Here is a 144,179-nt window from a genome sequence, read left to right on the forward strand (position 1 = left end):
TGGAAGGGTTTTTTATTTTGTGGATATTCATAAGTTTTAATGTGCAGATATTTACAATATAATTTTTTTTTTTATAATATACTAGTATTATTGAAGAATTATCTGTTGATTATAATATATATATATATATATATATAATCATTTCAATATCATTACATTTAAAAATGTGAAACTGATGTGTTTTTTAAGAATACTTAGTGGCTTGTATGTATGATACAGTACTGTTTATAGACATGGTATATAAAGAAACTTCCATTCATCCCATTGGGGAAAAAAAAAGACAGAATATATACCTTTTATTGCTAGTTTTGGAATCTCTGATTTTTTTTTTTTTTCGGGGTTTTTTGGGGGGTCAACTTTCGAATATATGTTGTCGCTACGTCTTATTGGACGCCTAAAATGAGACAAAACTTGTAAAAAGAATAAAGATACTTTTAAGAGGCAGTTTAGTGGGAAGCAAAAAAGTTTCCAGTCATGTGATTCGTCAGGGAACTTTTTCAGTAAGATTTTCGATTGGTGAAGGGTGAATAAGTTAAAGTTGAATTAACTTCCTATATGTTTTGAAGGATAAAATGTCACGAAAGGCAAAGGGGAAAAGGCCTTTTTCAATGTCAATGAAAATCCTAAAGCATCCAATTCCAAGGTGCTAGAAATAAGCATATCTGATCTCCTTCACTCGATATGGATATATATATATATATATATATACACACGACCATAATATGATGGAAACATCATCTAGCTTATTAGACATTAAACATCTATTTACATATAATTCATAAATTATATTATCAAAATTATTTAAATTGGATATCAAAATTATTTAAATTGGATATACTTAATATAAATTAGACAGCATCATCCAAAATTAAAATATTATATTTATATAATATAAATATTAGTTTCATTATTATGGGCAATAGAGTTCAAAATATCCTATTTGACTATATCTCATAACATGTCATAGGATATGTAAATTCAATTTCAATATCCCACAAAATATTATGTTGTGCAAGATACTTTAATCTCTATTATAATTGAGAATATTTCCCGCATATATTTTATAGCTAGGGTTAAATAAGTTGATAAGTTCGTGATTAGTTATATTTAATGCTACTTTTAAAGGAATTATAAATGGTTTAAAACCGCAAGGAAACATGATTGGGAATTAATTATAAAGCGAGGAAGAGTGATTACCATATGTCCCAAGATAGAGATATTTGTTGCCAAAGACTCGTCCAATTCGAGCTTCCCACCTTCCATTGTGATGATGTCTGCTCATTAAATTACAAGAAATTGACAACTTTAATTTTTGATAAAGATATATAGCAACAATATTGGTTTTCTCATTATTTCCTACTGTTAGTATTTTAGTTTTCTTTTACGACACGTATGTATTTAGCTTTAATCAGTGCAAACACCGTTAATTATATATTATTTTTAAAATTTGATTGCCTAACCTATTTAAACTGAAAAGTTGTACTTTTCTTATAATTCGTTTATAAAGACATTAAATTTTGCCAGCTATAATTTGTATTTGTTCTTTTAAAATAACCGACAAAAAAGGCTCATCATATAACAGGACAAAAAAGGCTCATAAATAATGATGATGATAACAAATGTAAAAGAAGGAAAAGGGGGAAAAAAAGATAAAATAGAATCTGGAAATTGGATAAATATTCATAGCATATTTATACCTGGCAACGCCTCTATATTTTGAGACTCCCCTCGAAAAACCACTGCTTTTCCTGGAAAATTTAGCAAATCCCACATTAATTCGGAAAATGTATATTTGTACTTTCTATTTTTCGCTATATTAATTCGAAAAATATATAATTGCACTTTTTTTCTTTTTTGCTATCTTTTCTTCATCATTATAACAAATTAAAGTAAGAATTATAAATGACGTAAACAGAAGCCACATATACCTTCTCAACGATCCAATATATTCTTCTCTTGCCACACCCTCCATTTCTTTCAATTCTTTCTCATAAGTTGCTAACTACATGTTTTAATTTAAATAATTGTTAGTTTCTGTCTTCCTCAATTTGCCACTTTGTTGCAAAACAAATATATATATATATATATATATCAATTAAACAAAATAGATGATTACCGGAAAGTTAAGAATGGTGTCTTGACCCCAGTATTTGAGTGCTGCTAAGTCATAAGCATGTGCTGCTGCTTGTTCATCATCGTATGCACCTGCAAACATAGACAGAAATAAATATATAATCTTTCTGTGATATGGATATCAGTTAACAATCAACATGATCTTTAAAAAGAAAAATCTAGGCTATAATTAATAAACTTTTGATGGTCTTCCAATTTTTTTTCTTTTTCCTTTTTTTTTTTTTTTTTTCCCCAACTAGTAAATGGAAAACGCACCAAGATAGACTGCATAATTTGGAGTAGCAATATCCAAGCCATCGACCACCAGCAGAAGAAGGAAATTACCAAGGGAAAGAAGGAAACAATCAATGATACTGCTAAAGAAACATAAAATTGCAATGCCATGTAAATAATAATATTTATATGAAAGATTAAATATATGTATAACATATATATATATATATATATTAACCTTGGCGTCCTTTCTTGTTCTGTGATTCATTCCAGCAATTCTTGTCCCATAAATGTGCCTCATACCGGCCGGTCCATCTATGCCTGAAAACATGCATATACCATCCATTAACAATTACCCAAGATAAACCAGAAGATATTCAACACTAATTAAAATCAGCTATACAATGTCATTTTCAACCAACCTAGTGACACCTCGATAAACGGAGCTTCTTTGAGGAGGAGAGTCTCTAGGGACACTTCTCCTTGTTCTCTTAACCTTTATAGCCGTGTTAGCTGTAGTATTAGTGTTGTTGTTTGCATTATTGCTTTTCCGGTTCTGCTGTGATAACTTAGCCATTGATCGATGGTGAAGAAAAAGAGGAAGAAGAAGAAGAAGAAACAAGAAGAAACAAGATGAATAATAATAATAATAATTAAGAGATAAGAAAAAAATCATATGACTGAGTCCTCCAATGAAGGGGAGGCTTTTAAATGGAAAAGAAAGAGTGTGGGCTGGCAATGTTTAGAGAATATAAGCCGGCTGATGATAGCCGAATTGGATTTTTCGTGGTGCTATGGCCGTCTTTAACCGGCTTTGCTGTTGGCTTTCTTATTAAAATCTATTTGATGTGCCTCTTTCTGTCCTAATCTTAGTCCTTTCCCTTTTCTCATCCTTTTTCTCTTCTTCTCTCACCACAAACGAATGAATACGTACATATACATCATATTCATAAATATACCTGCGTGGACGTATTATTAAACGAATTTAATTATATATTCGAGATTTTTGAATCTTATTGAATGATTATTTTAACTTAATTATTGATGGTGAGTAAACCAAAATGAAAATATTAGCTAAACCGGTAGTCATAGGCATATTCAACATATGATATCAATATGTTTGTGAATAGTATGACTTAATAATAGGATGAACTAATAAAATATATTTGGTTCACTTGTTATCAATGTATATAAACCATATAAATTTAATTATATAAAGTTTACTGATTAATTAAACCTATTCTAATTAGCATTAAGTGGGACTTAAATTTTCGAGTTCATGTAAGATTTTACTATAATTATATGTTAAATTTTGAATTAATACGACAATATTCTCTTTATCGTCATACCCAAGAATGTTTATTCTCCTATGTTATCGATTCGTCTGCGAAACTGAACCAAACCAGGAGTTACAATCCAGTATAGGATGTCACATCACCAAATATTTATACATAAATTTAATGTTATTTTATTACCCAAAAATAAAAAACTTTAATGTCATTTTAAGTTGCCCCAGGCTGAGTTGTATCCTCTCTGGTTGACTTCATGTACTCATCCTTGGTGCCTTAACTGGATTTTTTAGACAATTTCTTTTTCATTTTTTTTCTCTTTTTCTTTCTTCTTTTTCCAATATGGATGTTACAAGCATGTGAATGGTATTAATGATAAAAGTGTTATGCAATTTTTTGTAGGTTTAAGGGTTGCCCCACTTTCATTTTTCAATGAACTGGCTATCTAAAAATTTAGTGTCTCATTCCCACCGAGTAGATATGGTATGGGGCCCTTGGGTGTTGAACAATATGTGCAGTGCCCATTCTCCACGGGAACCCTGCATGGGTAGATGGGACTAATTCATATTGTCCCACACTACTTGACCATATTCCTGTTTGTGAAAACTTTGGTAAGGAGACCATTCGGGCTTTTCCTAACATCCATGTTGTGGGCCAACTTAATCAGAGTTCAAAATTTAGTAAGTTTCAATTTAGCTTGGCATATCAAAATTATTGGTCACCTAATTTTTGCATTTTTTTTTTTTTTATTATACTTAGAAAGATATTTAGCATTCAAGTCCAACAAGAAAAAAACCAAACAAAAAGTTATTTCTCTACTAGATGGAAGGATGATAATTTTGTTTGCTTTGGGGTTTTCAAACAGACAATACGTACATAGTTTTACTCCAGTTTATCGTTAAATATTACTAATTACAAAAATAGCGTAAAATTTTAATCTTTTCCTTTGTATGTTCATTTATGAAGATCATGATAATATCACTTGAATTATGCCAACAACAGGAGTTAGATAGCTGGACCCTACTGGTGGAATATAGAGGTTAAGCCTTATTTATTATAATGTAATATTTTTAATTATAAATTTTATATTGTAATATTGATAGATATTAGGTTCATACTTTTAGTTCCTTTTGTTCTTTGGGAATTAAGGTCATTTTCTCAGCCAAGTTTTCATGTTTATCTTTAGAGTTTTATTCCCCAGCTAGATGTCCAATTTTGCTTAGATAATCAACAAAACTCTTAAGCATATATTTGCAACTTTCACTCATTTCTAACAAAAAGAATATTTGTTGAGATAATATTCATGACAATGACTTCAATGAAAGGTGATGGATTTTAATATTCAATACAAAATACTTGATGAACCCAAGTTTGGTTGTGATTGTTCCAACTGTTTTCCGAATTGACTTCAATTTTTTAGTTACTAATTAAATTATTTTTAAAGGACATCAAACTCAGGTGACATGAAAACGAAACAATATATACATATAGATTTAGATAATACAGACCAAAACTATATTTCAGTTAAATGATCTTCGAAGAAGCGCATTGTAACCAACTTTTTTCAATATAATTTAAAAAAAAAAAAACAATTATTTACTTTTCAAATAAAATTAGATGGAAAACATAATTATGGAATGAATAATATATTGCTATACGAGCTGACTGTTTTTTGGTGAATACATATATACGGGCTGTTGAAAACTGTTTTTGAACTTCGATTTGAGCTTCAATCCTTGTTTTGGACCAGACTTATAATCCATTATTGTTGGGCCTCCTATATAAATACTCATTCTGGGTTAGTGGTGGAGTTCCATCTTTAGAATGAGAAGTTCTATTTCCACGCCCAAAAGACAGAATGCAGTCCTACGTTCCTAAATTCCTATGATACGGTATAAGTCTTTTTTCTTTACTAAAATATTCCACAGTGATACCTGGAAGCCGCTGATCTTCTTCCTGTGGTGGCAGCTTTTCTTTACTTTAGAAAAAAAGTGGAAGAAGAACTTTGTTGCCTCTATTATGGTCCATTAGGAAGTCGAACAAGTTCAATGCCTAATTCTTAACCACCCTATTTTTCAAAATTCCTAGAATATTGTCTAGCCGTCTTTTCATGGTGATCCCTGGAAGCTACTAATCCTCCGCCTACGGTGGCTGCTACACAAGAAAAAAAAAACATCGGTTTTTCTCTCAGAAAAAAAAAAAAAAAAACAGATGCTAAACAAAAAAAAAAATCGGCTTTTCTAAAAAATACCGATTTTGCATCGGCTTTGCTCCTAGTCTACATGAAACTCCATCCGATCGGTCATGACTATAGAATCTCTATATATATATAGATATACATATATAGGGAAAGTCTAGAGTAAGGACCGACCGCATGCATTCTTTACGGACCAAAAACGTGAGAGAATAAAGACCATTGGATTTTCATATCTGGCGTCAACAGTCCAGATGGAATTGCAACTCTCACGTGAGAATTTTGGCAAAATCTCCCCTTCCCGCTCACAGCAGCTCGCATTCCCGCTCGCATCAGCTGGAACCACCTTTGCCAAAATTCCTCTTCTCCTCTATTTCCACCCCCTTCCCGCTCGCATCTCCCCGTTCGGAACCAGCCCAACCAGCCACCGACCTGATTATTTCAAAAATCTCAAACCCAGCCCAACCAGCCACCCTTCGGAACCAGAAAGAGTCGCCATCGTTAGTGCCTTGCCGTTGCAGTGTGGGTTCTTTGCCATTCCTTCCTTCCTCTCCTTCATTTTGATTTTTCTATACCTCTGTTTGTGTTTTTATGTTTTATATATATATATATATATATTTTTTTTTTTTTCATTCTGGTCCAGTTCTGTTCTTTTAAAAAATAATAATAATAATGTTTCTCTTTTTGTTTCATTGCTTTTAAAGTGTTTTTATTTTTTATTTTTTTTGGGTAATCACTTAATGTATATAGTTATTCTTATTTACTTAGGCTTCTAGAAATCATAATGTAATAAACTCTTTTGAATTATTTTGTTTATTCTATGGATCTCATTGTTTACTAGGAGCAAATATTCAAGAAATTGCTTTCTTTTTTAAGATTGTGGCTCCAATATCTAGAGTTGAGAAGCTTGTTAGATTTCTGTGGATGATGGAATCGACCAAATCCTAAAATGACAGATCTGGCAAAGCTAAAGCCTTCATTCCGGCAAGATGGGTCAATAACAGCAGGTATTAAAGATAGAAATGGAATGGTAGAATTTTTTTTTCTTTTTTTTTTTAATTTTTATTGGCCATATCTATCTATAGAGTTGATTATCGGTAGTTGTATTGACAATGAAATTCATATTTTTTTGGGAATTCCATTCAGTTGAGTGATGGTGCTGTAGCAGTGCTCCTCATAAAAAGATTAGTGCTAAAATGCAGAAGGTACTTCCTACTCTTGGTGTTTTCAGGTATATTGGTGAAGCTACATTTATAACAAGGAGGTAAATACCAAAATGATAACTAGTTGGAACAAAGTCGTACGCAGCGTGGTGAATGGGAAGGGGAGAAATGTGCAAAAAAACCCACACATGAGGGAAGCTTCAATTTCCACCATCCGTGACAGATATAACAATCGAAAGGCAGGGAATTTCAGTATGTTTTTGGACCGCACAGGAGCCATACGGACGGTCCTCATATTAGACACTCCTGTATGTATATATTTATGTGCAATGTTATTTATTTAGCATTACTGCTATGTAGCATTAATCATAAGTTTTTTTTTTAATTTTTTTTTTATGTAATGTTTGAATTTTGCTCAGTTTTTATTGTTCTTTTCCTGAACTGTTTTGTTTATTGGAATTTGGGATTCAGAATTATGAAATTTTACTTGGTTTTATGTATTGGATTCCACTGAATTTCTTAAAATGGTCAGATTCCTCTTTAGTTTTCTAGTAACATATTGTTGATTGATTTACTGTAATCAAAACTGGGGATGTTGAAATGCTGCTTTAATAATATATATTGTCTATTTGTGGGAAGATAGTTTATAGTTCATAAGCTTTCTAATCAAAAGTTGCTCATCTATTTTGGAAATAAATAATCTTAATTCTAGAGAAGGTAAAAAATTTTAGAGGTACTTAGATTTATAATTTTGTTATGAATATAGCCATTGCAATGGTGTCAAAAGATTGACTTTCTGGTGTGCAATTTGGAGGATTTTGCCATGGGACATCATTTTTATATGTTTAAGCTTGTTGTTTGGTACATGATTCCAGGTGTCTCATATCATTTAAAAAATTAAAAGCTTACTTGATACTCGCATTGCTTATATATTGTTGCGTTCCGTTTATTTTGTGAAGAATTCCCAATTAGATATTGTATTGTTTGTTTTAGATTCTCCTTCCGGGTTTTCATATTTGGCTGTTTAGTGTACGTCAATAATGAGGTGGATTGGTCAAAGTTTTATGATTTCTGACTTCATTGCAGGCAAACCATGGGATCTACAATTGTAAGCCTCCTAACAAAGCTAAGATAAAACTAAGGTGATATGAGTGCCAACAAAATTGCTTCTTTATTTATCAAACACATGTTCTATTTTTAGAAACTTTCATTATGCAAATTTTCGCAAAATTCATTGAATTATAGGAAATCTATGAAATCAACTAACTCAATAATTGTAAATATTGATTCTTCACACTTGACATCCCTACTATGTATGATCCATATACGGGCTAGGGCTGCCAAATACCAATGTGCGTCTTTAAGTTTGAGAATGAAGGGTCAAATTTTCATTGAAGTTGTATGTTGTGGAAGACGTACAGCGTTAGTAGTATGTAATTTTCTTTTCTCATTAAGAGACTTGGGGTGTAATTAGCCCGTAACTGTAATGTGACATTTCTGCCAGCAGGCTGCTTTATGTTTTCTTTCTACTTTGTTCTTCTTTCTTCTTTCTTGGATTCTACCTCCAACTTCGTTATTGCCTAGTGGCTAAACTGGAAAATATATTAAGGTACTCTTGAATTCATTTTGAGATTCCGGTACTGCATTTATTTTCTTTAGGATTTCTTAGCTCACATTATAAGATAAGATGCGCTATCCTTTCACTTTTAGAGAGGGAAAAAAAATGAAGAAGAAGAAGAAGAAGAAAGTGCTATACATTGACATTATTTGCATCTATATATCCATGTTGCTTAGTTGGAAAATAGTATTTTTCCATCTTATACAACAATAAAATGTTGTAAGCAATTTGAAAGATATTCGATATTGTGTTCATGGAAGTGTTGTGTATTGCCACACCAAGTCTGTCCCCTAAGATACGTAACAATGATATATATATTGTTAAGTCCATGAATGATCATAGAATGCTATCGAGCTTCTATCCCTGAAATTGATATATCATTAACAATGTAGGCTCCTGGATTCTCTGACATGTTTTTTTTATCTACTCCTTTGAGGATAGAGAAAGCTGGTTGTTTTGGATGTGGGGGAGTTACTGCATATCCTCCAAGCATTGACACAACATCTGCCATGTTTGGTCTATCTGCTGCGACTTCTTGCACACACAAGAGAGCAACTTGGGCACGCCGTATAAATTCATCTGTCGAATTACATGTTTCTGCTTTTGCCTTATATTTAGTGGTTGTTGCTGCTGCCGAGCTTGCTGTGTTGCTGCTGGTGCTGTTGCTGGTGCTCCTGTATTGCTGCTGGTGCTGTTGCTGGTGCTGCTGAGCTTGCTGTGTTGCTGCTGGTGCTGTTGCTGGTGCTCCTGTATCGCTGCTGGTGCTGTTGCTGGTGCTACCGAGCTTGTTGTTGCTGCTGCCGAGCTTGCTGTGTTGCTGCTGGTGCTCCTGTATTGCTGCCGGTGCTGTTGCTGGTTCTGCTGAGCTTGTTGTTGCTGCTGCCGAGCTTGCTGTGTTACTGCTGGTGCTGCCGAGCTTGTTGTTGCTGCTGCCGAGCTTGCTGTGTTGCTGCTGGTGCTGTTGCTGGTGCTGCCGAGCTTGTTGTTGCTGCTGCCGAGCTTGCTGTGTTGCTAATGGTGCTGTTGCTGGTGCTCCTGTATTGCTGTTGGTGCTGCCGAGCTTGTTGTTGCTGCTGCCGAGCTTGTTGTTGCTGCTGCCGAGCTTGCTGTGTTGCTACTAGTGCTGTTGCTGAGCTACTATGTTGCTGCCGAGCTTGTTTTTGCTGTTGCCGAGTTTGCTATGTTGCTGCTAGTGCTGTTGTCGAGCTACTGTATTGCTGCCGAGCTACTGTTTACGTGTACTGGTTACGTGCACTGTTCATGTACACTGTTCACCTATGTTTAAATATTTTTTTTTTTTTGTTTGCTAAAATATCTGCTTATAAACATCAATCTCCAGCTTGTGCTGCTGCCGAGCTATGTTGCTGTCAAGCTACTGTTTATGTATACTATTTATGTGCACTGTTCATCTGTGTTTAAACATCTTTTTTTTTTAGATTTTTTTTAAAGTTTTTTTGGGGCTAAAATACTTGTGTATAAACATCAATCTCCAACTTGTGTTGCTGCCGAGCTATTGTTTACGTGTACTGTTCATGTGACTGTTCATCTATGTTTAAACATCCTTTTTTTTTTTAGATTTTTTTTTTTTTGGGCTAAAATACCTGTGTATAAACATCAATCTCCAGCTTGTGTTGCTACCGAGCTATGTTGTTGCCGAAATACTGTTTATGGAACTGTTCATGTGCACTGTTCACCTACACTGTTCATCTGTGTTTAAACATCTTTTTTTTTTTTTTGGCTAAAATACCTGTGTATAAACATCAATCTCCAGCTTCTCTTTCTTGCTAACTGAAGTAAACCAGATTGGTAAATAAACGGCAAACTAGCATACATTTAGTCAAATAATCAAACAAGACTTCATGTTTCCAATACATGGCAATTTAAGAAGTCTATAATCATAACTCAACTCTCTTTTAGTAACTAAGCTGATAGTTATTGTAATATGACAAAAAAAGAAAAAAATAATGTAAGAAAAAGAGGAATATTTAAACGCAGGTAAACAGTTTACGTGAACAGTACGGATGAACAGTAATCACAAAACTTGCTTTCTTAAGTTTTCTGTACTAGTTTGTACTATGGCTTTTTTATCCTAGTTAACAAATATACCAACCAATGATAGAATCCTATGAAAATAATCTAGTTTTCTACAAAACCAACGAACATAATATCAGCTTTTTGTTCTCTGCAGAATTTACCACAGCATTGAGCATCCTATTCCTTAGAGCACTTTCCTTTTTCGTTTCGATTATTAATGTCCCATAGGATATTTCTGTGTGCTTCATCTAGCATAGGAATTTTAAGATCTTTTTTTGATATGCCAATCTATCCATTGACAAACACACCTAAGTAGAGGCTAGAAGCATAAGTCCAATAAACAGGCATAGAAAAAACATGAGAAAGATGAAATAAACAGGCCAATAAGTCTTCTAACAAATAAACTACGGTGGTGAAGTACAATATGGCATTTTAGAAGTAAATCAATAACATGACAGATTAGAATATTGAAGTAGAGCAAAATGGCAGTGGTATGTGGAAGAAGATAATCTATTGCAAAAATGGCTGCTCTTCTCTTCATTTATCATGATGTACAGAAATTAAACGTTCCAAACATAAAGAGTAGCACGTGAATATATGGCAAAACCAGTATACATTCAATCCAATAATCAAAACACATCTCTATTTTACATAGTCAGCTGATAGTGCTTGCTATAAGATAGAAAATCCCAGACAAGCACACCAAAATAAAAAAACAACTTCTTCTCCCAAATCTGTTGCAAGATAGGTCATCCTTTCATTTTCTCATGCAGACCTGCCAAAGGCCAGCAAGTCCTTAGATTAGCAGCATGTTAGTTCAATAAAATATCGAAGACCATACGATACCACTTAGTTTCATACCTGTGGAAGACAAACTATTAGCTTTAGAATCATATTCCGAGGCGTTCTGAGGACTTTCCTCATTTTGTGAGGACCTATATAGATGAGCAGCCTGGTTTGTACAAAGTATGATCATACAAATTGCATAAGAATAATAAATAGTAAATGTATTATTTTCTTACAGATTGTTAAAAAGTGGACAGTTTCTTTTGTCGTGCGATTGCCCAATTTTTCCACATCCATTGCAACGTCGACCTCTATACTTTGCGGCATTTGTTGCCTTCTCCTTTCCCCTTTTTAATCTTTGTCCGCATCCCTTTGCCCTCACAGCAGATGGGTCTTTCAAAGCCTCATAGTCATGAGCAGTGCTACCTTTTTCAGAAATGCCTCCACTTTTCGTGTTGCTAACTATTGATTCAATCTTGCCTAGCAAACTTTGAAGACCATCATTCACAATTACACTTGCCTCTTCATATATTATGGCTTTATCAATGACTTCCGAAGCAAGTTGGAATAGTTTAGCTCGCCAAGTTAATATTGAACTACGCTGTCCACCTATCTCAACACCTTGCTTATCGGTTATTATTTGACATTTTGCACCTCTAGTCCACCTTTTCATTATATATTGATTTGGCAAAGGAATGTTACCAAATAGTCTCAAGAATGCCAAGATATGTCTACAAGGAAGTTCTTCACTCTCAAACTTCTTACATGTACAATATGCAAAGTCCAATTCTTACGAACACGTTCTTTTGGACTACTCTCGACCACATACATTTTATGTGTAGCATTTTCACGAACAAATTGTGGCATTATTACTAAGCTATTCCACAACTCATCTTGAAACTTAAGAAAAATCTTGCGTGTGTAAATCTCAGCCATTTGCTTTTCCATTTCCAATGGCAATTTCAAAACAAGCTTCTCATTAATATCAACGTGATCAACCCCTAACTCTTCGTGGCGTTGATGTGCAAGCGCCCTATTAAATCGAAGTATGAAATCCATCAATAAGTTTCTCTTCAAAACATATTTCTTGAAAAATGCATGGGAGCTTTCCACACGTTGGCTACTTGACATTCCAGCTGAGAATATATGGTTAACATATGCAGGCACCCATCTTGAACGTAGCTCAAATGTTGATTTTAACCAATCATTGTTATCTAGGCTTGCCTTCTCGATGGTAGTCACCCATTTTCTTTCAAACTCTTCAGGGCATTCTGATTCCCAAATGCATTGTTGGAAGTCCTTATAAAAATCTCTATAGGTGATCGCATTTAAATACGTAGAGAACTTCTCAAGTATGTGCCAACTACAATACCTATGAAATGTATTCGGTAAGCTCTGAACTATAGCCTTTTTCATTGCAGGATCTTGATCGGTAATGATCATTTTTGGGTTGTTCGTCGGCATGCTATCCTTTAATAGCTCAAACAACCAAACAAATGATACCGTTTTTTCATCACTTAAAAAGGCACATGCAAAAAGCACCATTTGACCATGATTGTTCACCCCCACCAAGGGTGCAAATATCATACCATATTGATTAGTGTTGTAAGTTGTATCAAATACAACTACATCACCAAAACATCCATAAGCTCTTCTAGACACCGAATCAGCCCAAAAACAACGCTTCAATTTACCATCATCATCTACATCTATTTTAAAAAAGAAGCATGGATCCTTTTCTTACTCGGTTAGGAAATATTCCTTTAAAAGTTCTGCATCTTGTCCTCTTAATTCATTCCGCACTTTAGCTTCATGGTTATATATATCCTTCTTTGTACACCCAATATTCTCTATACCTCCAGCTTCAAATTCAAGAATGCTTATTTGTTGATGAGTTGGCACATTTGCTGCTGAAAACTGCAAAGTTAGTGACTTCTTGGCTTCAGACACACTACGATGTGATCTCAACAAATGCACTCTTCGAGGGGTTGATAATGGATGACTATGTTCTTCAACAAATACAGTGATGACAAATTTCCCCGTTTTTGACCTAACCACGGCAAGTTTAGCTTTACAATTTTCTCTTGTCATCCCCCGACACCTTTTTCTCTCATCGTCCTTTTTAGAAGATACTCCTTCCTTAAAACACACAAATTCTTTCCTGACAACTTCTTTTGCACCTTTACATCTCTTAGTCAAACTGCTATGAACACTAAACCCCGCCTCTTTTGCATATTTAATGTAGAACTCATGTGCCCCATCTATCGATTCAAACTCTTGTCCAACCTTTGGTTTGCAGTTTTCGACCACTTGGGGAATGTAAACATCATCCACGGATTTTGAATGTGACAGCAAGGATATGTCTTCAACTCGTCTACAATCTGAATTTGCTTCCAACTGTTCTACACTCATGTTTCCAATCTGAATTTGCTTCCAACTATTCTACACTCAAACCATCTTCCTATTGATCAATTTGTAACCTGGTAGACGGCAAAGCAAAACCATCATGAGAGGTGGTAATATCTTTTATTTTAAGAAAGTTTAGTTTCTAAGTAGAAGAGAAAAATATTGCAAAAATAAAGGCACTTCAGCCAAAATCTGCCGAGTTTGCATTATGGTTGCTGATCCAGCACACTCTATAATGAAAGAAACAAATATGCATGCATCAACAGAAAAAATAAATAAATAAATAAATCTGAATCATGGGGTTCAAAAAGGTTAATAGTACATATAAAAATGAAAAATATAAGTTTCAAAACAATGAAATAATTACATCTTTGCTTGATAAAGGGAAAAAAAATATTGATACATAACTCTTTAATCAATAAGAGGTTAACAAATCTACGCAAAGGCTATTAAAAGAATAAAAATAAAAAGCAATGATATCAATTTAATCTATTAACTCTATGTTTCATGCATATTAAGGGGATTATAATTATTCAAAGTTCTTATTCAAGGATATATATACATATGTCTTTATGTGTGTGTGTGTGTGTGTGTGTGTGTGTAGATATAGGAATTACAAAATAGAATTACTTTGTGTTCCAATTATAACAAACTTATTTTCTCTTGTATAACATGCATGGATTGGCCATTCGTATACTCCAAAAACAAGTGGTGTAAATATCTCTTTCGTGTTAGTATTATGATAGACTAAGTGAATTGATTATTACACAATGAACAGTATGCGTGAACAGTATCATGAACAGTATGCGTGAACAGTGGTATTTATACACAGGAAAGAAAAACAACATGCATACATTCATGCTTTTTCTGTGAAAAGTATCATTTTCTAAATTTTCGAAAATCATCATGAAGATTGGCCTTCGTTCAAGTTATTTCTCAACCCAAATCACAATCCCACATTTAACAATTTCAACTATGCAAGACTACATAAAATCACCAACATAAAAAACAGAATGAAAAAAAAATTACAAAACATAAACTCACTCACTCACTCACAGATACGAAGAGCCAGAATATAGACATGCAGAGTAGAAGATTATGAGCTGGTGGATACAGAGAAGGGTGGCAATCGTGGTGCGAGCTGGTGCGTTTGCAAGATGGCAATGCTGTGGCAATGGTGGTGCAGTCTGGTGGGTTTGCAAGGATGGCAATGCTGGTTGCTGCTGGTGCGATTGGGAATTTTGACAAAATTCTTTCGAGCTGGTGAGAGCGGGAATGTGAGCGGGAAGGGCTCAGGGGAAATTTGGCCAGCCATTCTCACGTGCGAGTTGCTTTGAAGTTGGGCCGTAGATGCCAGCAATGCAAATCGAAGGGCAGGAAATTTCATCACATGTTTGGTCCGCATATAACCCATGCGGTCGGTCCTCAGGCTAGCCTCTCTGTACATATATATATATATAGCTTTCATATGTTAGGAGCATAGCTTCCTTTTTATATTGGACATTTAGTGACATGAAAAGTATTATCGATTACCACTTATTAATTAAGATTTTAGTATTAAATTATTAATTGAAGTGGCACCTTTAATATTTGACATATCAATACAATTTTACTTTATATTAAAAATATGTTTCCAATATAACATATAGATATATATAGTTTTGAACTTTTGGAAATATAATCCCACTTTATGTTAGATACCTAATTACATGGCAAATATTATATATTGCTACTTGCCTGATTAAAGTTTTAGTATTAAATTTTTAATTGACATAACACTATTAGTATTTGATATATCAACATATTATCACCTTATATTTGGTACATATTTCCAACCACATGTGCGAATTTAGCTTAAATATGTGTTATATATGTGTGTATATATATAGTTTTTTTTTTTAAGTAGATTTCTTTAGAATAATAAATAGTGTTCCCTCTCAAAATAATAGTTCCCTCCATAAAATAGTGCCCCTTATTAATTATAGATTACATGAAGTCTTGTGTTTTTTTTTTTTTTTTTTGGTAATAATCTTGTATTCTTTACTTATAAAATATTCTTTTGGAGAATGTTATTTTTTTTCCCCCTTTGTATGGAAACTATGTAAAATTGTTTATCACATTAATCAACTTAAAATTTTCTATTCTTATGTAATTATTAATGCCTATAAGTTCAAAATTCCTATTTTAATTTTGAATAGAAGCTACCTTTTTAATTTTACATAGAAGTTTATAAACCTTTTTTTTTTTTTTTGAAAAACAAAGTTCATTTGAATTTGATTCAAAATAGAAGCAAATAAATGAATCCTAATTTAGAATTCATTAAATTTCAAAAAACACATAGATATTAGTTTTTTTTTTTCATTTACAATAATTTTTTCCATTTCGATATTTTAAATCAATGATTTCCAGTTATGAATACAAGGGGTTTACCAATTAAACCATCTTCATGGACAAATAGCTATTAGTTTGATGTAACAATTTATATCATTATCACTTTAAAATATATATATATATATACATATATTTCATTATTCAACCATGACCCCCTAAACAAAATTTCTGAATTTGCCATTATTCCCAACAAAGCATTAGTATACATATAAATATACTATACAGTCATAGTCAAATCAAATTTTTAATATTAGAACTAACATTAAAACTTCATTTTTGGTCTTTGGATAGCATCAAAGACTGAGATTTAAAATAACATTTATTAATCATCAAATCCTAATACAATTTACTTTCTTTAAATAAAATTTTAATATGTTACTAAATTTATATTTGACTACTTCTTAACTTTTAAAGTCTAGTCCTTGATATGATCCAAAGACTAATATGGAAAATATAATGTTAAAACTATCAAATTGTACTTATATATATATATATATATAGAGAGAGAGAGAGAGAGAGAGTTTCTATGGTGCGGACCGCACCCAAAGCCTTTTTTTTTAAATAAAAACATTGGCTTTGCTGTGTACACTGTATAGCGGATCATCCGTATACGAACCGCATCCAAAGCCAATGGTTTTTTTAAAAAAACATGGTTGCAGACCGTCCGCATGCAAACTGCACCCAAAGCCGATGCTTTTTTGGAAAAAAAAAAAATCGACTTTGCTGTGTATGCATGCAAACCACACCTAACCACACCTAAAGCCAACGCTTTTTTTACAAAAATGTCAACTTTACTGTGTATACTGTGTAGCGGACTATCTGCATGAGGACCGTACCCAAAGTCGATACTTTTTTGAAAAAAAAAAACGTTGGCTTTGCTATATATGCTATGCATACATACACAGCAAAGTTGACACTTTTTTCCAAAAAGCATCGGCTTTGGGTGCGGTCCGCATGTAGATGGTCCGCACCGTAGAATTACTCTATATATTTATATAATATGGACTACTTTGAGGTTTGACTCTATTAGCATCAAAATTTGCAATAAGAAGTCTACCATGATCAATCAACATATAAGTGGTAATCAATCATCCCATGATGAATCACCAACTTAATGGTGATCAATCACTATTGGGTTATATGAAAGAACCCACCCTAGAAACCCTTTGAAGATCTCTCGAGTAGTGAATTTCCACTAAGCAATTCTTAGAGAAAACCTAATAAAACCTTTGTAACATTCCATCCCGAAAAATGCCAAAAATTTTGAAACTTTTATCAAGTCTGACTAATTGGAGCATTTATGGGTCTCAAATTTGAATTTTTTATGGCCAAGCTTTTGGTTTGACTGATTTATCATTATGTAAAGCACATCGATATGAGTTCATAAACTAGCGACACATCAAATTTTAAGTTACGGATAAAAAGCTATGATTTTGAAAATTTTTAAACATCAGTATTATATCAATGTCCAAACCAGTCCCAATTTTTTATCATTGGTGATCCAGGGCCCTATACATACATGGGAAGCTACACCTTCACTAATACAATTACAAAAATATCCAAAAAAAATCCCCAAAACCCTTACAGACCTGTACGACCCATGGACCGACCCGCAACCCACTTCCTTCACAAACAAGGTCAAAGCCGATTGACTTCTTTTCAGCTACCTAACTACCACACATGCCTAACCACTGGCAAGTCCACCTTTGGGCTACAAAGTTGGCAAAATTTTTCACCAAACTACTGGTCAATGAGCCAAGATCGACAATTTTGTCCTCCCATTTTTGGCCATCTAAATCCATTTCAATACTCTGGTTATCAAAATTCCTCATGGTTTAAGAGATCTATCTACTGAAAGTTTAATCAAATGACCATCAGCAATAGACCAAGAAGCTTAGATTCTTGTTATTCATTCCACAAGCTTTCCATTGATATAAAGTTTATAAATTTTGAACATCGTTTGATTATTTTTCCATTTTTGGGTTAATTAGTTAAATACCGAATAGAAATAGACTGCGTTTGGACAAAAATTGATCAAATTAGACAAAATTGATGTTGGATTATTATAATTAGATATTAATAGATTCCATTAGAAGGTTTAATTTCATAAAATTGACCTTTAGGTGAACAACCCCAATTTTAAGTACCTAATCCTAAGTGTTTGCATATAATTAGATCAAATTTATGTAATTGTATGGATGTCTAAAGTTGATACACTTCAATATCTTTGATTTAGTTGTTGAAGTCTGGAAAATATTTTATTATATTATAGGCATCCGTATTGAACCTGGAGTCGACCCTAAATAAATAGTTGGATTTGAAAATGAAATTATGTTTTATAGTACAGTATTATTTGAAAAAGTATGATATTACAAAGATAGTTTTATGGATAATATATTGTTATTTTTAATTAATGTCTCATATAGTACCAATGTTTCGGTTCAATAATATATTATAACGCACAGATTTGGCACGATGTTTGTAGTACGATAGGGGTTGTGTTGTTGGGCTCTTCCCATAGGTTTATTATTGCCATGACATTTTTTGTACACTAAGAGTCATGACGTGGGTTCATCTCATAGTTTGTACTGTCACAATGCATTTAAGATGCTAAGGGTTGTGAGGTGGGTTTATCCCACAGGCTTCTTTCTTTTATTGTCCGATGGTATTCTGGGATGCCATGCACCACTTGATAGTGCTAAGTATATTATATGGTATATTGTTTATGTTTCTGAGTATATTGTTGATTTTATGATATTTATAGTTTTACTACACTTTCATAATTACTTTGTAAGATTATATTTATATTATTTTATGCTCAATATTTATATTATAGCTGATCCAATTTTATAATATTTTTAATGGACATTAATTTGTACTAATTGAGCATTAATTTTATAATATTGATTTAGAATATGAGTTTGGGTTTTATAAAAATGGGAACCTTTCAAAATATTGAAACGAGAGGTCTTGAAAGAAATATTTAACAAAATATATATGATTTTTGTATTGTGTCATGTCACTTACTGAGATATCTTTATTTTTTGTTTTTAAATTTATTTCCTTAGGTTCAGGTAGTTAGCTAACAGTCTACCTCGCACATTACTCATTGTTTCATATTTTCAACAACAGCAGCAGCATTTATCTTTCTCTGTTATCTTTATTTTCCTAAACTTATTTACATCAATTGTATTTCTAAATTTTAAAAATACTTTTAAAATGCTCTGACTTAAATATTGGACGTAGTAGTGATCCTATTATGCACGTGTAGTAATGGCCTGTAATATGACGAGCTATAATTATGGACCATAGTTATAGATTTAAATGCTATTATGACTCTAGCTTTTAAGATATTATTTGATATTGCATGTGTTTGTTGTCTATGGTTTAAGTGAGGTTCCATTGGGTATTCTCTAGGAATTGCCCAATGGGACTTTACTAGATAGGGCCACCTAGAAAATCTTAGAAGGGCTCCAAGGTAGGTCCTGTCAGCTTGGTATCAGAGCTTTAGGTTCTAAATTCCTCAAGGTTGTGTGCAATGCTATACAAATCATCCTATGTTTTATATATTTTTACCTAATCTATTTCTTGAAATTAATTACATTTCATTTATTCTTTGAAATAGTACTCTTCCTAGATGGCACACAGAGGTAAACATAGGTCATCCTAATAGACTTCAATAGAAAGTATAGATGCACCCACCTTATAAGGAGCATCTTATTGAGCACCTGGCTTGATCACTCGAGAGGAGTGAGTTTATTAGACATTCTATTGATCAGGCTCGTAGAATTAAACCAGTGATTTTGATGGCTCCACAAATCTTATTGCATCTTTATCTTGGCTAGCTAACAAGGAAAAAATCCTAGATGAGGGTATGTAGTGTACAGACAAGGACAGGGTGAGGATAACTAGTTTTATGCTAAAGGGAAACACAAGAAAATGGTGGATGTATGAGATGATCAGAAGACGTCACACTTGGCATTGTTTAAGATTTCATTTCGCATCAAGTTCTACCATCCCGCCTTTATTAAATTAAAAAGCTCGAGTATTAGACGCTCACTCAAGATAGCATGACAGTTTCTAAATACAAGTGGAGATTCAAAAAAACGTTAAAGTTATACCCCAAATTGGTTGCCAATGAGGTTAGCAAGAAGAGGAGATTGTTTTATCATTTAAACAAGCTTGTAGCTAGGGGTGGGCAAAAACCGACCTGACCCGACAAAACCGACCAAACCGAAGAATTTGGGTCGGTTTGGGTTGGTTTTTATTGTTTAGTCGGTTTGGGTCGGGTTATACATATTTAAATGTTAGATTTTCGGTTCGGGTTACGGGTTGGAAGGAATTTTAACCCACCCAACCCGAACCGAACCGTTTCATAACCAAAGAGCCATTTTGCAAAAATTATTTTCATTAAATTATTTCTATGAAATTTTGTAAGCCATTGATCTCTCACCATCTAATTACCACCATTGGATTTCAAGATGAAAACACAATACACAACAGTGACAGCACTCAACAGAACACAATCTCAGATTCTCACAAAACGAAATTGAAGCCCTAGCATTCGCGTCGCCAATCGCCACTCGCAGGCAGCATCCTCCGGCCAGCCACCACCCGATTGAACTCCCAAGCAACGCCACCACTCGTCACCCTCCCAAGTCCCAAGCTCTGCAGGTAAAAATCATTATATTTCTTATTATTATTATAGTGATTATTGATTGATTGAAATTGAAAGGAAATCTTTCATAATTTTATTTTATTTCGAGTTAGCAACTTCTATTTTATTTTTTTTTCGTTCCTTTCTGCTTCCCTTCGGATTGGAAAATTAAATAGATCTTTGCATCTCACACAATTCAAATCTTGTAACACTCAACACTTTCACGAGGCTCACTCTACATCCTAATTACACAAACACTGAAACACCTATGCACAAATTAAACAATTTTCCGGGAAATTGCAATCATCCTTCACAACCCAATTAAGCTAAAAACCCAAAAATGAAAGCAATGAAACACAGAAAACAAAGAGACAGAGACAGAAAGAGACTGACTTAGCTGAAGCAGACAAATGGAGTCTGGGCTCCACGGGACTCGGAGAAGCTCCTCTCATCTCAATCGATACAGCAACAAGATGAGAATGGCACCATCTGATTCTGATTTAGAGAAAAAACAAACACAAGCAGAAAAACAGAAAAATAGTATTTTTATTACTTTCTGGAAACACCCAAAAAAAAAAAAAAACAGATTCAGAGAAAGCAAATACAGAGAACTGAAAATGAAAAGTAGAAAATACCCAGTTGCTGTGATCTATTTAAAAGAGTGAGTAGCGGAGCTTTTGCTGGCTTAAAAAGAGTTAAAGACTGCCATAGAAGGCAGTTAATTCATTACTTTTTCATGCTCTTGTCTAAAACCCGGTAATCCAATAAAATATTGAGTATTGACTCAGACTAGTCAAATTTCCTCTTAAAAGATAGTCAAATTTCACTTTTTTTCTTTTCGGTGATGTTTAAGTTTATTCTTTTCTTGTGTAATGGTGTAGGTGCAGAATGATTTGGTTGGGGATAAGTGATATAAAAAAGAACAATGATTAAGAAAACTAAGTGGAAACTTTTTGGGTTATGTATAATTTCTTTATCAAATAATAGTAATTTTGAATCTAGAACTTTAAAAATATTTAAAAATTAATTTCTTTGTTGAACAATCTGTCATTGCCAATTTGATTCTTGCTCTTAATGGTTAAAAATGCATACTTGTACTCAATTATGTCATTTGCATGAATGATGGAAAATAAATATTATTTTTTTATTTCAATTCATTTATATTTATGCCCTAAAATCTTGTGCAAATCAGAGTGTTTATATTGTTGTTTGTTTGATTCAAATGGCTTATTTTGTTGAATGGTGGACTTGGCAGTATCTGTCCAATTATTATATAAATTCATCATAATAATGTTCATAATTATGTACAAGCTAAACTTAAAGTACAAGCTGCATATATATATATATATATATTTTTTTTTATTTATATATTTATATATAATTATATATGAGGTTCTTTTCCTCAAGTCACTCAAAATTATTTATGCATAACTAAAACTTTTTGTCTTGATAAATATGAATAAAAACCTTAACCTGCATTTTTTGTTCACAATCGCAGAATATATTGGAAGAAAGCTACTTCTTCAGTCACCTTCAAGGACCAAACAGCTTGCCTGAATCACCTGTTGGACAGGCTTCTCAAACTCTCAGCAGTCAGCACTAATTTGGGCAGTGAATCTAATTCCTCTCCAAATGGTAGAACAGATGTGGCAGGTTTGATAAGCTTCTAATTCTCTGGAATTTATTCTCTTTTAATTTCCTTTGGTGGTTGTTTCCCATTACTTAAAGAATCTATGCTATTTTAAATACATAAAATATTATACATGGAAACTATGGAATGCTGTTTTTTCTAATCAGTCTTAACACCAGGAGTTTGGATGGAAGAAGTGTATTTTTTTTTTTCTGTTTTTTCTAATTAGTATTGCAATTTTATTTTTTTTATTTTGCTTTGTGGTCTAATATATTTTTTTCCCCTGTTTTGTAGATAAAATCAAACAGCCTATCGTGACTTGCATAAATCGAATAGCATTCCTTTTCATTGTTTAATTCCAAGATCACAAACAATTGTGTGATTGTCTATTATTTGGAGGTAAGTTACTTAGCCTTTTTCTCGTTATTTTTGCATGTGGGAAGGTCAAAAATTGCTTTTGGAAAGTGTAGTGAAGCATAGGCTGTGAAATTGTTTGTTGTGAAGTTTGGAGATTGTGAAGTGATGTGTGACTTGATTGCTGTGAAGTTGTTAATATAACCTGGCCTGCTGATTTTGACAGCTATATGTATATATATTTGTATATATATATATATACATATATGTATATGTTTATTTTGTTTTTAATAGGTTCTAGATGGATGAAGGCCACAATGATTTGTATGATATTAATGAATTGGAAGAGTATTTAAATGAATCAGATAAAGCTGAATCTCAACCTTCACAGTTGGATAAACCTTATAAAACGCAAAAGAGAAAACCTTCTAGGGCTCCATCTTGGGTTTGGGAACATTTTGAAAAAATTCCAGATTATGATCCAAATAATCCTAGGTGCAAATGTAAACATTGTGGGGTAGATTATGCATGTAATACCAAGAGATGTGGAACTAGTACATTGCGAAACCATTTGATGAACCAATGCACAAAATATCCTAATAGGATGGAGGATAAAAAGCAACAAGTTCTTTCATTTGAAAGTGGTAGTAGCAATTTGGTCTCTATGAGTACAACATTTAGTAAAGAGGCATGTAGGCTTGCATGTGCAGAAATGATCATCATGGACGAGTTACCATTTAGCCACGTTGAAGGAGAAGGGTTTAGAAAGTTTTGTAATGCTTTGAACCCTAAGTTTGAACCGCCATCTCGTAGAACAATTTCTAGAGATGTGTTTCAGTTGTACTTAGATGAGAAAAAAATTTTGAAGAGTGTGTTTTCATTGAGGAAGCAAAGGGTTTGTCTTACGACAGACACATGGACTTCCATTCAAAATAACAATTACATGACTCTTACCGCTCATTTCATTGATGATGATTGGAAGTTGCATAAGAGAATTTTAAATTTTTGTATTGTGCAAAATCATAAGGGTGAGACAATTGGTAAGGTTATAGAAAATTGTTTAATTGAATGGGGTATTGAAAGGGTTTTCACAATAACGGTTGATAATGCTTCTTCAAATGATGTGGCTGTTAATTTTTTGAAAGAAAAATTAAATTATTGGAAAGGAAATGTTTTGGATGGTGAGTTTTTACATGTTCGTTGTGCTGCACATATTGTAAATTTAATTGTGACATTTGGATTAAAGGAAATCCATGATAGTATTGCTGGAATTCGTAATGCTATTAGATATGTTCGATCATCTCCTTCAAGGTTAAACAAATTTAAAGAATGTGTAGAGAATGAGAAAATTGAATATAAAGAAACCGTGGTTTTGGATGTGTCTACTAGGTGGAATTCCACCTATTTGATGTTGAACTCGGCTTTGAAGTATCAAAAAGGTTTTGATAGGATGATAGATGCTGATGGACATTATCTTAGATATTTTGAGGAAGATGAAGTAGGAAGGAAGAGAGCCGGACCACCTCTAATTAAAGATTGGGATAGTGCAAGGGTTTTTGTGAAATTTCTTGCTACTTTTTATGAAGTTACCTTAAAGTTTAGTGCCTCTTTGACTGTTACTTCTAATATATGTTTTCATGAATTGAGTTTGATGTATAATGCACTTGTTGAATGGAGTAATAGTCAAAATCATTTGATGGCCAATATGGCAAAGAAAATGTTGATAAAGTTTGACAAATATTGGGGTTCACTTGGAAATGTCAACAAGTTGTTGCTTATTGCCATTGTGCTTGATCCACGATATAAGCTGGAATATGTATCATATCTTTTTGAGGATGCTTATGAAAGTGGTATGGTTGAATCTTTGACTAGGGATGTAAAAGATACTTTAGTTAACCTTTACAACTTCTATAAGGAAATTGATTCTATGAATGGGAGTTCTAAAGTATCAAATTCAAATGATGGTCAATCAATGCAAGCACAACAAAGTGGGATGATGATGGATTCATTGGATGATGGAAGCATAGATGATCGTCGGCGTTTGAAAGAATCACAATTTAAAAAAAGAAAAATGGAAAAAAATGAATTGGAAATAAAGAATGAGGTTGATAAATTTTTGTTTGATCCATGTGAGGATGTGGAGAGTGAGAAATTTGATATTTTGGCTTGGTGGAAAAATAATTGGACAAAATATCGAATTTTATCTCAAATTGCAAGAGATGTATACGCCATTCCAGTTTCTACAGTAGCATCCGAATCTGCTTTTAGTACCGGAGGGCGTATTCTTGATGCATTCAGAAGTTCATTGGGTCCAAAAATGGTGGAGGCTTTGATTTGTTCTCAAAATTGGTTGCAATCAAAGCCTATGACGTATGATTATAGAGTTGAAATACCAATAGAAGATGTCGCATATTATGATTCTATTGAATCGGGTAAGAATTTTTTTTATTATTATTATTTGTAATTTTATTTTTATTATCTATTTTAGAGTTTTTAGAATTTTTTAGTAATATTTACAACTTCGTTTAGCTTACTAATTAATCTAATATCATATTTTAATTTGTTTAGGAGCATCTTGGGTTACAAAACAAAGTTTACCTCCACCTAATTGATATATGATTACTTGGTAAGTTTGTTGTTAATTCCAAATCATCAATTATCTTTTACGTTAGATAATATTTTAGTAATACACTTAAACTTAATGTTTATTGATTGCTAATTCTTTACATTTAATGCTTAATGTTTAATGTTTATTTATAATTTTAATGTTTGTTGAAGGATGAATGGAATTTGGTTTATTGAGGTAGTGAGCTTGTGGTTGCTGCTGGTGGCTTTTCATGCAATGGAGAATGTGGAAGAAAACAATATTTAAACTAATTTTTATTTTTATGGATTATTAGTTTATTTAATTATAAGTTTATTTTAAAATTTTAGATTTCAAATATGGGTTGTATTTTATTTTGTAGCTAATAATGGTTGTAGACTTGTTATATACTTTATTTGTTGATGTATGGTTTATAATTGGGTGGTGGTAGTAGTAGATTTGTATTATAGTTGTATGATTATGTGTTGTATTATTTAATATGTTTGATGCTTAATAATTAACTTATTTGGTATTTTTGTTTAGGTGGATGGATGTATGTTAAAATTATTTAATTTAAAGAATAATTTGAAAAGAATATCTAATTTAAAATATAGATTGATGATTAAAAAGGTCTAAAAATTTTTTTATACAATTTTGGTCCAAAAAATACCAAATTCGAAATATATATATATATATATATATACAATTTGGGCCGAGGCCTAACACGAAGCCCAGACCGGCCCAACCCGCAAACCCAACCCAAACCGATCAAGTATGGTCGGTTCGGTTCGGTTCGGTTCGGTTTTTGTATTGGGTTCGGTTCGGTTCGGTTATGTAACCAACCCAAACCGAATTGGTCGGTTAGGTTTAAAAAAACCCCAAAAACCGAACCAATCCGCACCGAGCCCACCCCTACTTGTAGCATTGAGAATCTCAAATGCAATTCACCCTATATATTAGTCTATAAGACATGCTGGCCTAGACTTAGAAAGGCAGACCTTGATGTGTAGGTCTAAAAGCTGATCATTTAATGGCATCTTTTCAAAGACCCTCAGTCAGGGATTATTTAAAAGGGGTAGCTCTAGCTCAGGATCATTGTTGGATGAAGGATTCAAAGGAGGCAGACATATCCTCAAGGACAGTAGATCCCAGAAAGCTGGACACACTCAAGATTCAAAATAGCAGACAATGAGTAGTGGTATCTCCATTATTAAAGATCCACAGGCAGAGGCAATTTTCATTTTGCATGTAACTTCTGTATGATGGGTCATGCCAATGAGATAGACCATACTTTCATTGCGGGCAATCGGAGCACTTCAAGAAGGATTGCCCCTATTGAGGACAGAGTCAAGCTAGAGCATCAAGATTGGGTGCTCAGATTTAATAGACAGGTTTTCAATAGACTAATGAGTTCAAAGGACAGGATACACAGAGAGGCCAGACTTTAGGTGGCACTAATAGCACTGGACAATAGTCCACATCTGCAGCCTAAAGTGGAGGTTGAAAGGGATGATCACCTACCAGAGGCATGGTGTATGCTATGACAAGGTAGGAGGCATAGGCCACTCCCGATGTTGTGACAGGTACACTACCTATGCTTGGTATTGATGTATTTGTTTTATTGTCTCAAGGGCCACACACTCTTTTACTTCGCATGGATGTATTGCCTGAGTTAGGATGACTCTAGCTCCATTAGGATGTTACTTGGAAATTTCCACACCCACAGAAAGGTTCTTGGTTTTATGGCATTTGTGTTTGGTGATGGATTTTGATCTTGGTTTTGGTATTTTGTTTTTTTGAAAGTTGAAGGTTTTATGCTGATGATGTATTACAAATCTAAGGTGGTCGATGTTTTTCGTGATAACTTCATCTTTTAAGGAATATCGTGTTTGAAGCACAATTAGAATATAAGAAATAGATGAATATTCTCTTATGGTTTGAGGACCTAGCAATTAATTCTTAATATTTGGTTGTGATATTATACTAAGATTTAAATTTCTTTATTGCTTAAGGTATGGATTTTTTGAGTCTGTTGAAATTGGAAGAATTTGGCGTATTTTTAAAAATGATATTTAATGATGCGAACCTAGGTTAACTCAAGCCTAAACCTGTATTATACTAGCCTAGATCAAAAAATTAAGTTCAAGTTCTTATAGTCACCTCAACCCCTGATAAGTCAAGATGTTCTATTGATAAGTCAAACTAAAACACTTGATTTCTATTAAGTGTTTTAGGTGTTCAAAGAGAACAAAGATAATTCTTTCTCACAAATAATTTTCTATATAATATGTAAGCTGATTTCTCATTGAAAATAAGCCTTTAGATAGGCTTTGAATGAACAAAATAAAACCCTAAAAGACTAGTAAAACTGGCCATAGAGAATAGGAAACTATGCTTGGCCGAATTTCACCTTCCTTTCCTAAACTAAATTGTATTAATTAATTCTTTTATTTTGAATTAGGAATTAATTAATTTACAATCAAAATAATAAGATTCTAACTATCCTAAGTTGAATTATCCAGCAAATAAACAAATAAAAATCAAAATAAAAGATAGTTTCCTAAAACAAAAAGTCAAACTCAAATTAAGAAACTAGTTAACTAGTTTGACAACTAAGCTAACTTTAATCAATTTTCAGCTTGTAAAGGCTCCAAATCAGCTCCAATATGCCATGTAGGATGCCAAATAGGATTAATAATGAATCCCATACGTTGACCTTGATTGGAACAAAGAGAAAATGCTTAATCACTAAAATACAGTAAAGCCAATGGCAAATACAGCAAATTCAGCCAAAACTATTTTCCATGCGCAAATGGCCTCTTTAGTTGCTTTTGCTTCTGCCTTGACTTGTTTTCATGACCGCTTAGTGATATCAATTGAATTCAAGAAGTGTTGAACCCATTCCTTGCTACCTAAAGTCCACAAATGCACAAAAACAGCTACCCAGATCCATATCGGCCTCCACCACATGGATGCTTAAAATAGGCTTTGAATCTTTGGGTATTGACATGCCCTTTTGAGAATTGATAACCCTTGAATAAAACCAGCTAGGTTGTCCTTAAATCTTTTGGCTTGTGCCCTGGTGATTGGCCTGGTCATCAATTGTATCGAATCAGCACCCCAGCGAGTAGTCAGTTGTGTGGGTACGGACGGATTCTCATCATTTAAGATAATGAAAGGACTCAACTTGATATTTTGGATTCTTACTTTTTGGTGTTTGCAATCTCAAGGATTACAATAGGCTTTATAAGCAATCTAAGACCCTCCATTAGAATGAAAATTTTTGTTTGATGACTTTGATGAATTTGGTGAAAAGAACAATGTTTGTTGAGGCTAAAAAAATTGAATATTCAATGAAGAACATGAATCTTATAATTGTAAGTGCTAGGAGTGTGATCTGAGCCAAAAAGAACAATCTCAGTTTTAACTTTGTATCATTGGTATATGCTTTGAGGAAATTAAACTTGAGTTCTAAACTCTTTTTTTCATTTAATGCATGTATTTTTGGTGTTACTTACAAATTGGGAAAGTTACAAGTCATGCAAGTATGATATTGATAGTTAAGAGATGACTTTGGAAATGAAATTGAAAGATACATTCTTATGTGATTTTTATTTGGCAGATGGATATGTTCTTACGTGACTTTTATAGAGAGGGTAACAAAATATAATTAATTTCAGAAAAATGATAAGTAAGGAAAAATAAAATATAGGATGAGTTGTATGGCAATGCATAACCCCCGAGCAATTTAGAACCTAGAGCTTTGATACTAAGTTGACAAGATTCGCCCCAGACATCCTCCCAAGATCTCCCATATAGTCCTACCTAGTAAAGTCCCACTAGGCAATTTTTAGAGAAAACCCAATAAAACTTCACATAAACCGTGGACAACCAAAAGCGTACAATATAAAATAACACCTGAAGTTATAAAAAAAAAAAAAAAATGAACCCCAACAGCATGTTAATTCACAATCAAGTTCTGCAGCTCTTCATACTACAGACCATTACTACGCATATATAATAGTCACTACCATGTCCATAATTTAGTTCAGAGCATTTTAAGAATATTTGTAAAATTAAGCGAACAACTGATATGAATAAGTCTAGGAAAATAAAGATAAACAAAAAAAGATAAATATTGCTGCTGTTGTGGAAAACACAACACAATAAGTGATGCGCAAGGTGGATTGCTTGCTGAATGTCTGGACCTAGAGGAACAAATTTAAAAATAAATAAAACATGAAATAAAAATATTTCAGTGAGTGGTAGAGTACAATAAAAAAATAATATTTTATTTCTATAAATCTTTCTCTCAAGACCTCTCATGATCATCTCTTAGAATAATGCTACACGCATCGCTGCAAATCTGCATACTATAATATTATGCTAAATCAAAACACTAATACTATATAGTACATGAGTTAAAAACAATAGCACAGTATTCATAAACAATTTTTTTAAGTTCACACTTATTCATTTTTCTACATATAAGTATTGTACCATAAACTATAATTTAATATTCAAACCCAACCATTTATTTAAATATATCAAAAATTCCAAATCACCATTTCATGTTAAAACACAAATATAAATAGTGAAATATATATTACTATAAACCATTTTTAAGCACTTAAAATATAAAACAGTTAAACATGCTTAAAAATTATACAATATCAATCAACTGTCTCAAAAATCAAATATTTTGTAAAATGACTAAACCATCAATTTAACTGTCTAAATAGTTAAATATCAAGATCCACAAGTTCACTAGAACTCATTTGAATTTAAAATTGATAAGACAACATTTGGGACCCTTTCCAAGCATCTAAGATGGCTCCGCCTAAGGAAACTCTATTGAACCAGTACCGAGAGTTCAGTAGGACCTTCTCATAAATTGGATATAACCTAATACCATAAAAGAGAAAAATAACCACTTTTAATAGGAATTTTAAAATCGTAGTCATACCTATCAAGAGTTCTAACTCAGGAGAAAGAAAAACAAAAATAAGCATACATAATAGGACAATCCACCAGAGCATACTAAAAAAAAATAAATGAGTACAAAAATATATAAAACATAATGTATAATAGTACTATAAGAAAATATAAAAAATAAAAAAAAGGCAATGCATCAGCATTGGAAAGGTAATAAATATGAAGGTTTGATAATGATGTAATATACGAAGGTGATGATGATGGAACGGTGCCCAAATGTAGTATGCACAAACTATCAACTAAGGCCTAGGCAAAACAGTTTTTAAAAAAATACAAAACTATGAGACAAGTTTAGTGAGTAAACAATTATCATATTATGAAAATAAATATTATTCTTAAAAATCATTTCTCTCGATACCTTGCTTTCACTCTTTGAAATTTTCCTATTTTAACAAACAGTTTTCACAAAGTTCTTAATTATCCCAAAATAACACTTTCATAAATCATAAGATAAAGAAATTAAAACCAAAATAATATCCTCCACCTTGTAATAAAATAATATTTTTACAAGTTATCAATAATCGAAATATACATAACCATATATTATAACCTTAGAGTATAAAACAAAAGCCCTATGTACCATATTCATTACCATAACCTATCACTCAACCATACTACCTTTCTAGTGTTTTGTCGACTACCAAGGGAAAGAAAAAATGTCAATGTGATCTTCAACGTCCCAGAGCATCACAAAATGGGACCTCTGATCCAACCTTAAGAAACACATAATCAAACAGGGGATGGCCAAATAAGTGAGTGATATTCCGACAAATCCAAATTCATGGTATAGTATGGTACACAAAAATCTACAATCTGATATATTTATATAACTATTTAATAATACCCATAATCATTGTATTAAAATATTCCCACATATATCAACATAAACATATATATATATACTTGTATAATTATAAACCAAAATTTATTTAAGTCAAATCTTTCCTATTTGTATCCTATATTATGATAAATTAAATAATTATTTCATAGCATGTGATAAAGCATATAATTCGAATAATTCCATAAATAATAATACTAATAGAGAAATTTATATATCACATACAATCAAACACATAATTCCCAAAACCATTTCAGAAAATAAAGTTCTCTCGTAGATCGTAGCTCAAACTACTTCCTCCACTGGACCACCTCTAATAAATGGAGCATACCAATATTCCAAAATATCCTTAATAACTCTAAAATTTCTAAAACTGAATACCAAACAATTCAATTATATTGTAGGCCTTAAATACCAGACACCCAAGGCCAAAGCGCAATTTATTGAAATTAAACTTTCTATTGGTTCCATTAACACCGAATTACACTATTCCAACTTCAGTTTTGTCTAATTTGTCTAATTATGTCTAGACATAGTCCAAATTTATCTGGTATTAAACTAATTGATCCAAAATAGAAAAACTATCAAACAAAATCCAAAATTTACAAGCTTTATATAAATGGAAATCTTGTGAAATAGGTAGAAAGGTCTAAACTCACTTTGGTTCAAAAACGTCATCAATAGTCAAAAAACACAATAAAAAAAAAAGAATCTAAGCTCACCTTTGTCTAAAAACGTCCCTTGTAGCCGAAAAACATGTTGAAAAATTCTATCAAACTTGATTTTGATGGATCTCTTAAATCGTGAAGAATTTTGACAAATGGAGGATATAAAAGGATTTCGAGGGTCCAAAATAGGGGAAGGTATATAGGTCGACCTAAAATGGCCAAAAGTCTAGCCAACCAATCGAAAAAATAGTGGGCAGTCATTGTCGTCTTCACCAGCCCAATTTGGGTATGTTCGGTGGTGGGTTGGCTTGAAATTTTAGTGGTTGGCCAGCAACAAGGTCAGTTTTCCCACCTTCCAATATCTCAACATTGACCTGGTTGGCGATGGAAACAGGCGATTGACTCGGTTTGGGTTCCATGGGTTTATAAGAGCCTTTAGGACTTTTTGAATATTTTTAAATTTATTTACTAATGGCATGCTCCCTAAAGCATTTATATAGCCCAGGGTCCACTAAATGACAAACTCATGACTCGTTTGGACATAGATAAATATTGATATTTAAAAATTCTTTAGAACTATTACTTTATAGCCGTAACTCAAAATTAGGTTTGTCATCATTCTACAAGCTCTTCACTATGATGTACTAGTTAAACCAAGATTATTGTGCAATAAAAAGTCAAACTCAAGGCCCATTAACAATCTAATTAATCAATCCTAGTAAAACCAAATAAAATTCTAATTCTAATTTTTGATTTTTGACACAAGTCATCACAAAAACTATTCAAAATCTTATCAAAAGTCACATGAAATGCTAACACATACGTGTAATATTTATATATGCATATAATAGCCATATAAATAAATCATATATGTATCATATTCAAGCTATATATATGTTGTACTAGCATGCCTAAAATAATTTAAAAAATATAACCACTTGCAAATACCTCTACTGTTCACTCATGCTCCTCCATAGGGTCTACTCCAAGTGTCGTACGATGGCCTATAATATAATAAAATATTCCTTAGACTCTAACAATTAAATCAAAGATATTGGTCTATACCAAATGTCTTAAAATAATTCATGCATTCATAAAATTACATGAATTGGATATCGAGTGATACAATATACTGCGTATCTAGTACTTAAAATTAGGGTTTTTCACCCAAAAGCTAATTTACTTAAATTGAACCTTCCAATGGGTCTTATCAATATATATTTATATTAATCCAACTTGAATTTTGTTCAATTTATCCAATTTTATTCAAAACACAATCCAATTTTATCTGGTATCATACTAATTGACCTAAAAATGAAATAATTATCATATGATATCTAAAATTCACAAACTTTACACCAACGGAAAGCCCAAGAGATAAAGAATACATTGGTGTGCTCACGTCAATCCAAAAATTTCATCAATGGTCAGAAAACTCGTAAAAAAATTGAACCAAATTTTTCATTGATGGATCTATTAATCGGTAAAGAATTTTACCAAACGAAATCAGAAATGAATTTAAAGGGTCCAAATTAGGGGGAAGGTGTATGAGCTGAGCTAGAATGGCCAAAAAATGACCAAATCATCATAAATCAATGGCTTATCGTTACTAGCGTTGGCCTGATCTATGCCTATTCAGTAGCAGCTTTCCATGAAATTCCACTGCTATGGTTGTTGTTGAGTGGGTTTCCTTCCTGTATCGCACATATAGATCAAAAAAAGGTCAAATGGCAGTTATCCATTTTGGATGTCAAATGGGTCGCTAATGGGTCAGGTCAAGTTCCATGGGCTTGGGATGATTTTTCAAAGGTTTGGGGACCTTTTGGGCATTTTTTTATTTAGTCACTGTTTGGCACATTTTCCAATATTATATGATTTTAGGTTACTAACAGACAACATTCAAGACTGATTTAGACACTAATATAATATTATTGTTTAAAAATTACTCAAAACCATGCCTTTTTAACCATAACCATATAACTGCTTACCACTTACGCTCCGCCATCCATTCCAAGTTTAGGAACCTAGGTAATAGTATCCCGATCAAATAGCTGATGAAGGGGATGAGCGAAACAAGGAGTCTACTGGGCCGACAATATACAAACTTGTATCGATAAGATCTACATAATAGTATATGAGTCAAAACCAAAATTCATCCTCAAATATAAGTCAAACTCTATCACACTTAAAAAGTCCAATTTGGTCAAACTCTGTTACTTTAGTCAATCCATTCAAAATTTTAAATTCTATATGTTTTTTTCCAAGACATATTGTTACGTCCTACACCCTTTATGAAAATTTCATCCTCAAAATTTTATAGCTTATTATTGAAACATGTAATAATGTTGTCTCCATAAGGTCCAATCGTTCGCAATTTCACATAGCTCCAACTTCCTAAGAAGCCAAAAGATTTTCATTAGCAGAAACATTTGTCCACGAGATCTCACTCAACCCAATCAAGCCCACCCTTGGAAAACACTAATGCCACAATGCAAATCCTTGAGGACTCACTTCCCAACTCTAAAAGGATAACACTTTTAACTTCACAAAACAAAATTCAACCCTTTGAATACCGTAACTACAATGTAGAAAAAAACTCTAATATCTCTATAAATAATTCAAAAATAAGAACCAACTTCTAGTAGAGTGATCAACAACAAATCCATCAAAACCTTAACAATAGTAAAAGAAAACTATCAAACACCCAAACAAAATCACATAAGATCATATCTTTCAATATCAATTTCAAAGTCATTATGTAATCATCAATATCACTTTTACACGACTCATAACTCTCCTAAATTACAACTAACTCCAAAAATCCATTTATCAAATCAAAAGGAAAGTTTAGAATTTTAAGTCTAATTTCCTCTAACCAAATACCAATAACACAAAGTTAAAATTGGGATTGTTCTTTTGCCTCCAGAAACCCCTGTCTTATTCTTGCATTGTCTTGAATCATGTAAGGATAGAATTTTGATAATTCTCTAAGCGTTCTCTCATCCTCTGACATTGTCACATTGCTTTGTGTCAGCCATTCAAGTTCTCGTCTATTTAATTCTCTATAGGTTGGAATTGTTCATATATATAGCATTCATCATCTTTTCATGTCAATTTCTAGTATCTACCTCTGCATAAGTTTAGTTATTATGGACCTGCCTTGATAGGAGCACTCCAAGCCTTAAATTAAGACCTCTTTTTTTTTTCCACACCTATTAAGCAATAAGACAACAGCAGAGTCTGTAAAACCATTAACTCACATCACTTTGTCTCTTAGCCTATACAATTGAACACCTAAACAATCCACTACAACTCATAACCTGAGCCAAATCCATAGGCTAGCTCTCAGAAACTTCGAACTGATACTTACTCGAAACAACGTCTACCTTATCCTCACCACATCACAAAGGAAATTTTTTATGAGAGTGTAACAAAATATAATTAATTTCAGGAAAATGATAAGTAAGGATAAACAAAACATAAGATGAGTTGTATAGCAATGCATAACCCCCAAGCAATTTGAAACCTAGAGCTCTGATACCAAGTTGATAAGACCAGCCTCGTGAACCCTTTCAGGATCTCCTGGGTGGTCCCACCTAGTGAAATCCCAATAAGCAATTCCTAGAGAAAACCCAATAGAATCTCACTCAAACAACAGACAACCAAATGCATGTGATATAAAATAATATCCAAAGTTATAAAAAACAAATAAATAAATAAATAAAGCCACAACAGAATGCTAGTCCACTAATATAATCAACCTTTATAGCCCATCATACTACAAGCCATTACGACATATGCTTACTTAAGTCACTACCATGTCTATAATTTAGTTCAGAACATTCTAAGAATATTTGTAAAATTAAATAGTATAACTGATACAGATAAGTCTAAGAAAATAAAGATAAATAGAAAAAGATAAATATTACTGCTGCTGTGGAAAACACGAAATAATATGTATTGTGCAAGTTAGACCGTCCGCTAACTGCTTGAACCTAGGGGAACAAATTTAAAAACAAATAAAACATGAGATAAAAATATCTCAGTGATTAACATGGTACAATAAGAAAATAATATTTTATTTTTATAAACTTTTATGTCAAGACCTATAATTCCGCTCTTTCAAAAAGTTTCCCTTTTAAAATCATTTTGCAAAATCCATATTTGCACCCCAAATTCATATTGTAAAGTTTAGATTTAAATTTATAAATAAATAAACTATTTAGTTATTATACCAAATTAATCATGATTTAAATACTGGATATAAAATAATATAAATATATTCGTAAAAATAACTATGTAAATAACATAAAACCACAATAGATCAAAAAACCAGCATTGTGCTAAGAAAAATAAAGAATATACCATAAGATATACCTAATGCTGCCAAATGGTGCACAGCATCCCAAAAAAACATCAAACAGTAAGAGAGAGAAAGAAACCTATGGGATGAACCCACCTCATGATCCTTAGTGTTTTGAAGATATTGTGGCAATACAAAACCTTGGGGTGAGCCCAACTCATGACCTTTAGTATACGAAAGGTATCGTGAGAAATAATGAACCTGCGGGATGAACTCATCTGACGATCTTTAGCGTACTATAAGCATCGTAACAAAACTACGCGCTATAATATAATACTGAACCAAAATAGTAATACTATATGGTACATCAATTAAAAACAATAGTACAATATTCATAAATAATTTTTTCAAAATCATGCTTTTTTCCATAAACAAGTATTATACCATAAACTGGAATTTAATATTCAAACCTAACCTTTTGTTTAAATATTCTGAAAATTCCAAATCATCATTTCATACCAAAACAAAAATATCAATAGTGAAAAATATATCATCATAAACCATTTGTAAGCATTTTAAAATATAAAACACTTAAACATACTTAAAAATATACAATTTTCAATCCACTTTCTCAAAAATATCAAATATTTTATAAGCACTTTCAATCAGCTTGAAATCGTAGTGAGCCCGGCATCACTCCACACCAAACTAGCATGGCCCTTGCATGCTTCACACTATGCAACACTTTCTCCATGTCAACATTGCTTTTTCCCTCCCTTATGTGCTCCTCCTCACATGACCAATTTAAAGAGATACTGAGGTGTCATTTTGATGAGAAATTAAGAGTTTATTACCCTTTCTAGTAGGGTTTTTAAAGGAGGAGAAGCTTAAAAAGAAGGGGAAGATTTGGGAAGAGAAATATAGATTTTTAGTTAGAGAAGCAAGTAATCTAGAGAGAGAAAGCTAGAGATTGAAGACTTTCAAGACATTGGAGCATCAAAACTCTTCAACTATTTAATTTTTTTCTCTACTTTTCTTGTTCTTCAAACTTATATTAAGGATCTTTGCTGTTTTTTTCTCTACCTTTTCTAGTTCTTTAAACTCATATTAAGGATCTTTGAACTTTTTATAGAGTCTATGATGTTTTGTATGGGTTTGTCTCTAGTTTTGGATTTGGATATTACTATGAGCATGTTTAGCTAAATTTATATCTAATATTTTGATAGAATTTCTACTCATATGATATTTGGTTAATTGGATTGATTATTAATCTGAATTTTATCCCGTACTTATTTTTTTCTTGGACTTATTGCTTACAATACTCTTTTGATTGGAAAATTGATGGGTTCTTGCTAGATTTACAAATTAGTTCTTGGGAAAGATTAATGTTGTAAAGTTGCCACTAGAAACACACAACCTACGTTCTAATTAAGTTAGGAGACTAAATTAGGATTGGCTAACTAAAAAGGGAATTGTATGCTTAGATAATTAAGGCAATTAGGAAGGAATTCCAATTTAACTAATGGCCTATAAATTCTAACTAGAACTTGGAAAAGTAAATTAGATGAGTTTGAGAGCCTTTGGTTAGTAACTGGTTACAATTTGGTTAGTATTTAGCTCAAATATAGGAAAGGTAGAGAGAAAGTCAAGATCTCAGGACTTTTATTAATAGTTGTTCCATTTCTAGATTTTATTTTGAGCTTGTTAGCTTTGGTTATCTTCCTAATTGCTTAGATATAGTTAATTTAGATAAATATTTTTGTTTCTTTTTCTCAATTTGAATATCGTGCTTGGATAAAAAAGATTAGTTATAATTTTAGTAATTAGTTTAAATGTCTAAACCTTTCCTGTGGGACGATATCCAACATTTTTGTCACTATATTACTTGCATAATCTTTATACTTGTGGAGTTTGTTGAACATTTCTAAACATTATTACCCTTTTTTTTTACCATAAAATAATTTATTGAGATAAGTTCTTAGTGGAGTTGTTCTCGTGTGAGAAGATCGTGGAGATGATAGAGAGAAGTCGTCTTTGTGAAGACAATCATTAAGATGGTTTAGGAGCTTGTAAAGTCGATCCAAGGCTGGAGGATTTAATCACCCACTAATGGATAAAGACGCTCAGTATATACCCATACACTTACTTTCGGTGATGTTGATGTATTTTCCTTTTTTTTTTTTTTTTGTACTTAGTGGATTATGACTAAAAGGTGATAATTGATACCCATAGTTTTATCCCCACATAAGGGAGTTTCCATTATTATCTGCTTTTAAATTATACATTTATTGTTTTTAAAAATAATTGCTTGGAAGGATTAGCCGTCGACTCTACTATATATATAGTTAATTTTTAATTTGCATGTTTAGAGAATTGCTATGAAGTAGATTTAGGTTCTTGCAAATTCCTTTGTTTCTCACAATTTTGTTGGGGGGGGAGTGCTAAATCAAAAAACCTATTCAACACCCCCTCCCTCTTGGGATAAAGGTAGTTTTCAATCTTTCATCCCTCTAAAACTTTGCCACCTACAAAGTTTAGGGACATAATTTTGATGAAGCCTGTAGGCAAGAATGAAACAAGAAAATCATCTTTAGAGAGGCTTATATAGGGGGAAAATAAATAAATAAATAAAATATGAACACATAGATAAAATTATTATAAATGATAGTTTATGAATTACACAAAAAAAAAAAATGTTAGTTGTTAATTTCATTTTATAGAAATGTGTACAATTTTTAGAAAAATAAAAATTAAAAGTTATTCACATAAGTTTTATTTCCATGTGTTTATTTTGATCGAAAAATGTTATTTCCTAATTTATAATCGAAATATTAGTGGTACTATTAGATTTTATTAAAAAAAACAAAAACAAAACAAAACAACATTAAATTCTGAAAAAATGATAAACAAAATTAAAATAAAATTAGAAATATAAATTTATCGAAAGAAAGATATCATTAATAAAGAAACAACAATAATGCTAAAGTTATTTATTTGATTTACTTATCTATTTTTAAGTTATATGAATATATCAACCAATAATATTTAAAAAAATATTGCTTGATAAATAAATTTAGTTAATATTCAAGTGTCTATAGCATTACTAAAGTGTAGTGACCCTTACCAAGTAAACACCTAAAATTTAAATTTCTATGTGGTCTAACCAAGTTTAACTCAGTAAGATCCTTGGGGAAGTTAAAAATTTGACTTTTTGTTAGGCTTATCATTTATGAAATGTAAATTTAGAATTGTTGGGTCGTGAGAATAACATATTAGAATCTTGAGCATGCACACCAAGTAGTTTGTTTTAATTTAGCTTGATGGAATACTATGGTTTTATTTAGGTTCTCGGAGTGAGACCAAAGGTGATATAAAGGCTGAGGATCAAGTTTTAGCTATCCTAGAGAGTGGATATTTATTTTTGAAAATGTTTTAGGATTATGAGCACGATTTGATATTATGATGTTTATGCTTTAGAAGCAAGAGTATATATATACATATATATATATATATAAACATGTATATGGTATTATAACATATGATAAAAATTTTATATGATTTATGATTTGACATATTTTGAGAAATCTTATTATTTTAAAGATTTGTGGATTTCATTTATGTTGATTTATGTATTTGAGAAAGAATATATGTTTTGATATATTTTTGTGAGAAAATAAATATGGATATTAGTTGAATTATGATTATGGATTTTTATATGTACCATTACCAAACGACATTTATGAAACTGATGAATATGATATGCGCACTTTTATATTGTCATCCTCTACTTTGACACATACTTCGTTGAGTTTGGATGTGAGGTCTCAAATCCATCGTGCTTTAGAACACTGAAGGTCAAATAATTTTTCCCATCCCTATGGTCGGCAACATCTTAGGACATTAATGACTGGACCACTCCTGGAGCCCTTTCTAGACATCCGAGATGGTTCCTCCAGAAAGTTTAGTAGAACCTCCTTGTAAATTGGAAATAGCCCAATAGTAAAAATAGAGAAACATAAATGTTTTTAACAAAATTTCTGTAAAGCATCAACATACCCATCAAGGGTTCCAACTCAAGACTCAAGAGAAAGAAAAATGGAAATAAAAGCACACATATTAAGTTAATCCACAAAGCATATAAAGGAAGTAAATGAGTCCGAAAATAAATAAAACAATATAGCAGTAGTCTCATAAGAGTGAAGAAAATGAACAATACATCAATAGCAGAAAATGTAGCGAAGATGAAGATGCAAGAATGATGAAATGCACAAAGGTAATGCTGAATAGTGTCCAAATGTAGTATGCACCAATTGTCAACTAAAACCTATGGAAACAGTTTGAAAATACAAAACTAGATGAGATCAATGAATAACCATATAAAATATTATGAAAATAAATATTATTTTTAAATATTATTTCATTCAAAATCTCAGTTCCACTCTTTGAAAGTTTCTCCTATTTTGACAAATAGTTTTCATAAAACCCACGTTTATCCCTAAGTTATAACTACTTCATAAGTCATAGAATAAAGAAATTAAAATCAAAGAATATCCATCACTTTATAAATAAAATAACACTTTTACAAATCAGAATTTATAAATATTGATAATCATAAAATGTATATCAATGGTATGCATCCAATAATATCTCTAATATACCATAACCATTACGAAAACCTATCACACGACCACATTTAGCATCCTACTATGTCATCGACTACGGAGGTAAGAGAAAACTATCATTGCGACCCTTGATGTATCAAAGGTGCTGCAAACTAGGACCTTCCATCCAACCACATGAATCATGCGATAAAATAAAGAATGGTCAAATAAAAGCACACAGTCATAATCTAATAAATTCATAACCATGATACAATATGGCACACAATGATCAACGAATCAGTATCAAACTCATAATCCAATATATTTATATAATTAACCAAATAATATCCATAATTATCGTATCATAATATTTTCACAAATACCATCATATATATTTTATCTATCATATACCAAAATTTACTTATGCCAAACCATTTCTTTTTGATATATCATAAAATGATAAATCAGATAATTATTTTATAGTATGTAATAAAGCATGTGGCTCGAATAATTATAGAAATAATAATAATAATAAGATAATATATAATCAAGCATATAATTTTTCAAAACTATTTCAAAAATAAAAGTCCATTCATAGATTATAGCTCAAGCCAGCTCCTCCGCCAGATCTCCTCCAGTATCAATCCATGAGTCTAAAATAATAATAAAATATTTATCAAGCTCTAAAATTTAAACCAAAGACATTGATGTATACCAATATCCCAAAATAACTTTATATCCCTAACATTTTTTAAAACTAGACACAAAATAGTTCAATTATATTGTAAGCCCTAAATACTTGATATCCAAAATTTGGGTTGTTCCGCCAATTTTATGAAATTGAACATTTTATTAGGTCCTATTAACATTTAATTACACAAATTCAACTTTAGTTTTATCCAATTTTGTCCAAACATATTCAAATTTTACTCGCTATTAAACTAATTGATCCAAAAATAGAAAAATTATCAAATGACATACAAAATTTACAAACTTTATATTGACGGTGAACTCAAGATTGGGAATGCATTCGTGTACTCATACGGATCTAAAAGTCTTGCCGATAGCTAAAAAACCCTCTCAAAATTTTAGTCAAACTTAGTATTGTTGAATCCTGCAAACGGTGGGGAATTTTGAAAAATGAAGGCCAGGAATGGGTTCAGACAGTCCAAAATATAGGGTAAAAAGGGGTTGCTAGACTTGGGTTTGACAAAAAAGGCTAAATCACCAAAAAGGATGGTGGCACCATTGCTTGCTTTAGGAGCCTAATATGGGCGCATCACCTATTGATCAGCCATGAAACTTGGCAGCCAAGGTCATCAATTGGTGGGCTCCTTCAATGGTCAAAAAAGTCCAAACAACAGCAACACAATTCAAGGTTTAAACAGGTCTATGGGTTAGGTTGTGGGTCTGATCAAGTTTGGGAGGGTTTTGGGATAAAATAGATATTTATCAAATTGCTTAATGATTGACACGCTTCCTATTTGTATACAGGCCTTGAGTCCGCTAAACAACAAAAACACAAGACTGTTTTGAACACAAATAAAATATTAATGCTTAAAACTTTTCAAAACTATAATTTTTTAAACGTAACTTACAAGTAAGTCTACCACCTGTTTACGAACTTATATTGACAAACTCTACAGTACAGTGTACTGATTAAATCAAGATTCTTGACCAAACAAAAGTCAAACTTAGAGCTTATTCATAATTTAACTAGTCAACCCTAGTCAAACTATTTAAAACTTAAATTCCAGCTTTAACGTTGGGATGGATCGTCACACTAAACGTGGGTGTACGACAAGTTTGGTAATGGTTATGGTACATGAATTTTATAAGGTTTATGAATATATATATTATACATATGAATTTGGATGTGATTATAGATTAGATATTCTATAAATTTCTATAATGTACTAAGAAACTTTTCTATGGACTTAGATGATTTTTGGTTAGTCTTAAAATTTCCTATATTTTGGGGTTATCACAAATAGTTTTGTGAAAACCATTTTCAAAACAGGAGAACTTTTATAAAATAAAAAAAATAAAAAAGTTAAAGTAAAGCTTGGAAAGAAAGAGATTTTTGGATGTATACATGTATTTATATATATATATATATATATAAATTCCTTTGGATTATTATTCATTCATTGAGCTTGTCTCACATTTTCATTATTTCCAACAGTTTCACCTAGGCTACTGTTGACAGATACCTCATCGCACATAGGCATCTCTATCACATCCATCCTCCCCTGCCGGTGTATATATTCTTATATCTATTTCTCTTGCTGCTCTGATAGACTTGTATATATATTCTCTTCTCTTGAATCAAACATTAATACTCATAGATCTACTTTGGTGGGCTAACCCCTAATATGTTCAACTCTTTAATACTTATTTTTTCATCTTTAAGATGTTAAGACTATTGTTGTTGTTGAATATTATTAGAAGTATTCTTACCCACAAGTATAATTAAGGCTATCTAATTTATGAGAGGGTTCTGTCAAATTTTCTATAGAAAATCCGATGGGATTGTCTCCAAGCAAGTCCCCTTTAGGCATTCGAGAAGGATCCCAGGGGCACTCCTAACGTGAAGAAACAAGTACAAAATAAATAATAAACATTTTAACAATAAAAATATTATTTATCACCACTGCTCATCATCATGAATAGGATCCATAACGTTAACCATTTAAATAAATTCTACCAAAAATGATTTACTTTTCCTAATTAAATTTTAGAATAAAAAGCTAATACATGATTAAATACAACTAATGAGTAATAGTCAAGTCAGAAATAACCCCACTGATCACAGCTAGGAAAACGCTTTTCACAAATTTTATCTTAAATAGGCGAGTAACATAAAAGGAAACAACATTAGTGCTTTCCTTGTGATACATAATTATACTATAATGATACTAATTAAACTTTTTACTATAAAACTAATTTTCTACATCAACATAACTAATCATTGATAATATTGCAAACAAACAAACAAACAAAAAAAAAATTAATCATTTATGGACAATATACAATAGAAGGGATAAACTTATATCCGGCCCAAAACATGTTTTTCAAGTATATATTAATTTTTTTTAAAAAGGGTAAAAATATCATATATAAATGGACAAATTATATAAAACCTCTCTAAACCATTTGACTCTTACAAATAACCTCCTTAAATCATTAAAACAAATAAATTCCTCAACTATGATTATGTATAACACATTGCCCCCTTCATACTAATAAAATGCCGAAAATTATTTTAATTTGATAAGAACACCCTTTTGGCATATTCATTTTACCATTTTTCAAATAATTTAATACAAAATTTTTTTATTATCTCAATATTGATAATAGTAATAAAATAATATTTTCTTCAAAAAAGATTAAAAATAACATTTTCTTTAAAATAATATTTACTTCAAAAAAACATTTAATAATAATATTTACTAATATTTTTTGAAGCAATATTAAAATTAATATTTCCTTAAAAAAATAAAATATTCTTCAAAAATGAAATATTAAAAATGATATGTTCTTCAAAAAATAAATATTAGATATTGCATTTTCTTTATAAAAAATTTAAGAAAATATTTTCTTCCAAAAATAAAATATAAAAAATAATATTTTCTTCAAAAAAATAAAACATTTAAAATATTATTAATATAAATAAAATTAATTTGTTCATTTTGAGCATATAAGTATTTTAAATTTTAGATTTTTTTGTTATAAAGATAATTTTATCTTGACGTATACTTTTTATTTGACTTATAAGTTTGTAATCATGTAGGGGGATTTTTTGTAACATTGGGTTGTTTGTAAGAGCCAAATAGTTAGGGGGATTTTGTGTAATTTACCCTATATAACTAAGAAAAAAATTTTAAAAACTTGAACTTTCATGGCCCCACAACCTAAAACTTGGTTGGTCTTTTTTTTTTTCTTGTTATCTTTTGTTTTTTTTTTATCATGTAACCTCATCATCTCGTTATCTTTTTTCCTATCTTAATCTATTTGATAGTTAATAATATTCCTGTTTCCAATCTTTGAGGGACCTACTTATTTAAATTAATCTATACCACAGATTTTAGTCAAGTCAAATTTTGGTTGGTCTTTGGTATAAAACTCAAAGCTAATTGGGTAGGCTAACTTTGAAATTTCGTTGCTGAGTATTTAGTAGAAAACATAATTGAGCTTGCCAATTAAAATTCTACATCCAAAAACATCCATTTACTAGCATGTCTTTTTCCAACAAAATAATGAAATTGTGAAGCAGAACAGTAGGATCTCATTTATTATTTTCTAACAAACACAAACACACACATACAAATAAAGATACTATGTGTATAAAACTTGGTTCTCTTTAAACCTAGAAGATCTCCTTACATAAGAGATCAAAATGATATCTTCAAGGGGCAAAACCACCATTGTAAGGGAAGGGCATTTGAGATGTGATAGTTTGAGTTGAAAATTTTCTATTACACCATAAGTGGTAATGGTACATGGCTAAGCCACCTTGCAATTAAGTTTACCCCAACCCACCGCATAAAGGCTACTTCTCTTAATGTACACTCACGCATGTCGTCATCAAATTTCTAAAGAGCATGACCAATTCATTATTTCTAAACAAAGAATTTTTCTTTTTATCTCAAATAGAAATTTAAACAAGATCACATCGAAAATTATCTTTACCATTAGATTGTTCCTAAAAACCTAAAAAAGCTTATTCTTTTCAAAATGTACTGAAAATTTTTTACAATCTCTCATATATATGATTCTAAAAACCAAAAATTTATTCTTTGGGGTTTAAAATTTTTTTTGTTTTTGAAACTAGAAAACATGGATTTTTTAATCAGGATTTAATATTTTAATACCCTTTAATTTTGGAAATTTATATTTTAATTTGGCTCTTAGTTTTAAAAATAAATCATTTAGGGACCCCAATTATTCATTTCATACAATTTAGTCCAATTGGACTTTTGACCAATGGGTTGCCATCGCCATGTTTTACATATGGGCATCAAAGTGCAACCCCAAAACAAAGGGTATTGAAATGGAAAATTTTCCAATTAAAAGTACTAAATTGCATTGGGTTAAATATATTTCAGCGTCATCTACTTTTTAAAGTTTTACACTTTTAACTCCTAATTCTGGATACATGCATTTTAACACCATTCACGTGACCATTAGTCCCCCTATCAGTCAAAAATAAAATCGGATTAAATTTCATCAAATTAAAAGTTATAGACCTAAAATGGTGAATTTTGAAAAATAAAATATGAAAATTCAAAATCTCATAATTAGAAAGTATAAAAATGTAACTAAGCCTTTTAATTATTGCATCATCGTAAGATTGCGTTTTTTTTTTTTTTTTTTTTTTTTGAAAATAGAAATTCATTTCTTAAAATAAGGAACATCATTATCCAAAAGAAAGGCAAGAAAGGCCCCTCTTATTACCAAAGAAGATTAGTTGCAAGCCTAGCCAGCTTATAAGCGACAATTAGTTTTAATACTTAAGTTTATTCGAAATTAGCTTTATCCCACAAACTCAAATAGACAATAACTGCTTTAGTTGTTGGTAATAATTTTGATTATTTCACATTCATATTTGAATCGTTGAACCGCCAGTTCCTATGTTTTTCTTAAAGAGTTGGGTTAAAGATAAAGAAAGAGAATCCAAAGCCCCACCATTTTTTCACCATTTTCTTAAGACTGGACTTGTGTAAACATAGTGAACTTTTAAAGGGTAAAATCTCAATCTCCCAAGTCCCAAGTAAATTACAAATACTTTGTTGCTGTAATTATGAGAAAAGTAGGATTAATGGGTAAACGCTTTTTATCAGATTTGACTAAAACTTAATAATCAAGTAACCCAATTGTCCAAGCCATTTGCCATTTGCGTTATCCATTTAGGAAAGATTTTGGTCACCAACTTGAAGGATTCCCAGCCAAGTGCACTCCATCTCTCCCTGAAAAGTGTGCTTTTTTTTTTTGTTTTTTTTTTTTTTTTTTGGCCCTTATTTCTCAAATCCCTTTACCAAAAATACCCCAACAACCTAAAAGGACTAAAAGAGTAAAACCCACAAGTAATAGCTTGAAATTCCTTGGAAGTTTAACATAAATATGAGTAAAGAAACGCTAGCTTGCTTAAAATGTGTCGTGAAAGCCTGAAAGGGATGAACGAAGTTAGAACTACGTGAAAAAGAAAGAGGAAATTAAAAAATAAATAAATAAATAAAAAAGCAAATTTCATTTACACTTTTTAAATTTTATTATAATCTTATTTGAATTTCATATTTTTAAAAAATTATTATTTAATTTCTTTTAATTTTATATAAATATATTAAAAGAGACTTATATATTAGATTTTATTATCATTTAATTTTAACAGTTAAAAAATTAAAATTGTATTTTTATAATATTATTGAATCATAAAATATTAATTTTTTTATTTTTTATTTTTAATTGTTAAAATTAATTAGTAAAAACCGATTAACTTACAAATAAATTTATTTTGATAAATATAGAAAACTAAATAAAAGTTAATAATGAATTTTTAAAAGTATAAAATCGAGTGATATCATGGCAAAAATTAAAAGATGTAAATAAAATCTGTCAAAAAAAAAAATAATTGTGCCCACTATAATTTTATTTCCCAATATATCAATTTATGCGCATGTAGACATTGTTTTTTCAAACCATCCTCTCTGTACATTTATAGTACGTTTAATATTAGTGTAATGTGTAATGCACAAAAAAACAAAAAAAAACAAAAAAAAAAAGAAGAAGATTAGTATAATGTGCGTAGCACTAAGATATGCTTGGTTTTTTCAACTTTAAAAAAGAAAGAATATCAACCTTTTAACAATGAATAGGAGTTACAATGAACGCTGTAATTAAATTATAAATTCAAAGAACAAAGGCATGCATTTTCATAATCTAGTTTCCAAATAGATTTGCATTAGTAAATAATTATTATTATTATTATTTTTTTTTTTGTGTCGAACTTAAGATTTGAAGAAGTATTTTCAATTGTTTTCAAATTTATAAACACGATTACAAAAAAATTGGATTCAAAATTAAATAAATTCAATATGATTTATAGAGTATTTTAGTTATTGGTCTATACTCATTACTCAAATTGAAATTTCATAAATGATTGGACAAGCAAATTCATCTCGAACCGTGGAGCCCACAAAGTGGTGGAGTCTTGTTCCAATAAAACGACCCTACTGCGTCTGATTTTTCTTTTTCCTTCAACCGTACAATTCTCCTCCGTCCGTCAAATTTGAATCTTTAAAACGACGACCCAAAAATTAAAAAACAAAAAAATAAAAATTCAAAACGACAAGTCGCCAGAGCACTAATCACCCGTACTCAACCTCACCGATACCAAAACAATTTTCTATCCAATACAGACTTTTGACGGAAACCAAAAGTCCCTTTACGTCCAATTCTTTTTTTTCTTATTTCGTTGAGCTAACCAAATACTTACACGTATATTATTACTTCGAGATCACTATACTTCATCAAATATAGTAAAGGCTCCGAAATAGCGAGCGAATATATATATATATATATATATGTAGGGAGGGAGAGAAGAGATAGGGTGTCGGATCAAAACTCAAGCGGTCCAGATCGTCCGAAAAACGCCGGTTCCGGCGACGGCGAACTCCTCACCGGAAAAAAAATTAGAAAAAAAAAAAAGAAAAGAAAAGAAAATCTACGGAGGAGGAGTTCTCCGTTTAGGATGATCGAGAACCACCGGCAGAGGAAAGGAGCGAAGCACGTGGACAATATTATCATCGAAGCAGCTGCAGTTGCTGAAGTTTCTAATTCGGAGAAGAAGAAGAAGAAGATGGAGATGATGGAGATGGATACGAAGAGGAAAAGACCGCGTTTGGTTCGGTTCCAGGATTTGCCTGATTATCTGAAAGATAACGAGTACATTTTGGACCATTACAGGTGCGAATGGCCATTGAAGGACGTCTTCTTCAGCCTCTTTTCCCTCCATAACGAAACCTTCAACATCTGGACGTAAGTCTTATATATGTATATATATATATATAGAGAGAGAGAGAGAGAGAGAGAGAAAGAGAGAGATTTTATCATTTTCTCTGTCTAAACGGTTAGAGCGGCTTTGTTTTCAATTGAGGCATTTTGTCAGTCTCTGTATGTATGTGATTTTTGATATTTGGATAAATGGAGATAAATATGTACGGCAGGCATCTGTGGGGGTTTGTGATATTCGTGGGATTGACGGTGGTTAGCTTGACGGAGAAGCTCGGTGGCGTGCTTTGGAATTTCTCCAGGTTTGTTTGTATACTTTGTTTGTTAGCCTAGCGGGGACCTGAACGTCATTTCCCATTTTTTATGTTTGTGGGATACTTTTGAAAATTCAAATTTTTTTTTTTTATTTATACATGTGGGACCCAGGGCTTCGGTGTCGAGATCGTTGACGATGATGACGGTGATGAAGGATGCGAAGAACATCAACGTATCCAACAGCAGCGCTTTGCCGGTGCGTATCAACGTCGTTGAGGTTAGTGATGAAATTTTAAAAAAATAATAAAAAATAAAAAAATAGAGTAAATGGAAATCCGCGCGGGCGTGTGGGACCCGATAATTGTCCCAACACAGCCATGTGATCGTTCGGGACGATATTTTATCTTTTATCGCTTTAATCTAACGGTTGTGATTTTGAAGAGAGATAAAAGCTGACAACCGTGCGATGATTGCGTCAACTTCAGTTTCTCTCTTCCACGTGATCTTCGTTTCGAATAATTTTTTTCTTATTTTTCTATTTTTCAAACCATCAAAAGTCAATGCTACCCGTTTTACTCCTATAATATTCGTTTTAACTATGAGCTGGTCCTTGCTCTTGAATTTTTTTTTTTTTTTAATAAGTTAAATCAAATATACCTCGTTAATTTTGAACATTTTGTTTAAAATTTATTTTTTAAAAATTGTATAGTAAAAGAATATAATATAGTTTCGATGTTCTTGTCAACATAAAGATTCATATAGACCAATGATTTTTGATTTTGATGGTTAATCCAATGGATGATTAGAGGCTGAAGCCTACTAGTCATTTGATTTGAAACCTTTTTTTTTTTTTGGGTAAGAGTACTGATGTGTTTTACCGTAAACACAGAAAGGGAGGGTGTATAGACCCCACCAGAGCAGTAGAATGTCATTCTTGCACACTAATGTTCCGTGTTCAAGTGTTTCCCAACGCCGGGGAACAAATTTTCAGTACCATATTTCACGTAGGATCCAATTATTTTTGGGGGGTAATAAGTTGGATTCAATTGATTTGTTTGGTTTGGTATAAATAAATATATATATATATATATGTTCATTTAAATACTGAAAAGGTTCAAAGTTAGAATCCTCATCCCCAGAAAATAAAATATAAAAAATAAAGAATTTTGATAGAAGAATTGGATCACTTATCTAATCTGAACCACTACATACCATCATTCGATGTTGAGATTAATTGATCCCACATAATTGACCATAATTGGTGACCTTTTTGGCACTTCATTATTAGTTTATAATATAACTCAAAATTGAAATAATGCTAATCACCATCGCCCAGTTCACAATGATCACTAGTTAAAACTGGGTTTAAGACCTGGTGCTAAAATCCCACATTTCAACTCATCAAAAACTAATCTGACATTTTTTGGTTGCAGGGTTCACAACACCTAACCTTCAATTCATACAAGGAAGATAGTCCAGACACAATCCCCATATGGCCTTGGTATGTCTTCTTAGGAGGGGCAATGGGCTGCTTAATATGCAGCTCCCTATCCCACCTCTTAGCATGCCACTCCAAACGCTTCAACTTTTTCTTCTGGCGACTAGATTATGTAGGCATTTCCCTTATGATAGTCTGTTCCTTCTTTGCTCCCATATACTATGCCTTCTTCTGCAACCCGGTAGCCCGCACCTTCTATCTCACTTCCATATCCGTCCTTGGTGTCCTCGCCATCATTACCCTTCTAGCTCCGGTTTTCTCAGCACCAAAATTCCGACAGTTCAGGGCATTCCTATTCCTGAGCATGGGTTTATCAGGCGTTGTTCCTGCAGTTCATGCTGTTGTACTCCATTGGGGAAGTAGTCATATATTCGTTGCGCTTGGCTACGAGCTTGCCATGGCTGTTTTCTATGCAGCGGGTGTTGGTTTCTATGTTAGCAGGGTACCGGAGCGTTTGAAGCCCGGTAAGTTTGATATTGCAGGACATAGCCATCAGATATTCCATATATTTGTTGTTCTTGGTGCATTAGCTCACAGTGTTGCTACACTAGTTCTTTTGGACTTCCGACGTGGATCACCAATCTGTGTATAGTAGGGCATGGTGTTTCCACAAGTTAGGTAGACATCACTCTGGGTGAGGCACACCAGTTTCTTGTGTGCTTTGTGTTGTTGTCTGTTGTTGTTCTTGAATTGTAAAACTAAATGAAAATGAAAAAAAAACCAAAAAAAAAAAAAAAGTAGAATATATAATGCCTTGATTAATTTTTACTGAAAAACCATGACCTTCAAATTGATGTATTTTTCTGCTCTGCTTTGTGTTTTGAGAACAAGGCACCTATGCTTGGCTTCCGAGAAAATGCATAAAGTTTGCGCGATGATATAATTTGGGCATTCATAGACCGTTCATGACCATATATTTGTTATAAGATCCTTATCAAAATCAATAATATCAAACATTATTGCAAAAAAGAAGGAAAAAAACAAATAAATATCAAACATTTACTACAAGGTTTTGCTGTAATATAGCCCTTCTAGTTTGGTTTATGGTTTCAATGATAGTTTATGCTCTGCTCTAATCCTCTGTGGGTCAAAGTATAAAAGAGTAGGCTTTTCTTTATAACTCTATTGGAATATTCTAATTTATGCGACATGAATTCAAACTCGGTATTCTTTTTGTCAGAATTAGTCAAATGTTTGGTGAAACCCAGAATTATAAACAGACATGATGTTGAAATAATATGTGGTCAATCTGTCCATAAATCTAATGTGTGTGAGATCAAGAAAAATATATTTTTCAAGATCACATTGCACATTCAACAACGGAAAAAATATACGTGGGAAAAAAAACACTTCTTTCTGACACTCGACAGTCGAAGAATATATTATTCAACAATTGGATACCACAAAACCAGATCGGTATCTATTTTAATAATAACTTAACTTCTGAATAGTTAATGAGAGATGAATTACCAAAAAAAAAAAAAAAAAACAAATTGATGTGGTATGTAGTACATTTGGATGTCTCAAGTGTGATAAAATGACATTATAACTCATAGAAAACATGTACTTTTTCATTAGGCGAGCTGAAAATGTTAGTCTCTAAACAAAAGTAGGATTATCCAAATTGAAAAATAAACAGAAACACGGAATGAACGCTATTTTGAGCGTATTCAAACAGGCAAGAAAAATTGCATCTTTGTTACTGCAGATATTCTGAGCAATCATCATCGCCATGAGTTTGATCTAGAAAGCATAAATACACCAAGTGTGATCCGTGTTTCAAAATTATATCAGAAGAAAAAAAAAAAAAAAAGCTATAACATTTAAAGTGAAAAATTGAAAATTAAAAGTCACCAATGGATTGCTCAACAGATATTCCTGCTATCATGGTAAGTTTCTTCCGCATGCCAGCATATTATTCCATCCATCGCATTCTGCAGCAAAAGCCAGCCTCTTATCTGAACGTATTCACAATACAACAGTTTGAAGTCAAGTATGCCACAAGCTTCACAGGAAATTTTCGTTTCTCTAATTCAATAACTGGCCTCCAAAACTCTGTGACGCTTATTGCTTGTGTAGTTACTTGCACACACAGCCTTTGGCTGTTAACAACATGTTTTTTGCATCTAACGAAAATTCAGGATGCTTCTTTAACCAGTAACCTCGATGATCTCAGCTTCACTATCACTGTAATCTCCCCAACATTTTGTTGGTTTTTCCTCAACTACTATATCGCTAGCATCTTTTGTCACACCAGTATCACCAATCATGTCACCAGCCATAGGAACTATATCTGTATGCTTTTCTTCAATTTTAGAATTAGTGTTTGCATTGTCTACAGATTTATCTTCTCGGGGGTTTAGTTCAACTGGCTGAATTTGAACTTCACCTTGTGTAGAGGCATGTTTGTGGCTCTCCTCTACTGCAGCCTCTTTACTCTCTCCAGCTGCAGCCTCTTTTCTCTCTACCGTTGCAGCATTGATATCGATTTCAACACCTATGTCAACATTCACAACTGGTGATGACTCTACTGAACTTATCGGACAAGCTGGAAAACCGTTCTGAGTCACTGAAACACCATTTGGTGATGCTGGATGGCCATCTGGTGATACAGGAATACCACTTGGGGACATAGGATAACCATTTGGGGAAGGCAGAAAACCATTTGGAGATACTGGATAGCCATTGGGAACCCAAGGTTGGGCAGGTACAAACTCCACAGCATGTGGGTTCATTATTCTGGGAGGGCTGAAGTGACTCCCATCACCATTGTGTTCAGCATTGTGGTAACTAGGTTTGTTACGTGAAACCCGATTTCCAGACCTATTATAGCCACCGGACAACCGTGGACCATATGGGACCCTCGCTGTTGCTGACTGATGAGGCGACCGCCGAACAGGGTTAACTGTAAGCATAGGAGGGATGTTCACTGGTGGGGGCAAAATTCCTCCATGATCTTTGAAACCTGGGACTGGAACAGAACCAAATACTGGAACTGTGGACGGATTAAATGGAGGTGCAGCTGCAGAAAGTTTTTTGGTCGTCTCCTTTCCAGCTTCTGGTTCATCTAGCTTTTCTCTCTCAGTTGGTACTGGCTTGACTTGTATGCCACCATTGGGTAAATCACGTGGACTTTCATCTCCCTCTGTGAACTTCATTTCAGAATTGGAGGCCTCTTTGTCCAACAACTGAGTTGTATTATCAGTTGAAACAAACTGAGGCTCTAAAGCAGAGGAAGTTGCACGAAGACTATCCAACACTGCTGTTTCAGACTGCTCACTTTTGGAGGCACTGGTGTTTGACTCTTTAACAGCAATGTTACCAGCTTCTGCTTCCTTGTTAGCAACAGCAATGTTTTTTACATCTATAGTCTTAGCTTCCACTTGAACATCTCCAACAATAATCTTTTGAACCTTTGGGCTTTCTCTCACAACAGTATCTGCCACTTCAGCGGGTATGTCTTTGTCAACAGGGCTTTTAGTTTTCACTTTGGAAACTAAAATCTCTTTATCTTTTATGGGTTTCTCAATTTTTCCTTCCTCAACATCCTTTACTGCTGTCACTTCACCAGGAATGACCTCTGCAGCAGCTGTCTCCTGGATCACCTGAGAGTCCTGTTCATTTGCAAGATTTTCCTTTGGCAACTGTTCAGCCACAGCCTTCACAATTGTCCCGGGCGGAGCCAAGGCAACTTCTTTGTAGGAAAAAAGTTTTCCCGCTGCCTGAACACTAATTTGACTTGCCATTGGAGTAGACTTGGCTATTTGATCAGTTGAAGCTGGGCTAGCTGGGGCTGACTTTGGGTTTGACACCCTCTCTGGGCCACTGCTACTGGGCATGCCTGGGGTATTTAGCTTAGGACTGAAGCTTGCACTCTTACTAAACTTTTTTGCAACAGGAGCAGCTCCAGCAGAAGCATTAGCCTCATTCAGACTTGTTTTTGTAGATGTGAAGTTAGTGGGTTTTCCTCGGTATCTTGATGTCTGAGATGCATTCATAAAGTTGGTATTCAGTTTTGCAAGGCTTGGCCTCCTTGAACCAGAAGGCTTACGACCTGTAGGTGTACGACCCTTAGGAACAGCTTCTTGCCATCCTTCATCTGAGGTGTCATCTTGTGCCAGATCATCAAGTGAATTTAGAATTGCTGACTGATCTGGTTGAGTTGAATCGGATTTCTCATTTCTAGGTTCTGTAAATGGTACTTCAGTTTTGTTCTCTTTATCACTTGAATTCTTTGCCATGGAATAACTAGGCAACAAAATTTCATCCTTTTGGTACTCATCTGGGACTAGTTCCCAGTTCTGCCCTGGTTTTCCTTTGACCTGTACAGCAAAGATAATTTTTCTTCTTTCAGACTACTTCATCAATAAAATTGTCACATTAGAGGATATATGGAAGAAGCTTATGACCTTTGCACGAGCTCTCTTTTGGGCTTCTCTTGCCTTCATATCAGCATCAGGGGTTATATAATCCAAAAGGTCTGATACACTGATCCAAGAATTAAACACAAGCATTAAAATCAAAATTGTATCAAACTACAAGAGTCAAGCCATAACACAAACATAAGAATCCTTGTCCTTTATAATAACTCTGGTTCGACTTGGAAGGAACAACCAATCCAGAGGTTTACTGCTTTTAGGCAAGAACAAGAAGCCCATAACAAATGATAGGAACATATGACAAAACAAAGTACATGTTCAATTCCATTGAGAGAGAGAGAGAGAGAGAGAGAGAGAGAATACATGTTTAACAATATACTACAACCCTGTCACAATTTCAGTCAAATTCGTCACTTTAAGCTATGTATCCACAAGTAATGATATCAAACAACCATATTAGAGGAGCTTTGTTGGTGGTCTCTAGAAAACCATACCCTTTAATTAAATTAACCAATTTAAATTTATTTTAATCTTGAACATAAATATAAATTTATTTTAATCTTGAACATAAGATTTTTTTTTCACTCTCTACATTTTGGGCATATGGATTGATGTGCAAATGATAATTATTCTACTCATGATTATTACCTTAAATGACCTTTGCTGGAGATTGAGGCATCTGGTTTTGGAGTACCATTACGAGCAGCTTCTTGCTGCTCCAAAGCCTTGGACTCGAAATACTCAAGCCATGCAGCAGCATCCTTTAAAATTTTATGCTTTTAGTAAATTGAAGAATGGTAATTGCTGTTTTAAGAAAGGAATCAGCCATCAAACCTGAACCTAATATTACCTGGGTACGTAGATCCTCAGACCCAAGTTTTGCCTGCAAGATCTGTAGGGTTGTCTGTTCATGCTGAACGCTTAAAGAGTATGCTTCCATCAAAGAGAGCGCAATAGCTATGGCATGATAGCTAGCAGCCGTCTGAAGTAAAGGGTAACATCAATTAAATGTATTTAATATATTTAATACATTTATACAAGCTATCATACTCACTGAAGACATTCACGGATAGAAATTAACAAGAATGAGCACATGAATACTCTCTCTCTCTCTCTCTCTCTCTCTCTCTCTCTCATACACACACACACGCACACAGACAAGACAGAAGAGGAATTAGAGAATAGTAAAGTTCTCTAGCAATCTTTGGTCAATTTGGAAATTTTATGTTCAAGACTGCACAAGAAGGGAAAGGAGATGACAATTTGATTGTGGCAAGGTTCCATTTCTTTAAGCCATGTTTAGGTCTAGAATATAGAAATGATAGTGTTTGAATCTTCTTATTGTATTTTAATGTACTGAAGATCAAGAATATCACATTCATCATGACAGGTTGAAAATTTTGTATATAACCATACTATTTATGCCAGCTCTTACAAAACTTACCACCAACCTTAATCTTTAGATTTAGGCATGCAGCATACCAAAATGAAATACTGACTAGATTACAGTAAATAATCTAAGTTCAATCTAAGTGCGGTATTGAGATTTAGTCATGCAGCATAGCTCAATCTAAGTTCAGCGTTGAGCTAGATTAAGGTAAATATTGACTCCAGGAAGTAACAGCTTACAAAAGGAAATTAGGTTTGAATCATGAGGTTGAAAGTCCCACACGAAACAAGAAAGTACCTAGTTTGAGTATAGTAGAGCAGGGGTATAGAAACATCTACTTCTAATTAAATTACTACTTTGAGTTTTTAACTTTGATAGTCTAGTTGATTCATGATTTCTGTCATGCACCAGCTATAAAATCTAAACGTGAGCAATAACCAATATTTTACAAGTAAATCAGGGTAAGGGTGGTTTGGATGGTAGAATACCATTTACAAAGTTCATAATATACATACGAGCAACTTATAACACACTTAAGAGAGATGCAGCGAAAAGAAAGAAAGAGCAACATTGAGAGAGAGAGACCTGTATGTGATCAGCTCCAAGTAGCCTTTGATTACACTTTAGAGCCTCATGGAGATATCTAAGAGCAACATGGACATTACCCAATCCTTCTTCCATCATGGCTACATTAATGTACGTTGCAGCAGTGTTTGGATGAGATGGCCCACATGTCAAGTGCAGAAGATATAATGCACGATTGACATACCTAGAGCAGGGGCAAAGATTTTCTTTTTGAATGAGCTATACAAACTAGATTAATGGAATATCCTCTAGATGCAGAGGGAAAGTTTTATATTTAAAAAGAAAAGAAAAGGATGTCTACTCGATTTTTATAGATCCATGGTCTACCAAGCTTTAGCACCACTTTTACTAACCAAAGTAGAAAAAGAACAATTGAGCGTCTGCAATTTCAAATGCAGCTCCTATCAATATTTATTGGTTAGGCCCACCTACCAATGGTTCAAGGTAAAGAATATTCATGGTCTATCAGAACAATTTCAATACTTTTTTTTTTTTTTTTTTAATCCTTAACTCCTTGATCCTGAGCAAAAGTAGATTTTTAGTATCTGTTACTGTCAATTGAAAGTTTGAAATCTTTGTACCGTGTCTTCATCTCATAAGATATTTAGGTCCTAATAATTCCTTCACTTTCCCCACTGATATTTTAAAATGCTTTTTCAATCCAAGAACATTGGGAAAATGATATCACCATGAGTCAGTAAATACAAACAATGATGGCACAATAAACTGAAGAACTTTAAGATAGCCATCATGTTATAGACATCTAAAGTTAGGCTTTCAATTATAATTAAGATAGATATGAAAGCATACTTCAGGGCCAATTCTGTGTGTTGAAGCCGATAGTAAAAAACAGCTAGATCCCCATAACTTTTCATTGTATCAGGATGATCAAGTCCAAGCTCTCTCTCATTAATATCCAGGGCCTTTTGCTGATATATGGTTGCCTGATTCAAGTTAAAATAAATAAACAAAAAATTAAAAATATTACTCCAGAAAGTGTTACGATAAAAAAAGAAATCCCATTGAAAGATTTGAGCAAAACTTTCATTTCAAATATGTATTGGTTATGTCTTTGTGTGTGTGTGAGTAACACGTGTCACATATTTTACATAGTTGACCTGTCAGGTCACAATTTACATTTCATATAAACTTTAAAGACCATGCAGTCCCTGCAATTTCGTCTCCAACTTTATTTGGTCAAAGTTAAATATCACTTTTTAATTAACATGAAATAAATGATTTTAAGTATATTACAGTGAGTACCTGATTGAAATCACCAGTATGGTACAACACTACAGCCAGAAGACTATAAGCTCCTGCAGTCATTCGGTGATAAGGTCCACATACTGACACAAGTTTTGTGAGTGCCTTCACGATTGGATAAGGAAGATTTGTTAAATCAATAATTGAATTTTTGAAAACCATGGCATAACAACAATATGAGATGGTTCTTCCTTACCTTAGTGCCAAAATTAACAGCATCCTCCAGTTTTCCTTTGTCCAAGGAAGTTTTGGATGATTCCAATAGTGTACGCCCATCAGCAGATGAACAAGCAACATGCTGCAAAAAGAGAAACATATTCACTTCAGTTAATCCCAGAGGATATCCAACAGTCATAGCCCAGATTCCAACTTACTAAAAGAACTTACCTTGTATACTGGAACCATGCTTACGATATCAGATTTCTTAAAAGGAAATGCAGTTTCCATGTCATAATCCCTTGGAACAAGCTCAAGTCCAACCTGATGAAAGATTGCTACACTTAAGGAACATCAAAGAAAATGAATATGTTTACGCCCTCAGATACTAGCAAACAAGTTTTAGTCAGTGTACCTTGTGGCTCAACCCACGAAGAATAGCAAATTTTCTAAGTTCCTGGCCACTTTCATATTTCCACTTCCATCCAAATCTCTTCCAAAGGAAAGTTTCCACCCACGTCCACTTTAATTTATCATCATCAGTAGTGTGCGCATTCACATTTTCAACTGATGGTGTTCCTAGCAATATATTTAAACACGACGCTATTGATGCAGCCCAGTCAGCAACATTATCAACTGCTGCTACGACAGCTTGTAGTATGTGTTTGTAGGCTCTTACAATCATTTCATGTATGCAAAGTGATTGTACATGAGGGAGTTTATCAGCAAGTTCAACCTAGCAAGATAGGAGGAAGATAGAGAATGTAAGAATCAAAAAGATAGTTAAAACCAGCTATAGAATTTATCCTCTAAACATGTCAGGACAATAAAGTATTGAAGGTGTCCTATTGGAGACAAAGGTGACTCCGGTAATTAGAATTTCCCTGCTAATGGCATGACCAGTGCTTGAAGTAACAAGCATAACAGCTGACGAAAAAGAGATCAAATAGGCAAAAATAGATGAATCAACAATGGTCAAGTTGCACATTCTTGAAGCATGACCAAGTTCCAGAATTTCTAATCTAGCAGAAACATTAAGAAGTTTTTGAGCTGCATCAAATGCTTTATAGCCACAAAATAGGGAGCAGTTCCTCATATGCATGGAGTTATCTTTCATTTTGGAGATGGTAGTTATGATAGTTACACCCCACATTTAGACAGACAAGAAAATATAGCTCTCAAACATTGAGAGACATCCTTAATACAGAAACTTTTTTTCTATTATCTTGGAAATACTGGTAATGAAATTGACAGAACCATCACTAAGAGATAGTAATAAGGAAAATAAGAGTTATCAAACATGGCTAGCTCATGTTGCAGAAAGAAAGATGTATGTTGAACCATTTATCCAAGCATTAAAAAGGAACAAGATTAAGGCTCTAAGTAATAACTCTCTCTCTCTCTCTCTCTAAAACCTTAGCATCTTCAGTAATGATGCAAAACTGTTTGCTTCAGTGATGGCAAAACTTTTTTAGGAGCTTTCTATGAAATTTTCTAAGCTCCAAATGAACAACCAAGAGAATTCCTTTTTCATCTAATGTACCAATCTTCTCATATGTAACCATGAAATGATATATAATTGCAATTATAGATTCTCTAAGCATTTAGAACTTTAAAGTTTACCCAAAAAAAAAAAAAAAAAAAAAATCTACATTTTGAACTCTACAGTATAAATATATATGCCAACTGCCATTGGGTGAAGTCAACAACTATTACTCTGTTATGATTTTCCTTTTTCTGACTCAAAGATTAAAACGGGCCAATAATTTGGGGACTGTTTCAAAATGTTATGAATTAAATGTTCAAGTAGAATCAATCATAAAATTAGATGATAAAGAAAGTAACGAATTAATACTTACCACACGGCCCAAAGAGCACATTTGCAAACCCCTGGTATGCATAAAATCGGTTAATGTCCTTCCGTCAACTGGTGAAAGTTCAAGGGAGCCAAAATCCGCTACCTAGTAGTGAAGGCCCAACCAAACAAATCAACATCTGAGGCAAAAGTAAACAAAAGAGATGATGACTATTACGGCTTACCAGTTTTGGAAGTGCAGTATCTGCATAATATTTGTGTGCCATCTCAATCAACTCATCAGGCAACTGCCAACATGAACATAACCAAAATAATATGCATCAATAAAGGCTACATAGGAGTAAGCAAAAAATAGTTAGAGGTTTCAATGGAATTTTAAAAAAGTTTTCATTGCACAGAAGTTTTATAGGATGGAGAAATGAACAAGTATAGAACCATGAAGAACAAATAAGAGGAGTCAGAGAAAGCAGATGGCAAACCTTAAGATGAAGTCCGGTATCTGATTCTTTCAGGCGCAAATATGCAGCATCTGAAAGCAGTTTTCTCCACGTCAATTCCTTCTCTGGATCTTGTTTCTCTTGCTTCTGATTACTTGAATCTGAATTCTTATTCATGTCAAGGTTGTAACCAGCAGGTGCTTCCTTCCCCTGATCAGTTTTGGCACTCTTGACGTCCAATTTCTTCTTTATTTCCTTTAGCAGTCCACCTTGCTTTCCAAGCCCCTTAACAGCTGGCTCAAGTTTAGGTTCTTCAGTTTTCTTAGACTCCGCTTTATCTGGAGCCTGATTTTGTAGATGTTGAACCCAACATGCCCCTAGCTCCCATCTGATAGACTTTGTCTTCTTAGTGGGTTCTTCCTGCAGCCTCAGCAAACTCTCTTCTAGTACTTTCCTTACCAAAGATCTAGCAGAATGTAAATCTTCAAATTCTGCACTCTGTAATTTATGAACAGTACTTGATGATAGAGGCGAGGATGACTTGTGTAATAACATTCTTAGGCTGTAATTTAAAAATGCAAAAGAAAATAAATGTCAGTGACCATTTCTATATGTATACACGGATTTTAAGTTGTAAAAGGAAGAGAATTTCCAGAAAGTATTTAAAATACAACTAATATACTTAAAATACATCAGTTGACCTGTTGACATTCAAGGCATTGGCACCTCCTTCAGGCTGGTCCTCAATATCAATGTCCTGAGGAAGAGAACTCCTGTCCCAGTTCACCTCAGCGGAAACTTTCACAACAGCAGTGAAGCCACAATGTCTAACAATTACTACACCTAAAGTAGCAGTATCCTACAAGGGCCAAGAGTTGACTTCAGACAATTATAAACCCTGCTTCAATAGACTGCAGAAAGAATTTAGAAAAACCAACATACTCACATGAACCGTTGCACTTTCATCAGCAGTTATGCCTTTAAGTAAGTTTCTCTGAGCAAGCTCCTCTTGTGACAATCCAAGAACCTGGCTACCATCATTTTTACAATCCAACTTTGTGCTTGCATCAGGCACATCTCTTGTCACCTTAATAATTAGATCTCCAACTTTTTCCTCGTGTGCAATTGAGACAGTTGGATCATTCAAGGAACATTGGTTACTATAAATGACAGCACGAATTGATGCAATAGCTTTAAACACAGACACGTCGACGAATAAACTGTGAAGCAGGAAGGCTTTTCGGTCTCGAATTTGCCTCTCTTCCGCTGTTTTACAAGGCATTGCTGCGAGAATTGCAAACTCTTTTGCCCATGGCCTCAAGTCATGTTTCCCATCTCTTCCTTGACCACCCCCAGTTCCTCCCCAGTTTTCATCTTCCACAGGAAGTGGTGGGAAAACAGATGGATTATCAGCAACAACAGGGGGGACAACCCATGTGTTTGCCCGAAAACCATAAGGAAGGTTGCCAAACTGAAATGAAACAGATGCATTAACATAATTATATTCCGATTCTTCTCTTAGTAATGTCTAGGTGTGAAGATTTTTTTAAAAAGGAATAATTTTTTTTATACTTACTTTATTGTGTTCCGTGAAAGCTTTCATAAGAGCATTGTATGCCTGCAAGAGAAGTTATAACTTTCTTGTAAAAGGAGCTTCATACCATCTAATAAATGGAAAATGGCAAAAGCTTTTTTTTCCCAGTTACATGTAAAAGAATAAAGCAAACAAGTGTTTATCCAAAAAAAAAAAAAAAGGATATATACACCTATTCATAAAATTTAATAACAACAATAATAACAAAAAGAAATAGAAACAGTAAAAATAATATATCAAAATTATTTATACAATTGCGTTTGTGTAAGTGGAACTTACAGCTTCAAATGCCCTGCTTATCTGCTGAAGAAGACCAACCAAAGAGTGACTTATAAGAAGACGTTTCCCAGAAGGGTAAAACCCTTTTCTCGAGGCAACAATTGTCGTTGGCTTCCCATTGCACACTCGAACCTGCACATACAATCATACATATATTGACTGGCATCAGTAATTCAATTCAAGGAAATGACAGAAATTAGATATAAATTTCTTCATTTTTTTTTTTTTTTAAATTACAATAAAGTAAAAACAAACAAATAATCCTCACGTCAATTTGGAAGAAGTCATCTTTAGTCTTATCCTCAAGGAACGGACGAGTAGACCTTCGAATATCTGCAAAAATGGCCGATTCACGGGGCACTAATCATCAAAACTCAAAACAACCTCAATTAATTACCCAAAGCACTAGTAAAAAATAAAATCTCATTATCGACCCTCTCTAATCTCTACTGTATATCCATAATCTAAGCTTGCAAGACTCCGCTTATGAGACAAGTTTTACAAAAATTCAAAGTGCATTGAACAAATATAAAATTAAATCAAAATAAATAAATAAAGAAAGAAATTAGAGATGGAACGCACAGTGGAGAGGCGGAGTGAGGTTCGCGAACGAGAAGAAATCGTAGAACTGCCCGAGTCTCGGCGGAGGACACATGGAGATCGGCGAATCGCCGCCTTTCTCAGCGGCGTCGTTGTTCTTAGCCCCATTCGGACTCCTCTGGCCTCCCACAACGGCGGTCCCGGGCTTCTTCTCGCCTGCAGCTTTGGCCTTCTGCACATGGAGTTCGTCGGCGTTTGGCGAAGTACTCCCGGTTTCGTCTGAACCGGGTTCCTTCTGAGCCGGTTCTTTCGGGTTTGCTCGGCCGGCCGGTTTGGGAGAAGAAGTGGAAACGCCGAAGGAGGTGGTGCACGCGACTATGTCTAATAACCGTCGGATATGAGAAACGGCTAGTTCCTCGGTATAGTCCTCTGGAATTTCAAAATTACTCAAAATTAAATTGGCAGAGCTATGGTAATGTACAGTCAAGTGTATACTAAGAACCCTGTGCTTTGGTTGTGAACCTTTTCATAAGGAAAAATACTCTAGTGAGATGTGCGGAAGCCCTCTTTTTTCTTTTTTTTTTTTTTTTTACCTTCAACGATGGTGAGGTGGCAGGGTTTGAGAGACAGAATCTCCACCGAGTCTTTCAATCTGGGTCCTCGCACCTGATAAAATTCAAAAACATATATATGGTTGTTCTTGTAACCAATGCACGTGATAATAAGAGATCCCATGGCTTGTGGGTCCGAACATTAATGTTTAGCTGGTGAATATTTTTTTAAGAATAATAGTAAATTCTTAGTAATAAGAACTTTTCTATTTTTGTTAAAAAAAAAATCAAAATTTTAATAAACAATAGAATGGTGATATATAAGTAGTTAATAGATTAATCATATTTTACAATTATAGAAATATAAAAAATAAAAATAAAAACGCAATCACATAATGCATCATTATTTATCAAAAATTTTAATAAATAAATTTGATAAACATAGAATTTCTGTTAAACTACCATCTTCAATGAATTCATCACTTTTTTTTTTTTTTGTTTCTTACAATTTTAGGGTATATCATATTGTTTTTTATTTATCAATTATATCACCAATCTAATTATATCACATGGATTAATGACAACAAAAACATATATAAATAAAATATGTATCAATTTTCTTTTCAGAAAAATCTACAAATACACACATAAATCACCCCTCAAGAAAATATAATGGTAAACTAAACAAATTATTATCTAGTTAGAAGTTGGAATTTCCAATTTAAAATTATATAGATTTTAAATCACATTAGATCAATTTGATAATTTTACCATTAGTTTTTTTTTCTATAAACTTTTAAATCATTTCAAAAATTCAAATTTAAAAATTTATAAATAATATAATATGAATTTAATAATATATTAAAACTTTATTTAAAAGAAGTGAACCTATAAAACTATAATCAATTATAAATAATCTTTGAAGTATCAGGTTTATATATATATATATATAAAGAAAAAAATTAAATTTATATCAAATCGATCTAATGATTTTAATGTTAAATTTTATTTTATTACTATTTAAATTGCTTTAAAAATTAATTAACGGTAATTTAGTGACATAATAAAATCACATTTAAAGTAAGTGAGTTTTGTAAATATTCGATAAATCATAAATACATTTTTAAATTTCAGCTTTAGAAATAACCCAATTATTGATAAAGAAGATTTTAATAATAAAACTATTGAGTTAATATGTTGTAAGCTTGATTTTATATATATATATATATATATATTGGACGTCCATATAGGAATAAATGATTTTTATTATTCGTACAATTACATATAACTCTCACTTTAACTTGATCCAAATTTAAATTGTTACAATCATAGTTCATTTTTCAACACTAATAAAAATTAATTTATATTTTTATGGAAATTTGTATAAAGAAAACTTCAATTTTCTTTTTTTGATAAAATAGAAAAAAGGAATTAAGTAAAGTTAAAAGTTTAAACAATAATTTTGTTTGACACTCATTATATAGTCCTTACAAGGACAACTTATTGTTGGTCAATGTTACATAAAGTGATTTTATTGGAGTGGGGGAAAAAAACAAGAACAAAACAAAGCTAAACTTTTATGAATATATGATAAAGTTAACAATCGGTTACATAAGGTTTATTTTTATAAAGATCTTAGGTGTAAAGAAAATCAAATATCATTTTTGCTTTTAATTATTTGTTTAATGAAAAACTATTAAAAAGATGTAAGATAAAAATAAATAAATAAATAAATAAATAATGAACGTGTATATAAAAAATTACTATTTTTTTTTCTTTTTTTCTTTTTAAAGGCTGCTGACAAAAATCCTTGTTTTCTTCAACACAATATCATTTTTTTTTTTTGGCACAGTTATGTTATAACTTATTTATTCTATAATAAAATCAAAGGTAAATTACATAAAACTTTCATGAACCATTTGACACTTACTTATAAATCCTTGATATACCAACTTTCATAAACCATTTGACACTTACTAATAAATTCTTGATATAACAGAAAACCCCATCAAACTATTAAAAACTTGCAAATATCAACAAAAGAAATTACACTTGCAAAAAAACCTATAAAAAATTTAAAATTTTAAAGCTGGTTAAATGTCTATAATGAATGAATTCATCATATAATATTTTTAAAGAAAATAATTATTTTAATATTTAGATAATAAAAAAAGTTTAGATTAAATTATTTAGAAAATGATAAAATGAATACCCCAAAACGGAATATATGTTAAATTAAAAATAGCTTTGAATATTTAATTGGTTCAAAGAGGCACTGTGTTACATAATTAAAGTTCAAAGGTTTATTTGTTATTTTAATAGTTTAATAAGATTATTTGTATGTGTCAATTAATTTAGAAGTTTTATTTAATTTTTCTTAAAATAAAAACTATAAATAAATTAGACTGTACAAGGACATGGATTATTATTATTATTATTTAGAATTTCAACCCTTTTCTTTTTCATATTAAGCAATTCAAATTTAAAATTTTTATCTGAAAAATAATAATTTTACTATTAAATTGTTCCATATAACATTTTATTGTTTTAGTTGTAAAATGATTCAAACTCTAAATAACAGTAATGTTAGCACTCTACTATCATTATAGAGTCACATTGACATGCATAATGGAGTTGCATTCTCTATGCCATATGGCAAAATTCCATTGGACTTCACCATAGTCATTTGAGCCTTACTTACCAAAAAAGAATAAACATTTGAGCCTTGCCTGCCCCAATTCGACTTCACTCACATGGATTTATCTCAACGCAGCTTAAAATTATTATGGTATTCGGGATGGACACAAAACAAGAATCGATTAAATTGTATTATATTTTTAATACATTTTTATGTCTTAAAATTATTTAGATATATTAATAATATTCAATTTTAAATTATTAAAAAATAATATTTAAAAAAAAAGTTAAAAATAATACAATAAAATTACTATTCTTATAACATATATCAAGGTACTCAATACTAAAACTATCCTTTGCCATAACTATATAATCACTACAACACCATCTGATTGAAGTACTAAACTCTCTAATAGTCAATCAAAATAATCCCCTAAATCTCGATCAAACTTATTGTTCAAAACAAGTAATAAAAAATAAAAATAAAAATAAAAAACTCAATAATTAAAAAAAAAAATTTAAGAAACCGTCCGATCGCTGGTGGTCCAAAACGATGAAAAAGTCCAACAATCGAACGGTAAGTGTGGGTCTAAACTCTAAAGTAAATGAGAGCGACGGCAGAAAAGAAGAAGAAAAGGAAAAGTGGGTCCTAGAGGCGCACGTTAGCAATGAAAGTACGTACCTCGTGTGATAGGGAGAAGTTGGTCAAATGGCATGTATCGACATGCACTCCCAGAAGCTTTCTCACATCTAAGATCCTGTCTGTAGAGATACCCTGTAAACCACCCAAAAAAAAATAATAATAATAATTTTTTTTAATTTAAAAATTAATCAAATTAAAATTATGTTAAACCCAACAAATAAATACATAATTTTGTTCTTCTTTTTTTGGTATTTTTTCTTTTTTCTTTTCAAAAATAAAAAAATAAAAAAGATACAATGAATGAAGAAGATTGGAAATAGTAAGTGTTTGTATTTATTTATTGCCTGGAAGCAATTAGTTAAGTACATTGGGAAGCAGAGGAGAGACAGAGATTTTCATACCTTGACAGTCACTTGTGATTCCTCTGGTGTTTCAACGGTAATTTCAATTACAGTGGGCAAAACTGCAAACAAATTTGGTGGAATTGATGTGAGTAAAAAACAAAACAAGTAGTATATACGTTTGGTTGCAAAGAAATTAAAAGTGATAAAACATCTTCCAACTTATAGTTAAAAGTAGTATACTTTTCTCCGACCACACGATATTTGAGCTGTATCTATTACCATTAATGGTAATAATATAAGACACGAAAAAAAAAAAAAAAAGTAAAAAAGTAGAAAGAAAAATGGGAAGAAAAGCTTTTTATTATAAGGACCTTTCTCTTCCTTCTTCTTCTTTTCTCCTTTGGCTTTATGTGGCTTCGTCTTGCTCGCCTTAGGAGCCATTGCTTGCCAAAACCACTATAATTTTTTTTTTTTTTTTTTTAATAATTGGGTCTCTTCCAAACAATTGAAATATTATCTCGATTGGAATTTGATTACAAAAAACAAGTACTACTCTTCTCCAATATCTTATCCAAAAACAATAAACTTTTAGAGAAACTCAAAATTAAGTAGCAATATACCTCAAGCAAATAATTCAATCCGGAAAAGAAAAGAAACCCAACATACAAAATTTAATTAACAAGAAAAAAAATTAACCCAACAAGAAGCTAAAACTCAATGCAAGTGAAAAACATGTATAACCCAAGAAAATAAAAAAAAAATAAAAAACGAAAGATGAAGAGGCAGAGAAGAGAGGAAGTTGGGTGGGGAGAGGGGTGTTTACATGGAAAAAGACAGAGGGATTGAAGTGGGAGGGAATTGAAGTCAAGTGAGAAGGTAGAGCATAATAAAGACTGAAAGAGAGCTTGGGGGGGACACAGCGAAAAAGAAAATATGTGTGAGAGGAAGAGGAAGAGAAAGATATAAGTGTGAGAGAAAATTTAAGAAAGAGAGAGAGCGAGAGAGATGGATAGGATAAGGTAAGCCAAGCCAAAGCAGCGGTTTATAGAAACGCATACAGAGAATGTAAGGCTAGCGATTTCCGACCTCTCATTTTTTTTTTTCCACCTCTTCCTCTTATTACTACTAATTATCACCATTCACCTCTCTCTCTCTCTCTCTCTCTTCTAGATCTTCTCTTATATATTTGTAAGTATGTAATTGGGGCAGCATTAGAAGCTGGACATCAAAAGGCCATCATAATTACAAAAAAAAGAGAAAATTATCGTATCATCATCTCCTAACTTTGGACTTTCTTGGATTAATCTATGAGCCATGGGTTTTTGCCACGTGGACAAAAGGAACCTTTTTTTTTTATTTATTTACAAAACAACAATCTCCATAATTTCAATGTTGTAAAGATTAGAACCATTTTGGAAGACAGAAAAAAAAAAAGAAAAAAAGACAAGTCTTTAATTTGTGATTCTCTATACTTACTAGCTATTTGTTTATTTTGTATTGTTATTTAATATTTCAGTATTGTTTTAAATTTAATGCATATATATATATAATTGTTGGTGGTGCTTTTCTCAATCTGAATTAAGTACTCTGTTTGAAAATCACCATGCCTTAATAAACCATGTGTACAATATGTAGTGCATTTATACAATACCCAAGACTCATGTGCAACATTATCTACACCACATTCCACCACCACCCCACCCTACCCCCCCCCCCCCCCCTCCAAAAAAAAAAAAAAAAAAAGAAAAAAGAAGAAAGTAAAAACCATATTTATCACATGAGATTCATACAGCACATGTACTTGTGTAAGGCCAGAAGAAATCTGCAAAATCCACTAGTATTGTCTTCTTTTTTTGGCTACACTGCCCAAGCTAAAAAGCTTGGTCCTAATGATTTGTTTTGAGAAAGCAAATTTATGGTCTTTAAACTGAATTTTGCAACCAAATGATATTGATTTCCTTCTTCATATTCAATTTGAGATTATATCTTATCATATAAATTTAATGGCATATTCATATATTTTTTATTAGGTAAAAATTATTCCCTGCAACTCCATTAGACACATGTTTCAACAAAATTCCATGTCCAATGTTTTCTAAAATAGAAGTTTTGAATTGGAATCTTCCAACCTCGACATGTAAAATAAATAAATAATAAAAAAAAAAAACTCATTGTGGCCATTAGTAATAAGTTATTAATAATGGGATACATAATTCATCAAAATGACTATTGGATCCAAGATTTTCATCCGCCACCATTGGCCAACATTACCTAGATTTGAAAGGATTAATTCCATATACAAATCCCAGACAATACAGCATTAAAGAGTTCTGTTTTATTAGAGAGGGTTACTGCTTGGATTTGGTCTTTTGTATGTTTGGTTTTTCTTTTCATTTGTTGTTTTTGCATTGTTTGTATTACCGTTTATGTTAATCACATTTCGCTGCATTTTGCCGATTGTCAGAGCAGTCAGTCTTCATTTTATAATCATTGAATCTCTGCTCCACTTCTATTTTTGTGAAGGAAAAAAAAAAAAATGACATTATTGCTTTCCGAAACCGAATGATACAAAAGATTAAAGCATCTCCCGCGGTGGAGATGTGGAGTAAATTTTTGATACTTTAGGAGCAGATATATCTCCGAGTACTATAGTGTATTTTTTTTTTTTCTTAAACCAATAGTAAATGTGGGTTATTTTTATGTTCAATAAAAATAAACAATGTTTATATATAGATCATATAAATATATAATCAATTTAAAAATTATTTTTTAATAATATTGTATAAAAAAATTATTAATTTCTGTTCATTACTTATATATTTTATTTATTTATTCTTTTAAAAAATAATTTTTTTTTAAAAAACTCACAATTTCTAATCATCTCTAAAAGTAAATATCCACATTGATAATGTATAAATCACTTTAACACATTCATTGTAAATATTATTATTAGAAAATAATTTTTTTTAAATAATATTTTTATTTTTTGTGTAATATGGTAATTTTCATAAAGTACGTTCCCATTGAAAATGCTTTAATGAACCAGAATAGCATTGGAGTAGCTGTTGAAGTTCAATTTGGATTCAATTTAATTATGGAAAAATATTTATCCAATTTTATCGGTTTAGAATCTCCCTATAGGTTTTTTTGTTTTTGTTTTTTTTTTTTTTCCTTCCAAACTACTATGTAATTTATATTTGCGTTTTTCCCTTTGAATTTAATTTTGTTGTCTCTTGAATTATTACTTTTATATCAGTTTGATTCAATCATAAAGTGTATTTGAAATAGTAATGAAATAAATCTTTTTTTTTTTTTTTAATATGCAAAACTTTGTACCCCTAAGTATTGCATATTTGACCATTTGTTCTTTAAACAATATAGAATGCCTATAATTTTCCTTAATTTCCATTGTTTATTTTTAACCATTGTTATATTGACTAGACCAAAATGACAAAAGAACAATATTTTGAAAGGAAATATGTAGACTTTTAAAGTTTAAAAAACATGCAACAGTTTGGGAGGCAAAATGTATTGTATCCCTTTCTTTCTTTTTTTAGACTCATATTCTCTACTTTTAGTGTATATGTTTTAAAATAGTGTATATTCTTTTGTTAGATTTTTTTTTTTTATATACTTTTTTGGCACTTTTGAAACATATAATGTATTTTATACAATATACAGGGGTCCTGTAGATATATCAGACGATTTTTGTTACAATAATTATGTTGCAGGTAGACTAAAAAATTCAAAAAAACCAATAACCCTTTTATATTTATCTATACGAAGGCAAAATCTAACTTATTTCACTTTTTCACGTTTTGTAAGTGCCAAAATAAAATGTAATTATTTTGAAGTTCATTCATTTATCTTTTATATTGAAGATTGGGCTTTGAACTCAAACTTTTCTGTATTAATAAGCTTAGTTTAGTAATAAAACTGCTGACAAGACATCCTCAAGTTCAGAATTTGAAACTTAATTTGGATGATATTTTCTTCTCCCGCATTATATTGAATTTAATTTATCAAAAAATAAAAAATAAAAAAATCTCAAACTTTTCTATGTAGAAAATAATGAATTTTATCATTAGTTTATCCCCTTATAAACACCAATTCATTGAAACTTAAAAGAGTAGAAAATGAAAATTATACAATTATAAGTTTATAAAAAATTTATATATTTTTATCAATATTTAGATACTAAATGTAATACCAAATCTTATTTATTTCTAAATATAAATGGAAAGTATCATGGGTATTATGTATTCTTCATTTAGATCTGATGGAAAACTCGAACATTATGGGCATAGAGCTTGGCAACAGATTGGAAAAATAATTACTTTTTATAATAACTAAGAAGGTCCTTTTTTTTCTTTTTTCCTGTTTTTGGCGAATATTTTGGAGGCATAAATTTCGATGGAGCTCCTGATCCAATAAGGAACTCTGTATATATTTATATATGTATATACCCATTGCAAAGCTACATAAAATAACTGAGAAATCGTTTTACAAGTACAAAATCAAGTTCAATGTACAGGTTAAGCATCTTGATCCTTGGAGAGATAAAATACAAGAAATAAGCATAGCGGAGCAACAACAAAAGCTGCAATCTTCAGCAACTCCTCGCTCTCCTTTGAAATCACACCAATCCTCGACCAGTCTCCGCTATACCTGTAAAAACATTTGAATTTTTTGAAGCAAATAGTCACGAAGAAAACAAATGGGTACGACATATTTGGTTGTAAAATAATAATAAAAAACTTCGAACAGTGTGAAGGAAAGCTTACCCTGCATCAATGAATCCCAATCCGAACAAACCAATGGCAGATTGAGCGAGAACTCTGTTTGAAACTCTGAATGGAAAACTGGGTTTTTGAATCTGGGTTTTTGAAGTCTCTGGCAAATCTCTCTTTTTGGCCAATGTGGTACCGAATTTCCTGCCATTTGTCCTCACAAACAGATGAGAAGGAAGAAGCTTGGTAATGGTGGCTGAGATAAAGCTATTTTCTGTGACCACCATTTTCTTCTCAATCCGTGGATAATCTCCAACCAACACCTGATAAATGTTCCACTAAAATGGGTTAAAAAAGTAAAAATAAATTGTGGGTTTTAGTGAAGGGTATTAAAGTAATATCATCTGACCGCCATTTTCATGTTACTTTCCCACCTTGTAGAACCTTCAAACGAGGAAGTAGCTAGCGAGAGACACATAATCGAGCAACAAACCCGATAAACCCTAAACCCTCAACAATGGCAGTCACAGCGCTTTCGGAGTCTCCCCAAGTCCACAGGTTCCCACAATCCAAATACGTAGACGCAGTTCGTTGGCTTCCCCCGGTCTTGCCCTTGAAGCGCTTTGCCGTCGTCGCCTTTTTCGATACCGATTCGGATTCTGATCCTTACTTCATTGAAATCCAATCCCTAAGCTCAAACCCACTTAATTTGAATTCTCATTCTTCATGGGTCTCACCCTCAAGAATCTCTTCCCTGAAAACCTCGCAGTCCCACTACGTTCCGCTTGTTGTCGCTGGGACTTTCGCGGGCTCTCTTCACGTCTTGTCCGCCGGTTCCGTTGACCGGGCATCGCTCGAACCGGTGCTTTCTGTGCCCGAGAAGGTGATGCACAACGGACCCGTATCTTGTTTGGACTTAATGGATGGTGGGGTTGAGTGTGTGATTGTAGGGGAAGATGGGAGGGTCAATTTGGTCAGTATTGGGGATTCCAGGTTGAACCATCGGCGTGTTTTCGATAGCAGTGGGTTGGTTTCTTATACAGCGGCGAAATGGGGATCGTCGACTGAGTTTGCCACTGGAGGATATGGGTTTAGTCTGCAGTGGTGGGATCAGCGGAAACCCGATGGAGCGGTTTCTCAATTCAAGGGAAGCTGGTGAGCTTTTTCTTTACTGGTGTTTAGTTTTTGAATCAAAATTTACGTTATTATGTATTGGTCTATTTTCATATCAGTTTGTTCCATTTCCTTGCACACTACTTTTTTATGTTGCCTGTAGTGTTTTCTTTGATTTTTATCATGCTTTTAGCATATACATATATAGATATATATAGTTGAGTGTTTCACTACTAGGTTTACAGGTCGGAATTTAGAAGAAATATGTATAATATTTTTTGCTAAAAAAAAAGGATGCCTCCTGGTAGTATCGTAGCCATTAGGTTGTAGGCCTGCACCACGTGCATTGCGGGATGGACCATCCGAGGCAATAACGGGGCTTAACAAAGACTCGAACCTCAACTCCCGGACTCAACTCCCGGACTCGCATGTGTGAAGACTGAGCAGCTTCCTTCCTCTAAGCTACCATCCAGAATAAGGAAGCGAAGTGATTAAAATATGATATTTTATACCTGAATTTTTTTCTTTTATAGGAAAACTTTATAATATATATACTTAGTCTGTTATAAATACTCGACTAGTTAGTGGCTTCTAAGACAGAGTAGAACTCTAGTTTGTATGTGAAGTTTATTCTTCTTTAGTATTTTGAAGAGATTTTAGCATGGTAACCATGGAGATGATAACCTGATATTAATTACTTGCAGTAAGAACCAAGAAGGGCACTACATGGTCACTATCTTAGTGCTGCTGAGTGCTGACATTGTACATCCCTGTTCTAATACTTTGGCCGCAATAACAATAACAGCAGCAGAACCATCTTTTATCTAAGCTCTTGTAACACTTTTGTAACCAATAATTGTGTCAACTGCTACCGTTCTCCATTCTGTAACAAGTACTGCCTACTGTCAGCTCATTTTAATGCCACTACCACCTCCAGTTACAACATTAAGCATTTGCAAAGAAAGTGTAATTGTGTAATTGCACATGCATTTATGAGATTTAGAAATTGGATGTATGATCCTGTTTAGAGCCACCACATGCATATTAGCTGGCAAGAAAACAATCATCAAATTTTTAATGGATTTTTTGTGGTAATTAGCAATTGGTTGTAGAAATGGTTTCTTTTGTCATTATGTGTGCACACATGTGTGGATACATACCTTGTATTAGGTAAACAGAAATATTCTTTTTCAGGTTTTAAATTTGTCTTCCAGCATCTGTCTGGATCTTATGTGGAGGTAATGAAGTTCTTGCAAAATGTGTACATAATATAAAATTGAGAACATTCCCTGTTTTAATCATTTATATTCCTTAACTATAAATGATATGTTGATGTTGATTTGCTTGGTTTCTGCTATGCTTGTTGATTACTAATTAAAAGCTTGAGAAAAATCCATAACATTAGTGATCTGCCTACAAAGTTTTTATTTGGTGGAAATGTGGCAGGGCCCAAAGAAAAACTTCTGGGATTGTGCATTCCATCGATATTCATCCTTCAAGAAAGCACACTTGTCTGGTAAGCCTTCTTTGCTGTTCCTACATTAGTTTTAAATTAAACTGGCAGGTAGCGATGCTTTGGAGCATTGGTATTGGGGTGTTGGAGTGGTTAATTGAACAAAAATGTTGAGGACCAATAAACTGCTTTTTATCATTCTGAACTTCTAGTTCCATCTGTTTCCTTTGATTGATGAACCTTTGGTAATAAAGATACATGTGCTCTGTACCCTGAAAAGGAATGCTTTTAACTTTTAGTTTTTACATGTATTTCTGATTTTTCTTGCATCTTGCTATTTCTGCCATGGCGAAGACGTGTAGTAAGTTATGCTAATTACAATGTTGAGAATGAAATATGACCTCAGGGTCTAGGCTTACCATAAGGGGGATCAAGATATTCTCAACTAGACTGAAGGATGTTGGGTGTGAGTGATAATAGTTTGGAAATCCCTGTATTGATCAACTGTTTCATTGTGAATTATGGTGGGTTAGCTCTTCCATTAGATACAATCTATGGACTAATAATTATGAGGGTTGCTTATGTCCTTGTTGAAGGGAAAAAGATTAAAACAAAAGAACAGAAAATATGCGACTGCTTGTGATGTTTATACCTATAACCTGCATATGCAAGCAGCAGGATGTGGTGTGTGCAATAAATACATTTACGGTGGGAACTGTTGTTTGTTTCATTATATGTACTTCTTATAACTGTAATTCTACTGTTTAAATAAGCATGTAGTATAAGATGGGTTGTTGAATCTATATGAGATTCTTCTTCTTATGCCAGCAAGTGAAGGAACCATGAGTAAATTGTTGCTTATCATAATTATATTACATTGGAATGATTAAATACTTCAAATCGTACCATAAAATGGTTGTTTCATGTGTTTAAATGCTTTGAAATTTCTTATTGGATCCTTTATCTGTTGTATGAATCCTGAGTTATCTTTCTTAGGCAGGAGGCTCTTTAGGTACTGTATTTGCTTGGGATCTTAGATGGCCACAGCAGCCCATAGTTCTTTCTGGGTTAGGAGCAGGTAACACTGAGCATTCACCTTCTGAAAGTGAGGTTTGGGAGGTTCAGTATGACCGCTTTGCAAAGTCATCAAATGTGGGAAACATCTCATCTTCTCGGATTTTACCTGCTATGATCTGCTCAGAAGATGGCATCCTTTCTGTTGTTGAACAAGGTATTTCATTAATCAGTTTATTGTTGGATGGAGAACTATCAACACTAGAAGCCTATGTGATTTTTACTTTGTTAAATTTTAATTTTTCTATTGTCGGACAAAAAATCCTTCTGAAATTTGAATAAATAAATAGTAGTATTAAATTGGCCAAACTGTTTAGGTGAGGAACCCATTGAGCTCCTGGCAGAACCTTGTGCAATTAACAGCTTCGATATTGACCGTCAAAACCCATCGGTGAGTAGGAACTGTGCTGGTATTAATTTCATCTCTGTGAAAGTGAAATCTAGTTGTTTTTCTGTGAGTTTGTCGTGTACTGGTGTATGTGTAAATCATGTCCAATGTTTGTGTTTAATATTGCACTAATGGTAAATCTTGTTTCGTGATGATTCAATGTCGGGCTGCACAGGACGTGATATGCAGTTTGGAGTGGGAATCTGTAGCAATACTGACAAGGCCCAAAAATGGATAGAGTACCTGGAAAGAATTCTACTTCATTTGGAACCTAGTTCATCAGTTTTTCTGAAGCTGTTGCTAAAGGAATTGGAGCTATTATGTCCACTGAATGATAATATGGGCGAAATTAGCTTTAAAATAGGTTGGGTAAAGCCTTGTGCATGCAATGGATTATGGAATTGGTAGGTGTAAAATGGTTTGTATTGTAGCAATTACCTTTTCCGAGCTCTTGTGTATCACATGGTGTACTTTGATTACCAATTTCCCTGACTTTCTTACCCGAGCAAGCTGCATCTATTTTTAACGATGATGTTTACCTTGGGCGGCTATTCTTATGTATGAGTTCCACAGTGCATGAGATGATGTTGCTAACTTTTTACGTAAAAAAAAGCCTTTTTATTTTTATGTTGTAAAAATTTTCTTTGTCAAGTCGCTTTGGGATGTGATTACTTTTCCAGGCGGTTTTATGCAAGAGCATTCAGGGAGTAGATTTCATGGCTGGGACCGGGATTAGATTTGTTAACGGATCTTAATTCTCTTTATGAATTGTGTTTTCAATCAAAAAATTATTATTTTTTTTTAAACGGAAGACAAATTTTTAAAAAGGAGTATTGCTTTATGAGAAATGCATCCATTTATAGGATTTTGAAAATGTGTATAAAAATGACAAATGCAAGCTTTTATGGTAAAATAAATAAATATTTATTAATGGTTTTGTTATTGAGAAAATCAAGATCAATTTAAAAGATAAAAGTTTAATACTTAACATCATTTTAGAAAATGTTAGTTTTGTTTTAAAATGGACAAGTCCATTTTATAGATGTCATTAGATAAAGAATGTCCATCGTGGAGTAAAATTGACTCTTCTAAAATAAAATTTGGTATTAATTTTTTATTTTATAAGTTTATTAAATAATTTATTAAACAATGTAGCATAAATAATGTATTATTATTTCATTGGTTGAAAAATATATATATAACTTATATATGAATGAAAGAATTTTTAAAATATAAATTTAATTCAATAATCAAACTAATAAAATAATGCTTTAATATTTTGCTAAAAGAACATTTAGTAAATTATTTAGTGAATTTTTTGATTGGTGTAATACTATTGCTTTTTATTTTATCAACAAGAGAAGTTCATAAACTTAATAAATTAGACCAAAAAAATAATAAAGACATGAGCAATCATGTGTGATTCCTAATTTCCTATTAATATAATTTTCTTTTCTTTTCTTTTCTTTTCTTGTTTTAATACAAACTTGCATTTTTATAAATTAACTATCTATTTACATATCAAATTAATTTCAGTTGTTTATTATTTAAAGATAAATTGACCAATTTTCCTTGCATAATTTGAGAGTGAGAGACTCAAGGTATGGCCGTCTCTTTGTAACCCTCAACGGTAAATAAAACAAAAGCTTGAGGTGCCTAACTAAAAGCTAAAACTCTATCCATCCACCCAAAACTTCCCTCTTCCCCCACATAAAACTACACGACAGCTTCTTCACCCTCACATCCTCAGAGAGAAGTTGGAGAACAAAGAAGAGCTGCAATGGCTTCTGCAACCATGACGGTGTCGTTTGGTCTCAGATATTCCCCATTTTGCCCCTCCTCTCCTACTCGTCTCTCTCGTGCCTCCCTTCAACTCGCCCCATTCAACAAGCAGAGCTCGTTGAGACTCAGTTCCTCGCAAAGCATTTCTGGGTTCCCCTCGCTGAAGCTTTCTACGATGACTCCTCCTCCTCCTGGGCTTCGTTCTCTCACTGTCGTCTCTGCCAAAGGCTACAAAATGAAAACCCACAAGGTAATTCTCTCTATGTAGTTGGTTTTTATTCGCTGCTTTTTCACGGGTTTGGTTTCTGAGAGCCATGAATTTTTTTTTTTTCTGAATTATGTTCAATAGGCTTCGGCAAAGCGGTTCAGAGTGACGGGTAAGGGTAAAATTGTACGGAGGAGAGCTGGAAAGCAACATTTACTGGCCAAGAAGAACACCAAGAGGAAATTACGCCTCTCCAAACTGGTGGGTTTCTTTTGAACATTATCTTTTTGTTACGTTTTGCTTTTGATATATATATGTTTTCAAAATATTTTATGATTTTGGTAAATTCGAGTGTATAGATATTATATTTTATGCTTGACTTCCTAGCTCTGTTCCGTATCAATTGTGGTTTAGAGTCAAATCCTCTTGTAGAATTGCAATTCTTCTTAGAGACCAAATTGCATTACTTCAGCTCCCTATAGCAAGAAGAACTTCTTATTTCCCCTTTTAGTTTAAAGTCTTGCAAGTAAATCCTAAAATTTGCTTATGCAGTAGGTTAGAAGCATGGCTATGCATGTTTTCATTCTGATAATAGTCATAAGACTATGAATTCTTTAAACTGTTGGAAAATAAGGGAAAATGGGATGATGGGAAAAAAAAAAATTTACGAGGCACGAATTTCTTGAAATATAACTGCAAAAAACGTATTGGAATCGGTGTTGTGTACTATGGCTGCCATTTGGTCTTACAAACTTACAATTATGAAATGCTTGTGTACCAAAAACATGAAAAAAGATAAAAATAAAAATCTGCTGTGTACCAGAATGTAAGGTTCAAAGGTCTTAAGCAACAGATAAGAGTAGGGTACTTTTGTTTTTGTAGGGAAATTTTGGGGGAGTTTTGATAAATGAGACAGAGTTTAGTGTGTATTAGTTGTTTGATTAAAATGCCTAGTCTCTGCATACTTAATCTTTTAGTCATTCTCCATCTGTTGATTTGTTCCAAATTATCTAGCTCTGGACACATTCCTTAATCCTTGTCCTTTCCTTTTGTTCAGGAATTATGGAGTTGGATATCGTATGTAACTTAAATAAGAGATTCATAATTTTGAGGACTGTGTTATATTTCTTTGCTCTAAATAGAAAGCAAATTCCCATTTATTGCACTTGTCAAATTGCCATTTATTGCACTTATTTGTATTCTTTCTCCTTTAAAATTCTTTTGGGTATTATTACCATTGTTCGCATCATATTTAGAAATTGACATGTGAAAATGGTTAGTTACGTAGGCTTGATATTGCCACTCTTGACCTAAAAAAGTTTTATAAGTTTTGAGGAGGAAGCTATAGGCATTTATCTTAAAGCAAAACCATTAACTTGTGAATTCACTGAATTGTTTACTTTAGTGGATCTTTTCAGATAGAGTCCTTGGAACTGAGCAGTAAAATTGTTTATAAAACTGGGATAGTGCTATTTGCAGTTAGATTGTTTGATTATAGAGATATTAGACAGGTTTCTTATTTGGCATTAATAGTTGTTACTTATTTGTGTCATGTTATGAGTTCGTATTAAAGTTTTTTGATGAATAGACAATATAAGGTGTTTTATAATCAACTATAATGGCTTTATCATATACTGCCGTGAGGAGCTAACGAAAAGTATGAAATTTTTTTAGTTGCCAAGTAACAAAATAAAATTAATCCATGCTAATGGTTGGAGATGCTTTTGCCACATGTAATAATTTATCTACTTTTTTGGTGGGATTAGGCATTTAGAATAATCATTAGACTCTTGCTGTTGGCATTGAACTCTTTGAATGCTTCTGATACTGAGTGCCAAACACTTATTTACTCACAAACAACTAGGACACTTTCATTTGCTTATAACATTTTCTTTTTCTTTACATCTTTCAGACTTAGTGTTATTCTTTGGGTTTCTTACCTTATTTTGATCCCTTTTTTTTTTTTTTTTTTAATTTAAAACAGCATCCAGTCGATCGAAGTGACTATGATAATGTAATTAAAGCCTTGCCATATCTGAAAGTTAATAGAAATGCAAAGTAGAGGTAACTTGAAATGAATGGCAAACAACTATTTAATTTGTAAGCTTCTGATTTCACAATTTTTGTAAAAGTACTGTAATTTTTTTTATTTATCCATGAAGGTTCTGTATCCATTATTAGCCATTGTTTTCCATTGTTTTTTACTCTTAACGGCTGCAGACTCTCCTACGAATCTTCAATGACATGACTCACAACTTTTATGGGATAATTGTCATATAATTATTACCATCAATTAAAAAGAATGAAACTTTTAAGAGTATAAATTAAGTTTTCAACTTCTCGATATGATGGTTTAAGCATTGTGTTTTAAGGACATAATAAATAATAGAGGATTATCATGCTACTTGGTTATTTTAATGATCATCACATATAAAGCATGTGAATCTTATAAAATAGTTGTTATTTTATTATTATTATTATTGTTTAATTTTTTTGAACGGTTATGCCAGCATTTGAGAGAATATTTTTATACTGTTGATTATCGACATGGATAGTGTGGCAAGAATGATTAAGATTTGGAAAAAATGAAGGTTATTAGTATTAATATTGTTGTTAATGGTTGTGGTGGAGGTGATATATATATATATATATATATTATAAATGATTTGGGTCAATCAGAAAATGACAGCTTTATTAAGAAAGTTGCGTAAACGTGTTGGAACTAACTTTGTTTGACATTGTAATATGTGGGTCGTTCTTGGCTGCTGAAGAATGCAATTTGCTTGCTTGCCGCTAAGTCGCTCACAGCCATTGCAAGATTGGGATTTGGAATCATTGTATAAGAAAATATTAAAAAAGAAAAAAAAAAGAAAAAAGAAAAGCTATTAATCGTAATTTTATTAAACTTTGTCTTCACTTAATGGGAAATATTAAAGCATTAGAGAAAGAGAACCAATCCCATGTGGCCGGGCACATTTTAGGTTTTTTTTTTTTTTTGTAGTAAACCTTTCTTTCGACAAACTATAAACTATCAACTATGAATCATTAATAATCGGACAAACAAAGTAAAATTTTTAGAAAATGGAAATTACCCGTCAGAATAGAATTATAAATTCATGACAGAAAAGAACTTAAGGGAAATGCATAAAGTTACTATAAAAGAACAAAAGCAAAAAACATCTCAACCCCCAAAAAAAAAAAAAAAAAAAAAAAAAAAACTAGTGTAAAAGCATCTAATTGGTTGACAAAAAAACAAAAGAGGGAAATAGAAACTGTAAATTTTTATGCATTGGTTTTGGGTTTGTTGAGAAAAGGTGTTACAACTTTAATTAGCAAAATGGAATTATGCAACAAACTTTGCTTTTTTGTTTTTTTATATGTATGGAAGTAATAATCACAGATGGTAAGTAAGCCAAAACTGCTACAGGAACGCATTTCTTGGTAACAAAATTTTGCATAACAAATTTATTGCATTTTGTAAAGTTTTAACCAATCAAAACTAAGCTGTCGCTTCTAAAAGAATCCCAACATACCTTAATTTTAAGGGATTTCAGAAAACAAACAAATAGAAAAAACTTTAAATTTGATAGACAGTACCGAATTCGAATTAGTACGGTATTTTTTGGTTTTCTCAAAAGTAAAAAATATATAAAGAAAAGTGGCCAATGAGAGAAGAGAGACCACAGAAAACCAGTAGGCAACAACCCAGCTGAACATCTTCATAACCCATCGTTCAATGTCTACGTTGTCACTGTCAGTGCCACATGAGACAAGCAATACCTGGATCTGCCGCCACGTGTAAGACAGAACCAACCACCGCCGTCTTTTAAAGTGAAAATGGGGTCCCACATATATCCATTTAGTTTTATACGTGTCTGCCAGCACACGCTCCAACAATCCGAGCATCAAAATGACCAATTTATCCAAACCCCCTCATCACAAGTCTTCGTATATATAGAGATTCACGAATCACGCTCGGAGAGCATAATTCGCAAAAATCCCTGCGAAGTCGCAAAAAGGCGATTTCAGTAAAATTCCCAAAAAAAAAAAAAAAAAAAAAGGAAGAGAAGCAAATTGCCAGTGTAAAATACAAGCCGTTTGGATTTATCACGTGCCGCACGTGCTGGCCGTCGAAGACCTCTTTCCTCTTTCTCTCTCTTTCTCTCTTCCTCTCTCCTTCCCCTAACACCGTTAAGATTTTCCAACGCGTTTGTTTTGTTTTTGTGTTTTGTTTTTGTTTTTGTGTTTTTTTGTTTTTTTGGGGTTTTGTTTTCTTAGGGTTTTCAGAAAATCAGAATCATCTCCGATCTCATTGATCAAAGAGATTGTATTGTCTTTTCTAGGACTCTCTTCATCTGCTTTTTTTATTTTTTTTTTCCCCTTCCATTTTTGGAATTTCGTGGATTTAGTTTTGTATTTTTTTTTTTTTTGGGGAGATTTTTTGTTTGGGGGGAGAGGAAAAAAAAAAAAAAAAAAAAGAGAAAGAAAGAAAGATTGATGGTGCAGTTGATGAAATCGGGGGGTCTCCGACACGAACCGGAAGCATGTATGGAGAAGATACCAGTGAAATTGGAAATTGAGGATTCTTTGGAGGAGGAACACGGCCCGCTTAACAAGCGGTCCAAGCCCACCTCAGCTCTAAACGAGGTATTTTTATTTTTATTTTTATTTTTTCTGATTTCTAACTGTTTGGCTCCCGAGAAATGGAGCTAGCAAAGGAAAATAAAAGAAAAGGTGTATACTTAGCCTATTGAAATGTTGTATTTATTTATTTATTTCTTTATTTTCCGTTTTGGTCTATTGGAAATTGAGACAAGCTTCGAATTTAGATTTGGCATCAATAACATATTGATTCTCACACAGTGTGTCCAATTTTTTATTTTTTATTTATTTTTATTTTTTCAAACTTTAGTTGTCATGATGGGTGATGAGAGTTCTTCTGAGAAAAATTAATGGTCTGTTTGGATTCTGAGAACTTTGCAGCGAAAGTAATAGAACTTTTGTGAATCTTATGTGATTGATAATATTTCTTGAATTACACAAGGATAGTGTAAGCTCTACACGACAGTGTGGGAATTAATGTCTGAACAGAGCTGATCATTGTGTCTGGATTAGTTCAGGATTTAAGTTGCTTTTATGTGACTGGATTGTAATTGAAAAATAATGCTGGAGCTTCTTTAAGTTTTGACCTGTGTTGTATTATAGAGTGCATTTGAAGAGAACAACGATGTGTTAATTTCGTAATTTTCGGTTTTAGACTTTTATTATTAAACAGATTTTCTTAACTTGTCTTGTTCACTATATTCAGTGTGGTGCTGGAAATAATGCATTTCCTATCCCGCCATCTCAATACAACCCTCTTGACGAGCCTAGCCCTTTGGGTTTGAGGCTAAGAAAAAGTCCATCATTATTGGAATTAATTCAAATGAAGCTCTCTCAAGGGACCCCTGCTCTTGGAAGTGAACAGAGTGAAAGCATTGCCTCTGGAATCAAAAAGGAATGTAAAGGCACTGCTCCCGCAGGTGCTACTGATAAGCTAAAGGCTTCAAATTTTCCAGCTTCACTTTTAAGGATTGGGTGTTGGGAGGTATTATCACTAACTTTTATGCTAACAAATGCCTGATGGTATGGGAGGATCTTGTAGTATTGTTACTTTTTGTATAAAGTGTTAATGATACTTGATCGGTGGCAGTATAAATCAAGATATGAAGGTGATTTAGTGGCAAAATGCTACTTTGCTAAGCATAAGCTCGTTTGGGAAGTTCTTGAAGGTGGTCTCAAGAGCAAAATAGAAATCCAGTGGTCAGATATTATGGCTCTAAAGGCGAATTGTCCTGATGATGGACTGAGTAGTTTGACTGTTGTGGTAATTCCCTTTCTCTGCTCTGTATATTTATGTGCATTCTGAATGATTTGTTAGCGTCAAGATATGTACATGTAATGCTGATTCTTTATTGGTGCAGCTGGCTAGACAACCCCTTTTCTTCAGAGAGACCAATCCTCAGCCTAGAAAGCACACCTTGTGGCAGGCAACAGCAGATTTTACTGATGGGCAAGCTAGCATGCACAGGTAAAATTGAAATGCTGTTCTTTATTACCTTATTCTCATATTTGATAAGTTGTTTTTATGATTCCTTTTTTTTTTTTTTTTTTTTATTTATTTATTTTTAATTTCAATGCAAACTTTCTTCTTTTATCTTAACCCCCTCCCCTGGAAAAAGAGTCTTTTTTTCGCCATTGTGGTTTCAATCGGACCAATCATCCATTATGTGGATAGAAGCTGGCACTATGCTGGTATAATTGCACTGTGTTTTCAATTGCAGTTGGTCCTGTTAAGAATTAGATCATTTCCTCCCTAGAATATGGCAGTTTTATCGTAGCCATTTTCTGGTTTTTGGATTTCTGGGTGTGCCTGAACATTTCTTTTATATGAAAATAGATAAGGAACCATCCAGTGGAATTTTAATTTTCTTGAATGTGTCTCCTATTTATTTTTGTTTTATGTCCATTTTAGGAAGACATTTTAATATTGTCTCATATTTCTTTTGAGAATTGTTACGAATTAAAAAAAAAACAAAAAAGTTCTACTTTATGTTTATGTGTTTGAAGCTTCTGAACTAGAAACTAATGTCCATGCATCTATATAAATAAGATTTTCAAAGATATTGTATTGTTTGTGAAATGAATCCTATTGTTTAGGCATCAATTGCATAATTGTATCTTTAAGCTCTTTGGTTTTCATCTATTTAAGGATGCAACTTTAAGTTAGTTATCTAATTTTCAAGGCTATGTCATTTATTGGGAATTTTCTTTTTGTGAATTTTTAGGCAACATTTTCTGCAATGCCCACAAGGACTGCTAAATAAACATTTTGAAAAGCTTATTCAGTGTGACATGCGTCTTAACTTCTTGAGTCAACAGCCAGAGATAGTTTTGGATTCTCCATATTTTGAACCGCGAACTTCTGTTTTCGAGGACCCAGATGAATCCAAAGGCCATGGTTTTGATCAAGTTGAAAATGGTAATGGATCTGCCATAACTGGTTTCCAAGATGTTGGTTCACCATCTGGCACTCAGTCATCTTCATTGAAGATTGAACAACAGGATTCGGTTGGTGTGTCTTTGGAAAACCTGTCCAGAGATGCTCCTTCCCCCAGCTCAGGTATAGAAGTTGACCTGGCATCTGGTGTAAGCAAAATGGTTGAATGTTTTAATTTTTATACATTTTTGCTCTTGTTTCCGCATCATCAATTGGGCCTTTTGATATTAAAAAACGCTGATTTCATCTTAGATTTCATCTTTGTTTTGTGATACACTTGAAAATGATCAAGTATAGCCATTGAGGGCATAGCAGGCTAGCTTATTGAATGTTTTTAATATTCATTGACTGATTCTTCTTAGGATTTTGGACTTTTTGCTCTATTTTTATCATCTGAAAAATTGCCAATAAGGCAAGGACTAACTCTTACCTAACTCTCTCGTCCCCATGTAATTTATGTCTCACTATTCCACAATATGGTGGCAATTCCCACATAATATGATATTAGGAACTAAACATTTTAAAATGTAATTTTTTTATTTGTCGTGGTTTAATAGTTAGTTATCTTCCGTTGCTCATAATAATATTATATGGCTTTTTTGCTTTTTAGGTTTTCTGTTGAGTAATTGCTCTGACCAGTCACTATATTTTTCAAATCTGATGATTACATAACTTTAGTCATTGAGGACATACAAGTTATAAATGCAGCTTAACATCTTTGCTGTATTTAATTATCACTTAGCAGAGTACTTTTGTGATTAAACTTTTTAAGTTTGTGCATATCTACTTTGATGTCTTATTGCTTTCTATTGTTTCTGAATGACCAAACTCATTTCATGAAGTTCCATAATGTGGCTGTTATATGAATTTAAATAATTTAGTTATAATGATTTGGAACTGTGAAATTCATGTTGGTTGTCTCCTAATTGATTGGGATATGTGATTGGAACATTGATTTGCAACTCAAATTCCCTTTTCTCCTGTAATCATAGGATTGCACTTACTCTTAGGATTTCTATATGAAGATTGCGTAATTTGAGGAGTATATGGCTTTTCTATAAGCTACAGTGAATTTATTAGATATTGGACCTTGGATTTTTCATATTACTGGTTAACTTTCCCATGTCAGTGATGGACTCTCGTGCAATTGAAGGGAATGGAAGTTCTGAAGCTGTTGATTCTAAGGGACCCAAAAATTGGGACCAGATAAAAGTCCCTGGGCTGCACCCATCAATGTCAATGAGTGATCTTATGAGCCGCATTGGAAACTGTATTTCTGAGCAGATGACTTCTGGAAATCCGCCCTCTGCCGATCAACAGTCAGAATACCAGGATATGCTGGAGGACATTGCACAATACCTGCTTAATGACAATCAAGCTACAACTGATTCTGATGAGAAATCTCTCATGACAAGAGTCAATTCTCTCTGTTGTCTATTGCAGAAGGATCCTGTCACTGGTCAACAATCACAGTTTGATGGGGAAAGTTGCACTGAAGGACCTGATGGTGGAAAGGATGTTCAACTAAACAACACATCTGAAAGTACAGTTAAACCTGATGCTAAGGCTCCTGAAGAGGATGCCAAGGATGTTCTTGGTGGGAGACAAGCACCACCAGGCATGTCAAGGAAAGACTCTTTTGGGGAGTTGCTGCTTCATCTTCCTAGAATTGCCTCTCTTCCAAAGTTCCTGTTTAACATTTCTGAAGAAGATGATGATTGATTAACATGTTTAAAGCTCAAAAAAATTGGCAGGAATCAAGCTTGAATGCAGATTCTCTCGCTGGCCATGGTATGTTCAATATGCCATCTGTTAGATGATGCATCTGATGTTGTTAAAGCTTGCCTTGGGAAGATTGGGATTCAGAAATTTGTATTGATGAAGAATCCTGGTGAATTTCCCTTGTAAAAGAAGAAAAGGAAATCGTTCTATTAGGTATTTTAGTTGCATTATATTAAGTTTCCTTGAACAAAGAAGTATTTCTATTGTAAGTAAATTGAATTGACCCTTGTATTGTTAATGTGAAATTCCAGTTATATCTTGCTGTCTAAATACTAGTCCACTAAACCTTGGACTTTTGATGTCTTTTGACGCTGAATTGCCCCATCGTCCGAGTCGAACCACCAAGCAAAGCATGAAAAGAACTCCAATATGATTTGACAACTTTCTCACAAATGCTTTTACCTCCAACCTGATAATTTCGATTGGTTGGAATTTATTGATTAGGCTACAAGTGATAAGGGTTGTCACTTATATGAATTTAGCTTTTAATTTTCAATTATTAATTATGGTGGTATTTTCAAGACTTACATCAAGATATTCTTATCCTCTGTTTGGGATATGTTCCTAACACATTATAACTCCCTATATACGTATATCTAAAAATTTGATCTCTAGGGGTCTATTTGGTATTGCCAATGCTAAGGAATATTACCAATGCCATCTGTCATGTTAACAATGCCGTCTGTCATGTTAACGTGTTTCTCAAAATAAGGTAAAAGATAGATCCAAATAGATTTGATATGACAGGGATTGTGAGAGGCTTATAAACAACTTCAAATTGATTGACATCTACATCATCCAAATGATAACACATTATTTAATTTTTTTTTAAAAATAAAACTTAAATTAAAAAGAGCTACTCATAAAATCTGTATGGAATCAGCTAATAATTTTTATTAGCGGTTTAATTCTTTTTTAAATTGATTGAAATTTTTTTCCACAGACAGCTGGCATGATATGTTTCTCTCCATAATTCTAAGAAGTTGTTATCATATCAAATTTGTATTAAAAGTTTCTTATTAGGTTAACCTGCTAGTATTTTGCAACGTTATTTAATCACAACTGTTAAATTGATTTGGATTTTTTAATTGGGAAAACTAAAATCTAAATGGTTGACTGGATAGTTTAAAAAACTACATTCCGTTTCTTGCTCCCCCAGCATAGTTTAGCAGCCACTACCTTATTTACAACTTCCACCAATGACCAACCCTCCACAAAACCAGAAAGTATTTAACGCAATGGCTTCGCTTAATTAGCATAGTTTATCATTTTTGAACTATATCCTTTTTCTGCGTCAATGTCAAAACCTATTACTCCTTTTATCTTGCATCCCAGATATTGTCCAAAAAATCACTCTTAATTTTGTACTAGAGTTGATGATGAGTCAACCAAGTTTTTATGGATAAAAAATTTGGAAACGAGGCAAAGAAAGCTGATTTTACCCTACTTGTCGCCAACTAAGCAATGCTGACTTGATAAAGTTGTTGCATAAAACTTAAATTGAGGAATTTCCTTCTTTCTAGGCTTCTACTATTAAAGCCAATTACCAATTTGCCAATAGAAAATGTATAGTACTTTATAAAGAATTATTATTATTGTTATTAAAGTTTTTAAAAGTCTACTTTATACAAGACTACAAACCTTGAGCTTTTTAGGAACTTATTATTATTATTAGAATATTTTTTAGGCACTCTTTTTTTTTTTTTTTTTTTTCCTCTCTCTCTCCATGTAGAGAACTCTCCTGCTGTTGAGTGTCAGGGTTTACGCTCATGGTGATTCAATCTTACCAGTGTAGCATTTATGTGGGTTTTGATGTGGCGTGTGGTGTTCAGATTGTGGGATCGATGGAAGCTGAGTCCAACTTTCTCCACTTGAAACTCACAACAAATATGGAGAATGCTTTTAAATTATCAAAGTTGGCTTTAGTGGGGAAGATATTTTTTAAAAAACTGATGAAACAAATTGTTGTTCAAATGATCACAAAAAGAATTTGGTTTACACATAAAGTTATTGGGATGTAAAACCTTGGCCTAAATATCTTTCTGTTCTTGTTTAAAATAATTTCTAATAAAAAAAAGAGTATGGAGAAGAAGGTCTGGACTATCAACAGGGACCATTTGCTCTTGAAGGAATGGGAGTAAGACATTTCTATCCAGGAGATCGATTTTAATTCGTTTGCCTTCTAGATTTAGATCCATAGGCTACCTTTACAGTTTATAAAGAAAAGAATGCCCCGAAAAGAGGAGGAATCTTCAAAGAAATCCTGCTGTATGAGATCTTTTCTCAAGAACCAATCTGGTGATAATGAAAAGTTTAAGACTACAAGTAGAAGTGGATATTAGAAAACCGATTCCAGCTGGTTTACTCCAAAAATTAGGCAAGGAAAGGCTTTGGATCCAGTTCAAATATGAGAAATTGCCTAACATGTATTATAATTGTGGTTTGATAGGCCATATGAAGAAAGTATATAGATCTTAAACCCAATCCCAGCTTTTTCTATGGAGATGTCTATAGACTGTAGATTAGAGCTAAGGATGATGCCTATACGGTGATGAGTGAAAGTGAGGTATTGAGAAGGATTGAATTGCCAAGGAAGGACTAATTTTTTAACTTCTCGAATGAGGGCATCTTAAATGAAAAAGCTGGAGATGATTTGGACAAAGAGGAGAATAGAACGGAGGGAAGTCCTTAGGTTGAACTAGAGTAAAAGGGAATCCAAGTTGATTTAGACATGTTGTTGAGTGAGAATCAAGTGAAGGAACGAGTCAAAGTAAGGAGGACCTTATTAGAAGACACGTTAGTGTGCTAATGTCTAGCCAAGAGGATGTCAGAACAGAGGGATGGCGTGCTCAATAAACCCCTCGAAAAAGAACTTCAATGTCAGAGAGTTTTCAAATTCAACTTTTAAAACTCTGTCCAATCTAATGGATTTGATAACTAATTTTGCTAATAGCGTAAAGGAGTTAAAAGGAGATGGGCTTTGGCTAGGAGGAAAGTCAAGCCTAAAAAGAAAGTTGGAAATCCAAAAGGACATTGTTCCTCATAGGTCCACCAAAAAAAAAAAAAAGAAAAAAGAAAAAAAAAGAACTGAGTCTAGGAGCATTAGATTTGGCCAGGAGAAAAGTGAAGCGCAGCTTATGAAGCCCCCTAATGATTTAAGAAGAGTTAGTAAAGTGGATGCTCATCCTATTGAACAAAAGGTTGAGGGGTCTTTGAAGTTAAGGCTTAAAGATAAAGCAATAGGGAAAAGTGCTTCAAAGTTCTCTCATGGGATGAAGTTAAAAACCGAAAAGATAATTTGAATGCTAAGGAAGATATGGCCAAGGAGGTGATCTTTTCAAGCCCTAACCTTACCATGAAAATCATGTCATAGAATTGTCATGAGTTAGACAGCTCCATGACGTTTTGAAGCCTCTGTCGTCTGGCAAGAAAATACTTCCATAAAGGTCATTTTTTAGTAGAGACAAAGATCAATAAAGTGTGTATGGAGAGGATAGAATGAAGATCGCATTTTGATTCTTCCTTCTTTGCGGAGGAGGATAAAAGAAAGGGAGGCTTAGCCCAGTTTTGGTTGAATAAGTTGGATTGAAAAGTAGTTTAGTGTTCTTGGTGGATTATTGATGTTTTGCTTAATCGGAAGTAGGAGCGGATGATTTGGTTTTGTTGTTGTCCAACTGATAGAAGATTAAGGAGAGGCTTTTGGCAGGACTAACTAATGTTGTGAAAAAAAAAAAAAAACTTTAGTTTGTGGATTTGTATAGGGGATTTGAACAACATTATTGATCAAGATAACAAGGTAGGTGGTGCAAGAATCGAATTTCTTTCTTCGTAACTTTATCTAGGATGTGGAATCCATGCACTCGAGATTCTCTAAGAACACATTCACCTAGAACGACAAAAAAGGAAGGATGCCAAACATTAAAGAGAGCTTAGATAGGATGGTGATCAGTGTCAACTCAAGGTTGGACTTCCTTCAAGCCGGAGTATGTCATCTTTCCTCTACTAACTCTAATCAGATTCCCATCTTTCTAAATCTTCTTTTCTATCACCCCTCTTTCCATAAGCGTTTTCATTTTTTTGTCATTTGGGTGAGAAACCCTTCTTGTGTGACTTTCATTTGGGATGCTTGGCATGTAGAGGATGGCATGGGAGGAAAAGATGTTTCCATGAGAAGAAAGATTTTTAACATTATTAAAAGCCCGAAAACTTGGAGCAGGGATGTGTTTGATTGGTGTCAAACTAAGATTAAGGAGTTGGAGGATAGAATTTCTACTCTTCAAAGCCTAAGTCTTTTGAAGAAAAATTTGCTTCAGTTATGACTCTCTACTGGGGATAAAAACTCAAAATTTGTCGATACGTTGGCCATCTCTAATTGATGTAAAATTTTTATCCCGATGTTGAAAAACCACCAGGATATGTGGTTTGAAAATAGGAAAGATATTGGAGACTTTTTACTTTAGGAGTTCTCGACTTTATTTAAAGTTGAGATGATTGAGCCTTGTAATAGGCTGGGTGGGTTTATTCATCAAGTGGTGATCGAGGAGGATATTGAAAGACTTTTTCTCAATCCTTCATCATCGGAAGTTTGGGAGATTGCGCAAAGTATGAATCCTATGAATGCTCCTTGCCCAGATGGCCTTTTTGCTCTTTTCTTCTAGAAATTTCAAAATATTGTGAGTGAGGGTATTGTTAGATTATTGCATAACTTCTTCAGATCAAGAATTATGCCAAACGGGATAACAAGTCCATGTAGTGTTAATTCCTAAGAATAAGTAGAAATCATCTTTCAATCCCATTCACTTAATTAGTCTCTACAATATCATCTACAAAATTATTTCCAAGCTGTTGGCTATAAGAGTATGTCCTTTGCATGATAAGCTAATCTCTCCTAACCAATTATTGTTCATTTATGGTAGATGGATAGTAGAGTACTCTGTATTGACCAATGAGATAATTCATTCCAAGAAGAGGAAAAAAGGAATCAAAGGTTGTGTGGGTATCAAAGTGGATATGCAAAAGGCCTATCGAGTTTATTGGAATATGCTTGTTTAGATTCTCTTAAAGTTTGATTTATGTTCCTTAGTGGCTATATTGATTTTTAAATGCATCTCATTAGTTTCAATATCTTTGCTTCTCAATGGAAGTGTGTTTGGAGAGTTTTGATTAGAAAAGCGCATTAAGTAAGGTTATCCTCTATCTCCTTTCCTCTTTATTCTCTTTTTTGAATTACGCTCTAAAATATCGTCGAAGTTGGAGGAAGAAAGGAAAATTAACATGATCAAGTGGGGTAGACATGCCTATACAAGAACACATCTTCTTTTTACTGATGACCTTTTTATTTTTTGTAAAGCAAACAAAGAGGAAGTCAGTAATGATTTCCATTACCTTAACAAATACTGTAGGTGAATGGGTTAGCCTTCAATGTGGTTAAATTAGGCTGCTTTTGCTCATCTAATATCAATGTAAGGTTAAATACGGATGTGAAAAGAACTTTGAACAAAGGTTAAATAAGGATGTGAAAAGAACTTTGAACATAAAGGTGTTGCCCAAAAATGGCAAGTATTTAGGAAATCTCTTTTTGTTGGAATAAGCAAGGGTAAGGCTAATGAAGATCTAAAATAGAGAATTGAAGCGATGTTCTCGAGTTGGAAGTCGAAGATCTAAAATAGAGAATTGAAGCAATGTTCTCGAGTTGGAAGTCCAACCTCCTTTCTCATGTAGGTCATGTAACATTGATTAAGCATATGGTGTGTTCAATTTCTATGTACACAATGTCCTCTTTAAAATTACATCTTAGCTGGTGTAAGGAAGTGAAGAAACATACTAGTAATTTTCTTTAGAGAGGCAGTGCTGATAATAAAGTTTCTATGCCAATTTATTAGTCTAAAGCCTGTTTACTTAGGGAAAATGAAGGTCTCAATATAAAGAGTCTTTCTAAGTTGAACAAGTTGCTATTGAGTAAGCTAAATTAGAATCTAAATTAGAGTCTTGCTACATGAAAGGAAGCTTTGGGTTCAAGCTTGAAAGCTAAATACCATTTAAAATCATTCTTTTTTAAACGTAAGAAGATAAAAAAAATAGCCCCTTCACTTGGGTTAAAATTCTAAAATTGAGATTAGATCTAGTTAAAGGGATTTGTTTTTAAGTTAGGATAGGCAATTTCATTAGCATGTGGAAGGATCAGTAGATCCCAAATAATCCAAATTTTAGCCTGGTTCCACAAATAATCCAAATTTTAGCCTGGTTCCACAGCAGTTGGTTAGTTTAAATTGGCTTGGAATGATGGAGTCTCTTACAAATTAGGATGGAAGCTAGAAGTAAACTAGGCCTGAACATGGGTCGGGTTAGAAATAAAATAACAACCGACCCAATCAATTCAGGTTGATCAGATTTCCATCCAATTCAACCCGATAGCCCATAGTAATCCAACCCAACCCAACCCAATAACCCAATAATAATTGGGTTGTGTTGGGTTGGATGAGCGGATTGGGCCTTAAGTTGGGCCTAAATTCACCATTTGGAAGCCCACTTTTGCTTTTTTTTTTTTTTCTTTTTCCTTCCTTGTTTTATTTTGTGTTTATTTGAAAGAATTCCTCCAAATTTAAAAAATAAATATTAGAAACCAAAAAAAAAAAAAAAAAAACAAAAAAAAGCTTCATGGTTAGAAAAGGGAAAAAAAAAAATTTGTGAGAAGAAAGAAAATTTTCCATGGTAGGATTAATCTTTCAAGTAAGACCCTAAAATAGGGGCAAAAAAAATTCTGCATTTTTTAAGATCCAAGAAGAAAAATTTATAATCTCATATTTTTGTTTAAGATCCTGCAATCTTTTAAAGCAAAAAGAAGAGAAAAAAATTCTGCCATTTTTTTAAAAATTGAAAAACAGAAATCTAGCATTTTTTTTTTTTTCAAGATCAAATCAGAAGAACATCAGGTGCTCAAAGTCTCAAACAAGAACAAACAAGAAGAAGTCAACAAAGGATGAAACGAAGCATACGCACATCAGGTGCTCAAAGTCTCAAACAAAAACAAATAAGGAGAAGTCAACAAAGGATGAAACGAAGCCGTATATAAGTACTAACCAGCTGGAGCTTGGTGAAAAGGATTGATAGTGCTATGGAGACCTCCTATGGCTTGCGGTGATGTTGATAGTGAGACAAAGATGAATGGTTTGTGATGAGACAGAGTGAAAGAGTCGAAATGGAGAGAAGAAGAAGGAGAACCAATTTTAGGGCAAAATAGATTGGAGATTCTTAAATTTTCACGTGTTTTATTAATAGATAGTAATGTGCGGGTCGAGTAGGATTATATCGGATTTTTAATTTGTAACCCGATATCCAACTCGATGAACTCGGGTTGAAAAAAACCAACCCATAACCCATTCAAAAAACATTGATTTCTTTTATTATTGGATTAGGTTGGATTGGATCGGTCGGGTTTTGCAGGTTATCGGTTTAATGAACAGCCTTAAAGGAAACCTTGTTAGAAGAATTATTTGATCAGGATACTGTGGCTAATATTAATAAAATGTTTTGGGCGAAAGGAAAATTGTTTTGACAAGTTGGTGTGGTTGGGCAATTGTTTGGGCTTATTTATAATTAAATTATCTTATATCCTTTCTTTTTGTTGATGATAGGGAGGTTTCAAAATAGCAGCATCTATGAAAGGTGGAAGTTCTTCCTGTGGAAACTTCTTAGTAAAGGACTTCCAACCAGAGCTAATTTATTAACCTCTCATATTGACATGGAGAATGTGTGCTGCCCTTTAGTTGTGAAGTTTTAAGAGGATGATGTGCATCTATTTTTTAGGTGTGTAGTTACTAAAGTGCTTTGGTTTGTGGGGCTTTGGAATATCAAGTGGGAGGTTGTTTAAGACTCAAATTTGGACAGTTTTAAAGTTATTATTTTTGACCCTTGTATTGCTCTTCCTTTTCACATACTTTTTTTTTACTTGCGATGCTAGTTCTTGAGCATATTTGGTGATTGAGAAATAAGTATGATTATGGCAAGCAAGTAGGAGAGTTTTCGACTCATATTAAAGCTTTGATGACCAAATTTGCAGAGTTTAAAGAGTCTAGAACTATAGAGTGGATGCTAGGTCTATTACTCATATAGGTGGCCCCATGCAATACAGTAGGCTTATGAGAGGGTTTATGAAGTTTAATTTTGATGCAGTCATGAGGAACCGAGGTTGTTTCTTGGATGTTGTAGCTAGAAATTACAAAGGTGTAGTTCTCAAAGTTTAATCATTTAGAGATGATTGCAATATCCCACATGTAGCTGAACTACTTTCCATTTTCAAAGCTATGAGTTTAGCAACTAAAGAAGGATGGCAGCAAATACAGTATGAAAGTGACGCGGGACTTGTTATTTAAAGCTTAAACATTCATAGTTGTAACTCCTTACATTAGTCTACGAGTAATGTTTACTCCAGTAGCTTTGAATTAGTTTTGTAACACCCCTCCCTCTCTCCACCAATATTCTCCTTAATTTATCCACCACACTACATATGGTATGGGATTTATATACAGACTTTCCAGAAGGTCATCTTTCCAAGGATCGCTCCCACAGGAGCACACTTAACTTCAGAGTTCTTATAAGCACTGAAATTAACCACTCTGAAAAGGTCTAGGTTGTTAACAGTGTGTATACTTTACATTTGAACTAGCACCATTCCACATCTAGGTGATGTGGAATTGGATACTATATGGCTTTTGTCAGTAAGGTAGTCTGCCAGTACCTCACACCTATCCATACTTACCCTAATGACATTCCACTAGTTCACCTTTGGTCGTCATAATCTGCCTAGTGTATTGTTTATTGATCCTGCCATTTCTTGCCTTGCATCATTCATCTTACCTTTTCTTATCTCATATCATTCAGGATTTACAGATCTGACAACACATCGCCTTGGGGTTTAGCATCCTTGTTAGCACATTTTCGGCTGGTATAGGCTCTGATACCATCTGTAATGCCCTATTCTCTCTTCACCAATATTCTCCCCATTTACACATCGCATTTCAAATGGCATGGGATTTTTATTCAGATTTTCAAAAGGTGACCCATGACTAAAGTACGCTTAACTTTAAATAATTTTGAAGACAACTACTCTAAAAAGGCATCACAATTCCACTCAAACAATGTGGGTTTGGACACGATGTGACCTTCACCAATAAAGTAGCCTACCAGTACCTTGCACCTGCCAACATTTACTCTGGCGGCATTACAATAGTTCACCTCTGGTCATTATAATTCGTCCTAGTGTATTATTTACTAATTTTACCTTTTCTTACCTCGTATTATTTAGGACTTATAGGTTTTACTATTTTCTTCTTTTATTTAGCTATCTTTAGTTGGTTCCCGAGAAAAGGCAATAGAGATGCTGATGTGATTCCACCTGAATCTGCACAATCAATAACCCACTGGGATACTGATCCGATTCGGATGAAGACCGGGCCAATTACTAGGGTTCAAGCTAAGAGGTTTAGGGACAACATTGCTATCTTTATCCAGGGAGTAATTCACTCTCAAGAAGGCTTGTCCATACTGTAACACCCCGTCCCGAAGTACACCGGAAATTTTCCAACTTTGATCGAGGTTGACCGTTGACCGTTGACTTTGATTGTTGAATGTTGACCAAGGAGTCAAAAGTTGACTTTTTGACTCGGTTGGAATTCTAGGTTGACTGAGGTACCGTTACGAAGTACACGTTGGCACGAGTTCGTAGACTAGTAGCACGTTGAAAACGGAGCTACGGTTTGAAAGTTATGAGCAAAACAAGTTGAGGTCCAAACTGTCCAAGGGGTGCCGGAGTTGACTTTTTATTCATGCAAAGTTGAGCTTTGACTCATGCATGGTTGTGAAGTACTCGTCGATATGAGTCTGTAAACTAGCGGCACGTCCGATTTGGACATGTGGTTTGAAAGTTATGGACATGTAGAGTTTTTCAAATACTGTATTATTTTAATATTATTTTTTTAAACGTGTAACATTGTGCCACGTGTGACTTAATAAATGTGACCATGTGTCACCATGTTGAGATGCCACATGTCAACCATGTTTAATATCATATTATTTTATTGTTATTTTATATAATAATATTATTTAATTATTTAATTTAATTTTCTTTTTATTTTCTTTCTCTTTCTTTTTCTTTTCTTTTTTCTTTTTTTTTTCTTTTCCCCCACTTGGGAAAAAAGGGCCACGGGCCCGTTCTTCTTCTTCTTCTTTCTTCTTCGTCTTCCTCCTTCTTCTTCCTTTCCTTTCCTTCTTCCTCTCGGGCCGTCGTCGTTTCTTCGTTTTCGGCCACCACCTTGCTACACGCGCCGGCTAGTGATGAGCGGAGGGAGGAGGCGAGCTCGGCCATAAAATTTCACGGTCACCGGCCGCCGGACGCGCCCAAATCGGGCCGGAGAAGCCGTCGGCCGGAAATTTTCTCTCTCCTCTTTTCTTGTGTTTTTCGGCCAGCCCAGTCCAAATTGCCACCCCTCTCCCCCTATTTTGGGTCCTCTGAGTTCAAATATGGCTTCCAATTTTCAAAATTCGAAGCGGTTTGCGAAATACGAGGAGATCAAAACCGGCCGAAGCTTTCCGGCCACCACCGACGGAATTGGGGTCAATGGAGACCGGTAATGCGATCCTCGTTCCACAAGCTTCGATTCGGTATATTATTCGACAATTTTGGTTAACGTTTGTGTTTAACCCCCCGAGTACCGGGTATTATTTATCCGAATAAAATATTATTTTATTTGACTGTGTAAAATTGTTAATTTAGGAGCACATGTGAATTGTGGAATCGATCCTATGGTGGATCGTGGTTTAATTGCGTGCTCGAGGTGAGTGACCTACCTTCAAATTAATTTCGGGAATTAAATTTGTGAATATTATGTGTGATTTGAATATTTGAAATTTATATTCTATGTGTCAAATATTTAATTGATTTATTGTGGAAATTATTGGTGGATTTATTTTGATTAAAGAAAATATGCATTATATAAATTTATGCCATGTAAAAATTATTTTATGGTATTGATAATTTTGGAATTCAATTATATATGAAATTCTTGTGGTTTTAACATTATTTTGGGCATGATTTGATTTTCAAATATTTCAAGGAAAATATTTGTTTAAGTTGGTGGCTTCAATTTTTATGAGTATGCCCATGGAATATTATGTGATTTAATTTATTATATTTCAAAAATATTTATGCTATTGGAAAAAAATTTGAATATCTAAATTGGTGGATTGGGAGTTGGTGGAATTGAAAATCATGGAAATTATAACGTTGATTATAAAGGAATTGTGGAAAAATTACGGGTTTAATTGAATGGGATACACCTGGTATATTTATGGAAAATCTGAAATTTTGAGATGTATTGATTTATGATTTTTAGATGCACCATACACGTACTGGTGTTCTGTTTATAGGTGATATGGTTAGTGTGCACACGGATGTGATTAGCGCGCGAGTGGGTGTGAGTAGCGCGCAGGTGATTTTATGGGGTTGTCCTGTGTTTGCCATCGGATGAGGATAGGCCACCCCTCCATGGCCGGGACACCTGTTTGCAGCGGCGCAGTGGAACGCCACGCGACCGTATGCCAGTTTCTCTCTATAACCTCCTGTCTGGCGGTACCTTGGGACGCTGGGTACTGTTGGCGCCACTGGTATATAGTGGGTGCATCAAGTGATTTTCAGAACTGGGATTTTAAAATAAATATTTTGAAATTGTATTGAAATTAAGAATATAATTAAATACTGTTTTTGGTATTTATTTGAATGGGGATTTTAAATTGGTTTAATTTTCCCTTTACTTAATTATTCAATAAATTAATTTCTTTTAATTATAAATTTTGGATGCTTGACTTATTATATTTTATTTGATATTTAGTTGATAAATTGATGTCTTGGTTTTCGGGGATTACGAATAAAGGGTTTTGTGAAAATATTTTAAAAAGGGAACTTTTCCAACCGAGAAAATTGTAAGGGTTTTGAGAGAAAATATTATCTCCAATTAATTATTATTTATCTACTTAATTATTGTGGTATTATAATTATACAGTAGATATGGTCACTCACTTAGATGATTAGCATCTCATATTTTTAAATTCCGTTCCTCTAGGTACCAGGTTTTTTCGGTATTCATCCGGAGCGGACTTGATCTTCATCGCTGTCTTAGTTCGAGAAGTACCTTTGCCTTCATTTATTGCAGTTGTAATATTTCTTTCATCCTTGTTGTTTTCTATGCTTAGTAGTACTTCATGAAGCTCTGTATACTGTCTCGGACATTTATGTATTATTTATGCACTGAGTTGCTGTTATTCTCTGAAGTGCTGTAAATTTGTGGAATCAATTTGTAGTATTGTGGGAGGAATAAGGGGATGCTTTTAGAAGTGTGTTTTCAGTGCAGGAAATTTTTGGTTAGTCCTACCCTTAGGGGAGGTGCTGCCGGATTTTCCGTTGGAAGGTTCGGTGGTATTTCCCTGGGATCAGGGCTTGTTTAGGGTTCCGGGGAGGAATCTTGGACGGGTCCTGACACATACCCAATGATCCAAGATCTGTTTTGACCATACAAGTGTTGGAAGCCGATACGGGCCTGGGTAGCAGTTTTGGTACTTTTTAGGAGTCCGGGCAGCATGAAATGGTTCCAAATCGCTCAAATTGGTCAAAGAATGGTCAAAGTCAACTTAGTCAAAAAGCTAGTATTTTAGTTTCTTAATTTTATTCTACTTTTTGTTTTAGGAAATTATCATTACTTTTTGGTTTTTATTTATTTATTTGCTGGACAAATAAGTTTAGGAAAATTATTATTTTATTATTTTTATTGTAAATTAATTAATTCCTAATTCAAAATAAAAGAATTAATTAATCCAAATTAAATTAGAAAATGAGTGAGAATTTCGGCCACCATAGGAATCCACTTTGTATGGCTGGTTTTGCCTTTTGTTTTTAAGGTTTATTTTGTAACTTTGTAGCCTATTTAAAGGCTTATTTTTCAATAAAAATTAAGTTTGAATTTTATACAGAAAATTATTTTTGAGATTGAATTCTTTTTATTCTTTTAAACACCTAAAACACTATTCGTGAATGAGTGTTTTAGTTTGACTTATCAATAGGCCTTCCATCACCTATTGTGGCGTCTTCATTATATACCAAGGTTTCTAATCACAAGTTGGTTAGGGGTCAAGGTGACCATTAAAACTTAAACATTATTAGATCCGGGCTCATATAATACGGGTTTAGAAGTATGTCGTCCTATGTTCGTATCAGGTGCCCATGTTGCTTCTTAATGGGCTATTAATTAAGTTGTAACTAGATCGCCTGGTCCTTCTCAAATCTCCTCTACTTTTGTAAATTTGATGATTTAGAAAATAGGCCATGATGCTAGCTCCTGACTATGGGCTTTGTATACTCTTGCCCTTTCTGGTTTATAAAATCCTCTTTTCAATTAAAAAAAAGAAAAACTTGAGCTTTTTAGGAAAAGGTACTTTGCACTAGGGGTGGACAAAATCCAATCCAACCCGTTCAACCCGCCCAATCCAATCCATTTTTAATGGTTTGGATTGGATTTTTACATCAATTGGATTGAATTGGGTTCAAAATATTATAAATTGTATGGATTGGATTGGTTATGGATTGGAAATATAAATCCAATCCAATCCAAATAATATATTATATAACTAAAAAATTATATCTTTTTTATTTTTTTCATTTTTATATATTAATTTTAGAATATTTTTTTCATTTTTATATAATAATTTTTAAATTTTTTTTCCATTTTTATATATTGATTTTTAATATATATATATATATATTTTTTTTCTTTTACATCTCATATCCCAAATCCCAAATCAAATTGTAAGTTGTAACCCTAAACTAAACATTTACTTTTGTTGTCGCCCACCACCAGTCCATCACCATCACCATAATATATATATATATATATATATTTTTTTTTTTTTTTACATCTCCATCATATATATATATGTATATCTACATATATTGTATCCAATTGTTACTTATATATATATATATATATAAATGTTTAAATATAATTTATTGCTAATTTTATTGTTTTGATCTTTCTAGAGCTTACAGAATCAACTAAAATTAGTGAACCTATCAACGTTAATTGACTTATGATTTACTAAAGTTTTAAGGTTAAAAAAAAAAAGAATTATGCATTGATTCTTGAGTGAATGAATTTTGACGAATGTATTATTTTACATTATTTGTTCTAACAATTTTAATTTGATTTTATAGGAGTGAGATGATGATATTAATGTTTGCTATTTAATAAGTGCATAATGTGTATCATTTGCTACATTTTCTTCTCTATTTTCCATTGTAGACTATGTTATTTTATTCTAATTGTATTTTATGTTTGGATAATTATAATTTATTATTTATATTTTATATTTGGAAAATTTTTTATTTGTATTATATATTTATAAATTAGTAAGTTTCAAACCGATCAACCAATCCAAACCAAACCGATCATAAATGGTTTGGTTTGGTTTGGATTTAATGCTTCAATGATTTAGTTTGGATTGTAAATTAGAAAAACCGATATGTATGGATTGGATTGTATTTCGTTCAAAAACCGAACCAACCCAATCCATGCTCACCCCTACTTTGCACTTATATGGTTAGTTGTTTGTAAAACAGTTTTCTATTTTAGAATACAAAGCTATATAAAATAACTATAAGACATTTGGCTTTTTTGAAGAGAAAAAACAATAAAAAACAAAATTTAGGAAATAAAATTTCTTTGTTTTTCCTTATTATAGAAATAATTTTAACATAATAAGAAATTATTTGAATCACTAATTTTGTATTATCCAATGAAATTAAGGTCTAAAATCATCTAAATGGTGGTTGGGGTACGGAATCACGTAAACAAGCTTGACACATAGGACTACCCGTACAAGCTAGGCACTAACTACTATAACATTCACTAAGAATCCTAAATTATTAAACATCTCTTGTTTCTCCAAAATAATAAAACATTAAATTTTGTTCTCTATTTAGAAAACTGATAGAAATAAACATGGCCAAACAAGCTCTTTGTTTTTGCAAATATTATTTACACTTTCCTGTCTTAGACTTGATTTGTTGCTCAAGTGTAACATTTAAAGTAAAATGGTCCAAAAAATGGAACATCCCATGTTAGGACTCAAAACATGTTGACATATTAAGAGTACGTCCCAATGACCCAAACATGCTAAGATATTAAATGTACAAGGACTTGTTTGGTGCGCCGTATTGTATTAGGATGTATTATATTACAAGCTAGGCACTGACTGCCATAACATATCCTAAGAATCCTGAATTATTAAACATCCCTTGTTTCTCCAAAATAATAAAACATTAAATTTTGTTCTTTATTTTGAAGACTGATAAAAATAAACATGGCTGAACAAGCTTTTGTTTTGCAAATATTATTTACACTTTCATGTCTTGGACTTGATTTGTTGCTCAAGTGTAAAGTTCAAAGTAAAATGGTCCAAAAAATGGAACATCTCACATTAGGACTCAAAACATGTTGACATATTAAAAGTAGACCCCAAAGACCCAAACATGCTAAGATATTAAGTGTATAAAGACTTGTTTGGTGTGCTGTATTGTATTGAGATATATTATATTAGAATATATTGAAACGAATTGTATTGAAATGAATTGTATAATATTAATAATGTGCTGCGTTTAGTAATATAATGTATTATATTATATATTATATATTTATTAAAATAAAATATTCAAATTTATATATTTTATTATTATTAATATTTTTTAGTCCGAATTAGTATTCATGATCCTTTTATAACAGTTTAATTTAAAAATTTTGTTCAATATTCAAAGAAAGAAAGAAATAATATTGCGAAAAAGAAAAAAAAAATCAGAGAAAGAAAGAAATCTTAAAAATATATATCTATACATATATATTCAAAGAAAAAAAAAAAAAAAAGCGACATTTACAACAACAACAAAAAAAGGAAAAAAAAAAAAAATCACAGCCACAGATTCCAATTGCCACCATCACTTTAGATCCAGAACAATCAGTGACTGAAAGGCCAAATGAAAGAAAGACTCTTCTCCCAAGGAAAAAGGTAAATGCAGCAGCTTGGGAAGCTTCTTCCGTGTGTGCTTGCCTTCCTACTGAGTTTGAGTGAGGGTCTTTCACCTGAAAGTTCTTGCTCTTCCATTGATTACCAGCTCATGATCTGCGGGTAACTAAGGCTCTATCGAGGGAATTAATCCTTCTATTGCCTTCAACTATTCCTGATCTGAAAAAAATAATATTAATAATAATATTAATCTATTGCTCTCACTAAGCTCAAAATTGCAACATTCCTAACATCATCAACAGATTCATTGAAAAAAAAAAAAAAAAAAAAGGTTCAGCAATAAACTGTTGCGGCAAAAAAGTTCCAGTCCCCACCAATGCCTATGTCATCGTCGTCGCCTTACCTGAGATCGCAGTCAATCTTGGAGACGTTGGGGTGGAGATGCAGCGGGTTTTCACTCTTCAATATCAACCGTATAATATAATACTCTTAACTATTTGAGTTGTATTAGTACTCCGATGTGAGCCGTATAAAATGGATGAGGTGTATTATCTTATACGCCCGCTTTTTGCATCACCAAACAAGGGTAATGGATTAGCTAATACAATTCCAAACTCTAATACATGCTTATACGGCGCGCCAAATGACCCCTAAAAGTTCACTTCCTGTAAGATTGAACTTGTAGAAATAGTGGTAGTTTTTTATTAATAATAATAATAAGTTGACACCATTTTTTATTAGAGAAAAAGAACAATATAAAACAAAACAATGGAACGGAAGAAGCAGCCAACTTGGAAACCTTGGTCAACAGGTTCACCAAACTTCAACTTGCATTTTGTGGAATTTTTGTTTTTTTGTCTCTCTCTCTCTCTCTCTCTCTCTCTTATGGACATGTCGGTAGAAAATGGGATATTTTAGTCGCACATTTGATCGTTGGTAGTAGTTTGACAAATAAAAAAATATAAATACAAATAACCACCATCTCTAATTCTATCTCCCATTATAAATACCAAAAATTGCTATTTCCATGAGAAAAAAAGTCAATAGAAGGCCTATAAAAAAAATGGAGAAAGGAGAAATAAGCCTCAAGTAGGCAGGTTCTGTTTAGTTTTTAACATACAAACACTCTTAGATTGCTAATTATAAAATAACATTTCAAAGAAGATCGAGCTGCATGCAAGTACACCTCATTGGAAAAGCATAAACGATAATTCAACAAGCACAGTTTATTTATATAAATATGTATACTATATAAAATAAAATGAAATAAACGAAGGAGCTTGGATAATATTCACAATTTTTAACATATATTTATAAAAAGGAGAGTAGTGATATATACAAGGGTTAGGAGATTAAACTCATATTGAATCATCAGGCTGTACAGAAAGGAAATCAAGTTCCAAATCCCACCATCAGAAATTTAAGCTTTTGAATGTTATATTTATATATTTACACTTGGGATTCTTCCATCACGTCAATCTGCTTGAGGCAGGGATCAGGAAGGAGGTGGTGAATGAATGGTGGTATCAGGCAACATGGCTACAGTCACTACGAAGTATTCACAGCCAATAGAGAGACCATATGGATTTGAAGTTGAACCTGAATTCAAGGTCAACCTATCAGTACCCGTGTCAGAGCCCAGGTTATGATCAGCCCGGGCTGCACCAGGAGCCAATGGCTTCACAGTCTGGCGTTCGATATGTACAATCTGTCCAACAATATAGTTTGGTCGGCTGGGGAGATGGTCTGCAAACAAGGCCACAGATTCAGCAGACAGGTAGTAGTTTGAGCAGTTCCGATTGATTGCCTCATAATGGCCGCTAGAATTAAGAACAAATGCAGCAATCTCATGGACTTCCAAGCGGCCAAAAGATATCTTTTCCTTGTTGGCCTGTTGCAAAATCACAAACACAACATAGCCTACCATTAGTTTATCAACCTCAGGTTCACTAAATGTTTGCATCCAACAAACCACCACCAAATGATAAGGTGTCCAGTAATAATGCATTAAGAGGTGAATCACCATTGAAATCAAAACCACTTGCAGCAAGTTGGTGCAACAAATGCTTCTAGCAAAATGTATTTCAGTTCAGTTCTGTTTGCATACTACCATTAAGTAATAAGGAAACAAGAAGTCAATGATAAATTACCTGCTTCTCAAGTTGATGCTTTGTGTATAAAGTTTTAACCTGCTCTTTCTTTTCTTCCAGTTCCTTTCTAAGTTGTTCGTTTGCAGCTTCAAGCTTAGGGTACTTGTCAAGTAGCTCGTCGCGATGCCTGGACAAGAAACTAACTCTCTCTGCAAGGACTCGAATACATTTCCGGAACTCGATAGTACCATCATCTTCATTGTCATTAATAGAACTGAAACAAATTCAGAGCAGAAACAACCATCATCTTCGTTGTTAAAAAAGATAGAAGTCAAAAATTTTAACACGGAAGCTCATCAGTTTTCAATCAAGAGTTTCTGATCATCAACATTGCAAACAGCCAATAAATTTCAATTAGCTTTCTTTTCTAATATGACTAGAGTTCCTACTATTTTATTTTGTTTGTGAAAACAAAAATATCTTGTTAAATCATAACTACTTATACATCTTGGAAAGAAACATGTCCCTTAAAAGACACTAAAACTGTCGCAAGAACTTGAGAGAACATAAATAGAACTGAATAAAGAAAAGCACATCCACACATCTGAATCTGGTATCCGTTCAAGGCACAACCCAAATTTGGCAAAGCATCAGAATTAGTATATTAGCTTCCCTAAAATCCCAAGACAAATGCATTTGTATTTTGCCCTATGCTCTACATTTGACAACTAAGGACCATTATGTTTCACGAGGAACTACACAGCTTGAATAGGTAGAGCATTATATACATGGCATTCTGCACCTGCTAACATGTTTTGCCAGTCTGATACAGGTACTTGTATATAATGACATGCAATAGGCCAGGCACACATATAACTAGACCACCATCCCTAACCTTGGTCTCTTTCTTTATTATGCAAAAAAGGCTCACCAATGAAAAGAAATTTATGGATTGCCGGAGATAACATGGTTGCATAAGATGTATTATAGAGGAAGAAGCTGGGAACAAAATTACCATATTGCAGATGCTAAGATGAGTATTCTAGCAAGCAACTTACCTGGCCAGAGATTGTGCTAAAGTACGCAAAGACTCAGCAAAACCAGCCATCCCACCCGGGCCATAAACACAGTTCCTGAGTCTTTCAAAGAGGCCACGCATTTTGACAGCAGATGCCCGCAATGCACTATACTCCGATGCCCTCCGATCTGCTGCACAAAGATGGGTCTGAGCTTCCTCTCTTGCTTCATGCAAACAGTTTTCCAAGTGCGCACAATTCAACTGTTCCACATAACCCAAAATATACATCAGAATATACAGAAGTTCACATAAGATATAATTTAATAAACACATGTTTCAATAAAGAGCTAATGAGAATTATGTCACAGCAATAAGTGGAGTTACAAATGGCTCAAACAACCCATGGTCTAGACACACATATCCTCATCAACGCTGTTAATTTGCAGTGGCAACAAAAAAAACACAAGCAAAATTATGAAGTCCATGTAATGCATAAGATTATGGTTCCGGTTAGATAAACAAATCAAATAAGTAGCCTTTATCATTACGATGTCATTCCACCATCATTCAGATCTAAAGAGTGCAGCAGAAGATGAACCTCCTTAGGCACAGGAAAGGATGAGGGCAACAGCTCTAGTGGCAAAAATTATAAGGTGCTTTTTCTAAGATGAATAAGAATAAACGCATTTAAGCAGGAACCTCACATTACCCTTTATTAAATATCTTACTTTTCGGTTCCATTAACACTTCTGCATACCTCAGTGGCAATTGTTTTAAGAAAACTGATAATCTATCCACAAACTAAAAGCCTTTGCAGAGAACAATCATTACAACCTAGATCTTATGTGCTAAGTTCCAAAAAACCAACTTTCATTATAGTCTAAATCTATATGTGTTAAGTTCCAAAAACCAACTTTTGAAAAGTCCAATATGATCTAGAAAAAGTGACAGAGAAAAAGGAGCAGCAGACATATTGTGTGTGCATCAATATAGAGATTATACTCTCACAAATGCGTAACAATGATAGAAGCAGGAAAGGGACTGACAGAGAGAAAGACAAACATAGAGAACAAATGTATCCAACAAAGGCCACAAACATAGCAGCTGTCTGACCAAAAATAACGATATTCACTGCTATTACCTGTGATTCATCAAGAAGCTTTCGGTTTGTTTCTAGTTCCCTCTTAAGCATGGCAATCTCCTCCATAGCAGCGTTGAGCTTTGTTTCAGTTTCACTCAGCTCATTTGTCTTCTCTGAAAGTGTGGTTCGTAATTCCAGCAATAGATTATCATTGACTTTCATATCCAAGCTGGTTTGAACTGCCAAATCACAAGGTAAAGAACTCAGAGGCTCAGGCATGCTCTCAGCAGTAGAACTGTTAGTCAGTGACATGCCCAACTGCCCAACCATCTTATCTTTCCCATCTTTTTCTTCACGATGTGGCTCCAGCATTAATGAATCCAACTGAGGATTTTGTACTCCAGAGGAATCCATCATATTTTCATCCACCCCATCTTGCATTTTGCCCGGTTGCTCAGCGAAAAGTCCCAACTTCGCATCCAAAGAAGTAGATATGCAAGAAACCTCATCCATGTGCTCTGACGTAGATATGCATGGCATGTGGGCTTCTCCACCACCTAAGTTTCCTGGTTTGCACTTATCAGCCTTCTCAGCCAAAAGGGTAAAGTCAGATGCATTACTGTTTCTAGAATGCTTCTGGCCTTGCAAATACTGATCTGATAATCTCTGTTCCAATTCTTGAATACGCTTCTCGTATGATTCGCACTGCAACTGCTTCATCCTTAGCATGGATTCGATATGTCTTCCATACTCATCTTTAAGCTGCAAGGCTTCAGCTGTCTTCTCAGAAGCATTTTTCAATAAACTACCCAATTTACTATCATCCAAACATTCATATTCAACCTCAGGGCATAATGAACATATCAAAGCTATTTTAGAAGCAAGTTCAGCTTTCAATTTAGCATTCTCAACTTCCATCTTGCTAGTTCCAGCAATTTCCACCAACTCACAGCCTTCAAGTAGATCCTCAGACTCATTTTTTTCAAGCACATCGGCCGCAATTTCTTCCCTCTCAGTCGAATTACAACTTTCATTAGACATAGAATAAGAACCTTTAAAGGCTCCATGTTTTTCACCCTTAGAAGGCAGTCCTTCCAAGAACTCAGGGGCGTAGCGCTGAAGGTCACCAATGTCAATGTCAAGCAAACCAGTGTCAAAAGGAGCAATATTGACGTTACACTGGTTAGGGGTATCATATAATCCCATAGAAGCTAATACATCCCTAGGTATGTATGAACTATGTGCTTTGAGAAACTCCTCCCGCTTTGTTACCTCAACCTCTCGCTTTGTTGCAAGCTTTTCAGCCAACTGTCCAGCCATGCCCATGTAAAGCTTCATAGAAGCCTTTCTTCTGACTACTTCTGCAAGGCAAGCTCTATATGCAGGGCCAATTCCCCGGACTAACTTTAAGTCCATAAATAGATCATCTTGGCGTACCATTGCCTCTTTAAAAACAGGAAACTGTAACTTTGCATCTTTGATCATGTAAGAAACATATGTTACCTTTTGCATGTAATGGTGCACAAAAACATTCATTTCATTCTTCTTATCCTTCAAAAACTCAAGTAGATTTGAAATTGCACGATCACAAGCCTGCATCCTAGGCAGGTGATTTTTGTCATGTACATCATACATAGGACCCAAGGCAGACACAGCATCATGAGGACGAATTGAGGAAGACAACTGGCAAGACAAACAATCATCCACAAGTTTCTTCACAGTATTGACATCCTTGCTGCATTAATTCATGAATTAATTACTGGTTAATGGATATAGCACATGCTCCAAATGTAATAAGACTAACGTAGCAGTCAAGGTAATATACTAGCACAAACTTGAAATATTATGCTACAATAACTGAGAAAAGAGACATCAGTACAATCCATAGGACGTATATTTAGCATAATAAGAAGCATTTCAGTCCCAAACAGTACAGGCTTCAAGAAGAGGAAGCTTATTATCTCGTAGTCACACCAAACAATTACATTAACTTGCGTATCAATGCAGTTTAGGAGCATTGAGCTCACTTAAGACCTAGATCAAACCAGATGATTAGCAAAACCAGATAATAAGTACACAGATTTACCGCCATTATGTGCAATGAAGGGGAAAAAAGTCTATATGACGGAAATCCATGCATAAATCACAAAGCAACATTCACAGACCCGGAAAACACGCACTTATTTATATTGGCGTCATACTCACCAATGTCCAAATGAAAAATGACGCCCAAGAGTAAGAGAATGCTAAGACTAGTAGTTAAACTTACACGTGTCTTGCATTTATAATCAGTCACAACAAAGTTCAGAAATGATCAAAAGAATCCATTCATAGAAAAACTCCACAGAAATCAGGAAAGGCTGGAAAAAGAAATGGACAGTTCTGCGCGCGCACACACACACACAAAAAAAAAAAAAAAAAAAAAAAAAAAAAAAAAAAAACCCAAAAAAAAATTATGTAGCAAATATAGTAAAAGATAAAAAGGAAACCAACCTCAAAGACTGCATTATACTCTTTTGTTCAGTGATAAATCGCTGACAGTCCTTGATTGTCAGCTCACAATTCCTAATGGGCAAGGAAGCCCTGCTAGCAGACAATTCCTCCACCTTGCGGTCGACTTCAACAAACATCTGTTTAAACTGTGAAACCTTACTCTCAAACTGCCTATGAGAACCGCCACAACTCTCTGCGGTCTTCCGCAAGTTCTCTTCCTTAACAAAATCCAGCAAGCACTTACGTGTGGCTGTTTGTAATACAGGGTGGAGCTTGAGGGATCTCAATTTCTCTATTTCCTTTTCGAAATTTGCCAAAAGATCAGAATGGATGCGGTTTTGTAGCAAATAACGTTTCATGAATTCCCTGTAGTTTTGCTTAATCACCTTATGGTAGTGCTCCATATTTTCCCTGGCAACATCCACTGCCCTCTCTTGAACCTTTTGCTCTCTCAGAAGCCTCTCACAGGTTTCATATTTCACTTGGGTACGACTATAAATTGCATGACCCTTGTGGTAATGGTACCTAAACTGCCTCTCATAAGAAGGTAAAGCCTTCAGAGCAGGGTCTGGAGCATCATCCAGAGGGTGGGAATTATGAGAAGACGACGGCGACTGGGGGTCTGCAATATCAATAACATCAACCTGCTCCGGCGGAGGCGGAGGAGTATTGTTTTGCAGCCTGGCCTTGTTGAATATGAACACTTCGCGGTCATCAGCCGGAAGCTTATAAGCTGAAAGAGGTCTTTGAGGCTCAAGTCTAATATGACAACAGAGAACAAGCTGGTCATTCATACCAATCCCTGTCAGCGATTCAATATGCCTCATAACCCCTTCAACGGGTGTGGTTTCAACGCAATCCAGCTCATATGAGTGTCCATTCTCAGCAATATGAACCAGAAGCTTGCCCTGATGGACAAAACCTTCAGTGACACTCGAACTCATCTTTATCCCAGAAACTAGAATGCTTCACCACAAAATTCCCCCCACTCAACAAAAACAAATCAACAATACCGCCTCAATCATACAGGACAAGTTTGAGGTTTGAAACTGGAAGAAAAAATGGTCGAACGGTCTCTCAACACACCCTCGTGGCAATATGATTAGGACCCTTTATCAAGACAACAACACCGAAATCTAAAAACAAACAAAAAAAAGTTTCTGACTTTGCACCTTATATCTTCGATAAAACCCCGAATAATCTCAAACCCACCACAGAATAGCAAAAAGCAAACCAAATTTTCGAACTTGGATTTTATCCAACAAACCAAATATTGTCAAGGACCCGGCATTGAAACCTGAAAAAAGCCTCCGAATTTAGAACGCACCGGAAATAGATTTTTTTTAATCCAATAAAACCAAAATACCCAAACTTTCCACTCGTGAAGTCCTTCCGCAAACCCTAAATCAACACCAATTTTTTTTTTTTTTTTTTTCGAAATAGAGCAAATCCAAAAGACCCACCAATGCATAAAACCGAGAAATCCCAGATTACCACCGACCCACCATCGAACTCAGCAAAAGAACATCAATCCCAACACACCCACAGAAAAAAAATTTCCCACCCCAGAAAAAAAAAAAAAAAAAAAAAATCCCCAAATTTCGATTCCAACTTATCCCAAAATTAATCAGAAAAAATAAAAATAAAAAACCCCAGAAACCAATCAAATAGATGATTTTTTTTCAGAAAAGGGTTTCAAGCGAAAAAACTTGGAAACTGAGGAATTAAGGATTAATAATCCTCCGTATGATTACGTGAAGCAAATAACTTCTGAAAAAAAATAAAAATTATTTATGCTCAGCACAAGTTTTCCACGAAACCCTCGAGAATTTTTCTTTTTCTTTTTTTTTTCCCCTTAATTATTTTATCAATCTACGTTATCCTTAATTTTTTTTTTTTTTCTTCTTCTTCTTCTTCACCGAATTTTTTTTTCTTTTATAAAATAAAAGAACACAGAGAACCTTCTGCGGGAAGTAACCACCGCGTAGCAGAAGAGCTCTCCCCTCTCTCTCTCTCTCTCTCTCTCTCTATCTATCTTCGCAATAAGTTTGGAAGTACAGAAAAGCAAAGCAAGCTGCTTTTTATCGATCAGAAATGATTTGTATTAATATATAGAAAAAAAAATTAACCAAAATAAACAAAAGAAAAGAATTTTTCCTATGAAATATCATATAAACAGCCCTCAGGTTTTTCCGAAATATAGATGCTGCCCCTGAGTTTTTCTTCACATTCAAGCCAATGGAAAAGGAAAAACAAAAAAAAAAATATATATATATATATATACACACACACACACACACACACCCCACACACACACACACACACACACACACACATACACACCACGTCATCGATGATAACCCAATGATTCTAGTATAAACGATGAAATTTGATCCATTAATAAAATTCAATAATTATCAAAAATAAATTTCATTCTAATAAAATAAGTTTATTTCAAAAATAATTTAATAAAATAAAATAGATTTATTTGATGCTTAATTAGAGTTTGTTTGTCTGATGACTTTTAATAACTATTAATTACTTGAAGGTAAATTGTTGTTGAACTCTACCATGGATTAATTCCAATAATTTTCTCATAAATTTTACCTACATTGACTAAATCCGGTACCTTTGGGGAAAACAATAAAAGAAAAGAAAAAAACAAAACAAAAAAAAGAACCTGAGCTTTAATTTTGTTGTTATACGATGATGTTTCAAAGTTTGGTTAAAAAAAATATTTTTTTAATATAATTAAAGAACTCCTTATGCTTATAAGTATTATTGTTCTATATAATGTTTGATAATCATAACAACCTTTTTCCTTTTTTTTTTTTCACTTTTTCATCGTTCGTGAGGGATAATCAACACTTTTTCTTATATTTTTAAAGAAATGCAATTATTATATATATATTTTTATCATTATTACCATGAATTTATTTTTGACTTCACTTCCCAATAGAAAACATCATTGTGTTGATATCATGATGACATTCTATCTATTCCATTGACATTGATTTTGTTTTATTCAAATAGCCGACGACCCATACACCATTCTCATGTGTCACATTTAATATGCCCATTAAATATATAACTTGGAATTTTCTTTGTATATAATAAATCCAATAGTACTAATTTTTTTAATAAACCACGTTGTTAATTGAACTGGAACTTTGTTTTAATTCAAATTTAAGAAATTTCATGACTTCTTCAAAATTATTATATTAATAAAAAACAAAACGAAACGACAAAACTCTTTTTTCTTTTTCCTTTTTTTTGAAAGGACATAACTCTTAATCAAATAGATTGATTAATACATCAATAACATATATATATATATATTGTCAATATTTCAAATCATGAGGAATATATTTATATGACAAAAGATGCTTAATTTATTTGAAAAAAGAAGAAGGCAGATCATCAATTTAGAAAATGATAGCTATCCCTAATTCCCCTGATATATAAAGTCAAATCTTTTTGAAAAAGATATTTCTTGTTGAGAATATTTTGCCTCCTGCTTTGCAACCTCAAAGAAGAGTAGAAACAAGAGGGTGAAGAAATTACGTGGTAATTGCTACGAACAAATAAAGCAGACCAGAGGAAACTGGTTCATGCACTTTTTGTATATTTATACATTCAAGTTTAAGAGCGGTCCTTTTTGGTGAGCTGAGATGTACATAGTCAATTTTTTTTCAAACATTTTTGTGTTCACTATGAACAAAACCATGATGAGGTACACATGCATTATACATAGATCCAAGAACCAAGCTTTTTACACTCTTTTTATTTTATTATTATTTTTTTTAATCCTTCGTAATGCTCTTAATTAGATCCTGCTCAAGTTGGGAAGTTTCTTGGCAACTTCTCTCTTCAAGCTGCTAGTTTATTTTTATTTTTATTGTCTGATTGTGGGGGTGAAAAAAAGGTTTAGATGAGAATCTCAGTAAGCAAAACCATAAAATATCAGGAGGAATCTTCAACGAAAGCAACTCTTTATTTAATTTTGATTTGATGTTGGTATTATATTAGATGATTTGAACTTTTCTTTTCTTTCTTCTTTTAAATTGATGCATGAATTAAATCAATCAGATTATATCCAATGAAAATGTAAAAATAAAGCTAGGGTTTATATATATATATATATATGTTTGTATTTGTGTCCCCCCCCTTTTTTTTTTTTTTTGGGGCCCCTCAAAAAGATAAACTACAAACTCTCAATATTTTGATCTTTTAAATTTAATGTTTAGCTTTTTAAATCATATATTTATTATGAAGATAAAAATAGAATATCATATTTGATTTTATAGTGAAATAGGTGATAAGTATTGTAGTTATGAATTATATTTAATTTGAATTTTTAAATAATATTTATATATTAAACTTTTGACAATCCCTTTCATATTTGTTTTCTTTTTAAGCGTCCAACTAACATTATATTTTTATCTTTATATAGTTTTTCCTTATTTTGTTTTTTTAAGTTTGCTATCGACATCAAATTAACATTTATACAATCAATGTCGTAATATGTTGTTTTTTTCCTTTTTTATTCAAATATTTTTTCTTAGATGCGTCTTTTTTTTTTTTTTTTTCCTCAAGAGTTTCCCCTTTTATTGGATAAATTTTTTTTATCAGAGTTTATATGTATTTACTCTGCTCCATTAGAAATGAAGTCCGTATACTTGCTCATAAAGTTTCTCTTCTAAATTGATCCGCTTTGTTGAAATTTTCGGATATGCCTGGTAGAAAAGATTGATAAATAAAGTTTTTTTTTTTTTTTTTCCTTTTGCCTTAAAAGGAAATCTTGATTGTACAATAATTAAATTATGAATATAATGAGGTTGTTTAATTCTTATGTCCATCACTTCCACCTTTTCCGATGATGAATCATTGTAATAATAATAAAAAAACAAACGGTTATGAATTTCAAAATAAAACTTTCAATATATCATTAAATTTATATTTATTTACATTTTAAAATTTAAATTTCAGTTTTTAATCATATTAATGATTGGAGAATTTCTAGTTGCATTATCATTTGAACTCAATACAGTTTTATTATTTATTTATATTTTTATCCATATTTAAAATTACTATTAAGGATATTTGTTAACTGAATGTGTTTAAATAATTTCTTTATACAGTCTCATTATTCTTCTCAAACATATATTATCTTATACTCCATTAAAAATTAGGGTTACAGAAATAACAATTATTCACAAAATATGGAAGCTCAAAAATATGAAAAAGTAAAATATATTTAGTTCTTTTCTTTATTTTTTTATTTTGTGATGATTATTTTAGTTTGGACTTTTTTTTTTTTAGCGATTATGAACGACCAATTCGGATATATTAAAATTCATCTTTTATTTGGAAGTTTAAAATTGAACATTTTTTAATTGTTCAGAAAAATCCATCCGAACATTATTGAAATTTTTAATTTTTATCTATCGAACATTTTATGTAAGTACAGATATTAAATACCGTACACTATGAAACATGCCCCTTTTTTCTTTTTTTCAGTGATGGTTTACCAATGACCACGAAGTTATATTTGATCTGGTATATTAAAATTCATCTTTTATTTAGAAGTTTAAAACCGAACTTTTTAATAGTTCAGAAGCTTCCATCCGAACAACATTATATTGTTTAGCTTTTATCTGTCGAACATTATATGTATACATAGATATTAAATACCGTACCTTATGTAAAAAGGTGAAATTGCACGTTTAGAAGTATACATTTAAACAAAATGAAAACGTTCATAAGTTCAAAACCGAACATTTGAAATTTTGGATGGTATGAATTAAGAATATTTTAGGAATAAATAATATTGTATTAAGTAATTTTACATTTCTTATATATTTTATAAAGTAGTGTATAAAGAATGGAACTGTAAAAAGTAATTTTGGAATTGTAAAAAGAATCACTCTAATGGTTGAAAAAGAAAATTTTGACGTATATTTAAGGATCCAAATTTTTTTTTAATATCAATCGAATATTAAAGGCTTGATTTAAATTACACCATATATATATATATATATATAAAAGTAAATATATATATATATATAAGAGTAAATATATATATATATATATATAATATGTATGTTGTTTTTTCCTTAATCGTTTTCCACTAATAGTTGTATTTGATACTTAACTTGGGAAAATAGAACACGTCAATATAAGAAATACGTAATGTTGAGTTCCTGATCAACATGAGAAAGGGATATTTCTTAAGTGTTTCCACCGAGAAAATATTAATTGTACGGATATTTCCATGTGCCTTACTTGATATATAATAAATAGTCAATATGATTCAAAAAGAACAAAAGAACTAACAGATATAATATCAAGGTTTAAAATTTTGGTAGTTTAGGGCCAAGATATCATTGGTCAAAAAATTAATGTGACTTGTGAAGTAATAAATGTGAATAAAGGTTTAGAATTTCAGTATCATAGAAATATTGAAACTTTAAAATATAAAATATCTCTTAAAATGTTAAAAATAATCGAATATCAATAAAAATTTATAGAAAATTATAAAAATTGATGAAAATTTACTTTAAAAAATAAAAATTTTCATTAAAATTTTAAAATTAGATTATTAAATTAATTAATTATCAATTTGATTACTAAAATTGAAAAAATATTAAATGAATATTATATTTATCTTAATTAATCGATTTATAATAAGCTTCAATCATTAAAAATGTACTATTATTAAGAAAAAAAAGCAAAAAGAAAAAAATACATATTTAATAAAATTATTATTAATTAAAATATATAAAACAATTATTAAACTTACTTTATGTTTTACAGATGTTATTTCAAAACTATAAAGGATTTTTGGATGTTGAGAATTATTTGTATCTTTCTCATCCTCATTTTAAAATATGAAATATAAAAAGTAATTATTAAAAAATATATTTTCTTGATAATTTTATATATAATTATTAATATATTTGAACCTTAATTTATAGAAAATATATTTTCTATAATATTTTCCAGTAAATCTTTCATTTTTAACCTATGTTTTAATTTTTATTTATTTTATAATATTTATATAAATATTAAAATTATTATTGTAAAAACAAACTTGTAAACTGTGATATTAATTTTTTCTAAAAATATAATAGATAGACTTATTTATTGTAATTTTAAACATTATTTTGTTAAATGTGTTTTTTTTATTTGCTTAATTATTGGAAGATAATTAAAAGGTAAAAAAACTATTAATAATATTAATTTGTCAAAATTTTTTATTAAATATTAATAATATTTATAAAAATTTTGATAAAAAATTTAACAAAATAATATAGATATTTTTAAAATTTATATGAAATTTATAAAAATTTTATAAAAATTATGCATTTTTCTAAGTGAAGCATTTGACATAGATATTTTAATGAAAATTTTTATAAAAATTATGAAAAAGTATAAAATATTTCAATGAATATTATGCAAATTATATAAATTTTTATTTGGAAGCTAAATTTTTTTAATATATTTAAAAAATAAAAATTTCATAAAAAATTTGAATATTTTAATCATACCTGTAATGCCCTTTGGAGAATTAGTAATAAAAAATTTGAGAGAGATTGTTGATGAATAGAAAATTTGACAGAGATGACAAAAGGAGGGAACATCCGGTATAATAAAGTGAAAATTGGTGTCATCATCAGCCAACTGTAAGGGGCATGATGGATCCCTTAAAAAAAAAAAAAAAAAAAAAAAAAAAACTTTGACTCTGCCATGGAAAGGTTTTGACATGAGGAATATGTATTAACAATGGCAGGTTTAAAATTTTTCTATTTATATTTTTTAATCATTATTTTATTTAAATTTTTATTATTTTTGAAAACCATTATTTATTTATTTTTAGTTTTTTAAAACTATGAAAAAGATTTAATTTTTATTAGTTAACCTGAATAATTAAAAATAAAAATTATATTGTTATAATATTATTTAATTATAAAAATATAAATTTTTAATTTTTTTTTAATTTTTAATTAATAAAAATTGACAAATAAATCTGTTTTTGTATTTATAAATTTATATATTATAAAATTAAAAGGAAGTTGATGATAATTTTTCAAAAATATAAAATCCATTCGAAATAATAGTTAAAATGAAAAAGATATAAATGAAATTTGTGTCTAATAGGTGAAAATATTTAACAAACTTGGTTAAGTTAATGGGTTTCTAATGGGATCGTATATATATATGACTAAAATGATGCTTTTCTTTTTCCTTTTAGACTTTAAATTTGTGGGAAAGATTTAGCAGAATCTTAAATTGCTTATAAACTATGCTTTAAAATTGTATATCTTCTAGCTTTAGAATTCCAAAAACAATTTGAATGGCATTCCTAGGAGAAGCAAAGTGGAAGCGAAAAATTGATATCGAAGCCGTGCATCGCTCACAAACAGCACCGTGGACTTAGAACCGCAAAAACAATTTGGTTTAGACACGATGGATCATCACCCATTTAATTTTTGAGCAGGGTTTATTTTTATTTTTTTTTTGTGAATATTTGAAGATGGTTAAACATTTTTATAATTTGCAAGGACACGAAATGCTGTATATCTGTATAAAAGTAATGCTACGTGTTAATTTATGGAATATTGTTTTGTTGGGTTCAATTTATATCCATGTATTTAACGTAAGGTAACACTCACATCAATGTCCATGTATAATCGGTTTATTCAATCTTAAGTCGATTATTTATAAATAAAAAAAAGAAAAAAAGAAATTGTATTGTAAAGATTAAATCAGTATATTAATTATTATAAAGAATTATTATAATAATCCAGAAAGTTAATTAACTAAGAAGATTTCAGCCACAAGAAAGTTTTAGGCACACTTTATGTAACATTTTAGAATCTATATCAGGCACATGACTTATTAAATATTAGGGATTTTTTGAAAAATAGCCATTCCACGAATTGGTATTTGAAATTTTTTATTTTTTTTAAATCTAGCCATGTGTGTGTGTGTGTGTGTGTGTGATATTGAGGTTGAATGCCTGGATTGGCCGATCTAAACTCCATCCCTATTTTAAACTTTCTTTCAGAAACCTGTTAGACGAAGTGTGAGCCACCAACAATACAAGTGCAACTGGATTTCAGCTTTTGTAAAGGTCCGAAAAAAGAAAAATATTGGGAAAACCTTCCTTTCAAGAACTTCATATTTTCTTTATGAACGGCGTCATGAGAATATGTAAAAGACGGTGATATGTGGATTTTTTAAATGACAAAGATTCAATTTTTATACATGGCAATATTTAATTAGCTATGTGAAATTCCAACATAGTACACAATATTTATCTAAAAATTTCTCAGCCAGCCACATCCAGAGCAGAGGATTTTAGTTACGGTTTAAAACATTAAGCATTGAGTTTATTTTTATGATTATTTACTAATATAACAATAATTTAGTTTACCGTTTTCTTTATAATTAATTTTGGCATAATACAATACAATACAATACATATATATATATATATATATATATGCTAACCACTTCCTGCTGTTGAAATTTCGTCATCACGGTTGGTAATCATGTTGCTAAGAAAGATCTATGTTGGTACTTCTAGGCTTGGCTTAGGTCTAGTGTTCAAACCTCAAGTTAGGTAAAAAAATTTCCACTCCTTTTAATATTGTAATATATATATATATATATAAATATTTGTTGTAGCACATAAACATTATAGAATCTGAGGTTTAAGGGATACACCAAGGTTAAAGTTTTACATTGGTCATACATTATGCTTTATACATCCAATTACAATTGCAATAATGCTAATGTTATCAAATTGTTCATCAAATTCAATATTTCATTGTTAAATGATAAATTTTGTGAAGAAATGGAAACTTCCAAACCTTTTATAACAAATTAATTAGGAATTTTCCTTTTCTATGATTTGTAAATGTTTGAAGTTTGACTTAATTATTAAATACTCTCCAAGAGTTTTGGTAATTAGGATTTATATATGTTAATATATAAAGATTAGTTTCATTCACGTCTTATAAATTTTGGTTTAAATACAATTTTATTTTATTATTTTAAAACTATCAGTTTTCATTAAATATAAAATGATTATTATCTTTATTTTTATTATTTCATTTACATCTTTTAATTTATATCGTCTATATTTTATAATAATGTTTGTTGTAATTTTTACTGTATGAAAAATTAAATTATAATTATAGCAAATTTTAAAAGGAGTAAACCTTATGTATATGAACGGTGGCTTTAGAGAAGATCAGGAAAATCTCTGCACAAAAGATATGGCTGTTTAATATCTTTAAGAAATGCTAAAAAAGCCAATAATTAAAACAATACAATATATATATATATAAATAAATGATTGGGAAAATGTTATGGTCAAGCCGCTTGAGACTATCACTCTCAAGAATAAATGTTATGTAATGACACGCATGTGGGAAACGTTCTCTTTCAAGCCCCTGCTTGGCTCTCCACTTTATGTTTCATTATCGCATCAAGTACCCTTTATTTATTTATATTAATTTGGTAACTTTCTTTTCTTTTTTTCTTTTTTTCTTTTTTTCAAATATTGATTCTACAATAATTTATATGCTTTGGCAGCTAATTTTGAGAAGCAAACAAAGAGTATAAATTTTCAGGTTCTAATTTTAACTTTTGCAGTCGAATAAATATTTTTTTTAATTTTTAATTTTAAAATAAATGAATTTTGACATATTAAATAATTTTTTTCTATATAATATGGTTCAATTAATGTTTAAAAGTTCGATATTGATATTGATAGAAATATCGAATGTTTAAAATATGAAAATATTAAAAATTATTGAATATTGATAGTAATTCACAAAAAATGATGTAAATTGATAGCTTATTGATAATAATTTTTTATGAAAATTGTAAATTGTTAATATATCAAATATTGATAACAACTCATAAAAAATGATGTAAATTAAAATTTTAAAATTAACTTATTTAATTAATTAATTAATTATCAAATTGACTATTAAAATTGTAAAAATATTGAATGGATGATATATTTTTTTTAATCAATCAATTTATAATAAGCGTTAATAGTTAAAAAATACTATTATTAATAAGAAATACAAAAAGTACAAATGTAATAAAATTATTTATTAATTAAGATATATAAAGCAATTATTATAATTATATTATATTTTATAAATGTCATTTCAGTATTATAAAGAACTATTGAGTAGTTGAAAATTATTTGTATATTTTTTATTCTTATTTTAAAATATGAAATGTGGAGACTAATTATTAAAAAATATATCTCATTAGTAATTTTGCATACAATTTTTAATATGCTATCAATATGAATATTTGAAAGTTAAGTTGTTATATATAAAATATCATCAATATTGAAATATTGAACCTTGATTTGCAGAAAATATATTTCTAGCATATCTTTCAAATTTTGTTTATGCTCTAATTTTTATTTATTTTATAATATTTATAAAAATATTAAATTTATTTGTAAAAAAAATAATAATAGATTGGTAAACTTATAACTTATGATACTAATTTTCTCTAATAATATAATAGGTAGACTTGTCTAATATAACTTTTGATATTGTTTGTTAAATATGATTTTTTTTATTTGCCTAATTATTAGAAGAAAATTAAAAGGTAAAAAAAATTAATAATATTAATTTGGCAAAACGTTTAACTAAAAATCAATAATATTTATAAAAATTTTTCATAAAAATTTAACCAAAAAAAATTATAGATATTTCCAAAATTTGTATGGAAATTTATGAAAATTTTAAAACTTTCCATGAAAAATATAGATTTTTTAACTAAATTATGAAAGATTTAATATGGATATTATGATGAAAATTTTCATAGAAATTATAAAGTAATATTGAAAATTTCGATAGAGATTATGCAAATTATACTTGTTTCTACTTAGGAATTAAATTTTCTTTTAATGTGTTTAAAAAATAAAAATTTTATGAAAATTTTGCAAAAAGTTTTGATATTTTAAATTATGGTTGTGATAGTTAGATAAATAGTTAATAATTGTACATATCGTATTTATCAAAAAAAAATATGTTACATGTCCTAATAGAAAAATAATATTAATAAGAACAAATTTACAATACTATCGATAATAATACAACAAATTTACAACACTACCCATAATAATACTATTAATAAGATGATAATACTCAATGTCATTATTAGTCAGTTAACAAACATTTAACTGATTTGTTCAACTATTATTTTTGGTAATAGATTTTTTATATTATTAGTTCTTTTTAAATTATAGTTAAAGTTGATTTTTTTAGAAGTTATAAAAATACAAAATGAAGTCTAAGAGTATTTTAAATGGTAGATATGGATTGTTATCTATATAGTATAAAAATTGATATCATTTAAATTTATATGGTATAATTATATAGTCAATTTTAAAATTATTTTTCCATATAGCAATTAGAAAACTATTTATGACACTAATCAATTATATATATTTTATTATGATTTTTTTTTTAAAGAAAGAAGTGACTTATTAAGAAAAAAATTATTTTTAAAGAAATTTTATAATATCTGAAAAAGTAGGGATCACCTTTTGGATAGTGTTTATTTTTTTCTTTATTATATCAACTTGATAGAATATTTAAACAAAACACATTAAATTTTTGTTTTGAGTAATTATTTATTTTCATAATAGGATAAAAAAATTTAATAATAAACAAAATTATTAGACATACTCTAAGTTTTTAGTTTCTTTATTCAATTTTTTATATTTTATTATAGAAAATTTTAATAATTCCATAAAAATATGAGCTTTTGCTTTGTTTTTTTTTTTTTTTTTTTTTTTTTTTTTGGTTCACGTCAATTTTTTGAGTAGAAATCTTGAAATTCAAATTATAATTTGTGATCGTTTGGCAAATTCTTTGTCAAAAGAAAAAAATGAAAAAAAAAGCATGAAAAGAGTGATGAAATGTTTGCATAGTGGATGCTTTGAGACGGGGTGTGAACATGTGGAGAAATGAACGTTGATGGGACACATGTCTGCTGTAAGCCAAAGGCAATGTAGGGTCACATCAAGCGGCCTTAGAAGGCACACGGAAGCATGCAATATGTGATTGTGATGCTTTAACCATGTGATATTACATAAAAATAATTTATGCAAAACAAAGATAAATTACGAAAACGCCCTTTCAATATCTTGGTTTAAAGTTTTTTTTTTTTTTTTTTTTCTATACACTCGTTTATTTTTTTCTTTCTTTTTTTTTAAAGTTGCATATATTCTTTTTGTAATTCCAATTTTCTTTCATACAATTTCCTTTTTTGTGCTAGATTTTGAAATTTAGTAGTCATTTAGGTTTCATTTTTTTTTATATAGTGACAAGAATACTTTCAATATAAAGTACTAAAGTAAAAAAAAAAAAAATAGAAATATAATTTGTGGATTTGTCTTTAAATTTACATATACAAATAAAAGTAATTTAAAAGTAAATAAATTTAAATTTTATGTTTGTCAAAAAGTGGCATTTTTATAGTTCATTCTTATTTCTTTAAGAAATAAAATTATTCGAAAAAAGGGAATACTTATTTTTTATTTTTAATATTTTACGTTAAGAGTAATTTAATCATTATAAAAAATTAAAGCATGTTGTCCACAAGAATTCAAAGTTTGATCGAGGGAAGGAACTATGTGAAGAAAAATTGAAAATTGAACAATGTGGAAAAACTTGCAACTAAAGAGGAAGTTCGTATAATTTACCATAAAATAAATGATGTTCGTTTTGTTTTTGTTTTTTTTTTTTCCTAAGAAAACAATAAAAATATGCAATGATTTATGAAAATATTAGAAAGGTGAGATACAGTTTGTGGGATTACGTTGCAAAGTATTACACGAAACTAGAAAACTTTCATCCTTAACGAGAGAGAGAGAGAGAGAGAGAGCATCTCCTACATGCTTTTTAAAACATTTTTTATTTTATTTTAAAGAGATATATCTTATTTTCATAACTTCGATATATTTTCTACATTAGAAAATAAAATTAAGAGTCAAGCTTGATTATCAAAATATAAAGAATCAAACCCTTTTTTATATAAAATATTTATAAACTAATTTATAGCTTTACAATTTTTTTTGCATAATTTTAATTAATTTATTGATTATAATTTTATTTTATATTTTTAATGTGAAGAGGAGGAAAAAAAAAGAAAAAAAAAAGAGAGAGAGAAAATATGAAACATAATTATTTATGGGGAAATACAAAATAACAAGCTGTTATACATCCTACCACTAGAGTTGGACAAAAAATCTTACTCTTTATTCTTTAAAATTTTTCAATATGCTCTCTATTGTAACAATTGTGATCTTTAAAATGAAAATCACCATTTGGAGATTCAACAAAAGCTGCTTTTTTTTAAAAATTTTTTTAATTTAAGTTGTAAAATAATGAAAAATGTATTACTAAAAATAATTACACAAATACATAATAATAGCAATATTAATAATAAGAAGAAGAAGGTAAGAAATACAATTATTATCCATCATGTCTCAAACTTGGAAAATTTTATTTAGATCCCAAAATTTTTTCATTATTTTATCAAATCACAAACTTTTAAAAAATCATCATTAACCCTTTTTTTAGTTTTCAACATATCAAAACAATCTCATTTGGCATTTTTTCTTTTATCATTTTTACCGGTTAATTTTAATAATTAAAGATCAAAATAATGTTAAAAATCTATATTTTACAATTAAATAATATTATAAAAATATAATTTTGATCTTTAACAGTTAAAAATTGACAAAAATTAACAAATTAATCTCCTTTGATAATTTTAGAAAATTAAAAGGAAGTAAGTAATGATATTTTATTTTAAAAGTTGAGGCTTAAAAGAAATAATAACAAATATCAAAAGTATTATGTATTAGTTTAAGTAATATAATAATAATTTTTTTGTCTTCTATATTAAAAGTATGAAAACTATTCAGTAATAATAGATTGGCCGCTAATTAAAGTGTCACAGAAAGACAAGTTCATTTCTAATTGCTTGTGAAAGAAGACAACAAAATCAGAAGTGGATGTATGCAGGAAGTCAAGTGGGCTGCAAGCTGTTAAAAAGTCGGCTGCAAGTTGATCAAGTTTGCTGATGAATGCTTGCTGCTCACGAATCACGTGCTGGCTCAGACAATGGAATCTGAATGGTTCATAACGACAATTTGTTTGGCGGCTCAGAATCTGCAACAGAAATTCCACGCCACAGACAACTACCACCGCTGCTTGAATATTTGAATTGATCCTTTCAGATTTGAATTTCATCTATTCATTAAAATCCTTTTAATTTTTACCAAAAATTAATCAAACCTTTTTCAATGGTCAAGAAAATTAAAATTTTCTAAAATTTTGTGCTAATTATAGCTTAGCTGGTATTTATTGTTAGGACAAAATATTCAGATTTTCTTTTTTCTTTTTTTAATCATTGTCTTTTCTTTTTCTTGTTATCCATGAAAGAAAAAAATGAAAAATCATTCTCTTTTCTTGTCCTTCTTCGTTAATAGGCATTTTTAACTAATTTTCCAAAAAAAGAAAAAAAAACAAAAGGCTATTTAAGTATGGTAGAATTGAAGAGCCGAAGGAAGGAAATGAAATGAATGAAAATAAATAAATAAATAATTAATAAAAGGATGGAAGGAAACTTGCTAATTTAGTATGAGGCATGGAATTTGGAATTTGGAAGGGACTGAACAAGGTAACATTTGGTGTTTTATTACCACCCTTGGAACACTTTTTTGAATTTGGATAATTCTATTCCCATTCTAAAAATTGTTATTCAAGTTACAATTTTAATAATATTTTTAATCTCTAAAAATATTTATTAATAAAAGTTTAGAAATACCTTTAAACATTTAAACAAATATAAAAATCAAAATTTTCATATACTGCACCGTATATTTTTATATTGGAACAGTTCATATTTAGTCCGAGTTTTTCATTTTCACAGAAACAAATTAAAGTTGAGAAGATTTATGTGACTTACAAAATCTTCTCCACTTGAGAAGGAAGTAGTTTTCCAATTAATAATAAGATATATATTTTCTATATATCTATATAAACACAATATTTTCTCTTTCCACAATATATAGAAACCCAACCAAGCTTTCGTGTTTTATCAACCAAAAAAAAAAAAAAAAAGAAAAAAAAAGAGCAAGCTTTCGTGATTAATTAAAATGAACCTTAACAAAAATGGCAGTAGCAGAGAAAACTCACACCTTTGGCATCCCAAAATCTGGGGTTGAGGAGGAGTTTCAAAAGAGTAGGACATATGAGTTGTCCCCCGACTCCCAAAAAGCTCTAGCTTTCATGTTCCTCTGTATTCTAATACAACTTCAATTATAAATCTAGCTGTAGAAGAAAAAAGATAAATAAATAAACAAACAACATCATAAGATATATAGATAGTTCCAAAATTGTGAGCGGTTTACTCAAAACGATTTATACAGAGAACTGAGTAGGTAGCCATGGTGATTGCTTTGGGAAATTGCTAAGAAAGTATAAATGGAAATGTGATGACAGAGAGAGGATGAGGAAGTGACCATGGTGATTGCTTGGTATTTTATTTTTTTATGGGTCTGTAAATCATAGTTTTTTTTTTTCAGGGAAATTAAAGTCATAATGTATTTGAGTTTATTTTATTTTTATTAAGGGCAAAATAAAAATCTTTTGTTAGTGTTTAAAATAAAAATGAGATATAGTAGGGTGTGTATAGAATGTGATACAGCTAACAGTTTTTTGCAGTGTGAATATAACCAGTCTTTAAATTTTAGTTTTGTATGTTGTGACTAATACTAATGATTAAAATAGTAATTTAATTTTTCTTCTCCTTACCAAACAAAAGGTTATTATAAATGGGTAGTAATATAGGTAATAAAATGTTTATCATAAACATTTACAAAACGGAATGTATGAATATACTATTTATTGGTATATTCATATAATTTAAATATAGATAAATAAATTTTTAAATAAATAAATGAATAAAAAAATAAACTAATTAAATATTATTACAATTATTTGGTAAATAACTAAGAAATTTGTAATCGTAGGTTTAGTTCAATGGTTAAACTAAGGTTCAAAATTTTAATATCGATAAAAATATTAAAAGTTCAAAATATAAAAATTTTTACGAAAATATTGGAAAGTATTGAATATCGATAAAAATTATACCAAATGATGAAAATTTATTTTAAAAAGTAAAAATTTTTATTGAAACTTTAGAATTAGTTTATTTAATCTATAAATTATCAAATTAATTATAAAACTTGCTAAAATATTGAATGGATGTTATATTCCTCTTAATTAATTGATTTATAATAAGCATTAATGACCATAAATAAATTATTATTAATAAAAATATGCTAAAAAATACATATTTAATAAATTTATTTATTAACTAAAATATATAAATTAATTATTACAATTATATTATATTTCATATATGTCATTTTAATACCAATAGAACTTCTGGATGGTTGAAAATCAGCGGTTTCTTTCTCATTTTGATTTTGAGATGTGAAATGTGAGGAATAGTTATGAAAAGATATATCTTCTTAATAATTTTGCATATAATTGTTAATATGCCAACCATATGGCTATTGCATTATTGATTGACTATGTGCATAACTAGTACTCTCTGATAGTTGAGTTTGAGGTGGTAATGACATTCCATAAGTATCCATCAAATAAAGATTATGAAAATAGTACCCAGGAATATTTTTTATTTTTCAAACAAATATTATTATTTCACATGTATATGTTTTATTATTTATTTACCCACATTTATAGAAAAAATATTCCTGACAATGAGATTTGACAGGTTAAAAAATATAATCTACAATCTTTGTATTTTTGCTTTATTAATATTTAATAAATAGAACTTATTAATGTTATTCAATTCAATTACTTCTATTTTGCTTATAACACCAAATGTTTGAAACGAAATTAAAGGGTAAAAAAAAAAAAAACCTATCAATGAAGTTAATTTGATAAAAAAATTAACTAAATATCAATAATATTTATGAATTTTTAAAAAAATTAAAAATTTCACAAATATTTTCAAAAATTTGGTGAAAATTTTATGAAAGTTTCAGAAATTTCCATTGAAATTATAGATTTTTTTAATCAAATTATTAAGGATTTGATATGGATATTTTGATGGAAATTATAAAAAAAATTGAAAATTTTGACGGATATTACGAAAATTATACCCATATCTATTTGAAATTTAAATTTCATTTCCATCCTATGGAAAAATAGATATATCGATGAAATTTCTGGGATATTTTTGATTTTTTAAACCTTAGGTTAAACCACTAAACATATATTTTTAGGTTTAGAGTTTAAACCTTAATCTAGGTTAAATTACCCTTTCCCCTCAACTATAATAAGTCAAATGTTGTCCCAAAAAAAATTGATAAACAATTTGGTCATGTAATATTATTGATTGTAAGGTTTTGAATGAGCATAAAATTTGTTAAACAAATATAGAAAAAAATAAAGACAGAGATAAAAAGAAAAATAACATGTTATAATAATTTTATAAGAATTTACATTTTTCATCTTTTAGGTGTTTTTTTGTTCTTTTTCTCTCTCTTAATAATATTACAAACATTAAAATTTTTACTAAATTTGTTTATTAAAAACACATGGTAATATATTATTGGTTAATATATTTATATCAATGGTCTTCTGTTGCACTATTTCCGCAAGTATACGGGTCGCACAAGTAATAGAGTGATGAGTGAGTATTGTTTTCTCGAGAATTGATATTCGAAACTTTGCTAAGTACCAAAATTATTGATTAATTATTTTTATTTAAGCAACCAATTTGATTAGAAACTAGTGTAAACGTAAATTAAAACTAATATTAAAATTAAATTAAAATAGTGGGATAAGAAATCAAGAGAAACAACATATACAAATAATGGAAATGACAAATATTATGATCTAAAGTTCTAGGATGTTGATTTTCCTCTTATTCTTCCTATAATTGAACTTACTTTAGTTAATTTTTATTGGACTTCTATTCTTAATTCTAACCAAAGGGTTTCTAATTACATCTAATTCTCTATCCCTAGGAAAATTAGAATCTATGGGTAATTAGTGGAAATTTAAAAATCCCTTCCTAAATTAATCTAAAAGCCATGCATTAATTACCCTTTCTAGGTTACCCACTTCCTAATTAAGTTTTGCAACTTTAATTAAAACATGGGCTGTATAATCTTAGTGACAAATTCATTAAATAACCCTTTTCCAAGGTGAAATTTATAGATCTACCCAATATCCAATTGATTTCCAATCTAATTAGGCATGTTCAAACATTAAATCCAAGGAATACACAAGAAAAGAATAGGATTGCACAATAATAATCAACCACCATTCAATTATAATCCAAATAAAAGTTCCATCAACACCCTAGATAGTAAATCTAGCAATCCATGTACAAAATATCAACCAAATCCAAAATAAAATATATATTCATCATTAAACCCATGTCAAGCACAATATATATATATAGAAATACAATTTAGAGAGTAATAAAAGATAGAGAAAACTCAAGGGAGGAGGAATCTTGTAGTAGAATCTCTTCAATCTTCAATCTTCTTCCAAGCCCAAGCTTTCCCTCTCTAGATTTTGCTCTTTCTCTCTCTAAATTGGGTGTGTTCCTCTCTAGTTCTTCTCCAAACTCTCTACAATGGTGGCTCCACCCTTTTCCTACCAAGCCTACTCCAATAAAACCCACTTCAATCATCTTTAAAACCCTAGCCTTAAACTTAACTTTTAGATCAAGATCAAAAGGCCCTAGATATGCACATGACTTTCACATGCCTCATTTAAATGAAATTACATGATTTGCACATGCAAATCTCGATACTAAAGGCACATGCTCTCATTAAAACTACAATTTGACCAAAGTCAATAAAATCAAAATTGGAAATCAAGACAGGGAAAGTCAATATTTTGAGAATCTTGAACAATGGGTGGCATCTTTGACTTGGTTGAGGTATGGTAAGCGTTCCTCCTCTCCAAAATGATCTCCAAAGCTTCAAAAACCATGAAAATTACTCTTAATTTCACTTTAAAGCTCACCTTCATAAGTACACAAAAACATATCAAAATAACCATAAATGTTTGAATTTTCCACAAATAATTAAGCTATATAAGACTAAATAAGTGAGCTAAAACTCACTTATCATCTTCGGATGATGATATCTTAAAATTTTATCAATTCTTTAGAGTGTTGATTGAATATATTTACGTGACCATTTTGCTATAACATGCAATCCAACAGTTGTAAATGATCAATGCTTTAAATTACTCAAAATTAGGGTTCATATATAACATTACTTAGAAAAATAGATAATTTAATAAATAGCAAGCGGCCTTAAACTGTACATGAATAAGAACTGTTAAATAGATAATTTAAACCTGTTAAATAGATAATTTAAACCATTCATAAAAAAATTAAATAAAAAGATCATTTACATATTAATAAAATATTGTAATGTAATTTGTCACGTTAAGTTATTAATAATTTTTTTGTCATCAATTAATTAATAAAATTGATAAATATTTTTAGTTTTACCAAAAACATTTATAGACAGTTTTATGTTTGGAGTATCTTTGTTAATTTATTTATTTTCATTTGAGAGAAAATGCTCAAAATTTTGACAAAAATCAAGAGTTTATCAGTTTATTTTCTCAATATCTATAAATTAGGGTAAATTTCAATTAAGTCCCATGTGTTTTGAAGTTTATGCACAAATATACCTCTATTTTGAAAAATTTTATTGTGGTTGCCTCACTTTTCATTTTTGTTTCACTTTAGCTCTTATTAATAATCAAACTTTAGTCAATTTACATATTTTACTCAAAATTACAATTTTAAAATTTTTATTTGATAATATAAAAAAAAAATTACATAGACCAATCATAATCTCTTTTAATTTATTGAATAGCCATTATTTTTCACAACATTCATGTCCACAAAATTATAAATAAAAATATAATTATTATTTGAAAACAAATATAAAAATTATAAAATAAAAATAATAAATAAATAAATTATATATATATATATATATATTATAAAAACGTTAAAAAAAATCATTCTGAATCAAATATAGAAGTTGACTAATTGTTTTGAGTCTAAACTGTCAAAGGGGATTATAATAATTTTTAAAAAATATTAAAGGGTGCTAAAGTGCAATAAAGATGAAAGATATGGGGGTTATAGCGAAATTTTACAAACTAGTGACGCAATTGTTCAAAAATTCAAAACAAGTGGCTAAAGTGAATTTAACGTATATATTATAAAAAAACATAATAATTATAAAACACTGAAAATTACAGATTATTATTATTATACTGCTCATATAAAATTATTTATTTATTTGTTAAAGATTCGAATCGTTTGATGTGGTAAAGAATAGAAAGAAAAATCAGATCCTTTCTAAGCGGGTGTGGGGTCCACATGCAAATAATAATAAAACCAAATTATCACCCATGATATTGGAGGGACAAGGCAAGTTGATTGATTGATTGATAGGGTTTGGATTATGAAAAAAAAAAAAAAAAAACAAACATTGTAAAATGGGGTGTGATGCATGTGATTTCTTCATTTGGGTAATATTGATGACCTGGTTTTTTTTGTTTGGTAGCTAAGTCAAGTGGAGCCTCTTCCTCAAGTCTCACCACACCAATTCCAAGTTTAAAAATCTCCTTTCTTCCTCAACTCATATCTCTAATCCTTAACTGAAAAAAATTATATATATATATATACACACACATATATATGAAAATTCTATGATAAGAACGGTCTGTATAAAAACCACGGTATTAGTGGTGATTTTTCATAATATTAACGATGGTTTTTTAGAAAATCATTATCAATACTATAAAAAACTGTCATAAATACTGTGGTCCGTATGAGAAGCGTTTGCACCGTAGACGGACTGCACATATATATGTCTCTTCTCATATCCTAGCTCCTCTCCTCGGTAATAATTTCATTTTCGTATCAAGCATATGCCATCTTATATATAATTTACTCGTTTATTCAATTTTTTGTTTTATTTATTTTTTCAATGTCAATTAAATTATTCGCCTCATGACTATTTTCAAATATTGCAACGTAGATTAATTTTTAAATATATTAATGGTTATTCATAGGCAATCAAGTATATTCTATTCTGCATTACCGAAAAACAAAAAAAACGTATATTCTATTCCTTTTTATTTTTTATTTTTTTTATTGGATATATTTCATCAAGATTCTCTTCGAAATTTAATATCTAGGTTTAATAATATTGTGCAAAGAACAGCTCAAAATATTATTCACATTCATAAGTAATATTTATACATGTACAGGTGGTATACAAGGTAACAAATCAAGAATGGGAAATCACAGAATTACATCTTATTAACAAATTAAGTATCTACAAATTCTTTTCTAATTATATGCCCCTACAAAATGGAGGTTCCATCAGAAACTTCAATCTTGGACTAAAAATAAGCAAAAAGGGATCTAGTTAAGGGTTTTGTGAGATGATCAGAAAGCTGATCAGCGGAAGCAACATGAGTGATCCAAAGTTCACCATTCCAAACTTGAGCCCGAATATGTTTCACTCTGGAATGAAAGATTGAATTGGCACAAAGATTGTCACAATAAATAGCAAGTGGTTTCATACAAACAAGATGTGGTTCATATAAAAGCAGTACTGGATGTAACCGATCAATATTCAACTAGCATATTTTAACCACAGTGGAGGCAAACGATCGATATTCAACTTCAGTAGAGGAACGAGCAATAGGAACATTGCTTTTTGGAACTCTATAAAATTGGATTACAACCAATAAACACAATGTAAGCATTAGTAAAACTATAATGGTCTTTGTTATCAGCTCAATTAGCATCAGAAAAAGGCATGTGAAACTAATAGAGAATTCTTATGAAGATGAATACCATAAGCCACGATGCCTTTAAGCTGACAAATTTCTCTCTTTATAGCACTCTAATGAGTGGAAGTAGATTTGTGCATGAATTGACAGAGTTTATTAACAATAAAGGAAATATTAGGACGGGTGACAATAAATAGTAAAGACTATCAACCACATTCCAATAGTCCATGGCATGGGATAAATTGAAGCTAGATGTCAAGGATAAGGACGTACTAGAAAAAATAGGCTAGACATTGGATTAGCATCAAGCATTTTTAGCCAGGGTCAACAAGTAACAAGTATATTTATGTTGTGAAAGAAATAAACTAGAGGATGTGGTAGAAACTTCAACTCCAAGAAAATAATGTAGAGCACCAAGATCCTCGATAAAGAATCGATCACTTAGTTGAGAAATGACTGCATTTACTAGTTTCAAAGAATTGGTTGTGATAATTAGATCACCCACAAATACTAGAAGAAAAATTGTCACCTCGTGATGAGCATAAATGAATAAAGAGGTATCAAAAAAAAAAAAAAAAATTAGAAAACCAATGGAGCACAAAAAATTAGAAAACTAATTATATCATGCTTGAAGAGCCTATTTAAGTCCATATAAGGCTTTTCAGAGTTTAAAGACATAAAAATGATGAATTTTATCAAACAACTTGGTTTGAGAGGACTTGGTGAGTTTAGTGAGAGATTCCTTACGACGCATAACATGGCCCCAAGGAGGCTTAGCATGCATTATTGCCAGTTTAGTCCGTGTGGCATGAGAAGGTTTCATTAAGGCAACAAACTGAGCAATGTTGGGAGAAACAGAAGCAAACGGGGCATTACACAGAAGTTGATCCTGATAGATGGAGTGCAGCTGATAAAAAAAGATAGAGGAATTGGCAAGTTCTTTTTGAGGTAGAATTATGAGAGAATCATCAACAAACTCAGTGAGATTATAACCCATGAGAAGGGAAACCCACTAAGCATGCCAAAGAGTATAGTTGGTGGCAGTCATTTTAGTTGGTGGCAATCGTTTTAATCGGTCCCTGAGCTATAAATTAACACCATTAGTGGGGGACTGTGGAGTAGGAGACTGGGAAGGAGTTACTGTCGGGGATGGAGTAATTGAAGTTTCGCTGGCCATGAGGAGAACGGTAGAGCAACGCACAAATACAAATACAAATACCCCAAAAAAAAAAAAAAGAGAAAAAGAAAAAAAGGAAAAGGGTTTTGCTTGTTTAAGCTTTATGGATCCGATACCATCTAGAGGTTCAATAATATTATGCAAAGAACAGCTTAAATATTATTCACATTCTTCAGTAATATTTATCCATGTACACACTGGTACACAAGGTAACAAACCAAGAATGGGAAATGAAAGAATTACACCATATTAACAGAATATATTAAGTATCAACAGATTTTTTTTTTTTTTCAATAGGGTGTTGATAATATTATTCTAAAGGTAGTGAGTGAAATAATAAAGAAGGAGTATTTTATTTTTTTGAAGCTTGAAAAAAAAATAGTTGGTGATATTTTTTTAAATAAAAGAGATCAAATTTTATTCAAGTTAAACTAATGAAGTCGGATGAAATTAATTGTTTTATTTATAGGGATAATTACATTATTACCTACTAACTGCACTAACTTTTTCACTTTGCTTATCTAAAGTACAAAATTCTTTGAATTGCCACTTGAACTATTATCTAAACTGTTAGTCAAGTCCGATTATACATTTTTATATTAGAATTTTATGAGGTTAATCAAACACAACTAATATATTTTTGTTTAAAAATTGTTTTATTCAATTTACATTACCTTTGAACTGTGTGTACAATTAATTTTGCTAAATGTATTTGAGAAAAGTGGCCCGATAATACCAAATTGACATAAAAATTATGAATAGATTTTGTAATTTGTATGAGTTCTGGTGTTCCATTCACACAATGATCAACAAGAAAAAAAAAAAAATGTATTGATAATGGATCTCATAATGAATTCTTCTTTAATCAAAATCATTTGGCTTAATTAATTTAGACTTAAATATAAAAAGGAAAGCCTCGTTAACCAATAATTATTAGGGTAAATATCTTTTGGCCACTTCTATTTTAAGGTTTTTTTTTTTTTTTTGTTTTTTTGTTTTTGTTTTTGTTTTTTCATGCTTATCTATTTTGGAAGTCCCATTATAGCTTCCTCACCTTTCTTATTTGTTTCAGTTTAGCCCCTTTGGCTATAGTCAACTAATATATTTTAAGCGAAAGACAATTTTAACCTTTTTAATCCAAATATATATATATATATATATATAGAGTAATTCTATGATGCGGACTGTTCACATACGAACCGCATAAAAAATCGACATTTTTTGAACAAAAAATACGGTTTTGCTGTGTAAGTGTACACAGCATAAAGCTGCAAACAGTAAAGCTGATGCTTTTTTTCAAAAAGTATCGGTTTTTGGTACAGTCGATATGCAGACGGTCCGCACCATAAAATATTCCTATATTTGTATATATATATATATATATATATATAAACATTTACAAAGATCAATCACAAATTTTTTTTAAGTTATTAACTACCGGTTATTTCTTACAACATTTATGTCTAAAAAAGATTATAAATATAATTATAATTTTTATTTGAAAATACATATAAAAATATATTAATGAATTGATCATTTGTATAAATAAATAAGTAAAAAGGTTAAAAGCGTAATTGAAGTCACATATATGTATAAATTGATATATATTTTGGTAACATTACGATGCATTACAATTAACGGAAAGGAAATTTCACCATGTAAATGTAAAAACTATTCTCAATAAGCTTTACTAATGGGCTAAGCCCACTGATACTAAATCAAATATATGAGTTCACTAATAGTTATTTTTGTTTCATTTTAACTCTCTAATATTTCATTTTTCTTTTACTTTAGCCCCCTTTCTAATCAAATTATTAGTCTTTTTTCATAAATGATCAAACTATTAGTCAAACATATGAGTCCACTAATAGTTTAATTACTAAAGTGGGGTTAAAGTGAAACAAAAATGAAATATAAGTTGATTCAAATGAATCATAAAGAGACTCCTTTCCCCGTACCTCGAAATGACTCCAATCCCTGCCAAGTACATCCTTTTTTTATTAACTAGGCCAGGGCAAAGATTTCCGGATGGAAAATCAGGGTCGAGTGGGGGGATTCCATGTCCCCAATATATATTATTAATAAAAAATAAAAAATATAGATATAAAAATATTATATATATATATATATATATACGGGATGGGTACATGGCAGGAATATAATCCTTCTCTCTTCCTCGACTCCAACCCGAGTAATGGGGTTTTCACCTCATCCTTGCCTCGACTCCTTGTTTAACCATGGATTCCCCCACAGGTAGGAATGTTAATTTGCTCCGCACGCTCCAAAAGCAGTGGTGCATCGCTCCTAATAGGGTGGTTTTTTTCCAAAAAATTGAGACTGCGAAATGGGTTCAGGATAAATCCTTAAAGTCCGAATCGGGGATGGGATGGAATCGAGGAATAAATAACCCGGCCCGAACCCGCCCAATCTATATTTACTTATTTTTTTTTAATATCTTCTATATTTGGACTATTTTATTTTTTAAGAATGTATTTTATTATAATTGTAAATTTGGACCTTGATGTATTTTATTGTATTTTTATTACATTTTAGTCACTTTATTTATATTTTATTCATAATTTTTTTTAATATATAAATTTCTCAAAAAAAAGTTATATCAGTTAAAATAAATAAATAAATAAATGGGAAAAACCGTCCCACCCCGTTCCTGGTTAGGAAATCCCCATCCTTGCCCCGCCTTTAAAGAAACGGAAAAAACCGCAAAGATGGGATGAAAAATTCCTCGCAAGAATGGAAACAGGATTTTAAAAACTGACCCCGTCCCGCCCTATTGACATTCCTGCCCACAGGAATCAAGAATGACGGGGTAAATAACCATTCTTCGGTCAAAGTGATATGTACCCTAAACTAGTTCTTATATGAGGTAAGTTTATCAATATACCCTTTCAAAATATGAGATGAAAGCTTATCCAATGGCTCTGTCTATTGCTATATTGTTTTTGTCATATAAAACAAATAAACAACCACTAATAAAAATCCAATAAGTTTGTCTAATTACTCTATTAAATTAATGTGATTAGAAAGAAAATAGACGTTATAAAAGTGACATTCTATTTTTGAAAACTCTGTCAGATATTTTAAAGTTTTGTTAAAAGTAAATTTGTTTTAAAAAATTAAGCTTTTTCAAAAAAATAAAATAAAATATTTATATTTAATTAATAATTATAAATAACTTTCTGTATATTACTATTAAAAAATAATTTTAAATTTATAGCATTTAGAATTGACGATGTTAATTTCTATTCCATATAAATAACAATTTACATTTATTATTAAAAATGCTCTAAATCCACTTAAATATGCTCGACTATCCTTATAAATTGTAACTGTTAATAGATTTCGATTTTTATTTTATTTTATATTTTGGTAATAATTCTGATATTGGAAAAAAAAAAACAATATATTAAAAATGATGTTTTCTATGAATCTTGGAGACTTCTTTTGGTTTTTTGGCAAATGGGTTCGGATCTGGAGACTTTTTTTAGACTTTAGTATTCTTCTATTTCCACACGATGAAAATGCGTTAATTAACTACTTTGTTTAATTGTTTTTTTTTTTTTTCAATTCTTTGTTTAATTTTGTATTATTTAATTCTAAGAAAAGATCAACCAACCCTTTCAATTTCATTGTCATGTTGGCTTTTTTTTTTTTTGGGTGAACATTTTCACGTTGGGTTAGTTTTATTTTTTTTCTTTCCTGTTTATTTTATATTTTGGACACAGTCAAGTTGGGTTAGTTGGTTTTCTATATTTAGCCCAAAAGGATTAAATGTTGTTTATGCTGTCGACATTGTTGGCCCAATTGCAAATGCTAATTATTATAATTAGCACTTTTTAGGAAGTTAGATTCTTTTTCCGCCGCGGTTAAATAGTTTCTATAACTATAGTTGTCTTTGGATACACTAATAATAAAATCATTATTTTTTTGAATAAATTTTAGTTTGGATTTTTTCAACACAAATATCACACAAATATTCATAATGTACAAACGTAAGTGAACAAAAGAGATAATTCATTAATATTATGAATCATACACATGAATAAAAATCCAAAAGCTACCACAACAAAATAAAAATATTTGTCTTTGTCAATAAGCAGTTGATGGAGGGGGTGGAGGTGGTGGAGGAAAACGAAAAGATGTACCATCATCAGGGTAAGAGTCCTGGACCGTAATTTGTTGTATAAACTCTCTCATTTGGCTCATATCTTCTTCATATTTTCACATTTGTTTTTCATTTTGTTGCCTGTATGAGTCATATTCTTCTTTTAAAATTGACATCCGTTCTTCACTTTGTTGCTTGTATGAGTTATATTCTTTTGAATGAGTCATATTCGTCTTTCAAACTTGACAATCACGCATGCAAAGCAGTTGTACCTGGTGACAGTTGTCTTTTACGAGAATATGAGGCTGGTTTTGGACCATATCCCATGCCCGGTATATATCCTGCTCTAGTTCCCAATACTTCATCAGCGATCACATTATCATCCACCAATTCCAATCCTTCCTCAAGTAGTTGTGAACGTCTTTAATGCATGTCCTCCTACAAAAAACAAAAATTCATATGAATGTATTTCACTTAGAAAATTGAGAATATAACAATAATTGCCATATGCACAATTCCACAATTCCTGTAACAATAATTTCCTCATCCTCTTCATTTGAAGAGGCCTCATATTTTCCAACACATCATCTCATGTTTTTTACATGTATATCGTACGGAGGCAATGTAAGTAAGAAATTTATGAGTTTGGGAGGAGAAATGTAGAAAATTATTTACATACATATCTTTGTCGAGTTGTCTCATTGATCCACCCTTTTTTATCATGATAATGCATATCATAAAAAAAATCCACCCGTCCTTGTGTTTGTCATTCAGGAAAAGTCTGCTTGTTCATTAAAATTTTATGTACAGAAAATTAGTAAACAAGTAAATTGCCAATTTTAAATGTTATACAGAGAATTTTGGACAAAAATATACATGTATATTATACCTTTGATTTTTCTTGAAGATGATATACAAAGGGTTTCGATCCTCCATAATGACTATAAGGCACATTTTCACAATTTTTTTTTTGTTTACTTGTAAATGATGCTGCACATTGAATAGTACCTTTAAATAATTTGAAAGTATAATGTAATAACCATAAATACAATAAAAATTAATCACATATACCAGATATTTTGCATTGGTGCCAAAGAAATCACATAGATGATGCCAATCCATTTCCTTCGTGTTTAAGGGAGGAGTAGATTGTTTAGCTTCTTCGATAGTGTCAAACTCCAAAAAGCGAATATGAAGTCTATGACAAAAATCACTATATGCTTTGCCCATTAAAGTATTGACATAGTTAACTACTCTGTCATCTTCTAGGTCAATATCAAACTTAAACCGCAAAAAGAATAATAAAATTATATTTATATGTAGAACCAGCAACAAGCTTAGAATAATAGAACCAGCAACAAGCTTAGAATAAATATCTATACGTAGACATTTTAGTATACACATATATATATATATATATATATATATATATATATTTATATACACATATACTTCCAATAGAACAAATATGGTTTAGTAATGCAGAAAGAGAAGATGTGAAAATGCATATAGAAGAATAATGAAGGAAATAGGCATTAGTAGCCCTAGCATAGCACCTCATAGATAAGCAGCCTCGATAGTAAGTTAACATAGAGGAAAATCCAGAATGGTTAAGAACTTGCAAAAGATCTCTGATTTATTTTCTTTCATTCTCAGCGATCTTCATCCATGCTTCAGCATGTAGAGGAGCATGCTTTCTTACTAGATAACTGCACTCACTTGTTAATTTACTTGAAATCTTGTTGTTCATGGGCCTCCCTCTGTCATCATCCAGTTCCACCATTAACCTCCCCATAGTTGCAACCATAGCTGCAGTTCCTTTGCCAATAGTCCCTCCTCTAACATTTTTTCTTTGCAAATGGGATGCTGAAAATATGTAACAACAAAACTAAGTTAGTAAGGCTCGGTCTAGCTGAGGAATAAGTGGGCGGTAGGGGTGGTGGGGGAAGAGGTGGCAGAGGAGATGGTAAGATTTGGTCCTTCCTTTCTAAGTTAGTGACTCTGGAACTTCTATCATCTATTGGTGGTTGTTGTGGTGGTGGTGGCAGCAGGGAAAGGGATGATCTTAAAGGTATTGTTTGCTCAATTGATTTCTTCATTAGTCATTGCAACAAGGAATAAGCTAAGACAATTAGAACCAAATTTCTCAACAAGACAGCTCATGTTTCGCATTTCTCCTTTTTTCCCTTGTCCGAAACTTACATTAATTTTTTGTTTTTGACATCCAACAGACAAGGCAGCACAAACATTTGTTGGTTCACTATGCACAAATACGACTTGGATAATAATATAAGTAATCATATTCTATAAGGAATTTAAGGACCAAAGGTAAAATTAATTGAACTTTATTTGGACCAAAGTCAAGGAGTATAAGCACTGCCCTATGCACAAATACAATGTAAATATATATATATATATGTATACATAATGCATCCCTTATATTGCAATTATTATGAGTCATAGCAAGCGTAGCTTGTTTCATCTCCAACTTTAGTCAATAATATAAGACCACCCTTCTTTCTATTTGTCACAAATTATTAAGTAAAAAGCAAACCTTAAGTAACACAACAAATTTTATAATTGTTTGTTCTATCCAGCTAAGCTAGCTAACATTCTCAACAATAGAATTTTGTTCAAAAAATTACTTAATTTGTCTTTTTCCAAATGAAATAAAAACGTCCTATGTATCCTTTATGATGTGTTTTGTCTAAGATTGATTTCCCTATAAATGTTTAATGCAACTGAAGAACAATATAAGTTTAGAATGGCCATTTTAAACTATTAATATAATCTAAAATTTTGCAATAAAGTACATGTCAAACAAAAAACATCCATTTGAATTGGATTACTAGGAGAATATACAGAGAAGGAACTGCACAAATCTATTAATATGCTATATCTCATTATTTCACATTAGTGGCAATGCTTCCATTCCTCTAATCATAACAACAAATTATTATGCATCATAACAACAGACTCGAACTTTTGGTTTTTCTATATCATGAAACTGTATGCAGTGACGCTTCATGACTAGCAGCTTGGCAGCAAAAAGACTACACATTTTGATATATATATATATATATATATATTTATGTATATAGTCTCAACTCAGAAGATGGTGATGGTGAAGAAGATCAACATGCCAAGTAAACATGAAAGATAAACTTGCTTGCTTGCTAATTCAACATGAAAGATAAACATATACTAAATCTTATGTGTACCTGTGCTGCTATGAAGGCTAGGAGATGTATTAGATGAAACAGATGGAACGGATGAAGTAGCTAGAGCAGGAGGAGCAAATGGAGGGGATGGAATTGATGAGCTTGGTTCTGGTATGTTAGGTGCTGAAATGATCGGAGTCAAAGGAACTGCACTAATATCCATTGATTTGTCACGACCAAGACCACGTCCACGGCCATGCTTATGGGCACCAAATCGAGTATTACCACGATGTGACTTATACATGTAATTTAATATTTGATGTTCTGCTAATAATGAGAGGGATACACGTTAAGGAAGCAAAGTATAACACATAAGATTGAAGCAAAAGTGTGTATGCAATGCTTAATTAATTTTGTTTTTTTATTAGCAAAATCCACTCAGTCTGTGTTTGGAAGCAAAAAACAGATTGTTCGGTCAAACGTAGGAAATTTAGTGTGCTTATAGAACTTGGACAACTCTTTAACAATCATATAATATCCCACAATCAAAAAACAAAAAACAAAAACAAATACAAAAATGAAGACAGAAACAAAAAACAAAAAGAGAGAGGAACAAATTAAGACAAAACCAGCACCACAGATCAGCTGATCAATCATTAGCGTCTTCTTTTGTTAGTACATGTCAAACAAACAACCCTTTTATTATTTTTTTTTCTGAATTTATGTGCTATATTACGTCAGTAAAAAAATCAATTTCCACACAATTAACAATACATAACAGTTTTTATTTTGTAAACAATACGTGTCAATTTTACCTAAATACAAAAATAAAAAAGCAATACCTTTACCAAGTAAATAAAATATAAATTTCATCAACAAATATTTACTATGTTTTAAAAAATGATATAAATATATAATGAAACAAATATAGCTGCTCTTCACCACTAGCATTAACATCAATATAACTTACTTGCAAAATTAAGCGTAAGCTAAGATAAAAAGTAACTTGTAAATAGGTTGATTCAATTTAATTTTATAGCTTACAGGCCAAAATAATAATACTCTTATTAATACTAGCGATAATAATACTAATAATATAACTTATATATTATTATGATACTAACTACTAAGCATATGTCATAACAAACATTAATAAAAATGTGTGCACATATGCCATAAAAATAGACGGTGGCCAAATTAAATATTTGGGATTTTTTCAAACAACACATTTTGGGAAATAAAAATTCCAACACCTTTTGCCAACATTTTCAAACATAGTATATATTAATTAAAAAGAAATAAAATACATAAATTACCTAAGTAATAATAATACAAAATTTTATATATTGGGATATTACCTTTTACCGACAATAGTGTGCCATTTATAGGTAAATGTAAACGTTTTGCCGAGATAATTTCAAATTGTCGGTAAAAGATGCTACTTTTGCGGACAAAGTTAATATTTTGTCAGTAATTACCACTTTTTCCTGACAACATCAAAACTTGTCAATAAAAGCTATTACAATAGCGGCGAAATTGTGTTTTCATCGTTAAAAAGATATCATTTTCCCATGACTTTTATGTTTTGTCTCCAAAAGTCTCAGTGTTATTGAGAAAATGTATTTTCATCGGTAAATGTCTCTTTCGCGACAATATTATGTGTCGTCAATAAAAGTTTCGTCGGTAAATGATTATTTTCTTATAGTGAGAATTTGATATCAAATTTCTTTTTATTAGTCCTTAAATATATCTAAGTGTTAAAACATTTTCAAGGGTACTTTTTATTTTGAGAAGTTCAAGTTGCACTACTAAACAAATTTTATACAATCCTATTATAAACTCCATTTAAAATTTGTATTACTAATTAAACATATTTGTGTTCAGAAGTATAGGATTGAACATTTCAAATGTATTTTGAAATATGTAATTGAATATATTAAATATATTTAAAAGTATGCGATCAAATATTTTAGATATGAATATCTCAGATGTATTGAGAAGTATATAAATGAATATCTCAAATAAATTCAAAAATATGTGACTAAACGTCTTCAGATACCAAAATTTCAAATATGTTTAGAAGTATATAACTAAACAACTTAAATATATTTAGAAGTATACGAGCGAATATCTTTAAAAAAATAATAATTTTGAAATTGAACATTTCAACGGATACATATTTTCATTATCCAAAAGTTTTCTACTTTGAAAGAAAATTTTGTGGAATTTCTATTACTAATAGTTCATCCAAAAACATTATGAAAAGTTTTCATGAAGTGGTGTTTGATTTATAAATGATTTGTGAAAAAAAATAGTATTTTTTTGACTTGATTTAAACTTTATGAATTGTGGATATTTTAAATATTATATAAAATTATTTTTATATATTTTAATGGTAATATATAAAGAATGACATTTTTTTAGAGTTTTTTTAAAATTATGAAAAGAACTTTTATTTTATTTTAAAGAGTATAATCTCTAAAATAAATAATATTTTTGGGAATATTATAAAATAAATAATCTGACCGTTAATCCAATTTGAATGCTGCTTCATATAATACTCTTTATATATATATATATATATATATTATTTCCCAATGAATAATTAGCATTAATTTTTCTTTTTATTTTTATCATTGATGACATTGTTTCCCCCTCCTTTTTATTTTATCAGTTTTGGTTTCCCTCCATCTTTCTTGATCAGTAAAGAAATAAAACAGCTTTATGTCCTTTTTTTTTTTTTTAATGAAGAAATTAACTTTACAAAAATAACTCTCTGTTTTTTTCTTTTTCTTTTTTTAAAATTTGATTTAATTTTATTTTATTTTATCAGTGTTGAGTTCCTCCATCCATGGCTTGGTTGTTTGGTGGGACTCAGTATCCACTCTTTTCCAACCACCTGCTATTCCTATGGTGTAGTTTCTTGGTCGTTTGGTGGGACTGATCAAAATCTTATAACAATTCAAATTTTATAATAATTCACATATATTGTAAACAAACTATGTTCAAGAAAAAAAATAAAAAAAAGTAGGAATCTTATTATTTTTTTTGGATCTTTTTGCTGAAATATCCTTTTGACGTTGAATATAAAAAGTCTGCAAGCATAGTAGGTATTCCATTGGTATCTATCATCGTTATCCTTTTACCCTCTTTCATTTGTTCCCAACTAAAGTTTTTTCTTGCTTATAGGCCAATTTTTCCTGCTGTTGTGCATATGCTCTTTCAAAC

General features: G+C 31.6%; 9 protein-coding genes and 1 long non-coding RNA gene across 13 annotated transcripts in view; 5 read left to right on the forward strand and 5 right to left on the reverse strand.

The window, feature by feature from the left end:
• The window catches only part of LOC107426224 (AP2-like ethylene-responsive transcription factor At1g16060), a 4,434-nt gene extending 1,196 nt beyond the window's left edge, over nt 1–3,238 (reverse strand). Inside the window, exons 1-7 of the mRNA XM_025074698.3 lie at nt 2,769–3,238; nt 2,585–2,667; nt 2,389–2,397; nt 2,117–2,205; nt 1,929–2,002; nt 1,698–1,748; nt 1,198–1,274 (exon numbers count right to left, since the gene is read on the reverse strand). Coding sequence (XP_024930466.3) covers nt 1,198–1,274; nt 1,698–1,748; nt 1,929–2,002; nt 2,117–2,205; nt 2,389–2,397; nt 2,585–2,667; nt 2,769–3,022 — 637 coding nt within the window. The 5' untranslated portion in view covers nt 3,023–3,238. The remainder of the gene's footprint in view (nt 1–1,197; nt 1,275–1,697; nt 1,749–1,928; nt 2,003–2,116; nt 2,206–2,388; nt 2,398–2,584; nt 2,668–2,768) is intronic.
• An 8,155-nt stretch (nt 3,239–11,393) lies between these two features.
• Nucleotides 11,394–13,842, reverse strand: LOC107426144 (protein FAR1-RELATED SEQUENCE 5-like). Its single transcript, XM_016036252.3, has 5 exons — nt 13,287–13,842; nt 12,400–13,139; nt 11,765–12,187; nt 11,506–11,596; nt 11,394–11,419 (listed from the first exon to the last, which is right to left on the reverse strand). The coding sequence occupies exons 1-5, from the start codon at nt 13,840–13,842 to the stop codon at nt 11,394–11,396; spliced, it is 1,836 nt and encodes a 611-aa protein (XP_015891738.3).
• A 6,866-nt stretch (nt 13,843–20,708) lies between these two features.
• LOC132800382 (uncharacterized) lies at nt 20,709–22,860 on the forward strand. The gene is made up of 3 exons (XR_009635458.1): nt 20,709–20,901; nt 22,383–22,537; nt 22,809–22,860. It is a non-coding gene; the product is annotated as an uncharacterized LOC132800382 (long non-coding RNA).
• A 25,509-nt stretch (nt 22,861–48,369) lies between these two features.
• Nucleotides 48,370–51,396, forward strand: LOC107426239 (heptahelical transmembrane protein 2). Of its 2 annotated transcripts, none has more exons than XM_048466652.2 (4): nt 48,370–48,894; nt 49,083–49,169; nt 49,294–49,378; nt 50,556–51,396. In XM_048466652.2, the coding sequence occupies exons 1-4, from the start codon at nt 48,608–48,610 to the stop codon at nt 51,210–51,212; spliced, it is 1,116 nt and encodes a 371-aa protein (XP_048322609.2). In that variant the 5' UTR covers nt 48,370–48,607; the 3' UTR covers nt 51,213–51,396. The 2 variants fall into 2 exon arrangements, with proteins under 2 accessions (XP_048322609.2, XP_048322608.2); XM_048466651.2 differs by having other exon boundaries at nt 48,374–48,894; nt 49,294–49,399.
• A 901-nt stretch (nt 51,397–52,297) lies between these two features.
• LOC107426257 (protein REDUCED CHLOROPLAST COVERAGE 2) lies at nt 52,298–68,352 on the reverse strand. The gene is made up of 23 exons (XM_048466650.2): nt 67,606–68,352; nt 67,292–67,353; nt 66,930–67,022; nt 63,653–63,725; nt 63,102–63,488; nt 62,788–62,852; nt 62,520–62,651; nt 62,223–62,264; nt 61,593–62,117; nt 61,348–61,505; nt 60,689–61,208; nt 60,434–60,496; nt 60,253–60,354; nt 58,809–59,129; nt 58,625–58,717; nt 58,434–58,535; nt 58,238–58,342; nt 57,785–57,918; nt 56,975–57,158; nt 55,850–55,981; nt 55,648–55,760; nt 55,030–55,108; nt 52,298–54,942 (listed from the first exon to the last, which is right to left on the reverse strand). The coding sequence occupies exons 1-23, from the start codon at nt 67,673–67,675 to the stop codon at nt 52,771–52,773; spliced, it is 5,727 nt and encodes a 1,908-aa protein (XP_048322607.2). The 5' UTR covers nt 67,676–68,352; the 3' UTR covers nt 52,298–52,770.
• Nucleotides 68,353–71,665: 3,313 nt separating this feature from the next.
• Nucleotides 71,666–72,535, reverse strand: LOC107426201 (uncharacterized). Its single transcript, XM_016036318.4, has 3 exons — nt 72,399–72,535; nt 72,019–72,287; nt 71,666–71,902 (listed from the first exon to the last, which is right to left on the reverse strand). Exons 2-3 carry the CDS (start codon nt 72,249–72,251, stop codon nt 71,770–71,772), a joined length of 366 nt encoding a protein of 121 aa, XP_015891804.1. The 5' UTR covers nt 72,252–72,287; nt 72,399–72,535; the 3' UTR covers nt 71,666–71,769.
• LOC125422449 (nuclear pore complex protein NUP43) lies at nt 72,482–76,630 on the forward strand. The gene is made up of 5 exons (XM_016036306.4): nt 72,482–73,119; nt 74,524–74,593; nt 75,527–75,761; nt 75,922–75,995; nt 76,168–76,630. The coding sequence occupies exons 1-5, from the start codon at nt 72,482–72,484 to the stop codon at nt 76,228–76,230; spliced, it is 1,080 nt and encodes a 359-aa protein (XP_015891792.3). The 3' UTR covers nt 76,231–76,630.
• A 1,009-nt stretch (nt 76,631–77,639) lies between these two features.
• On the forward strand, nt 77,640–80,151 carry LOC107426276 (large ribosomal subunit protein bL35c). 2 transcript variants are annotated; one of them, XM_025073878.3, is made up of 3 exons: nt 77,640–78,024; nt 78,124–78,240; nt 79,037–79,137. In XM_025073878.3, exons 1-3 carry the CDS (start codon nt 77,773–77,775, stop codon nt 79,067–79,069), a joined length of 402 nt encoding a protein of 133 aa, XP_024929646.1. In that variant the 5' UTR covers nt 77,640–77,772; the 3' UTR covers nt 79,070–79,137. The 2 variants fall into 2 exon arrangements, with proteins under 2 accessions (XP_024929646.1, XP_015891890.1); XM_016036404.4 differs by lacking the exon at nt 79,037–79,137 and adding an exon at nt 79,964–80,151 and having other exon boundaries at nt 77,645–78,024.
• Nucleotides 80,152–81,968: 1,817 nt separating this feature from the next.
• Nucleotides 81,969–87,070, forward strand: LOC107426267 (uncharacterized). 2 transcript variants are annotated; one of them, XM_025073865.3, is made up of 6 exons: nt 81,969–82,626; nt 83,288–83,566; nt 83,672–83,845; nt 83,943–84,049; nt 84,807–85,141; nt 86,172–87,070. In XM_025073865.3, the coding sequence occupies exons 1-6, from the start codon at nt 82,477–82,479 to the stop codon at nt 86,738–86,740; spliced, it is 1,614 nt and encodes a 537-aa protein (XP_024929633.1). In that variant the 5' UTR covers nt 81,969–82,476; the 3' UTR covers nt 86,741–87,070. The 2 variants fall into 2 exon arrangements, with proteins under 2 accessions (XP_024929633.1, XP_015891877.1); XM_016036391.4 differs by having other exon boundaries at nt 81,970–82,626; nt 86,148–87,070.
• Nucleotides 87,071–104,150: 17,080 nt separating this feature from the next.
• LOC107426283 (autophagy-related protein 11) lies at nt 104,151–111,782 on the reverse strand. Its single transcript, XM_048474596.2, has 5 exons — nt 109,545–111,782; nt 107,112–108,786; nt 106,011–106,231; nt 105,013–105,226; nt 104,151–104,753 (listed from the first exon to the last, which is right to left on the reverse strand). Exons 1-5 carry the CDS (start codon nt 110,486–110,488, stop codon nt 104,358–104,360), a joined length of 3,450 nt encoding a protein of 1,149 aa, XP_048330553.1. The 5' UTR covers nt 110,489–111,782; the 3' UTR covers nt 104,151–104,357.
• Between the last annotated feature and the right edge of the window lie 32,397 nt (nt 111,783–144,179).

The sequence above is a fragment of the Ziziphus jujuba genome, chromosome 1 (assembly GCF_031755915.1).
Source record: "Ziziphus jujuba cultivar Dongzao chromosome 1, ASM3175591v1".
Classification (NCBI taxonomy): domain Eukaryota; kingdom Viridiplantae; phylum Streptophyta; class Magnoliopsida; order Rosales; family Rhamnaceae; genus Ziziphus; species Ziziphus jujuba.

Excerpts from the sequence above, each read along its gene's own strand:
- LOC107426276 (XM_016036404.4), top strand. The coding sequence starts at position 77,773 with ATGGCTTCTGCAACCATGACGGTGTCGTTTGGTCTCAGATATTCCCCA. Across the intron at positions 78,025-78,123 it reads ACAAAATGAAAACCCACAAG|GCTTCGGCAAAGCGGTTCAG; the intron begins GTAATTCTCTCT and ends TATGTTCAATAG. Across the intron at positions 78,241-79,963 it reads AATTACGCCTCTCCAAACTG|CATCCAGTCGATCGAAGTGA; the intron begins GTGGGTTTCTTT and ends AATTTAAAACAG.
- LOC125422449 (XM_016036306.4), top strand. The coding sequence starts at position 72,482 with ATGGCAGTCACAGCGCTTTCGGAGTCTCCCCAAGTCCACAGGTTCCCA. Across the intron at positions 74,594-75,526 it reads CAAGAAAGCACACTTGTCTG|GCAGGAGGCTCTTTAGGTAC; the intron begins GTAAGCCTTCTT and ends TATCTTTCTTAG. Across the intron at positions 75,762-75,921 it reads CCTTTCTGTTGTTGAACAAG|GTGAGGAACCCATTGAGCTC; the intron begins GTATTTCATTAA and ends CAAACTGTTTAG.
- LOC107426144 (XM_016036252.3), bottom strand. The coding sequence starts at position 13,842 with ATGAGTGTAGAACAGTTGGAAGCAAATTCAGATTGTAGACGAGTTGAA. Across the intron at positions 12,188-12,399 it reads TTGATATTAATGAGAAGCTT|TTTGAGAGTGAAGAACTTCC; the intron begins GTTTTGAAATTG and ends ACATGTAAGAAG. Across the intron at positions 11,420-11,505 it reads TAATAGTTTGTCTTCCACAG|GTCTGCATGAGAAAATGAAA; the intron begins GTATGAAACTAA and ends GGCCTTTGGCAG.
- LOC107426239 (XM_048466651.2), top strand. The coding sequence starts at position 48,608 with ATGATCGAGAACCACCGGCAGAGGAAAGGAGCGAAGCACGTGGACAAT. Across the intron at positions 48,895-49,082 it reads GAAACCTTCAACATCTGGAC|GCATCTGTGGGGGTTTGTGA; the intron begins GTAAGTCTTATA and ends TATGTACGGCAG. Across the intron at positions 49,400-50,555 it reads TGCGTATCAACGTCGTTGAG|GGTTCACAACACCTAACCTT; the intron begins GTTAGTGATGAA and ends TTTTGGTTGCAG.
- LOC107426283 (XM_048474596.2), bottom strand. The coding sequence starts at position 110,488 with ATGAGTTCGAGTGTCACTGAAGGTTTTGTCCATCAGGGCAAGCTTCTG. Across the intron at positions 106,232-107,111 it reads AGCTTCTTGATGAATCACAG|TTGAATTGTGCGCACTTGGA; the intron begins GTAATAGCAGTG and ends TATGTGGAACAG. Across the intron at positions 105,227-106,010 it reads TTAGCACAATCTCTGGCCAG|TTCTATTAATGACAATGAAG; the intron begins GTAAGTTGCTTG and ends AATTTGTTTCAG.
- LOC107426201 (XM_016036318.4), bottom strand. The coding sequence starts at position 72,251 with ATGGTGGTCACAGAAAATAGCTTTATCTCAGCCACCATTACCAAGCTT. Across the intron at positions 71,903-72,018 it reads TTGGGATTCATTGATGCAGG|GTATAGCGGAGACTGGTCGA; the intron begins GTAAGCTTTCCT and ends ATGTTTTTACAG.
- LOC107426257 (XM_048466650.2), bottom strand. The coding sequence starts at position 67,675 with ATGGCTCCTAAGGCGAGCAAGACGAAGCCACATAAAGCCAAAGGAGAA. Across the intron at positions 62,265-62,519 it reads TAAGCAGGGCATTTGAAGCT|GCATACAATGCTCTTATGAA; the intron begins GTAAGTTCCACT and ends CTTCTCTTGCAG. Across the intron at positions 60,355-60,433 it reads ATACTGCACTTCCAAAACTG|GTAGCGGATTTTGGCTCCCT; the intron begins GTAAGCCGTAAT and ends CTTCACTACTAG.
- LOC107426267 (XM_016036391.4), top strand. The coding sequence starts at position 82,477 with ATGGTGCAGTTGATGAAATCGGGGGGTCTCCGACACGAACCGGAAGCA. Across the intron at positions 82,627-83,287 it reads CCACCTCAGCTCTAAACGAG|TGTGGTGCTGGAAATAATGC; the intron begins GTATTTTTATTT and ends CACTATATTCAG. Across the intron at positions 83,567-83,671 it reads TAAGGATTGGGTGTTGGGAG|TATAAATCAAGATATGAAGG; the intron begins GTATTATCACTA and ends GATCGGTGGCAG.